The sequence below is a fragment of the Streptopelia decaocto genome (assembly GCF_964273445.1).
Source record: "Streptopelia decaocto genome assembly, chromosome: 7".
NCBI classification, from domain to species: domain Eukaryota; kingdom Metazoa; phylum Chordata; class Aves; order Columbiformes; family Columbidae; genus Streptopelia; species Streptopelia decaocto.
In genome coordinates, this window is record NC_138661.1 from 341592 (window position 1) to 482979 (window position 141388).

The following is a 141388-nucleotide window of genomic DNA, read 5'->3' on the forward strand; positions in this document are numbered from 1 at the left end:
CCTCAGAACCACAAGTACCTGTATGTCCATTTACTTCTGGAAAAATGGGGTCACTCGCAGTGTTGGCAGCCTGCTCCTTTCATTTAGTCTCTGCCCCGGCTCCAACGTGCATCAGCATTGCCCTCTGGCCTTCCCTACCGCTCCGGTCCCTGCCTGCCCGGGAACACTTGTCCATGGCCTGGAAGTGGCAATGAAACCCAGCAGAAGGAAACAGCCTTCTCAGGTAATGGGTTTTTTGGGGTAGGCCGTTTTTTAAAATTATGACTGGGCTTATTCTCTATTTTTGTTTTACAGCCCTGCGATAAATCTCTTTCTTCCCATTTCATGTTTAGGGTGTCCATCAGCCATGTTTGCTCCCGCTCCTGTACCCGTGCACAGTGAATCAAACGCTCTGTGCTTTGGGAGCTGGGGCGCAGCCGTGGGGCAGCCGGGCTGGACGCGGCCGCGCAGCCCGGGGAGCGGAGCCAGCGCCGGGTGAGACGCCGTGCAGCCCGGTGCTGCCGCCGCGCCCGTCCCAGCGCTGCCCGCGGCGTTCGCGGTGGGGACAGGCTCGTACATGGCACCGCAAACTCCTCTCGGTTGTGCCTCGAGGAATTTCCCAGACACAAAAGTGCTTGTGTGATCAAAATCGTTGCATGTTCTAGGTGACTGATGGACACCCGGCATTAACTGGTGTCAGTCCTCCAGCTTATATCTACCAATTAAAATGTACTGAAAGATATAAATCTTTTAAAGCCAGGTACCAACTGGTAGAAATGTTAATATAATCTTGCAGGAGATTTCAAAAAAATCCAAAGTATATCCGTGCTTTATTTTATTCCTTAAGAAGCACATTTGTTAAATGATCAAGACAGTGCAATTACTGTAATAATGAATTTAAATCTAAGTTGAACTTGGTTTTTTTTATAGATTAAAAAATGTAAAAAATATGCACTTCGGCTATTAAGTATCTCTTTACTTGGTTTGCTTTCAATGGATGAACTGCGTCCACCTGAAGACAAGGCCAGCGCCAGCCCCTCCTGCCCGCAGTGGTTTGGGTCCAAGACCCGGTGCCGCAGCAGGGACGGCAGAGCAGGGACCCCCCTGTGCTGGTGCTTTACCATGCACCAACAGACCCTGGACAGAAACGCAATACAAGTTCACCTTAAATAAAATCAGAACTAATGCTGAGGAAAGGGCATCCCATAACGTGTTTGCCGAGGTCAGATTCATGCACCGCTTGCCCCGGCTGCCGAGGGCCGAGCTGGGTGCTCCGCGGCTCCGGGAAGCGCCAGCGCTTGCTGCAGCCTCACCAGGCGGACAAGAAGGCTGCCACCTCCTGCTGCAGCCTGTGGTGCCCAGGAACTGGTAGGAGCAGTCTCTGCCATTTTTTGTACAATGCAACAGCTCCCCCATCTTACAGATTAAAGAACTTAAAATGGAAGAAAAAGCCCTGGGGAAATGAGGAGCAGGGTAAGGCGCCACGCTTGGCTGCTCCTCGGGGAGGGAGAGGCTGGCGCTGCGCTCCTGCCCACAGCGCTGCCCGCTGCCAGGTGTCTGTGGAGGGATCCACCCCGCGCGGCGCCGCTCTTGACATTTCAGTTATTAAGGCTTTGAATTTTCTTCTTGTAAGGATGAGTAAACACTGCAGTTTTCAAATACCTTTTGATGAGGTACAACAGCCTATCTTAAAGAGCAACATTTACTGCCTCTTGCCGTAGAGTTTTAGCAGGGATGCTACAGCTCGCAGCCACCTGCTATTGCTGTCAGTGCGATGCTGCAGTGCTGTCGCTCTCCTTTAGGGTGTACACACAGCACGCTGGATCAGCACTCGGAGGTGCACAGCGAGAAAGGGCTGCTTGTGCCACTGTAAAGCACTTTGCTCGGTGCAGAGTGGTGTATCCCTAAATAGTCACTCCCTCAGACCCTGGCACAGCCACCACCACCTCACTACCAGAAAAGAGGTATTTCTCCTTTCTTGCCCCAACGAAAGTGTTTAGTTTTGCTTGCCCAGCAGTTTGGTGGTGACTCACGAGGATGCTACCTGCTTCAGATGCAGCTCTAAGGGAGCGTCCAGGCAAAGTCCCCCCTCGGTGTCACCCGGGAGCGCCCCAGGGACAGACCACAGCAGAGGAGCAAACCAGAGGGAGGGGAATGGTTTCAGGATAAGACCTGCAACAGCACAATAGTCACACATTGTCACTTCAGTCTGGGTCCAGAGTTTGCTTTGATGTGCTCTGACATGGAACAAAATGCACCGCTGACTGCTACTGTTTGAAAGCTGCTGGGTTTCCCCCGTTAGTAACCAGCCATGGAGCTCTGCTCGGCGCTGGGTGAGTGCCCGGCTACACCAGCACAAAGAGCCTGCGGGGCCGGGCCAGCCGGGCAGAGCCGTGCGGCCCAGCAGCGTCGTCCCCGCGGGTCCCCAGCCCGAGCCCACGCGTGTCACTGACGCTGTGCTCCCAGCAGGGGGCACACACGATCGCCCACAGCTGGAGCGGCTTTTTCTGGCAGCAGATCACAGCCAAGAGCATCCCCCGCCCCTGCAGCTGCCCCGCGTTCAACCGCAGATCCCAGCAGCTGCCCGTCGCTGCTGCGGGACAGCACCCCCGGACGGCCTGAGGACAAGGCTGGGGGCAGGGGGACGTGGCTGGAAGGAACATGTTGTGACTACACAAAGTCAGAGCCAGCACTGTAGGCAGATCTGGTGAGCTGACTGGCTGTCCACACGTCGGGGAGTCAACCTCTCCAGCACATCCACAGCTCCCTGCACTCCCAGACACGCCAGACAGGAGCAGGTTCTCCACTGGGTATATTAACAAGTCAGTGATGCCATTTCAATCCCACATCCAAGATGGATTTCAGGCTGGCAAAGAAGCTGCAGCAGCCCTTGCTCAGACCGCTGAGGCTGGAGTGCAGGGTGTTCTTGTAGCTGTCCGTAAGGACACAGAGTTTCTGGACTGTGCTGTAGTGGTGCCAGTTCAGAGCAGTACTGCACCAGTCCTCATGGTGTGTTTGTGCTGGACAGCAGCAAACCGACATCCCCTCTAGAATAGACATGGCTCTGAGCACAAGCTTCCACTGAGTTCCCACAGGGCTTTTTAATTTCCCTTTCACCAGGAAAGCTGTACTCAGACATTTGGTTCCTTTCCCGATGCCAGCTGCACAGCGGGTATCACCATCATGCTGGCTGTCCTGCTCCTGGGACCACAGAGAACTTACAAAGCAGCGAAGGCTTGAACATGAAGCCCAAGAAGATTGTCTAATCTGGTAGATACCAGCCAAGATAACAGATGTTTTACCATGGAGCATCTTCTTGTCTCTGTTCTCTCCGGAGGAGACAATGCTGTGAAAGCTGAATCAGGGCTGAGCACAAGACTGTCTCCAGCTCCAAAGGACAACTGTGCTAGAACTGAGTGTTAGGGAGAGTATCTGCAGAGCCAGCTCGAGCAAAATCAGCTTACTGACATGAGCTTTCCCTCAAGAGAGTAGAAGATTGAGAGTCATTCCCTCCTGCCAGCATTTTACCCTATCTGCTCCTGTAACAACTCAAACCAGCTCCATGAAATAGCAGCTGGGACATGGAGATCTAACTTAAGAGACCCAGCCTGGCTCCAGGCTCTGGGCAGCTTCAGAGGCTGGTGGGAGACCAGAGGATGGCTGTTGCTCTGGGACGTGTGCTCCTCCCTAGACCAGGGTCACACGCTGCTGTGGAGATCACAAAAACTCCCTTTTCACTTCAAAGTTTGCAAGAAGAGCAATTTTCTCAGGTTGCGTGGACTTACTGGAGCCTGGGAACACTGCTGCCTTCCCTTTTCTCACTCCCACATATGCCAGACATTGCATCCCAGGGCATGAACACCTTTTGCACAGTGTCAGCAGAGAGGTGTGAGGACTGTCACTGCTTCTTTCCTTTTCTGGGATGGGGCTTCCCCCACATGCATTCCCAGCAAAATGCCAGCGTGTCCCGGCAGCGTTGCTTCCATCGCCTCTGAGCGCACAGAGCAGTCGATGAGTTGTCCCCTGCGTCCTGTGGCAACAGCCACCCTGCGTGCTGGTCTGGCTGCAGGCAGCATCCCGAGTGCTTAGGCTGGAGCAGACGCACACCTGGGCAGCTCCAGAAGCGCAGGCAGCTGCCTGCCGTCCCAACAGGAGGCTGTCCGAGGAGACGGGGCCCATCGCCCGGCGTGTGCCTCCCTCCAGGTGCAGGGTCACTGGCAGCTGACAAGGTTCAGTAGCTCCTCTTCAAGGCTCTATGGGCAGAGCTCCTCTTGCTGCTCTGCTTCTGGCAACATCACCGACATTTTCTCACAAAAGAGCATTATAGGAAGGCGTCAGTATTTTGTAGAATGAAATGCACTCTCCTCCCCATTAGAGATCCCCGTAGATAGATAACGATCACTAAATCCCTAAAAGCTCCCAAATTTATTGACCCCAAAGATAACCCAGCCTTTCCTTTTCCTGCCAGGATCATCCCCTCCTACAAGTCAGGTGTTAGGGCCCGTGTCCTCAGACAGGCGCTCCGCGGACGGGTCCGGCAGGCAGGGCGCAGGCAGCTGCCGGCTGCCTGCCTGCGGGAGGGCGCGCAGAACCCGATTCACCATGCAGGTCAGAGCCGAGCCCGCCGCTGCCTCTTACCCTCGCGTGTCTGCTCCCGGCGCCGCGGGCTAACGCTGCCAGTGCATTTGCCGGACAAATAGTCAGGTCAAAGCCCAAGCGCACCACGCAGGACTACAGCGGTTCGCCGGTCCCCGCGCAGCAGCGGCCGCCGCCCGGCACCCCTGCCCCGCGGGGCTCCTGGCTGAGAGCGGGGCGGGGACGGGCGCTCCCCGAGAGCCTCCACCGCAGCACGGCCCTGGCGCAGCGGGGCAGGCGGAGGAGCGTCCGTGCCGGTGTCCGTGTCGCTGCCCGTGCCCGGTCCCGCCCGGCGGAGCGGAGCTCCGCGGCCGGCACGGCGGGGGACGGCCCGGCGACACGTCTGCGCGGTGGCCGGGCTGCGGCTCAGCCGTGCGTGCGGCGGGGCGGGGAGGCGCCCGGCTCCTCCAGCCCGCCCCGGCGCGGCACGGCACGGCGAGGGGGAGGCGGCGGCTCCCTCCATGCTGCAGCGAGCGGCGCGGCTGCCTGGGGCCGGGGCCAGGGCCAGGCGGCAGCCGGCGGCGCGGAGAATGGGCGCAGCAGCAGCCGCGGAGCGGCGAGCCGCGGGCACCGAGCACCCCGCCCTGCCCCGCCGCAGCGCCCGGCGCCGCGGCTGCTCCTCCTGAGCACGCCCGGCGCGGCCCGCATGGCCCCGCCGCCGGCCGCTCCGCTGTAGCTGCGCCGCCCCCGCCCCGGGAGACGCCGGCCCGGCGGCGAGGCTGACCGCGGCCGCGCTCCTCGCTCCCGTGTCTGTCCGCCCGCCCGTCCCTCCGTCCGTCCAGCGGCAGCGCCCCGGCGCGCAGGATTACGCAGCGGGGCGCGGAGCGGGAGCGCTTTGAGAGGATTAACCTGGCGCAGGTACACGGCAAGGTCACCGGCCGGCGGGCGCGGAGCGGGCTGCCCGCAGCGGGGCGATGCGAGCGGGCTCGGCGGGCTGCGCCGCTGCGTGCCCCGCGCCGTCCCCCCGCCTCCCGCCTGCCGCCGCCTGTGCGTGTGTGCATGTGCGCTGCCTGCCGCTGCCCGCCGCCGGAGCCGCGCCGCCGCGCCGCATGGGGCCGTCCGCGCGGGCTGCCCTGCCCGCCCCGGCCGCGGGCAGCCGCCGCCGCGAAGCCGCTCTAGGATGCGGCTGGTGAGCGCCGGCACAGGGCGGAGAGGCGGCCAGCCTGCCTGCCGCCAGAGCCCGGAGCCCGCCGGAGCCCGGCCGCACCTGCAGGGGAAGCGCTCCGGACGCCGTCCTTCCCCGGGAGGCGCCAGGTAATTGCGGAGGGCTGCCGTGCCCAGCTCCATCTGCATTGCAGCCCGCGGTACTTATTCACGGGGGACGGGGCGCGGGGGGGGGCGGCCGCGGCGGGGTCCCGAGCCGGCCCGGGCAGGGCGAGCCTCGCAGCGCGGCGGGCGGCGCCGGGACGGGGATGGGGATGGGGATGGGGCCGGGGGCGGCGGCGGGACGCCCCTCCCGGGAGGGCGGTGGCCGCGGGGAGCGCGGGGCGCGGAGCGGCGCGGAGGCTGCGCAGAGGCTGCGCGGCGGGGTGGGTGCCCCGCGGACGGGCCGGGCCGCGCTGCCGCTGCTGCCCGCGGGACGGCGCCGGCGGCCGCCTGGGCTGGAGGAGCCGCAGGGCCGCCGGTGCCGCGCCGGCCGCCGCCCCCTCCGCGCCGCGGCGCTGCTGCCGCCGCCCGGGCAGCGCGGGGAGCGCCGGGCCGGGCCCTCGGCGGAGCAGCGGCTGCAGCCCCGGGCGCGCAGCCTCCGCCCGCATGGTGCCGCGGGTGCGGCGGGCGCTGTCCGAGCCGGGCGGAGCCACCCCGGGCGCTCCCGGCGGGGCCGCGGCCGGCTCGGCTCTTCCGCAGGGAGAGGGAAATCCGCGGCTCTCCGCCTTCCTCTCTCCCAGCCCCTGCCCTCCTGATGGTCGCCCCGTCCTGCAGCCCTCGCCCAGGCACACACCTCTGTCCTGCAGGGCTGCCCCTTGTCCCCAGCCTCCAAGGATATGTATGCGCTTCCCCTTCCCTCCATCCTCTGTAGCGAACACTTCTCATCCACAGGAAAGCAAATGTAGGACAAGATAAACCTTTCTTTCCTGCTGGAAGATTCCTGTTAGGGGAGATGGCACTGCAGTTTTAGAGGGGCCAGTGGAAACCTCGCAGCCATGTTGGTGTCAGGAGCACATAAATGTCCTGGCTCCTGGGAGCATCTGGAGCGGAGGAGATGCCAGCAGAGGGGGAGGCATGCCCAGGCCCAGGCCCAGTTCAGGGGCCATCACGCCTCAGGGGGCACATGCATGGTTGGGCTGGAAGCACTTATGAAGCCCCTTCCAGTGTTGCTTGCTAGTGCAGGCTGGGAGGTGTAGGGGTCTGCAGTGTGCTGAGGTCTGCCGTGAGAGTTAATGTCAGTGCTTCCCTCTCTCGTTTCTACCTGTGGCATTAACACCGCTGTTTCCTCTCCTTTACATTCTCTCGCCTGATCCATCGTGCCTCTGGGGCAGGGACTGTTTCTCATTGCATTGGGTGTCTAGAGCAGAAGGATGTTTTAGTCTCAGTTGTGGGTATGAACATGACCTCACCAATCCCCCAGATTGGGGGTGGGAAAGCCTGGGTGCCTCCAGCTGAGCCCAGCCCTTTACAGCCTCCAGCTGACTGTCACGGAGCAGGACAGGCCAGCAGTCCCTGTGCCTTGGTCATCGTGCTGCATTGACAGTGGCTTTTCCCACCCATGCTTACATTTCATGTGTTCCCAGAGCAACGTGGTGTCAGTTCATTCCTCCTGAGCATCCTCGGATGAGTGCTGGCATATCCGGGCCTGTTTGAGTTAGGGCAGCCAGACAACAAAGCTGTGAGATGAGATGGACCCATCCTGGGTTGTTAGAGACATTTTGGTTATGGCTGCACGTCTGTGAGTGGCTGCCTGTCCACGGAGGGGCCCTGGCTGGCTCTGGGGCACCGATCCTGGCTGCAGGTGTGTCCAGGAGCACGGTGCAGATGACCAAACTGACCCCGCGTGCCAGGACCGTCCTGCCGCGGTACGTCGGGGCTGCGTGCTGGTGTGTGTGGGCTGCCCTGGACCTGGGTGCTCGGGGCTGTGTGTGCCTTGTGCTGCCTCGGGGACTCTGGCTGGGCTCCTCGGGAGCCTGGAGACGTTCCCCAAACGCTGTGGGCTGTGTACAGCCTCGCCTTGCTGTCAGCCCGTGGGGTTCACTGTGCTGCCGCGGCCTGTCCTGGCAGGGGAGGTGTGCCGGCGGGCTCCAGAGCAGGGCCTGGTGATTGCTCTGCTCATCTGGGAGTCAGATTTGATTCTGCACAAAGAACCATACCAGAGCCTGAGTGTTCTCAGTGCCCAAACACCTTCCCGATCTACGTTTCTAAATATATACTGTACTCAAGGGATTATGCATTTGTTTAAAGGCATAATAAATGCATTTAAATGCGTAAGACTGTATCAAAATGCACAGCAGAGCTTGCCAGTTAGGCCTGGAGTCACAAGCCTCACTAAGATGCTTCTCCTGGCATATTAGCTCGCCTTTCTGCTTTCAGAAAGAGCAATTACTGGTTTTATCATAACAAGGCAGTCAGTGGAAGTAAACCGTGCATGTTTCAGGCACCTAGTCCGGGTTCAAAGCTGAACTAGTTCAGGCTCCCAAACCACCCAGGGCTGCAGGAGCAGGCTCCCTGCCGCCCGTCCAGCCAGGGCTGATGGGCTGAGCTTTCCGGTCCCGTTTGTGACTGGAAGGGCTGAGCGCTGTGGTTCCCAGGGTCTGGTTTGCATTTTTTGTACAACTCTTATTGTCTGGAGAGGCTCGTGTTTTCCAACAAGGTATGAATGGTGACAGGCTGCAACTGTAAGGCAGGGGAAGACGGGTAAGGAGTGACTGTCCAACCCAGGAACCAGGCTGGCTGGGTGTGTGGGACAAAACAGGGGGAACCCGAGAAGAAATGTGGCAGAGCAGCAGGGCAGGAAGGAACGCGATCTTCCCATCAGACCTCCCGGGGTGCCGCCGCTGCAGCGGCTGAGCGTGCGGTTTCTCCCCGCGCTGAGGAGATGCGGGGGCAGGTGTGCGGGGGGACGGGCTTGGCAAGCCAGGGTGCCTGCAGGCGGGAGCGCCCTGGGAGATGGAGCACCCTGAGGTGCCTGGAGGGCTTGTCCATCTGCTGGGGCACGTGGAGATGTTTCAGACACTGGAGAGCTAATGGCTTTCCATTGCTGATCAATATTGCCTATGCTTTCAGATGCGCTAACAGGTTCAGTTGTATAGAGCAATCTTTTGAATATTCTCTGAGCAAGCAGCTGGTCCAGAAAATCATTCTAATAGCTTTGCTATTAATGGGCCTGCAGAACTTGAGCCAAATAGAAAAGGCTTGTCTAAGTGCTATTGAAGCATTTTGGGCCAGGCATATTCCATGCATTAGGGAAGATTTGTACTCCTTTGACCAGACATAATTGTTATCTATTTATACACATCTAAATATATCCTTTGCAGTCTTCAGACTTTTCTAGGTAGTAGTAAAATTACTTTTCAATATTGTGCTATTAAAATGTGCTTGCTGACACTATTTGATGAGTTTTGTGCTAAGGGTGTGTGTGTGTTTTAAATAAAAACTATTCTTGAGGTAGTTGCCTAAAATGCTTTGGAAATAAAAGCGTGTTGTCCATGTAGATGGATAGCAGAAGGAAGTATGGTTGAAGAGAAGCAATACTGCAGACATGCTCAAGCCTGGAAAGACAAATCCAAGCCAGTATAAGGTTTTTGTTGCTTAAGAGCGAACCATTCTTTCTAGAAATATACATCAAATAATCATGTACTTTGCAATGAAATAGAAACATTTGCTTCTCATTAGTCAGATATACCTTCTGGTACCCTGAAGTTTGACAAACCGTTTTGAAAACAAAATAACAGATTTCGCAGAAGTAACTTGCGGTTTGCTCAGGTGTGTAGCAGGTTGGGGAGCTGGCAGGTGCCTTTGGTGTGGAAGCTCTGGCCGGTGGCCCCGTCCCGCGGCTCAGGGAGGGGGACGTGGCCTGGAGAGCGGGGGAGCTCAGCGGGGCAGCAGCGGGCTCCCCTGGTCTGAGCAGCCGGCTCACCGCCGGCTGTGGGAATGGCTGTCCAGGTCCTGCTTTGGAAAAGGTGTTAAGAACCAGGGGTGAAAGGCAGATCCCCAGTTCCTGGCTGTCCTAAGAATCCCCACACCTCCCTGCTGCTTGGGGGTCAGGCTGTCTGTACATGCGTTTCTCTGGAGCAAGCGAAGGTCTTGTGGGGCTCCTGAGGAGGGATGGAGACCTCTGAGATCCTCCCAAACAACAACCGGGATCGCTCGTTGGGTTGTGGTGGTGGTAGTATGGTTGTCTGACTGGCCTGCAGCACGTCATGAATTAGGAAAGACAATAATTTCATTTTCTGTGGCAGCTCTTGCTGATGGTTCTTGGAGAGCTAAGAGAAGTTACAGGGATCGGTATTCACAGGGAAGAGATGGGGCAAGGAGAAGGGGCAGCTCTCAGAGGAGGTCCTGGCCTGGAGCCCCCGGCCAGGTCCCTTCATGCCCCGGCGGCCCAGGACAGGCGCTGTGGCCCATGGTGGCTCTGGCCCCTGGGTCCAGGCTGCACTAGCAAAGGTGAAACGGTGCGGGGCCGGGAGCCATGCACGGGTTTACAGGGCAGCTGCTTTAGCTGCAGGATGGTCCCATTCTTGACTGGCCTGAGGGATTCCGTGGTGTGGAGGGGCTCCCTGCCTGCGTGTCCCCGTCCGCTGCGCCGCTGTCCCCTGCCCGGGCAGCTGGGGGTGCGGGATGGACACCCGTGCCTGTGGCCTGGCTGGGCGGCCCCGCTTGTGTTCCCGTGGAACAGATTGCTCGACAAATAATATTTGCCCTGAGCAGGCTGAATAATACCAAAGGTGATCTGTCAAATGGCGAATTGAAGTGACAATGGGAACCCCAGTGAATGGCTTGCTAATTGTGTAGCGTGTGGCCAGTGCTAGCTCTGGGTGTTTGAAGCTGCAAACCCCATGTCCAATGCCTTGCTTTTGAGGTTGCTCTTCTGGATGAAGTTCCTCATCAGGAACCGTCTGCAAAACACTTCCATGAAAACACATGGTTAGCTAGCTTTACTTTTAAGTGGAATATCTTGTTTTTCCCCTTGAAGTTTTTGTTCAGGCATGTTGGACTTCTTTTGTATTGGTGACAGATAGAACTCTTCAGTTTCCATTGCCTCAGCATTGTTACATTGCCAGGTATCCGATATTCCCTGGGTATTTAATTCTCTGTACTCCCTAGTCTCTGTGCTTGGCCAAGGGGACAGAGGGGCAGGCGACCTGAGGTGACACCGCAGCCCACGGCCGTGAGCTGTGGCTGTGCCAGCTGGGTGCCTCTGTGGCAGAAGGGCTGACTGCAACACAGCAGGCGTTCGGGGAAACACATGCAAGGAAGAAAAGGCACGGTAGAAAAAGTCAGACTGAGAGGAAGCCCCCAAATCTGTTTTCAGTACCCTGGTGACAGTGCCGCCGGTCCCAGGGTTTGGGATGGGATTTCTTTAACAACACTGGGAAGTGACACAGAGATGCTCTGCTGCTCGTGGCGGAGGTGTGGGTCAAACTCCTGGGCTTTAGCCAGAGTGAAGAGCTCGCCCGCTGCGTGGGGTCTTTGTCCCAGCAAAGAAAGGCACGTACAGTCAGCAGCACTGCCAGCGCTCTGGTAGCTGCCTTGTTTTTGTTTTCACCAACATGGTTTTAAAATAGTTTATGTAAAGACCCCCTGATATAGCTCTGTGGGAGCAGGGCTGAGTAAGGCGAGCAGGATTTATCGCCTTGTCAGCTGTGACTCAGTGGTTCTGCTGGGTACGTGGTGTTTCTCAAGAGATCCTTCTATTGGGGACCGTGATTCAGCTCTGCCGCACTGTGCAGAGCTGGTGTGCTGTGCTGTGGGCAGATCTGCTGCGCTCGGGGCTCCTCCTGACACGTCAGCGTTGCACCTCGTCCGTGCGGGGCCGCTCGCGTGGGCCGGGCTGGGCTGCACACGGCAGCGCCGGAGCGGCAGCCTCGGCCGTGGCCGCGCCCGGAGCCAGCGCGCTGGTTTGCTGGCATACTGGAGGGTCTGCGGACCCATGGCACCCTGGTCAGGAGAGCAGCGTGTCCCTAAACACCATGACCGACCCTGTGCAAGCTGGCACAGAGAACTGAGCGTCTTTCACCGCTACAGTGTGAGGAAATGAGGCAAGAACAGCACAGTCCCCAGTTCAGGCTCCGGCGGTGTTTGCCGGTGCATGATGGCAGATGTCCTGACAGGTGCAGTGCAGGGTCCTCTGGCATGGCGTGTATGGGACTGGGGATGTGCTGCAAGCAAATCCAGATTATGACCTTTCCTCCCAGTGTCGCCTGTGTGCCTGGCAGCACTCAGGCCTCATACCTTGTGGCTTTGGATCCCCGAGAGGTTTTCTTGCACGCCCCAGCTCCATGCTGCACCTCCGTGGCTCCTGTGTCGGAGCTATGTGTGTGCCCTGCTGCGGTAACAGTGGGAAGGGAGCCGGCACACGGGCTGGGAACAGCGGTGGTGCTGGGGACTGCGACTGTGGGGCGTCCATGGAGAGGACTGGCCCTCCGGGTGACACGGTGCTGCAGGGGCTCTGCCCGGCATCTGCAAGCAGAGTGCCCACACGGGGACCCTCCCTGCTGCTCATCGATGGTGCCTTTAGCAGTGGTGGACTGGGTCACTCCAGACGTGTCCTTGTCCCCAGGAGCGTGGGAAGGACTGCATTTAGTGGCTGGTTTTGAGGGTACAGTCTCCTTTCCAGTCCTTGTTGTTGCCTTGCATGGAGCCCCCCTCTTACGGCAGATGGGCACCGCAGATGCCCCACTTACACATCCCCTCTCTGCATCCCCAAGTTGACAAGCAGCGAGGAGCTCTTCCGCTCTTCTGTCAGGATCTAGCACATGTTGGAAATGCCCGTGGGGATGCCCTGTGACATCTCCTTGATTGTCTGGGATACGAAGGTTTGCTCCTGTTCCAGACAGAAAGATGATGTTTCAGCGCATGGTTTGGTAAACAGCAGTACGTGCACAGGCTCGTGTGCATGTGGCGATGGGTGAATACTGTGCTCCCACAGTGAGCAACTTGCTGTAATGGCTCTTCAGCCCAGCTGTTGCCCTCACAATTGTTTCTGCAATTAAAAGTTGCAGAGCAATGCTTTTGTATTATCCTGGTGGTAAAAGCAGTGGTTTTGTTTTTTTTAATAGTTTCTTCAGAAAACTTCAGCGCCCAGGCTGTAGTTGCTGCACCTGCAGCGGTGCTGCAGTGGAGCGCTTCCCCCGGAACCCCTGCAAGTTGTGTCGGGGCGGGGGCTGAGCGCGGCTTCTTGTCTCGCTGCGTCCTTGGTGAGGACCAGTGCATGGGCAGTGTAGCCCTTCTTCCACACTGGCACCTGACATACTTAGGTGGGCTTTGTACGTGAGCGATCCCTGTGCCGTCAGCAGGGCCGTTGGCGCCTCGGGCGTTCCTGGCTCCGGCGCTCTCAGCTGTGCCGCTGCCCTGGTTGCTGCGGGTGTAGGATCTCGCTTCGCGTCAGTCGTGGGGCAGCACCACGCGTGTCAGGCTGTGGAGCCGCGTCCGTGCCGAGGCGCCATGCTTCTGAAACCCATCAGCATGGAGAAGTTACTGGAAATAGTAGGGGGGTTGTGCATGCTGTTGATCACTAGCTGTTAAAAATTTAATAGAAAACCACAAAAAATCGCAGTACCTAGCAGTTCTCCATGCAAGGTGGGAGGTTTACAGTAAAATACATTTCTGCAGAGGCTGCCAGCTTAGGAGGAGGTGTGTATTTCTTTGCTGTGGCGCGGGGTCTTAGGGTGTCCCCTCTGACTGCTGAAAGCACGGGGCACGGGGACCCTCTGGGACAGGGTGTCCTGCTGACACCCCCGGCCGTGCAGGCGTGGGGACGGCAGCGTCATGGCGCGGTGCCCGTCTGCCCTGCCGTCCCGCGCGGGGACTCTGCTTGCACGCCCGTGAGAAAGCAGAGCGTGCTCCAGCGCTCTGCCCGTGTTGGAGCAGCCTGACCTGTAGACATTTGATGCGGTGCTGGAAAGGGGAGGTTACTTCCCCCAGGACTCACATTTCTGTTGTATTCATTATTGCCCATTACTGCCCTGGGTCAGACACTCTGTTTCTAACTTGTTTTATTTAAGAAGCATTCTGCAAACAAACACCTCCTGTGGACTGAAGCAATCCCCATGTTCTTCTCTGTTCATAGAAGGAAAACATTAACATGGAAAAAGACACGGTAGCTCCGGATGGATAATTACAGCTACCTACTAGTGCCAAATGAAGATTGTATTAATTTCTAAGGAACAAATTAGGAAAATAGTTTTAAAATGCGCTTTAGTAGTGTAGCATTGTGCAGTATATAAAAATGAGTAAAAGATAAACTGCTTAGGTAAATGCCCTTTGATTGCTTGCATTGCTCAGCCACGTGATCCGCAGCAGCTCTGTTCAGGCATCAGAGCCCCTTGCTGCTCACACACGGGCTGTGTTATTATCTTCCACGGTTTCACTGAGGAGTATAAAGAGCTGAGCTGAATAAGCTTAATTTCTTCCAAGAAGCATTAGAGGCCTATATACAGATCATGTGACTATATTTGAATTGCATCTGGAAAGTTTAAATAATAACAATAAATAAATAACAATAATGAGGAGCAAAGCTGTGGCCAGCAGGATGCGAGACCTGGAATGCCATGGAGAGACTGGACTTGCTCATTGCCAGCATTGCTCAGGCCGTGCGTGATGGTCAGTGATTCTTCCTAGATTTATATTGAGAATGTGGAGAGGTAAAGGATACAAGACGAAAGTGCAGCAGCATTGCAATTACCATGTGAATCAGAAGAATCACTCATATTCTGCGGGCACAGTGCATTTCTCCTGTAGTGCTGGACGTGGCAAATCTAAACCAAACAGCTCTGTGGAGCAGCACACATGTCCTCGTGAAAGCGGACGGCACCTTGTGCAGCACAGCACCTTGTGCAGCACAGTGCAGTGCATGGCAGCGTGATGCATGGCAGCGCGGTGCAGGACAGCACAGTGCAGGACAGCACGGTGCAGGACAACACAGCATGCAGGACAGCACGGTATGGCGCAGGACAGCATGATATGGTGCAGGACAGCAAGGCACGGTGCAGGACAGCACAGTGTGCAGGACAGCATGGCACAGGACAGCATGGCACAGGACAGCATGGTGTGGTGCAGGACAGCACGGCACGGTCCAGGACAGCACGGCACGGTGCAGGACAGCACGGCACAGTACAGGACAGCACGGCACAGTACAGGCCAGCACGGCACGGTGCAGGACAGCACGGCACGGCGCAGGACAGCACGGCACAGTACAGGCCAGCACGGCACGGCGCAGGACAGCACGGCACAGTACAGGACAGCACGGCACGGCGCAGGACAGCACGGCACAGTACAGGACAGCACGGCACGGTCCAGGACAGCACAGCACGGTGCAGGACAGCACGGCACAGTACAGGACAGCACAGCACGGTGCAGGACAGCACGGCACAGTACAGGCCAGCACGGCACGGCGCAGGACAGCACGGCACAGTACAGGACAGCACGGCACAGTACAGGCCAGCACGGCACGGCGCAGGACAGCACGGCACGGCGCAGGACAGCACAGCACGGCGCAGGACAGCACGGCACAGTACAGGACAGCACGGCACGGCGCAGGACAGCACAGCACGGCGCAGGACAGCACGGCACAGTACAGGCCAGCACGGCACGGCGCAGGACAGCATGGCGTGGTGCAGGACAGAGCAGTGGGGAGAGCAGTGTGCAGCTGGGAGCACAGGGTTCCAGCTGCAGCTGTGTTGCCCTGTGCCATGTCCCCTCCTCAACCTGTGGTTTGGCCAGCGGTGCAAACTTTGGGAGTAATGCTGGGTATTAAGGTACAAAGTGTGTTTTTTACACTAGCACCTTGATCCTGAACTGACATTTGCATGCATGGGGTGTCACGGAGCAGGATATCTGAGTTCTAAGTGTGGTCTCGCTCTGCCAAGGCTCCGCTGCCTTTTCAGAGCACGCTTTGTTTCACAGGCATAGCTGTAGTTTACATCTACAGAGGAGGATTTCTAGGGTGAGATGATAACAGAATCCTGGACTGGTTTGTGTTGAAGGAACCTCTGGAGATCATCCAGTCCAACCCCCCTGCTCACGCAGGGTCACAGAGCAGATCACGGAGGGTCACAGAGCAGATCACGCAGGGTCACAGAGCAGATCACGCAGGGTCACAGAGCAGATCACGCAGGTCGGTCCAGGTGGTCTGAATGTCTCAGAGCAGGAGACTCCACACCCGCTCTGGGCAGCCTGGGCCAGGCTCTGGCACCTCCCAGCAAACAAGTTTCTCCTCATGTTCACATGGAGCCTCCTGTGTTTCAGTCTGTGCCCGCTGCCCCTCACCCTGGCGTTGGGCACCACTGAACAGAGTCTGGTCCATCCTCTGACACCCACCCTGAGATACTGATCCATTGATCACATCCCTCTCAGCTTCTCTTCTCCAGCTGAACAGCCCCAGCTCTCTCAGTCTCTCCTCATCACAAAGATGCTCCAGACCCCTCAGCATCTTCGTGGCCCACTGCTGGACTCTCTCCAGTAATTCCTTGTCCTTCTCAAGCTGGGAATCCCAGAACTGGACACAGGACTCCAGATGCCGCCTCACCAGGGCAGAGCAGAGCAGGAGGATTCACCTCCCTCCAACTGCTGGTCACACTTTTCTTAATGCACCCCAGGTACCATTGGCCTCTTGGCCACAAAGGCACGTTGTTGACTCAGGGTTGTCGAGCAGAACTCCCAGGTCCTTCTCTGCAATGCTGCTTTCCAGCAGGTCGGCCTGATGGGTGATGAGGACCTGATGTCCCCACCGTGTGTGTTTGAGGAGTTAGGCGGGATTGCACTGGCAGGTCTGAGGGGCTGGAGTGCCCGGGAGGTGGCAGCGCCCGCCTGGCCCTTGTTTCTCCTGGAAGGGGCCGGCTGTGCCGGCTCCGGATGGCGCACACGGCAGTGGTGGGCCAGCCCGGCACACCGGGGGCACACAGCCTGCCGGGGGTGCCCCGCGGGCGGGGCCGCTGTGCCGGGGACGGGTCTGACTCACTGGCTCCTGCCGGCGGTGGTGGCTCCACAGCCACAGGGGCGCCGCCAGTTCTGGTGCTGATGCTGGCGTCGGTGCTGGCACTGGTGCTGGTGCCGGTGCTGGCGTCGGTGCTGGTGCTGTTGCTGGTGCTGGTGCTGGCAGTGGTGCTGGGCAGTGCGGATCAGAGCGGAGCCCTGGCTCAGCTCTTTCCCGACTCAGCCCGGAGCCAAACGCCGACGTGTGACACTCCTTATCTCACAGGCTCAGAAATGCAGTGCTCAGGGCATCCTGATGGATTTGTGACACTCCCGTGGGACTCTGCGCTCATAAACCAATTAAAGGATTACATCGTTGTAATGTGGAGAGTATTCTTTGTTTATTAAGTAATGCAGGTATAATTCAATTAGTGACAGGCTGACCTGCTGATGTCAAGACGTGGATGCCAGCCAGGTCAGAGTCTTGAGCCCTGCTTTCCAGCACGGTGGTGGCTCATGTGTGCCCCTGGACCAGACTGGTGACAGCTGAAGGGACAGCTGAAGGGACAACTGAAGGAAGGGACAGCTGCCCCTTGGGTGGCGCTCCCTGTCCTGCACAGAGCTGGGGGATGCCAGGGGACTCTGCCTGATGCCCACTGTGCCACCACCTTTCCCAAATGTCTCCCTGGTACAGGCCATGGGAATGTGGGATGGCGGGGGACGTGGATGTGCAGCCCCTGCGCCCACACAGCTTCATGGGGAGAGCTGCCCCGGGTTACTGCTGAGCGCTGGATAAAGTGGGATTCTGTTACAGCTTTTACTGCCATGTTGCTTTATGAAATGGCTTCTGTTTAAGCTGAGTATTTAGTGCTCAGTGTGGCTCAGAAAGCACCACTTCACAAAATGGTGTCCAAAATGTGGTCTGTCTGAGGGCATGGTGTGTGCCCTCTGCACCCTGTCGTGGGTGACCATGTGTGGCTTTGGCTGACTATGGGTGGCTTTGGCTGACTATGGGTGGCTGTGGGTGGCTTTGGCTGACTATGGGTGACTATGGGTGGCCACGCTCCTGCCCTGGCCCCAGCTCAGGCTCTGCTGTTGCTGCTTCTCCGTGTTCCCAGCTGCCTGCAGCACCACGGCATGGCCTTGGGAACCACTGCTTGAGTGCCATGATGTGGATGGAAATATGGGACAAAACGTCTATTCCCTTTGGTGGGGTCCTAAACGCTGTGAGTCCTGTGCACAGGGGACCCTTCAGGCGTGGGGCCGAGGTTCCAGCCCGCAGCGCAGGAGGGACTGCGGCTGTTGTGCACAGCGCTTGCGTGGGGCTGCTCTGGAAAGGGAACTCGGGGTCTGTGACTTGTGGTGCTTTGCATCAGAGCAGTGAACCGGCTGGGGTGAAGAAATAGCAATGTAAAAACTCCTTTACGTCAGTAAGACTCTACATGAGTAACTCAAGAGTAGAATATGGCAAATTCAGTGGATTTGGAGACTAAAGTTTAAACCTCAGTGGGGAGGTGATTTGCTCCCAGGTGACAGGCATACCGTGCAGCTCAGCCAGCCCGACCCCGGCGCATAGCTGGGACCCAGTGGGTACAAAAGGCGTTCCCAAACTACCAGAACTTTCCAGAAAGACCAGGAGGTTTTGCTGTCCAAAATGATGAATGCTGGTCAGAAACATGTTCTGGTTTTCCACACAAAATTGCACTTAGTTTACAGCACAGATCAGGCAATGCCTCTCTCCTTACATGCTGGATGCAAATAAGAATGTGAAAAAAGGGTGTATCTACACTTGTGTGGGCAAATATAGATATGAAAGCAGCTTATGTAGCCTGGCACTGCTGGAGTAATATAAGCACCTGACAGCAGAAGAGAATTATCTCTGAGGACCAAAGACGGACTCGTAAACCCTGGAATAAATTGCTCTTATTTTGTAGCACTTACTTTCTCAGTTGCACTTTGCGGGGAGTTTGCTTTTCTGCCAGTTACCGTTCGTCAGGAGGAAAACCCCAAACTGCCAGCAGTCTGGCAGCTGTCTTTACAGCAAGCTAGGCGCAGGAGGTAAGATAAATAAGGCCCCAGCAGTAAACTGTTCCCCTGCCAAAAAAAAGGAAAAGGCAGAGGGTGGGAGGGCGGCTGTGGGTTGCAGGTGTGGAGGGGGGCGGAGCAGAGCGGGGGTGCTGCAGAGGAGGAGCTGCCCTCGCCCCCTGCCCTCACCCCCTGCAGCCCGCATCCTGCTCCCTGCCCTCATCCTGCCCTCATCCTCCCCTCTGCCCTCATCCTGCCCTCATCCTGCCCCCTGCCTTCATCCTGCCCCTGCACTCATCCTCCCCACTGCCTTCATCCTGCCCTCATCCTGCCCTCATCCTGCCCCCTGCCTTCATCCTGCCCCTGCACTCATCCTCCCCACTGCCTTCATCCTGCCCTCATCCTGCCCTCATCCTGCCCCCTGCCTTCATCCTGCCCCCTGCACTCATCCTCCCCACTGCCTTCATCCTGCCCTCAACCTGCCCCCTGCCCTCAACCTGCCCCCTGCCCTCATCCTGCCCTCATCCTGCCCCCTGCCTTCATCCTGCCCTCATCCTGCAACCCTGCCTTCATCCTGCACCCCTGCCCTCATCCTGCCCCCTGCCCTCATCCTCCCCGCTGCCTTCATCCTGCCCTCATCCTGCCCTCATCCTCCCCCCTGCCCTCAACCTGCCCCCTGCCCTCATCCTGCCCCCATCCTGCCCCCTGCCTTCATCCTGCCCCCTGCCTTCATCCTGCCCCCTGCCCTCATCCTCCCCGCTGCCTTCATCCTGCCCTCATCCTGCCCTCATCCTCCCCCCCTTTCTTCATCCTGCCCTCATCCTGCCCTCATCCTCCCCCCCTTTCTTCATCCTGCCCCCTGCTCTCATCCTGCCCTCATCCTGCCCCCCTGCACTGCCCCTGCTGTCCTCACCCACCGCCGGGCAGGGGAAATCCTGAGCCCTCAGCAGACCGATTCCTGTCTTCCCAGGGGAGTAAAGCCTTTGTTTCCATCCTGACTGTTAGTAAGATATTACATCGTAAAGTCCTGATTCTTATAGAAAAACCCGTTGCAGAGAAAAGCATGTACTTTTTTGGGTGCAGGGGGAAATTAATGCTGATTTCCCAGTTGCGGTGAGGCCGTGCTGTGGTATCCATGGCAACCAGGCTTCAAAGATGAAGGCTAAAATGCAAGTTTCCCAACTTTGGTGCCAGCAGAGGCATCGTCCTTTCAGTGCCTTTCCCAGCAGACGCAGTTCAGGGCAGCAGGAGGGGCGTGTGGTTGTCCCCCCTCCCAGCCCCTGTCCCCGGGAAGGCACCGCTGGCCAGACTGGTGACACCAGTGCTGGCGCGACGGGCACCGGGGCATTGCTGCCCTGAACACTCAGCTGGTGGGCACCCGTCACAGCAGCCTTGTTTTCCTGGGACTGATGCCTTCCGTTACGATATTTGTAGCGCTTTAAACCTCCCGGGTGCTGCTTCTCCCCATGAAGCTCAGGCAGCTTCTTCAAATCCCTCTCAGAATTACAAGATTTGGGCTCTGTGGCCAGTTGCAGCCCAGCAGCTCCCCCCGACACTTGGTGTGAGCTTTCATGTGCTGGCAGTGATCAGCTGTCCTGACTTTTGTCCTTTCCCCATCTTTGTGTGATGCAAAGTCTTATTTTCTTTTTACCTGTGCACTGCTGCTTCCTTTCAGATGTGCGGTTGATTAAGGCTGTAACTTTGACATGGCATTCATTCCCATAAAGAAGTTTGTGCACTAATATGATACAATCATGTTGCAGTAGGATGATATCTAAATACTTCTAAGTGTCAGTTCATGTTGATGCATGAATGCTGTTTCATCATGGAATTAATTGCAAATACATCACCTCTGGGCATCTGGGAACGATGGTCTCCGCGGTGCTCCCAATTACCAGCCGACACTCGTGCAGCCAAGATAATGGCGTATGAATGAGTTAATGGTAGTTGGAGAGGCTGGGGGGGAGGAGACCTGTTACCAGTTAATGAAGGGGAAAAAGACAATGGAGGGAAGTCAGTTCCCCAGCAAACGAGGACAGGAATGGAAACAGCAACATGCCTACATCCCTGACTTGATGTGGAATCGATGTTACCATTCTTGCAAATGTTAGCTTCCTCTCTGCATTGTCAGAGCACCGGTTCCAGCTGTGCTGGTGGGTTCCAGCTGTGCTGGTCGGCAACAGCTCCTGTGCCCAGCTGTCCAGGTGTGCTCAGTCCCTGTGCCCCGGACTCTCACTCCCGGTGCTCAGCACACTGAGCCTGACCTTAAGGGCTGAGGGGCGGCTGTGTGGCCACACGCCTTGTGTCAGTGAGCTGACCCTGGCTCTGCTCCCCACCTGCTACCAACAAGCTCGTGTGCCCAAAGGGTTAACGTGGCCGAGGCTTTGGGTGAGGAGGGGGCCAGCGGGACCCCAGCAGGGCTGGCAGCGGGTGGCCGTGGCTGGGCTGCCGGCTGCACGGGAGCTGTGCTGGCGGGAACTTCCACGGTCACCGTGGCACAGCGGGGCTTCCCCGCTCCTCTGGCGTGGTGGAGCGCCCACACAGCTCTTCCTTCCCAGCACTCTCGGACCGGCTTTATCTGTGTTAGTGACAGCGAGCACAGCAGCAGCCAGCACGGCGCCGGCAGCCTGCGCCGGCAGGGACCGCCTGCGGGTCCGGGCTGGACAGCCCGGGAGGCTGATGCGACTTCCCGAGCAGCAGCTGCACTCGCAGCAGCAAACCAGGGGCAGGGTCCAAGGCGCCCGAAACCCCGCTCGGTGACGTTTTGTCAGTGCAGCGGGTTCAGTGCGCCCATGCCGCACCAGTGCTGTCCCATCCAGTGGTGACGGAGGTCTGCATTGACCCGTGACCCCGGCGGGTCAGCCGTGCCGGGCAGGCTGGCAGTGGGGAGCAGGGCAGGATCCCGGGTGCCAAGAGCCGTGTGGAGCAGGGCTGGGGCAGTGGGCAGGCTGAGCCGCCTGTCTCAGGGTGGCCTGGAGCAAGAGGGAGGGAAGGGGTGTTGTGTAGCCCTCCTCACCTGCGGCGTTGCTGGGTGTCCTGAGCCTGGTGAGGCTGATGCTGTGGGAGGAGGAGGAGGGTGAGCATGGTGGGGTGTCCTGGGATGCAGCAGTGCCTGTCGGGGCAACGCGCTCCCGTGTCCCTGTCCTGGAGCCCTGGCAGCCAGGCTGCAGGGCGCATCCTTTGGCAGGGAACCTCCCGTTTGCTGGGCCACAACGTCTCGTGTCTGCGGAGGTGATGATGCTTGTGTCCCACACAGTGCCCACTTTTCACATGACATCAATGTATTCCTGTGTGTTATCACAGAGGACAGGGCTGGTGCTGAATCCTTCCGCTGCGAGTGTGGGCTGCTCTGCTCTTTCATTAGACTCGGTTACTGAGGGGCAGCAGGCTTCAAAATGGAATCACTTTGCTTTGTGAAAAGTCTTTTCCAATATATTTCCAGCTGTGCCGTGGTGGGTGCATGTGCTGAGTGTCAATATGTCGGAAGGAAATTGCACATAAAGACAGCTCTTTAGACTGAGAAGATGCAGTAAGGACAGTCAGAACTCATTCAGAGACTGTGTGAAAGGCAGGCTGCTGGGGTGTCACTAGGAGATATTGCTCTGTGCTTTGGGGATTTGTTTGTTTGTTTTTCCAGGTGCATATGTAAATGAGAGTTTAACTGATTGCAAATAGCAAAGAAGTACATTCCCCTAATTTGAATGGGTAAAGCAGAGTGAAGCATTGCAATACTCCTTCCTAGCGGTGTGCACTCTTATGCTGTGCCTCTGCTGCACTGCTGGGTAGCAAACACGTTGTCCCCTATGTCATCTCTAAACAGCAGCGCCTGGCAGACCAGACTGCGCCTGTGCTGCCGGTGCCAGCCCCGCGTTGTGCAGCGCGTTCCCCCCGTGCCGCGGCCGCAGCGCCCGGCGGCTCTGCAGGGCCGGGGCACCCCGCAGCCCCCGCTGGACGGGTGAGGTCGAGTCCCCAGGGCTGGCGTGGGCACCAGGGCAGGTTGCTGGAGCAGGTCATCGCAGGCATTCTCTGCCTCCCTCTCAGTTCAAAGGGAATATTTTCATGCCTTAAGGGTTCCTGTTTTCCTGAGTGGTGTTCCCAGCGCTCTCCTGCCTGCCGTTTCTAACACAGCCTGTTTGCGGCTGCTCTTCTCCCAGCAGCTCCTGGGGGTACCCATGGTGTCGGGGTGGCAATGGACCTGTTGCTGATGCCTCCAGCAGCTTCTCCTGCTCACAGCTGACCCGAAGCGGCAGGGTGACGCTGGGCTGCTGCTGCTGCTGCCCGGTGCTTGTTCATGGCCTGTCACTGTCACAGCCGAGCAGGTCCTGGTGCTGGCGCAGGGACATACCTGGTGTCCAGGTGTCACCTCAGGAGCCGGCCGGGCTGTCACTGCTGCCTCCGATGGGTCCTGGGGCACTGTGGCTGCTCTGGGTGCGTGCAGTGACACAGGTGAAACTGCCAGAAGAGCGATTTGTGAGTAGGAACGGAGCTCTGAGGAGCTGGGTGACTTGGAAGGTGTCTGTGGCAGCCGCAGCGCCGGCTGGAGAGGCTCATGCGGCCGGGGAGGTGCCAGCCTCCCGCCCGCTGCACGCCTGGCCAGCGCCGGGGGAACGGATGTGGCACCGGTATCACCGCAAAGAAGTCTTTCATATCAGTGAAATGTGCAATCCTGACTATAAAGCCTAAGTGCCATAAGTAGAGGGCATATATCTTTCAAAAGACTTGAAAGAAAGTCGTGTTTCTGGGAGAGATGTAACATTACGGCACTCACACAATCAGTGGCACTTGAACTGCTGAGTGGCGAACTAACTTGGAAATGATTGTCAGTGCTGTGAGCACCGAAGCGCGGCCGCGGCATTGCTCTGCCCTTACCTGGCCCCGTGCGGGAAAACCGCCGTGTTTTGGTTTTCCCCGTCTCCCCCACCTCATTTTTAGTTACAAAATTGAAGAAGAGCAGAGAGCAGAAGAGAGAGAAAAGGGAGAACTTTGATATCAAAGCTGAAAATTGAAAAAAAAAGTCTTGGATTCCTTATAAAAAAAATTATTTCAGTAAAAGGCTTTCTTACTAAAAGAAATTCAATCAGCATCAGTTCTTTGCACCAGAATTTAAGCGCATGAAAAAGTATTTGCATATCTCAGCCTTCAGTGCAACAGGAGGCGTCAGTTGCTTTTGCTTTTCTGTTGCTTTCTTTAGTACAATGAAACAAGAAGAAAGCAACAATCAGCAACAGAAGTTGCAACGTTGGCAAACGATGGGGGCAGGCTCAGGGTGGCCGCGGGAAGTGCCGCGTTCCCGGCGTGGTTTCCAAAGGAGGTTGGTCCGGTGGGAGCTGGCAGCCTTGGGAAGCTCCCTGGAAGCTTTCTGAGTAAACTCCTATGCTAAAAAGTGTCATTGTTTGGAGCACAAAATGCTCCACTCAAAGTGTTTCAAGTCCGATGACTTTTTTTTACATCTGGGGCAAGTTCTGGAACGGCCTGCCCCAGGACGATGGTTTGGTGGGACCGTGGTGTGGAGCCGGGTGCCAGCACCGCGCTGCGGTGTCTGAGAGGTGTATGGGTGAGGCTCTTAGGGACGTGCTTTAGTGATAAAATTTAGGTTATGGTTGGACTCGGTGATCTTAATGGTCTCTTCCAGCCGAAATGACTCTATGGTTCTGTGGTGCTGAGCACCGCTGTGCTGTCCTGTTGGTGCCACTGGCACTGTGGGGACTCCCGGGGGTACCGTCCCCCGCAGTCTGGGGTGTTCGGCCTCCCCTGTAATGATTTTGAAGAAGAACAGGTTGATTCTTGTTCAGCTCATAGTGAAGCAAGAGTTAATGAACTCCTAGCAAAATCCCCCTCGTCACCTGTCTCAGCTCTGGGGGTTTGCAGGTGGGGACACTCTATTCCCGTTTTGCTGTAGCAAACACGAACAGATGAAAAACAATGAAAAATCTGCGCAATCTCCAAGTGTGGACTGTCCCCTCACTCCTCTCGATGCGCTGCCACAGCAAAGGATGAGCCAGGCTGGTACCCGTCCCAAACCCGCAGAGGGTCCCTCTGGGCAGGGGTTCCCCCTGCGGTCCCCCGGCAGCTGCTGGTTGAGGAGCTGGCGCTGCAGGTGCTGTGGGGAGCAGCTCCTCGGGGTGTCTGTCCGTCTGTCACCCCCATGTAGATCTGAGGGATGTGACCTGGAGAGCGTGTGAGTGGTGGCGGTTGCTGCTCCCTGTGCTGGGGACACATCCAGCCCTCTGGGCTCCCCGGCGCGTCCTCCCGCCTCCTCTCGTCAGGCTCCGTTCTGGCGCGGTGCTGGGGTCGGTGAGCGCGGTGCCACGTGCACCACACCACGGAAAACGCATTCCTGTGCCCAGGAGCCTCGGAATGAGGAGGAGCAATGCCTTTTTAAAGAGGACATTCTGGGGACAGCAAAGTACCGCCTTTGATTTCCGTGCATAATTTAAGGATAACTCAATTAGCTTCACTAAAGTCATGCTAATTTACCTGGGGTAGAAGTTTGAGGTTTCTCGTTTCTACTAGCATTTTCCCACATAATGCTGCTCTTTCTCCTTTTGTGAAAAAGGAACTGTGTAATTTTCTTGATATTAATTAAGATAAGAGGGAATTATACCTAAATGTATTCAATGGAAAACACAGAAGTTTAAAGCATGCCCGAACTCCAGATGGAAATCGCTGGGCTGGTGGAGCAGGGGGTTCTGTGGCTGTCTGATACGGTGACATGGCCAGGGCTGCAGGCTGTGGAGCCGCTGCTGATCTGCATGGATTCATCTTCATTTCTCTTTGAAAACCGTGCGGAGCGGGAAGGCTCGTGCGGGGCGGTGGAGCGGGCAGCACCCGGGGACGTGCTCTGTGTGATGAATTCCCCTTTGGAAATTGGCAAAGGATTTTGCTCCTCTGGCAAGTGCAGGTTGCAGGCAATTCCCGCTAGTTTTGTTCACACCTGGTGTAATGCAGGAGTTGCCTTCTCCTGTTGGCCTGGGGGCACCGCGCTGCTCCCGCGAGCAACGGGAGCGCGGTTGGGGTGGGAAGAGATGGGAAAAGGCCCTTAGGATCTCCCGAGGTCTCTGTCTCCTCCTACCAAAAGCGGGGATGGGGGCCCAGCGGGAGAAACCCGCGGCGTGGCCGGGGCGCGCGGGGCAGCCGGGGCCCGGCCTGGCTCCTCACTGGGGTGCCGCACATCTGGCCACAGCTGGGGCGGCTCAACTATGGCTCAAGAATAGGTGCGCAGCCCTCGCAAGGCGTTGCTGTGGCTGAAGCCAGGATTAGTGTCAACTTACGGTATGGATGGGTTTGGGGGGTGGAGGTGTCCATTTATCAAGTGTTCATTTCACGAGTTTAACAGAAATCTTGTGACAGCAGCATGGTTGATCAATTTTTGAAGCAGCAATTAAAATCTAAACTTCTTTGCCAGAGCCTTAAGTATGTCTCTTATCTAAAATGCTCAGACACATTGCTGAGTTAAGAACATTAGGACCAAGAGACCCATTAAATTATCTGGCACAGAAGAGATAGCTATAAAATCTGCAAACTGACTGGATCTCAGCTGCAGATTTGATGGTATCTTCTTTATATACTAAGATGTAGAAAAGGAGGGAAAAGACCTTTCAGAATAGCTCCTTTGGGTTGCAAGTTTTGAAAACAGCTAAGGATTTATTTTTCTTTTATTCGAAAAACCTGTGTAAAGTATTTTTGATCTTGTCCAGCTGAAGGGAAACCTGCTTTGTGTATTTTACCTTTTCCATCCTACAAGGTGTTTGATCCGTCTTTTGGAATAAAACCAAAAAGATCCTGTTCTGTCAGCCCTTCCCTGATTAATTAGAATGATCTGTGATAATTAGATTCAGAAACTGTTCAAAACTGTAACTCAGAGATGAGGTAAGGTCATAAAAATAATGACTGTACAGCTTCTGTACGTTTCAGCGATGCTGTTCATCAGTGATCGGTGTCTCTGCAAGTTCTGAGCTGTGGTTTATTAAAGGAAATAGCCTCATGTTACGTTGTAGGCTTTCTTTATCAGCCAAAGTTCAGTGCTTCATCACCAGTGAGCACTTGTGTCGACACTGCCCCGAGTAGCCTAAATAACATGGTTTATTAGTGTGAAGCAACAGAGGATGGAGAAATGGCCAATTAACACACAAAATAATGATGCGCTTGCTTAGGTGAACACTAGTGTAAAACCGCGGGCCCAGAGCAGCTGTCTGGGAGCGGGGGGTCTGGCGGGCGGCGGAGGAGTTGGGAGCTTTGGGGGTGCAGGAGGAGCTGGGAGCTTTTGGGGCACCAGAGGAGCTGGTTGCTTTTGGAATGCAGGAGGATCTGGTTGCTTTTGGAATGCAGGAGGAGCTGGGAGCTTTTGGGATGCAGGAGGAGCTGGTTGCTTTTGGGGCACCAGAGGAGCTGGGAGCTTTTGGGATGCAGGAGGAGCTGGTTGCTTTTGGGGTGCCAGCAGAACTGGGAGCTTTTTGGGCACCGGAGGAGCCGGGGAGCTTTCGCGGTGCTGAAGGGGCCAGGGTGCTTTCAGGGTTCCGGAGGAGCCGGGGTGGCGGGACCCCGTTGCTCCGTCTCCTGGCAGCGCAGGGCTGGGGGGCGCAGGGTGTCCCGTGGGGTGAAGGGCAGCAGGTGCCGCCGGAGCCGCCGTTCTCTGCAGCCATTCCTGAGCTGTGGTTCTGCCAGACCAAAGGTTTAATTCTCGGCCCTGCTCCCCAGAAACAATTCCGCATGCTGAGGGACTATTTTTGTGCCTGGGCATCTTCTGAGGTCAGTGGAAGTTTTCTAATTAAAATGTTAAATATCCTTGGGTCAGGTACCAGGTGCAGAGGGGGAATTATATTTTGAAACAAATAAAAGCCTGTCATTGGGCTGGGCCTAACTGTAGGCAGAGAGAGAAATACCATCAAGGGTGACGCAGAAGAGAAAGAACTTTTCAGTGATTATTTCTGTTTGCCATTCGCAAAGAAGCAGAGAGATGCAAACTGACAGAGACAATGAGATATTTTCTACTTTTACAGGAACTAAGGAAAAGGTTAAAATGTGACAGTTTAAGTAAGGCATTTTAAAAGTGGCAGAACTGGATAACTGGTACCCAGGAGTATTAAAATAATTGGCCAAGGAGCTCACTGAGACAGTAATGGTTTATTTTTAACAAATCCTGGAACACTGTGGACGAACCAGAAGAATGGGAAAAGGCTAATGAAAATGGATAGAAAAATTAAACATGATTGGATCTGGGGGGAATGGTGCCGTCAGCTCCTCCTGGGCCAGATCCTTCTCCCCCCAGCCCCCGCTGGTTTTGCTCTCCTCCTGCTCGCGTGGCCTCGCTGTTTCCACCACAGGCTCTTCCCGCAGACCTGGCCATGTGGAGCAGTTGGGATCTCCTGCCCTTCCTGCTCCCGAAAGCGCCGGCCGCGCTCAGCCCCGCTCCCGCACCCGGCCCGGCAGCTGCTCCTGCCTGGACGCTCTGCCTTCCTGTTTCTGGAGTGTTCCCAGCTTTACAGGGGCTCAGCACCTCTTGCTGTCCAGCTCAGCTCCCGATTCCTCTCTGGGGTTATCCCTGAGACTTCAGTCTCATAGCTCTCCTCTCTACATCAGAAATAGGAGGTTACTTGTCTCCCATCTCTTTCCAAAGCCTGTCTCTCAGCAGTCTCTGTTTCCCAGGGATGGTCATCACCCCCTGGTGCCCCTGTTGTCCTGACCTGTGCTCTCTGGGGTGAGCATCCCTGTGGCCCAGCATCCCTGCAGCCCTGCATCCCTGCAGCCAAGCATCCCTGCGGCCGAGCATCCCTGTGGCCGAGCATCCCTGTGGCCGAGCATCCCTGTGGTAGACCATCCCTGTGGCTGAGCATCCCTGTGGCAGAGCATCCCTGTGGTAGACCATCCCTCTGGCTGAGCATCCCTGTGGCAGAGCATCCCTGTGGCAGACCATCCCTGTAGCTGAGCATCTCTGTGCTGTCCTGACCTATCCCTGGCAGACAGCACCGAGGCAAGCGGCTGCAGTTCAGCACCTCTGCCCAGGTAACCCTTTCGTTTCTGTGTTTCCTCTGACTCTGCCCGTTCCCCAGTTTACTGTCTGTTGTGCTTCCAGAGCTCTGCTAACATTTTGTACAGCTTATCATTACTTTCTTCTGTTGTTTTTCCCTGTATCAGGAAACCATAAATATGTATGTTAGAGCCATCAGTGTTTTCAAGTGTGCAGAGCACTACCTCCTGAAAAAATCCCAGCAGCAGATTGTGAGCCAAAGGGAAGATTGAAAAAATAGTTTCTCCCTTATGGCACATTGAAAGTTTATCTTTTAGGTGAAATTGCCCAACCCTGACAGATGTATCTGAAGTTTTAAAAAATATGGGTCCCAGTATTTCACTGAAGCTGTCATCCTTGGTCGGTGAAGGAAAATACTTCTTTTAGTAAGCCCATTGATTTCCTTTGGCCCTAAATACAGACCAAGATCCACGGGTTTCCTGCTGCAGTTGTGTTCGCGTGGGCCGCAAGTTCGTGTTCCAGTTCGAGCTGTTTCAGGCTCGCTCCATGATCGAGCTCCGCTTCGAGATTCCGTGCGTGGCCGGAGCGATCGCTGGGAGCCGCGTCCCCTCGCTGGCTGCACCAGCCTGTGCTGGATCCGGGCATCGCCCGCCTTGTCTCTGCAGCTCAGCCTCGGTCTCCAAAGCACTTTCTGTGCACGGACCTGCGCCCCAGGGCAGCGTCAGCTTTCAGCTGCGCTTGCTTTAGTGTGGCTCCAGGACAGCAAGGAGCGGAGCTGTCTGGGCTCAGGTGGGAGCAGCGCCAGGGGCTCCGCTCTCGGGGCAGCCAGAGGCTGCGGGCAGGTGTGTGCAGGTGTGGGCAGGTGTGGGCAGGTGCAGACAGGTGTGGGCAGGTGCAGGCACATGTGGGCAGGTGTGTGCTGGTGCAGGCAGGTGTGGGCAGGTGCAAACAGATTAAGGCAGGTGTGGGCAGGTGCAGACAGGTGTGGGCACGTGCGGGCAGGTGTGGACAGGTGTGTGCATGTTCAGGCAGGTGCAGACAGGTGTCGGCAGGTGCGGACATGTGTGGGCAGGTGTGCTCAGGTGTGCGCAGGTGTGGGCAGGCGTGGAGATGTGCGGGCAGGTGTGAACAGGTGTGGGAAGGTGTGGACAGGTGTGGACAGGTGCAGACATGTGTGGGCACGTGTGCTCAGGTGTGCTCAGGTGTGCACAGGTGTGTGCATGTGCAGGCAGGTGCAGACAGTTGTGCGTAGGTGCAGACGTGTGAGCAGGTGTGCTCAGGTGTGGGCAGGTGTGTGCAGGTGTGTGCAGGTGTGTGCAGGTGTGGGCAAGTGTAGGCAGGTGTGGGCATGTGCGGGCAGGTGTGGACAGGTGTGGGCAGGTGTGGGCAGAGCACGGGCCTGCCAGGGGCTTTGCTGGGTGCTGTCCCCAGGACAAAGCCCCGAGGACCCTCCGCCTCCCTGTGCCGAGGGCTGTGCCGGGAGCCGGGGCCGCAGCCGTCAGCGCCCATCCTGCGAAGGGGGATTGCTTGGGCTTCCAGGCAAGATAACGTGGGGATTAATTAGATAGTTAAGTGCTAATAGCAATTGAGAAGAGATGTACTTGCTGTATGCCCCTAAGTTTGAATTTATTAAAACTCCTTTCTGTATGGCCTATTAATTTTTGATGACTTTAGATAAATTGCACTCAGCCTGAAATAAATTAAAATAAGTGCATATAAATCATTTACTATTCTTGGCTTCTGCAAAACAAATTTCCATTTCAGCTCTTGTTGTCCTTCTTTTATTACATGTTTTCTGCCAGAGCACATCATTCGTTATTGTGATGAAAATGTTTTATCTCTGTGCGATTCCTTGGTTTTGCCTTTGAAGTGTCAAGGCTGCTGTAGACATGGCACATCTTATATCATTTCAGCAGCTAATTTGACCACATCTGTTTTGATTTACCAGTTAACAGGCCAGACCTAAATACTAAATAGGTATTCTTTCAGAAGAGAGATCTATGGTTTGTACCCAGTATTTCTTGATGTTAAATTAAACTTTAGAACTTAAAACCCAGCTTATGTTTTATGACTCACATCCACAAGCGATGTTCAGGCAACTGTAGGGGCAACCGTAATAAATGCCCGTCTGGTTTTAGATCGTTTAATTTACTATATGTTTATGTGAGTATACAGTGACTAAAAAAAGAATTGGCCTCAGTTAATCCTGCAACAATTGCAAGATATTATTACTGGGGTAATAAATGTCCATCTGGAATAAATCATTGTTAATTTACTTTTCATTTAATTTTGTAGACTGTGCAGAAGTGAGGCAGTGGAAGAAATGAGTGGCTTGTACAGCGCTTGATAGAGTCCACAAACTGTTCAGGCTCGGAAATCCACTTATGGCCAACACCCCAGTTCTACTGTGACAGGAGGCACTGGCACCTCCCTGTTGGGTGGTGCTGTGCCTCTGCTCTTGGTTTCTCCGGATCCAGCTGCACGTGGGTTTGGTTGCCAGGGTGGCTCGGCTGCAGCCCTGGGTCCCCTTCACACCCGTCCCCTTTCGGTCTCTGGGCTGGTGCCCATCGGGGAACGCAGGTGTCGGTGCAGTGAAAACCTTGGTGTTTGTTTGGTAAAGGAAACCTTGGGAAACATATTGTTACATTTTAATCACAGCAGTAAGTTAGAAATTGTCAACATTGGGCATCCTGTACTGACATTCGATGGCGGTCAGGAACGGATAATTTCAGGGACTTTGAAGACTGTGTGGCAGGTGCTGTCAGACAGCTTGTACATCCCCCTGTCTGTCTGGGGCCCATTTGCCCACCATTACTGCAGTAACTGGAAGTTGCACACCCCCCTGACTGCCCGGGGCCCGTTTGCTCACCATTACTGGATACCTGGGATTGGGTGCGGACCCCGAGAAGGGGTGTGCGGGATGCTCGTGTGAGGAGGTGAGTGCACCCGTGGCCGCAGCCTGGCCACGCGGCACGTCGGGCGCCTGTGCCGGGCAGGCTGGCGCCGGAGGGGCTCCAGGCTGGCGGTGGCCCCGAGGAGCCTCCTGCCCCCGCAGGGCTTGGCCCTGTCCCCGGGCGCAGCCCCGGCTGCTGGGCGGCCGCGGGAGCCGCTGCCGCACCGCCCGGAACGCGCCGCTCCGCACACTTGGTGGCAGAGAATGTCAAAGCAAATCCCTTCATGTTTGTGTTGTGTTTCAGTGTTGTAAAAACACTTAGTTTTGAAAATACCATTATATTCCAATTCAACACCAATGTTTTGATAAGTTAAAAGCTATTTTGTTTAAACAGTTCTCACAATTATTCACTATTCACTTAGGTTTGCTCGCGTTTTTAAGCTGCGCAATTAATGCCAATGTTACAGTCGGCATTTAGGAGATTGGTGTAGTATTTTGCACGGCGATACCTCAGGAGCCGGAAAGTGCAATAGCTTGGTGTTTCTGACTTGAAACCGCAATGTTTGTTTGCTGAGGAGCTTGGGGAGTTTTGGTGAGAGCCCCTCGGCAGAGCTCGGCTGTTCGGGTGAGGGGACGGGGCTGGTGGCAGCGGGGGTCGCAAGGCGGCTGCTCGTGCTGTTTCCTGCACTGCATACAGAAACGGAGGGGATTAACCACGGCCTTTCACAGAGGGGCTGGCAGAGGAGCAGCGTGTGTGAGCCCAGCTGTGCGTGTGGCTCTGCCAGCCCGGAGCCGCGCAGGCAGCCCGGCTGGGCCGTTCTGTTAGCGTGCGCTTACACCAGCTGCGAGGGGGAAATCATGGAGGGTGGTGGGCAATCCAGGTGGTAAGTCTGTTGTTGGCTGGTAATTACTAATGTGCGCTGGTTTGGAGTTGCCTTGGGAAGCTGGTTCTTCACTGGGAGGGAACTCTGCTGCTGGACCAGGATGTAGTGCCAAGACTTTCTATTGCAATGACAAGGAGGAAATGCAATGAAAAAAACCAAAATAGGCTCTCAGCTGCAGTGACTTGAGCCCAGGGTAATTACACAACTACAGACATAGTGCATGGGGCTTTACACTGGACAGGTGGGAGCGGGAATGGCTCCCTTACCTTTTATAAGTACAAATGAAGCCAGGAGGTGATTTCCTCTAGGGGTTAAGCACCTGAAACCAGGGGCCGAGTGCCCAGTGAATAGCTGCAGGGGGCCGGGGCGTGCGCGTCAGGGGCTGCGGGGACCGCCCAGCTCGTTCTTCTCACGGCACAGCTATTAATAAATTACAGAGCTGCAGTCGTGTTCCTGCGCTGCCGCGTTGAGTCATCCCATGTATCACCCTCGGCTCCTCGGCTGCGATACAAATGCCTAATGAGCTGCCTGTGCCGCAGCCCCGCGTGTCGGAGTTCTCTTTCCTCTAGGACTTGTTCAGCATTTAATTCATTGCATTTCAAATGCATTTGTTTTAGCTGGCGATGGTGGGAACTGAGTTGCCTTGTGAATAGCTCTCGTGTGTGGCCATGGGCTCAGGGCCGCGCCAGCCAGCAGGTGTGCAGGAGTGTGCAGGAGCGTGCAGGAGCATGCAGGAGTGTGCAGAAGCGTGCAGAAGCGTGCAGGAGTGTGCAGGAGTGTGCAGGAGTGTGCAGAAGTGGTCAGGAGCGTGCAGGAGCATGCAGGAGTGTGCAGGAGCGTGCAGGAGCATGCAGGAGTGTGCAGAAGCGTGCAGGAGTGTGCAGGAGTGTGCAGGAGTGTGCAGGAGTGTGCAGAAGTGGGCAGGAGCGTGCAGGAGCATGCAGGAGTGTGCAGGAGCGTGCAGGAGCATGCAGGAGTGTGCAGAAGCGTGCAGGAGTGTGCAGGAGTGTGCAGAAGTGGGCAGGAACGTGCAGGAGCATGCAGGAGTGTGCAGGAAGAATGCAGGAAGCATGCTGGAAGTGTACAGGTAGCGTGCAGGACACGTGCTGGTGCCTTGTCTGCCCGGTGCAGGGGACTCGCGGTGACAGGCTGGTCACGCTGCTGTCGGTGCGCGGCAGGCAGCTGGTGGCGAGGGTGATAGTCCCTGCGTGTTCAGAGCAGCTTGCTGGGACACGCATGTGTGTGAGAGACACAGTCTGGGGGGAGTAGTGGGGAGCAGAATGAAAAGGGAGAACAAACCGTGTTCCCGGAAATCCCCGTGTCCCTGCTGCGCTACCTGCGCTCACCCCGGTGTCACCAGGGCGCAGCTGCTGGTGCGGCCCGTGTCCCGGCGGTGCTGAGGGACGGCTCCAGCACCCCTGTGAGATGCGGCACACAAAGAGCTGTGTCAGCAGAAGTGAAGGAACCAGGTGTCCGCACGGTGTCCGTGTCCCTGGCTCCTGCTGGCAGCCCCTCGGCTGTGACCGGGAGCCGTGCTCCCTTTGCGCTGGGCAGGGAACCCTCCGTTAGTTCTACCTCTTTGACGACTTGGCATTTTGAGCGTTGTCTGCTTCAGGCAACATGAAACAATTCTAAAATGAAGTGGTTTAGAGGCAAATAAAAGATAATTATTCTGCTTTTCTCCTAAATTTTGGAGCTTTACGGACATGTTTGTAGGCTGCACTCTGCAAGGGTAAGAGCTGGAACATTTTATTGTGTGGAAGACAGATGAGACAGAGCACAAATCCCGAAGCAGGGCTTTCCAGGAACAGTATAGATTGTGGTGGGAGATGCAGCACCCCGTGTGAAGCGGCAGTGCTCCCGGGGCGCTCGCTCTGAGCCCGGCTCTCACCTGGCGCCCGCTTGGGCAAGGCTGGCGCTGCTGGGAGGGACCTGACATCCCAGGACACGGCCCTGGATGTCCCACCGCGCCTGAGCGGGGCTGGGATGGACAGGTCCTGCCCACCTCAGTGGCTCTGTCTCTGTGGAGGGCTCTGCCTTCACCTGCATTTCCTTTACATCATTTCACATTATTTCCTGAATCAGCTGTACAGCTGTGATGAGGCGAGAGAGGTTTTTACACCCGGGATGCAGGACTGTAATATGATAGACATGAAGGCCCTTTGAGGCCAGTGACCAAACAGGGGATGGGAATTGAGGAGGGATGAGTAATTTTAAAATCAACAGTGGTAGGCAGAGATAATCATGTCCCACGTAGCAAGGCATGCTTGTGGAGGTTAAAAACACGCAGGAGGGCTGGGTCTGTCCCTGCGAGGGGGTGATGTCTGCACGGTCATGTTTGCTCTGGGCTGCCTTCTGCTTCCAGCATCAAAGCGCAGGATGAGATGTCCCAGTGATCCCATTTTGTGTGGCAGATCCCGTGTTTCCCGTTCGCGACACCGGTGCTCACCAGGTGACTTTGCAGCAATTGAGCTCTAATACTGCAAACCACCAGTGTCCCTGTCCCTCCACACCCCAGCGCTTGGTGCTTCTCCAGGGCTGGGTCAGGGTGGTCCATGTGCTCGGGCACGGGACACCCGTCCCGGCTGTCTCTCGATTCTCTTCGGGAATGTGACAGCCCCTCACTGCTTGGCTGCTTCCAGGGCAGACAGGCAACTGAGGAATGTGTAAAATTAACAGTAGTAACGAGCTTAGTGTCCTTCTGACAGAGCCCAAGATGCAGCCTTTCTTGTGCCACAGCAAACCCCCGAAGCTGCTTTGGGCTGTTATGTGTTTTTCCAGGTGGGTGAGGAGCTGCACACCCAAAATAGCCAGTTCTTCCCCTCACGTCCGTGTCAGCGCAGTTGTCCACACGGGTGCTTGTGGGTCCCTTCCTCTGGTGGTCCGTCAGCAGGGACTTCAAAGCCCTCAGTGGAGGGTCTGACCAGATTGGCCGTTTGAGGCAGCGTGATCGCTGCTGCCTATTCAAAGCCACGAGAACATAAACTGGGAGACTCAGGTCACGAGGACTAGTAAGTAATTGTGGATCTGCATGTACATTTATAAATGAAAACATCTGAAACAGCTGACCAACTCCATGTGGAAGGTTTTTTGCATGTGTGCTTGAAATCTGCTGGCAACTCTGTGAACTATTTGAAAACCTCAACAATGAAGTGTGGTAGGATATATTGTGAAATATGCCAGAGCCAGCCATTAGGAATTAGGGCAGCCCCAGCTGTCCTGTCTCACCCACGTGCCAGGACAGTGGTGGGATGTGTTTGGAACGCTGAGGGGTGGTTCAAACCCTGTGCCGGTGTCTCTCAGCGGTAGCAGTGGCCGGTGACAGTCACACTGGTACCTGTTGTTTCCATTAGTCCCACGTGAGCAGTGGGGTCAGTCCCTGTCTCACAGCCCTGGCTTTAGGGGACGTGTCCGTCATGCCCAGTAAGTGCTGGTTGGCTTCTGCCCGGCGGCGCCAGCGTCCCTCCTGAGCTCCTGGTGTAGCGCTCGTGTTGGCCTCTGTGTGCTCCGTGCCTCTCACCTGCCAGCTCCATCCCTTCCCCTGGGAACACTGTATTTTTTCTAACAGGTTGACATTTGCACTCTTCCTCAGAAGTTTATCTGTGCCAATTTAGTAAATGGTTAATTGATTAAAAAAGCAATTAAGAAGTTAATATACTGACAGAGTGGGCATTTTGTCCTGCTATAAAGTAATGACTGTTCATTATCTCAGCTGTTCAGGTGACACTGTCCCAGACCAAAGCTGAGGGCAGCCGGAGTCGGGGTCCCTGAGCTGGTTCTGGCTGCCAGCGCTGCTCTCTGCTGCGCCGGACCCCGGCTGCACAGTGCTGTGTGCTGGTGGCTCTGCCAGCCTCGGGAGATGCTGGGGCGTGGAGACACTGACCACAGTGGGCCCAGGCGCTGGAGAGCTGCCACAGCTCTGGTGCAGTCGTGGCCCTGTCTGGAGAGCTGCCACAGCTCCGGTGCAGTCATGGCCATGTCTGGAGAGCTGCCACAGCTCCGGTGCAGTCATGGCCCTGTCTGGAGAGCTGCCACAGCTCTGGTGCAGTCATGGCCCTGTCTGGAGAGCTGCCACAGCTCTGGTGCAGTCATGGGCCCGTCTGGAGAGCTGCCACAGCTCCGGTGCAGTCATGGCCATGTCTGGAGAGCTGCCACAGCTCCGGTGCAGTCGTGGCCCTGTCTGGAGAGCTGCCACAGCTCCGGTGCAGTCGTGGCCCTGTCTGGAGAGCTGCCACAGCTCTGGTGCAGTCATGACCCTGTCTGGAGAGCTGCCACAGCTCCGGTGCAGTCATGGCCCTGTCTGGAGAGCTGCCACAGCTCCGGTGCAGTCATGGCCCTGTCTGGAGAGCTGCCACAGCTCTGGTGCAGTCATGGCCATGTCTGGAGAGCTGCCACAGCTCCGGTGCAGTCGTGGCCCTGTCTGGAGAGCTGCCACAGCTCTGGTGCAGTCATGACCCTGTCTGGAGAGCTGCCACAGCTCCGGTGCAGTCATGGCCCTGTCTGGAGAGCTGCCGCAGCTCTGGTGCAGTCGTGGCTGTGTCTGCAGACCCGCTGCAGCTCTGGTGCAGCCGTGGCTGTGTCTGCAGACCTGCTGCAGCTCTGGTGCAACCATGGTTGTGTCTTGGCATGTTGCTCCTGTGCAGGGTTCCTGTGTGGCTCCATGATGCTCCATGGGCCCTGGTGGGCTGGAACCGTGCCGCGGTGGGCTGGTGGGAGATCCACCTGTCCTCCTCCTTCCACAGCCCCGGGCAGGACAAAAGGGCCAAACTCCAAAAGGCAGAAGTGTCCCCTGCCCTTGGACTGCAATGGTGTGAGAACACTCACCTTCACCTCCCCTTGCACCTCGTCTTCTGTCCTACTTTGCCCTCCTTGCTGCCATTACTTGCTGATTTAAGCATCCTCTGCCTCTGGAGGCTCTAGTTTGCATCTTTGCTGTCCACAGTGCAGCATTGTGGTCATGTTATTTCTTTCTGGAGAAAACCAGTTGATGTTCTGCCTCAGACAGAACTGGAGAGGGACTTTGTGGCTTGGCAGAAAGGTCACTCCAACCTGAGTTTCCAGCTCCGGCTCTGTGGCTGCTCACAGAGAGCTGCGGAGGGTGGGATGTGCTGGTGTAGTCCTTCCCCAGGAGCGCAGGCAGCAGACGAGGGGTGCTCAGCGCTCCTTCCAGCTGCCGTGCCAGTGTCCCGTGCCGGCCCTGGCCCTCCGAGGGACAGCGTTTTGTCCCCAGCGTGGCTCCCTCAGCCACCTCCTGCTGAAGAGCCGCTGCCAGCGCTGCCGCCGGGTCCGGCTGCTGCCGGCACCCCCAGCCGCTCCCCCTTTCTGCAGCTGGGGAAGGGGCCGCCTCACCCTTCATTTCCAGCACGGTGCGAGAGCAGCAGCTTTGCTCTCCAATGTCAGCCGGGCGCATGGATCAGTCTAGAGCTTACTGATACCAGTTCTGCTTTCTCTTGAAATCTCTTTAATTAAAATAATGGTTATTGTTCACTTTAATCTTGCCAGTTTAGACCTCATTACAGGGAGAAAAATTGCCTCCCAGAATGCGCTGGTTTGCAGGCGTATTGTTTGCAGCTTAAGGCTGGAGGGAAATGGGAGCAGCTCGGTGCAGCAGCTCATTAGCCAGCTGCCCCGGCGCCGGCTGTGCCGTGGTGTTTGCAGGGGCGGCACCTCTAGAGCGCACCTGAGCATCAGGCACACCAGAGGAGCCGGGAGCGAGCGCCATTTGATGTCCTGTGGCTTTCAAAATTCCCAGAGGTCAGAGGGGCTGCAGCTGTGTTTGTTTGAAGCCATTCAACAAAGACTGTGCCACAGTTATCTCCTCCGTACCATGCCTCCCGGTGGTGATTAACCTGCTCGGTCCTACACCAGGCAGTACAAGCGTCAGGGAACCAAACCAGCTTGTCCTCCTCACAAAGCCATAGGCAGGCTGGGTGTCGAAGGAGCTGCCTTGCGGCTGAGGGCTCCTTGCTGCCCATATCGGGAGATGTTGCTCCTCATTGGTGTGAGAGGCCTTTGTGGCTGCTGGAGCTCCTCATGCTCACCGCTGGGGCAAGAGTGCTCCTGGCCTGTGGTCCTGGCCCGTGGTCCTTGTCCATGGTCCGGGCCCATGGTCCTTGTCCCTGCTCCTGGCCCGTGGTCCTTGTCCGTGGTCCTGACCTGTGGTGCTTGTCTCTGGTTCTGGCCCATTGTCCTGGCCCGTGGTCGTTGTCTGTGGTCCTTGTCCCTAGCCCTGGCCAGTGGTCCTTGTCTGTGGTCCTTGTCCGTGGTCGTTGTCCCTGGCCCTGGCCGGTGGTCCTTGTCCGTGGTCCTGGCCGGTGGTCCTGGCCCGTGCAGCGGCTGGGCTGCCAGCAGAGTCCCCGGGAAAGCTCTTGGTGAGGTTCTGTCATCTCGGTGTTTATGTTTTCTCAGGTGCTTTGTTTCCCACTCAGCAGAACACTCAGGCATGTTTACAAACCATTGACCTTTGTGAAATTGAAACTCCTTGTTCTCTGCTTAAGTACTTTTAGCAGCTCCTGTGCTATATATCACAGCATCTTCATTTATATGCACCCATTTTAGCACGGCTGCAGGATGCCTTTGGTGACTGGTGCCAGCCATTTCTCCATCCTTCATCCTCAGCAGGTGCATATCATCTCCTTCTAGACTATTTTTTTTCTCCCACCATGAAATTGCATTTGCAAAGACCTTGAAAATCACAACTTCTGCCGAGGCCTGAAGGGGTAGGAAGGCAGTCAATAGCTTCTGTCATGACCTTAGTGATGACAGATTATGTCTGATCCAGGCACCGTATCAGCAGCTGGCTCTGAGCAGCTCCTGGTGTGTGTGTTGGGTTTCCCCGGCACGTGGACTTTGTGTAGCACCTCCCATCTGAACAGAATCAGATGCAGTGGAAATCGTTTGCTAATTAATTACTGTCTCCTGGATCCCGCTGCTTCCGTGTGTTATGTAATTCACAGTATGCAAATGACCCTTTGTAGCTTAGACACTTCAGCAGATGCTGCACTAAGCACCATAAAACCCATTGCTCCCAAAGAAGACAGGGGCAAAAAACTCTGGCAAGCCACACCTCTGGAAAAGAAGCAATCACAGCCTGGTGTACATGACATTTAATTCCCTTGTCCCATGGATCAATTCCAGGCAGAAATTTCAAATTCATTAGCTCTTTACGTGACCTCAGTTTGTTACTAGAACTGGTGGTGGTAGTTTATTGTCACAGCCCACTGCCAGACAGGGCCCTGTGGGGTGTTCAGGTGGTGCTGGGTGGGGGGCTCTGGTGTGGCTGTGCCCGTGGGGTCACTCCAGCTGTGCCCCACACAGTGCAGGTTGCTCCAGCTGTGCTGTGCATGGGCTGAGGTCACTCCAGCTGTGCCCCACGTGGGCTGGGGTCGCTCCAGCTGTGCCCTGCGTGTCCTAGGGTCACTCCAGCTGTGCCCCGCGTGTCCTGGGGTCACCCCAGCTGTGCCCGGTGTGGACTGGGGTCATGCCAGATGTGCCCCATGTGGACAGGGGTCACTCCAGCTGTGCCATGCGTAGCCTGGGGTCACTCCAGCTGTGCCCCATGTGGGCTGGGGTCGCTCCAGCTGTGCCCTGCGTGGCCTGGGGTCACGCCAGCTGTGCCCTGCATAGGCTGGGGTCGCTCCAGCTGTGCCCTGCATGGCCTGGGGTCACTCCAGCTGTGCCCCATGTGGGCTGGGGTCACTCCAGATATGCCCAAGAGCTTTGGGATGGCTCCCAGCACTCCAGCAGTGATAGCCCATGCCTGCAGTGCCATACCCAGTCAAAGATCTCGTTTTTGTTGTTTTACTCCAATGTGGACTTAAGAGCTGGAATCAGTAGTCATGAAAACCCATAGTCTCCAGAAGGATTAGAAAAAACATAAATTGAAAAGCAGGGTTTAGAGGCTGATATTTTCATTCACCCTTTTTGCAACTTTATGTTGGCTCCTCTTACTTTGCATGGCACTGTGGATGGATTACGGACAGACTGGGCAGTAGGAGCAGTCATTATTCTCACGTTATATGTCTTTAAATATCCATGACAATTCAAGACTCCTGCTTACGGCTATCTGTGAATCTTTATTTTGTTTTAGATGAGCTTCATTAGTACATTTCTGGGATGATAATGTGTCTGAGTAATCTGATCTGTACACGTATAGTTCTATCAGTCCCAAAGGGAGCCGAGTGCTTCATTTCCGATGCAGAGTCCCGCTGGGGTCCATGGCTACACAAGTTCCCTCAGAGACGAAGGTGCTTCTCAGCTGGACTGTGCCCCCACCCGCCTGCCTGCTCCGTGGGGGAGCATCCACCGACCCACCCACCCACCGCTCCGTGGGGGAGCATCCACCGACCCACCCACCCACCGCTCCGTGGGGGAGCATCCACCGACCCACCCACCCACTCCGTGGGGGAGCATCCACCGACCCACCCACCCACCGCTCCGTGGGGGAGCATCCACCGACCCACCCACCCACTCCGTGGGGGAGCATCCACCGACCCACCCACCCACCGCTCCATGGGGGAGCATCCACCGACCCACCCACCCGCTCCGTGGGGGAGCATCCACCGACCCACCCACCCACCGCTCCGTGGGGGAGCATCCACCGACCCACCCACCCACCCGCTCCGTGGGGGAGCATCCACCGACCCACCCACCCACCGCTCCGTGGGGGAGCATCCACCGACCCACCCACCCAACGCTCCGTGGGGGAGCATCCACCGACACACCCACCCACCCGCTCCGTGGGGGAGCATCCACCGACCCACCCACCCGCTCCCTGGAGGACCATCCAGCAATCCACCCGCCCGCCGCCTGCACCAGGGGACCAGACACGGGGCTGCGCGGGAGCAGGTGCTGTGGCTCTCGTGGTGTAGTCACTGATGGATGATTTAATTTAGCTGGTGTGGGCACTGCTGTTCTCGTCCTTGTTTCCATCCTCTGTGAGGATCCCGATCTGGCGATGTAAGAGATAAGGCTAATTGAACTGTCAGGCTTTCTGGGGGAAGAGTGCATGCAGCGCTGCTGGCTGCGGCAGCCAGGAAAACAGAGATGATCTAAAATTAGCCCATGTTCCATTTTTATTTAGATCCCTGTTTTTGTGGGGGCTTTTCCTGTTTGGTGTTGTGGGTTTTTTTTATTTGCATTTTTTGTCTTTGAGTGACATAAAATTAGCTCCTTCTGAGTTTATTCTGAGAATAGCATTAAGAGCTTAAATGTTAAGTGGAGATGGCTATAAACCCATTGAATTGCCATGATTTAGAGGTCGCTGAGAGTTTTAGCTTAGCAATTAAAGCACACAGGAAACATCCCTCATTTTTGGTATGTAAACGGCACGATGGCAAAGTGACTCGAGAGCCGAGGTCGGGAGCGTGTCTGGGAGCCGGTGCCTGGGTGCTGCTCGGCAGGATGCGCTCTGGCAGCAGGGGCCCAAAAGCCACCGCTGACCCCGTGTGCGGAGACACCAGCTGCTCCCAAATTGCTTTGTCGTTTGTATTAAGTGTCTGGGTGTCTGTGTATGTCTGTGTGTGCAATCTTATGTATTTCTCCATTTTTCTTCTGAACGGGAGTACAGGAGCTCTTATGTCAGGATGTGGAGAATGATCAAGACATCAGGTAACAAGATGAGGATGACACACTGTTGCCTGAACCTCAGTTTCATTATCTAACCACAGGCAGTTTTTCTTTGCTTAATGTGGGATTTACTTATCTTGCAGAGACTAACACACATTTGCTCTCGCTTACAGGCTCTTGAACCGGATCTACAATGGAAAAACTGCTTCTGTTTCTGCTGTTCATTGGCATAGCGGTGAGAGCTCAGATCTGCCCCAAGCGCTGCGTCTGTCAGATTTTGTCTCCGAACCTTGCCACCCTTTGTGCCAAGAAAGGGCTCTTGTTTGTTCCTCCCAACATCGACAGGAGGACCGTGGAGTTGCGGCTGGCAGACAATTTTGTTACAAACATTAAAAGGAAAGACTTTGCCAACATGACCAGCCTGGTGGACCTGACGCTGTCCAGGAATACAATCAGTTTTATTACACCTCACGCGTTTGCCGACCTGCGCAATTTGCGGGCTTTGCATTTGAACAGCAACCGATTGACTAAGATCACCAATGACATGTTCAGTGGACTCTCCAATCTTCACCACTTGATACTTAACAACAACCAGCTGACTTTGATTTCTTCCACTGCTTTTGATGATGTTTTAGCTCTTGAGGAATTGGATTTGTCTTACAACAATCTGGAAACCATCCCCTGGGATGCAGTGGAGAAGATGGTCAGTTTGCACACTCTCAGTCTGGACCACAACATGATTGACCATATTCCTAAGGGGACCTTCTCCCACCTCCACAAGATGACCAGGTTGGACGTCACGTCTAACAAACTGCAGAAGCTACCGCCTGATCCTCTCTTCCAGCGAGCTCAGGTACTGGCAACCTCAGGAATTATCAGCCCCTCGACCTTCGCGTTGAGCTTTGGTGGGAACCCTTTGCATTGCAACTGTGAGCTTTTGTGGCTGCGGCGCCTCTCGAGGGAGGACGACCTGGAGACCTGCGCCTCTCCCACGCTGCTGTCGGGCCGGTACTTCTGGTCCATCCCCGAGGAGGAGTTCCTGTGCGAGCCGCCCCTCATCACCCGGCACACCCACGAGCTGCGGGTGCTGGAGGGGCAGCGGGCAGCCCTGCGCTGCAAGGCCCGCGGGGACCCCGAGCCGGCGATTCATTGGATTTCACCTGAGGGCAAACTGATTTCAAATGCGACGAGGTCGGTGGTGTATGACAACGGGACGCTCGACATCCTTATAACGACGGTGAAGGACACGGGCTCCTTCACCTGCATTGCTTCCAATCCGGCGGGGGAGGCCACGCAGACGGTGGACCTGCACATAATCAAACTCCCCCACTTGCTGAACAGCACGAACCACATCCATGAGCCCGACCCCGGCTCCTCGGACATCTCCACTTCCACCAAGTCGGGCTCCAACGCGAGCAGTAGCAACGGGGATACTAAAGTCAGCCAGGATAAGAAGGTGGTTGTTGCAGAAGCAACATCCTCTACCGTTCTGCTGAAATTCAATTTTCAGAGGAATATACCTGGGATCCGTATGTTCCAAATCCAGTACAACGGTACTTACGATGACTCCCTTGTTTACAGGTAAGGCCGCCCACCCCGGCCCTGCGGGCTCTGCCGTGCCGCCCTGCCCCGCAGCAGCGCCGGGAGCCTCGGGAACGCTCCTGCACTTTTCTGCTCACAAATAAAGAAATTAGGTTGAGTGATGTTATTTTTAGATAATCCAAATGGACCTCTAATCCTCTGAACTAATCTGATTGGCAGGAAGGTTGTAAAGTTAGATGAGTTAAATGGATCTGAGCACTCCCGGCTTTGTGAAAACACAGAGTAAAGGTGTTGGTTAAACACGCTCCTCGCAGCACTTCTGGCATGTCCGTGCTGGCGTGCTGGAGTGCAGAGGTGCTGTGCTGCCGCTGTCACAGCTATCACACTGTTGTAAACTCTCTTTGCTTGGTAATTTCCTTTAGGTTTTGACGCGGTCGCTCTCACAGGGGGCTCTGCCATTCGGGGCGTCAGGTGCCGACTGCTGCGCCCCGAGGCAGGGCAGGCGCTGTGGGCACGGCGAGCAGCCCCGCGGGCGGCACAGCGGGGACCCCAGCCCTGGCGGTGCTCACCGCGGCGGCTGCGGCTCTGCCGGGGTCACTCACACTCCTTTCCTTCTCCCCAGAATGATACCTCCCACAAGCAAAACCTTCCTGGTCAACAACCTGGCCGCTGGGACTGTGTACGACCTGTGCGTCCTGGCCATCTATGACGACGGGATCACCTCGCTGACAGCCACCAGGGTGGTGGGCTGCACGCAGTTCACCACCGAGCAGGACTACGTGCGCTGCCACTTCATGCAGTCCCAGTTCCTGGGCGGGACCATGATTATCATAATTGGTGGGATCATCGTGGCCTCCGTGCTCGTGTTCATCATCATCCTCATGATCCGCTACAAGGTGTGTAACAACAACGGGCAGCAGAAGGCCACCAAGGTCAGCAACGTGTACTCGCAGACGAACGGGGCGCAGAGCCAGGGCTGCAGCGGGGCGCTGTCGCAGTCGGTGTCCAAGCAGGCTGTGGGGCACGAGGAGGGCGTCCAGTGCTGCAAGGCTGCCAGCGACGGCGCGACGCAGCCGCCGGAGAGCGGCCCCAGCCAGGACTCGGCCACCTCTACCTCCGCTTTGCCTCCCGCCTGGACTTCCAGCGCTTCTGCGCCCCAGAAGCAGAAGCGAAAGCCGGGGCCAAAGCCAAGCAGCGAGCTGCAGAGTGAAGCTGTCAGCAGCATCGAGTCCCAGAACACTAACAGAAATAACTCCACTGCCCTGCAGTTAGCTAACCGTCCCCCCGACTCTCTCGCAGGGGCCCCCACGTACAAAAGAGCACAATCAAAGCCAAGTAAGTTCCTCACCTTGCCGGCCGACGCGTCCCGAGCCAAGCGCCGGCTGTCGCTGGGCGGCGAGCTGCTGGAGCCCCGGGCCGCGGGCGGACTGCGCTCCAAGCGGAGCATGTCCATGAACGGGATGCTGGTCCGCTCAGACAGCTCTGGTGTGGATAGCGGAAAAGCAACTTTCTCCAGTTCTGAGTGGATATTGGAAAGCACTGTGTGACCTTTTCTTTTCTTTTCTTTTCTTTTTTTTTTTTTAATTTTAGTTTTTATTTTGATGACAAACAAATCACCAAACGTTGTGTGAAACTCCCTCTCCTGGGGAACTGGATTTGGAAGTCCACTGTTGTCTCGCTGATTAATGGCTTGTTCATGCGGGATTCTGTATAAGCCACCCAGTGCACACAGGGTTTTATTTAGTTTTCATTTGATTTGATTTAATATCAAAACCGAAGGCAACATTCAGAGATTTAAAAAAAAAAAATTAAAAAAGGAAAAACAAGATAAAGGGGTGAAAAGAGCATGAAACAGCACCAGTGCCTTCCCTGCTCTAGGACTGGCTTCCTGGTTCTGCACTAGCAGAAAACACAAGAGAGAGTTTTCACAGAAAAAGCCTTTTATAAAGGAAATGAAATTTCCTCCAAACTAACGAATAACCACTTCTGGATCAATCAGTAAAATGCTATTTTTAAAAATGGTCAGACTATATATTTCTTTTCCGTGACAATGGTGTTGCCTTTGTTTTTAGGCAGATGCTGTACAGAAACAACAACGCGGTGTTGTTATGTTGTGTAAAATAAAATATTCACTCCGTACACCAGCCAGCCTCGCGGTGACTGCCCGGGGCCCGCGGGTGCCACCTGGTGGGTCCCACCACGGGGGCGAGGAGGAGGAGGAAGGTGCTGGGATGGAGGGTCGCTCTGCTCCTGCCGGGGTCTGCCTGGCTGGGGCTGGTGCTGGCGGGCCCAGGCGGTGCCCGGGGTGCTGTCCCGGCAGCGCGGGTGCACGGCGGTGTGACCCGCGGGCCAGGGGAGCCTGCGGCTGATGTGGGAGCAGCCCCGCGCCCCCGCGCAGCGAGGGCATCGGCGCAGCCTGCAGAGCTCCCTGGCAGCAGCACGTGCCCTGGTCGAGCTCCGGGTGCAGTAAACGTGCCCTGGTCGAGCTCCGGGCACAGCGCCGGCACCTCGGGGTGCAGGGGTGCGAGCCCACGGGGCAGCGAGCGGGGCCAGCAGGTCTACCCCTGGTACAGAGCTGTAGCAACTCTTGGTGAGCGGTACGACAATGCCATCTCCTTTCCTAGGCCTTTTGGGCATATTTTCTGTGAACTCTATGGTTTGTTCCAGTTCTCTTTAATCCCTGTGCACAGTGAAGGGACTGGAAGATGGTCTCATCTTTAACCTGCTGTTTGATTGTGGTGCCTTGTGGGACAGAATAATTTCAGAATAATGTAAGGACGTAACACACAGCAATAGGCAATAGCAATTGAAGACCCCACGTGAGGATGGCAGACGTGCTTCGGCTGCTCTGCGTATTCTAAAGAAAAGTCTACAATTAATATTAATTAAACTTATACAGTCATCATGTTTAAATGAGACAGTTAAACTCTGCAATGTTAGTGCATTCTCAGGTGCCAAATAATAGGTTTGATATGGGCTTTGTGGCCATTAGAGTGATAGAATAGTTAATTTTCACACTCTATGTGCTTGTACTTGAGGGCAGTGTAACCCAAGCAGATGCCTAAGGATGCTCTAACCAGGGCAGCCGGCTGGCCTGAGAGAGTTGTGGCAGGAATGTCCCATGGCAGGAACGTCCCATGGCAGGAATGTCCTATGGCAGGAATGTCCCATGGCAGGAATGTCCTGTAGCAGGACTGTCCCATGGCAGAAATGTCCTATGGCAGGAGCATCTCATGGCAGGAATGTCCCATGGCAGGAATGTCCCGTGGCAGGAGCATCTCATGGCAGGAATGTCCCGTGGCAGGAATGTCCCGTGGCAGCCGCATCCCTGGCAGCTGCATCCCTGGCAGCCGCATCCCTGGCAGCCCTGTGTCTCTGCCTCTGGGGGGACATGCACGAGGTGACCCTGTTGCTCTCGGCCACCCTGGGTCGCTCTCAGTGGTTTTACTGCCTGTTGTGGAAAAGCAGAGTCTGGGTGAAGGTGGCGTGAAGGACACAAAAACAAGAGGGTCTCTCTTAAGAAGTCCTTTTACTTCCCTTGAGAAACGCAGAGACCAAAAGGAAATGAAGCCTCAGAATACCTTCCTGCTGGAAAAGTAAAGAACAAGTCCCTCAGATGTGTCTGTAGGTCCTCGTTCTTGCCGGGGGCCGTGTGCACAGAACGCAGCTGTTGGACGGAGCAGCTCGGGGCCGCGCTGTCCGAGCGGTGCCAGGCGTGGGCACGGCGCGGGTGCCGCGGCGAGGAGCTGGGAGCTGCCGCACGACCTGCCCCTTGCGCGGGGGTGTGGAGGTTGCTCTAAAGGTGTTCGTTTTTATTGTGCGTTTTAAAAACATCCAATGAAAAAGCTTTATATGTTGTCTAAAATTGGACGTAAATGTGTCTAATGTTTTGTGAAAGTGCTAAAATATTAACATCTTTGGGGGATTTAGGGAGTTTTATTTTTATATTTTTAATTTTTTACTCAAAGGAATCATTTTCTAAACACCAAAGCTGAGTGTTCTGTCCACAGCGCATCTGTATAAGCGGCTTAGAAGGACCATATGTTGCTGCGTTTGATTTAATGCTCTGCTAATAGCGTAGAACAGTTAAACCTGGGTATCAGAGGGCTCGTCTCGTGCAGCGTTCTCTCTCGGGCAGAGAGGAACGTCCCTTGGGCACGAAACCTGCCATTTCCACTGCAGCAACTGCAGCAGGACCCTGCATTTCATTCAGGCCCGATTCAGTCAAAGTGTGGGAAGCCTTGTGAAGGAGGAAATTCTCTGTCCTTTCTGTTCTGCAAAACCAGAGGTTTCCAACAGTTGGAAGCAGAAAGTGCTGCAATGCTCCTTGATCAGAATAACGCTGGTGTGTTTGTGTTCGGAGTGCAATACTGCAATGTTTTCTGGTGCTTCCGAAACGAAATGTGGGTTGAACAAGCGCGAGCAGTGTCCCGTGTGGGCGGTGGGTGCCGGGGCGCAGGGCAGTGCCGGGGTGCCGGGGGTGCGGCGTGTCCGGGGCTGGCCGGGCTCTGCCGTCCTGCACCCTCTGCTCCCTGAGGGGATGCTCCAAAACAGATTAACCGAGCTTCTAGCCATGAGATGGTGTCTGTTTTCACAAGCACTGGAAGAGGAGAAACTACTGCACAAATTTGTTTACTCTTATTAAAATTGCTGGCACACACTTTTTCTCACACCTTTTCCTCATCCTTTAATCTGAGTGTATGTGTTGTGTTAAAGAGGGCTGGTACAAACAATATCTGGATAGAGAAGCAAGGGCTTTGTTGGGTGAAAAGGTTTTGTGTTAGTTGTTTTCTGTGCTGCCTTTCCACTTGTGTTCTGGGCATGTTCTATACAGTGAATATATGGTACTGCTCCGCTCTGGGTGCCAATGTGGGTTATTTCTGCCAGCGTGTTCCCATGCGTTGGCCCAGCAGTCCCCGCTGTCTGCACTACTGTGGGTGCTGCCTGCACCGCTGTGGGCGCTGCCTGCACCGCTGTGGGTGCTGCCTGCGCTACTGTGGGTGCTGCCTGCAGTACTATGGGTGCTGCCTGCACTACTGTGGGTGCTGCCTGCACCGCTGTGGGCGCTGCCTGCACCGCTGTGGGTGCTGCCTGCACTGCCGTGGGTGCTGCCTGCACCGCTGTGGGTGCTGCCTGCACTGCCGTGGGTGCTGCCTGCACTACTGTGGGTGCTGCCTGCAGTACTATGGGTGCTGCCTGCAGTACTGTGGGTGCTGCCTGCACTGCCGTGGGTGCTGCCTGCGCTGCCGTGGGTGCTGCCTGCACTGCCGTGGGTGCTGCCTGCACTGCCGTGGGTGCTGCCTGCACTACTGTGGGTGCTCCTGCCGTGGTGCTGCCCCAGGTCTGGCTTGTCCCTGCCGCGGCAGAGCTATGGAGGCTGGACACTTGCTGCCAGCAGCACGGGACACTCCTGCCTCCCGGCACCACGAGAGCCCGGCCGGTCGCTGCTTTGGCACTGCACAATGCGTCTCTCAGTGACTCCTTGTGCACCTGGCGCTGAGCATCATGCGCTGGCGCCGTGACACTGAGCTGTGCCAGCGACAGTCCTGCCACAGCCGCTGCTCGCTGTGCGCCCTCGAGAAAGTGCAGTGTAGCCATTCCTGTGCTGCTGCGAAACTGTACCCAGAGCCACCAGGGCCCCTGCACACAGAGGCGCTGCGATGCTTCCTCCAGTAATTGATTCAGCCAGCAGAAATAATGGCCACAGCTGCTATCACTCACTATCGCTTCTCTTGTATTAATTGAGAGGAGCTGCAGTCTCGAGGTGCCGCTCGCAGAGTGGCAACATCTGTCAGCGTTGCAATGGCTCAGGAACATTTACTGTCCTGTTCTAGGGTGCTGCTTGCAACCAGGGATGTGCTATTGCTCTCCTAAAACAGCAATAACAACAGCCATGAAATCACACCTTGCTTTTTCCTGGTAATTTAGTAATCCTAATGTTGGTCAAAGTTCTGATTTAAAAGAAGCAAACCATGGCAAAGTTAATAGGTCCTGCTTACAGAAAACATGTCTCCCGTCGGGCACCTGCCGGGGGGCCGGTTGGCACCAGCCCACCCTGCGCGGGCAGCAGCCGTGCCTTCCCTTCCATGACCGCCCGGTTAAATCAGCTCTGTAAATAAGAAAACGTGCCCTGTTCTGGCTCGGTTTGAACGCGGCTGCGGTCTCGCTTTCGCAACAGTGCAGATGTCCACGAGACAAGAGTGTTAGTGGGGCTGAAGGGGTGTGGGTTAAAGCACCGACACCCTGGCATCAGTAATACCAGACCAATAAAAGGCAAGTCCTACTGGTCTTGCTGACTGTAGACTTTTAGTGTAATTGATTTATTCACAGGAGCTGGGTGCAAAGGCTGCTGCTGCAGAAAGGAGGAAGCTTAGCTTGCAAGGAAGGAAACTAAAAAGGGAAAACAGCAAACGTAGCACGTTGCTGGCTGCAGAGACCCCACCTTGGAAGCTTTGTACGGAATGAACAGAATAAGCTCCTGTTTTGTTGCGCTGGTGCAAGCACAAGCTGGTACAAGAACCTCAGGTTCTTTCGAGCACTGCACTTTTGAAAGTTGCCTTTTATAAACGTGAAAGTCAAGAACAAGCCATTGCGCCTGGCTGGGTGCTGAGCTGGTTTTCCTCCTGACTGCCAGTTTTACATATAAGTACCAGATTGCTTCTCCAGAGCACCCACTGTGGTTTGCGTGTGAGCCACGCAGTCTCTGCAGGGGAAATTTCCACTGGGAGAGGGAAATGAGAACCAGTAAGGGCTGTGGCCCGGCCCGCTGTGGCCCGGCAGCACCCGCCTGCCCGGGCTGCTGCGGCGGGACCGGCAGACGTGAGCCAGGGCTTGGCGCAGCCAGTGTGTGGGCAGCCGGAGCTGCGACCCGCAGCAAACCAGGGATGAATTTAAACATGGTGTCTAGTTCGCATTTACATACCACAACTGCACCTTTGCATTCCCTCAGGTAAGTGGAGCCGCACCGGGGTGGCAGCGAGCGCCAGGCGCGGTGGGACCGCGGCGAGGCGGTGCAGCTGTCCCCAGGCTGCGTGCTGCGCCGTGATCGATGGGAACTGTGCGGGACCTCGGGGCAGCGCAGTTAAACATCTGCACATTCTCTCTGCAGTGATTTTCTCTTGCATGTAAACCTCACCAATGCAAGTGCTGGATTCGTGCCCACCCATGGCTCCGTCCTGGTGTTTCAGTTCTGTGCAAACCTCTGAAACTATGCAAAGGGTTCAAGTCCCTGCCATGGAAAAAGGCTTGGCCTCAGTGAGGGCAGGAGGAAATCTAGAAACTGGAAAACTCTCTGATTCTGGAACAATGAGCCTTACTGCTTCCATTTTGGGGATTTGGGAGTTTTTTGTTAGTTTGCCTTTCCCGTCAGCAGCAGCGCTGCTGTGCCAGCTCTTCCAGCCGGTGGGGCTGGCTGGCAGCTCACCAGCCGCAGGCCGGGATGCTGGGTGCCATTGACTCTTCCTCCCCTTGGCTGTGCCCCGGCTCGGTCCCCACAGTGCTGGTGTGGGGGCTGGACGCAGGTTCTGCCGCGGGCGGCTCCCGGTGCTGCCGGCGCGGTGCCGGGCTCAGGCGGATCCTGCCCAGCCCCTCCCAGCGCCAGCGGCCCCGCGGCAGCTCGGCCCCGGCCACGGGGAGGGCTCGGATCCCTCTCCTTCTCCCCTCACTGTCGCTGTTTTGTCTCTTTGCACAGAAGCTGGGGCTGATCCACAGGACGCCTGCCCACCTCCGCTCCCCGAAAACGTTGCCACCGACGTTCTTACTCGGCAGAAAACAATACGATTCCAACTCACTGAAGAGTAATGTGTTGCACCACGCTCAACCTGCCGAAACCTTTACTTGAAGCTGCAGCCAAAGCCGAGAGGCCGTTGAGGTTGGCTGCGTGGGATGAACTTTCTTCCCCCGTTCACAGATTGCCCGTGTCCCATCTGCCACATTAAGTCTAAATACCTGTTTTTCTGGTGTCCAAGGTTTTTATAAAACTAAAAATTATGGTGAAAAATCTGGTGGCAAAAGCTGCAGTCCCAAGTCATGTTAAATGTCGCCAGTCGTGAGTTCACGAACTGTAAACGTGGTAGCTTATATCACCTGAACAAATAAATGTTTTACTATGACGGCGTGGCCATGTTGGTTGATCCGAAGGGTTTTCCCGGTGCAGGTGTCTGTGCATGGGCTGCTTCCCCGTGCCGGTGTGCTCCGTGTGCCCGGCAGGGACGGCGGGTCACACGTGTCCCTGCAGCGTGGGCGGGCAGGGGCCCGGGACTCTGTGCAGCGAGCGGCAGCGAGTCCTGCCTGGCACAGCCCCAGCCCTGCGCGACCGGCTGGCTCAGGCACCGGTGCCGCAGCAAAGCCACCGACATTGGCCCTTGGTGCCGGGCAAGGGCATGGGCTTGGAGCAGAGAGGGGCACCTGACCACCCCTGCCCGCTCTGGGGAAAGCCCTGGAGCTCCAGCGCCACTGGCCCTGCTAAACCCCCTCCGGGGACCAGGCTGCCCCTCGCGGCGCTGGGCAGGGACCCTGCAACGTGGTGGGTGACAGCACCGCAGGGTCCTGCAGCCCCCTGTGCTGGGAGAGCACCGAGCACTGGTGTGCCCCCAGCTCCTGTGCTGTGTCAGTCTATCATGGGACAGCATGGGGCAGGGGACAGTGGGGACTAGCCGGGGCTGCAGCTGTAGTGGGGACCAGCTGGGGCTGCAGCCGTCCCATGAGAGGACAATGGGGACCAGCCGGGGCTGCAGCGTCCTGTGGCTGCACCAGCCCCTCCGGCCACACTGCCAGCCCAGCCAGACAGCGGGTCGCCCCGTCACGCCTCGCTTCTCAAACAGGACCAAGGGGTTTTTGTTTTTTTTTCTTTTCCTCATTGTTAAGAATCCCATATGGCTCACAGATATAATTATAGCTTCTACAAAAACCGCAGGGAATCAACCAGCTTTAATATAATTTCTGAAGAACAGATTACAGCCAGTATAAGTGTTTATTGTTGATGGGACTGGCTTCACGCGGGCTGCGTGGAGGGCAGGAGATGGTGCTGCCCAGCCCCGTGGTCCCCGCGGGTGACGGAGCTCAGCCCTGGTCTGCCCCTGCGGCAGACACTCCAGCGCCTCCCCAGGACAATCCACCCGCGCAAGGGGAGTCTGGGCTGTGCCAGGAGCCTCACCCTTTGCGTTCCCTCTTGCGCGTTCTCCTGTGATGGCTGCAGTGCTGGAGGCTGCACAGTGCACAGTGGCAGCCGGGGCTCACTCGGGGTTGGCGATGGGGACCCCAAGCTCGCCGGTGGGGCCTGGCACCCAGGGGCTCGTGCATGAGCAGAAAACTTGGTGCTGGTCCTGCCCCACAGACCCTGGGGATAAACAGTCTGTGCTTCATCCAGTGCACAGGAATGCCAGGCCGAACGGAGTCTTCAGTGGGAAAAAGGGATTCAGATCAGGAGTTGGACACATCGCTCTTATTCTCACAAAGCGTGACTGGGGATCTTTGTGGTGCTACACATAGCCTAGATTTTATGTGGATTATAATAACAGCACATATTGCTCTTACCTTTCTTTACTGTGCAGTGTAATTTGGGTTTGAATTCTGGAAGGGGATGAGCCCAAAACAAACTACTTTTCAATAAAACATTCAGTGGAAATCGAGTCCACAAACTCATCACCTCCCCTATTGCAGACTGAAGTGACTTCCTTGGTGAAACTGCAGGACAACTGACCTTCCTCAGAGCAAGGGGATGAACCTTGGTCTGCAAAACCGCCGGGCAGAGCGACTCCGTGACTCGGAAGTGCGAGTTACAAGGAGAACTGAGAGGCTGCATCTTCCTTTTGACAACCTGCATTAGGCTGTGCAGCTGCCGAAACCCTCATTAAACCAGCAAGCTCCGAACTCTTGCTGCACAGACCGCATCAGCTCTCGGGATTTCATTTCACATTAATATCATGTTATTACCCTCATTCAATGGCTCCAATTTCAAGCTTTCATGCACATAGCAGAGCTCCTTTTCCCTTGCCGATTCCTTTCTAGATCTTTTTAATTAATTGTTAAGGTAAGTTCCACCTGTCAGCTCAGCGTTAGTTAGAAATCCAGCTTCCACCGTGTCAAGGTTTGCTAAGTTGTGAATCAAGTTTTTGGAGAAGCCCCTGGAAGGTGTGTGGAGCAAACACGGGAGCAGGCACCGTCCCCGCGGCTCCGCCTGCGCCACCGTGGGCGTGGGGTCGGGTGGCAGCTCAGGGCGCCGGGGTCTGGGACCGCACAGCGGGCTGTGGGTGCCCCCTCCATTCCCACCAGCCGGGATGCACCGGCAGTTCTGAGGACAAAACTTTAATCTTTGGATTGTGGGCCACATTCTAAGTTACCACGTTTTGCAGAAATTTTGTTCCATAAGTTATCTTGTATAGACAAGATCTGAGGTGACTGGTTCAGTGTTGGCACAATCCATTGGATGACGTTTGTCAAACAGGCTCCTTAAAGAGACCTTTCCTGGCTACCAGATGGTAAAAAATGTGTGAGATAAGGAAGACGTCAACACGCTACTGTCCTTTGCCTTGGTGCAGACATTTCACTGTTGATTAATGACATGGCAACCCCTTCTTCCAATTATACTGGGAATAATATAGTCCTTTGGAATTATTTCAGGTTGCAATAGCCACCGCCGCATCTGTGCTCACGCTTCTGAATGGCAGTAATTATACAGCTCTTAAACATTCATTCTTTTCTAAGTGGTCTAATATTCATCTTCATTATTTAGGAGTATTCATCCCTAAAAAATTGTCTGACCTTTAAAGTCCTAAAACCCAACTGAATTTTAAAATATGTGAGTCTGTGTCTGAGCCGACGTCCTGTCACTGTCTCAGAGGACAAACCTGGTGGCAGCGGGTAATCCACCGCTGGGACCAAACCCTTCCTGTGAGAGAGAAGCAGGTTTTTGTGCATGGGCAGCTTGTGCCTGGCCGTGGGACGGGTGGCAGGACTGCGTGTCCTGTGCGCCTTGCCAGCTGCCGACCCAGCGCCCGGGGCTGGACAGGGGGACAAACCCGCATCCCCGGGGCAGCGCGCGGGGAGGAAAACCCGTGGGACCTCTGGCCATGGAGGGACGAAGCCCTGAGCACCTGGTCTGAGCCCAGGGGGTGGCCTTGGCCAAAGGTCACGGTTACGCTGGTTTGGGTCACTTCACTGCCGAGTTTACTTCCCAGGGTACAGCCGAGCCCTGGACAAGGTGGCACATCGCCCTGCGCTGGCTCCACCGATGGGACAGGAGGTGACAGGAGCACCTGCAGAGGAGGGGGCAGCTCAGACCGATGGGACAGGAGGTGACAGGAACACCTGCAGAGGAGGGGATGGCTTGGACCGATGGGACAGGAGGTGACAGGAACACCTGCAGAGGAGGGGACAATTCGGACTGCTGGGACAGGAGGTGACAGGAACACCTGCAGAGGAGGGGACAGCTCGGACCAGTGGGACAGGAGGTGACAGGAACACCTGCAGAGGAGGGGACAGCTCGGACCAGTGGGACAGGAGGTGACAGGAACACCTGCAGAGGAGGGGACAGCTTGGACCGATGGGAATGGCCGATCCCACTGCTTCCACCGCTCTGTCCACACGAGATATTTCAACCTTTTGGCTTGCAGTTGTGCATTTTTCTTAAATGGGCAAGTAAAGCACTAACAATTTTGTCACATCAGCTTGTTGTTGTGTTTGGCAATGACACCTCTTGGTAGTTCTTCGTGGTGAGCAGCCTGCACCCACAACTTACTCAAGAGGTGAGTCAAGGTGGATGTGATTTTCAGGTAAGCCAGTGATGTACATCAGCCCTGATGCATCCAGGGCTTCTACAGGACCTTTCGGAAGGGTCGTTTTAGGCCCAAGGACAGCAGAAGGCTTTGCTAGCAGCAGCACGATGGCCACACGGGACACGGGGCTGGCGTGGGGCCAGGAGCCTGTCCCGGGCTGGCACAGCCTGCGGGAATTTCTTGGAAGTCCTTCCCTCTCCTTCCGAGGTCCTGCCCCGGTCCGGTGCGAGTTGGGGTCTCGGCACTCGCGATTCTGTGAGGGTAAATTCATAATACACTCGCAATTCTGGGCATTCCAGAAGCTTCTCTGCACCCCCCCACTGGCTGTGGGTGCCCCTGAAGCCTCCAGACATCCCCACACTGGCCGCAGGTGCCCAGCGGCTCCCTGGCGCCTCGGCGCTCCCTTCTAACGGCCCTGGCCGGGGGCTCTGGGGCCAAACAAAAGAAGCCATTCTGAAGGAGGGAGGGGGAAAGAGGGGGGTTTGCATTCTGCGACAGTGCCGTGTCCCGGGGCCAGGAAGCCCAGCACCAGCCAACGAGCCGTGCCTGTTGCAGCTGAGATGGAGTGACAGAAGCCAGCTGTCCCACCGCCAGCCTGCAGACCAGCCCACGGAACCAGGTGTAAAAGTGCCCCAGCTGGGGCTGGGGAGGGAAATGGGGAGGAGGGGCTGTTCGCAGTTGTCTCTGTTTGATTGTCTCTGTGACACTGGGCCAGGACCAGCCCTGGAATTAACCTACAGAGGCTTTCCAGGAGCAGCTGAATGGACGCAAGAGAAGTTTTTCTGCTTTGCTGGGATGAGAAGGCAAGTTATGAAAACAAGGCGGTGGGCAGCCGGTCCCTCGGGGCGGGTGGTGAGGGGGCGTCTCAGTGCTGGGGGCTGTGTCCTGGCCGGGGGGGTCCCTGGCACGTTGGTGACTCCTTGTGCCACCCAGCTCAGCAAGCTGAGCCCGTCCAGGAGCTGCCTGGTGCAGGGTTGGGAGCTCTGACAAAGGTGTGTTCAAAAGCTGCTCTGCTGCCAGTAGCTTAAGTTTTCCATGCATCAGTTCATGAAACTTCTGGATTTTGGGGTGTTGATAGATTCCGGAAAGCTGCAGATCCATGGCAGTGTGGTTTCTTGCACAGGCATTGAGGATCCTGGCTCTGTTAAGTGGCTGTTTCAGGTGCTTCGCAGAAAAACTGTTAAACTGTTGTGCAGGAAAAGCAGTCCTGTCTGTGCTTTTCCTTCAGACTGGGTGGGCTCAGTTCCCCTGTTTGATGGGATGGTCTAAGGCTGTTGAGCTTCTGTTTCTGGATGGTACTGAGCTCTGGAGTGCAGGGCTCCTGATGCCCAGCGCTTTCCCCAGCCAGGCAAACAGCCTGCTGAGATTTTGTCTCCTTGGCTGTAGAAAAGAGAGTGAGGCACTGGTCTTCTGTGTCTTTTTGTTGTGTTGTGTGTCGCTTTCTTTGTTTGTAGTTTTGTTTGGTTTTATTTTCTCTGGCTGCCGTGCGCCGGGGGAGCTCTGCCGTGCGCCGGGGGGGCTCTGCCGTGCGCTGGGGGGGCTCTGCCGTGCGCTGGGGGGGCTCTGCCGTGCGCCGGGGGGGCTCTGCCGGCGCTGGGGGGGCTGCAGGCACCGGGGGGGCTCTGCCGGCGCTGGGGGGGCTGCAGGCACCGGGGGGGCTCTGCCGGCGCTGGGGGGGCTGCAGGCACTGGGCTGGGTGAGCAGGGCCCAGCACATCTCTGGGTCTGGCCTGGGATCAGCCCGTGTGCCAGCCCAGGGCTCCCCGCAGCGTTCTTGCCCCGGGCCGCACGCCTGGGTGCGCAGCGCCCTGTGCCCCCGGTGTGCTTCCCCCGAGCCCTGCAGCCTACACAGCCCTTTAGGGAAAAGACTTATTCCCTGAAAGTACACCGTTTGTGCAGTTCACCAAAACCAGAGAAAATTGAAAATCAAATATGCTTCCAGCATTTTTTCAGGTTGAAACCAGTTGTAACAGTTAGGTGGAAGGCAAACACTTAAGAGAACCCTTATTTTGTAACTACATTAAAAAACATTCTTGAAGTAAAAAAGAAGTTGTAGCTTTCTGAGAAAGCTCCTTTCTTTATAAAGCCCACCCGTGGTTCGGGCTGCCCTGACGGCTCCCGCACAGCGGCTGTTCAGTCCACACGAAGCAGCGGGGGCAACGTGTGCTGACCCCCCCGGTGCTCCCAGCCTGTGCCCGAGCGCTCCGCGGTGCCCAGGAACCCCCTGAAGCCGTGGAACAGTGGTGTATCTGACCCCACAGTAAGTCCTCTCTGGTGAATAATCCTGCTGTAAAGGACAATGTGAAGACCACTGTTTTAGAATGTGCTGTGTTGTAGTTCCTGTTGCTTGTGCTCTATAAACTTTTGTCTGTAACCGTGTTGAATAACAATGCTGCATTTTAAACAGAGCTGAAATATATTTGTGTATTTTTGTTGATGTGGATAAATGTAGTGCACAAGTATCTCTCCTGTCCCTATTAGTCCCTGACATTAAATGAACAAATAACTAGTCTAGCTTATATGCGAAGATGCGGGATATACTTCAAAGTGATACAGCAGGGTACATATTGCAAATAACACTTTTGACAGGCTGCAATAAACTGAACTTTAAAAATCTCTGCAATATAGAGGAGCTGGAACTGTGTCTGTTTCTCCCTTGGAAACAGAGGCAGCGTTATGAATCGTGCGCTGCCATCGCCGAGGGGCGCAGGTCCAGCTCCGGGGTGCTGGGTCCGCTGCCCGTGTTCCCCACGCCCCGGTGTGCTGCCCTTCCCGGCACAGCCGGCAGCACCCAGGCACAGCTGAGAACAACACATTGCTGAGCGCTCTAGATGTGGCAAACGGAACTGACTAATAATGACAGGGTAAATGCAGCATTTCCAGGAGAAGCAGACCATGCTGCACCAGCAGAGGCACGTCACTGGGTCCCAGTTCACGCTGCTGCTGTAAAACTGGGACTTTGGTTTCTGGTGCATGAGAGGTTGTCAGGGGGCTGCGTGGAGACACCTGTTCCTGTTCATTGGCGCTGAGCGCGGTGCTGGGATCTGCTGGGGTGCGCAGCCTCAGAGGATGTGCCCATGGCGCGATGATAATTAACACTGGCTCTGTGCATGCTGTTCCAAAGGCCAAGTCTGGCTTGGATAGCACAGAGGAGGGTACCAGACAGGCAGTGTCTCAGAGGGACCTCCAAGTTCATCTCTGGTTGCTGCTGGTGGCAAAGGCTGTTCCTGTTGCTGTATCTCGTGGCAGATCATCAGTCCCTTTCCAGCCCCAGCTGCTCAGGATCTGGAATGTAGATGCTAAAATAAGGTCTAAACTGTGAAGCAGGTGAAGAGCGGAGGCTTTTCTTGTGCAGTAAGGGCACGCTGGTTCTGCTGGGAAGCACCGGTGTGATGTGTCCTGGCAGGTCTGGAGGGAACGGTGCTGCCTGGTGCAGCCGGTTGGCTCTGCTCACCTTGTGTGAGAGCTCCTGATGTTAAACTGCTTCCAATACCTGTTTACATTCAAAGTTACCACATAAATGCAGCTACAGCTTAATTGTTCTTCCTGGATTAACAAAATCATGTGACCTTTTGAAACTTAGATAAATGTCTATTTATTCCATTCTTGGGTCTAAAATACAAATCTGTATATTACAAACACTAGTGCACCCTTCAGCTGGGCATCCCAGACAAGCATGCTTTTCTGCTTACGAGCTGATGACTGGACAAGCATGGGTGCACGTGGCGCTGGTGTACGGGGAGGGTGTGTGACCCGGGAGGAGCGTGTGGTGATGTGGATCATCTCTCCAGCTCTGAGATGGCATTTCTGTGGCTCCTTGGGACCAGAGTCCCGGGTGAGCACGGCGAGGGCTGGTCGGTCGGTGCACGGGAACCGCTCCGCACTGAGCTCCCGTCTGCTCTTTGTTGCTGGGAGCCCCTCGGCTGCCGGAAGCTGGAGGAAAGCCAGCACTGGAGCCCACCTCCATGTTTTGGTGGAGGTTTTATTTGATTTTCATTCTGGTAGCCCTTGTGCCTCCTGTCAGACAGATGGGCACTATCATGCTGCGGCTTTCTGCAGAAAAGTTGTGCATGTGGACATCTCCTCTGTGAGGGTGCGGTGGCTGGCTGGGGTTCACGTGGACACACTGACGCTCAGATTTCCTCTGCGCACACAGCAGCGAACCCCGGCCTGCTAAGCAGGCAGACGCAGGCGGGTCCCCTTGCTCTGCTGGCGGCCCCGGCACACTCCGTGCACCTTATTCCCTTGGCTGGGTTAGTTGCACACTTTGTTGTGCTCTCATCTTTCTGTGTTTGCTCCAAGAAAACCCATCCAGCTGCTGAATATTTTCTACCTTCACCCCTGTAAATAAACAACAGTAGAAGCTGCTGTTGCGTGGTGGCAGCTGGAGTTTACGAAATGTTCTCTCCTCTTAGCATTTGCAGGGTGCCGAGCAAACCCTGCAGCTCTCGCCCTTCGCGGAGGTGTGAGTTCAGAGCTGGGACAGCCTTTTCCTCTGCACCTCTGCCAGGAGGGGCTCGTGCGGCATCTTGCCAGCCATGAGCTGTGCTGGGGTCATCAGAGCGCAGTATTGGTGACACCGAGCAGGACATAATGTCATGATAAATGCCACGCTGGGAAGTGAAGCCAGAGGGGCAGAGCCTGGGGAGGTGGCAGGAAAGGCTCTGGTCACTCACCCATCCCCTCGGCAGAGCAGAGCAGGATGGTGCAGCAGAGACTTGCAGAAGGTGCAGAGGGTTGTGTGTGCATGTTTAGATAAAGGGTTCTCCATCTTTTCCTTGTTCCTTCTGACTCTGTCTTGCTGCTGTAACACAGCTTGTTCTAGACACCGTTCACCTTCAGAACAGAAAGGAAATGCCAGCTTTGAAGCCTTTCAGAACACAGTTCCCCCTATTCTGTTTTGATTTTTTAGCCAATACCTGGTGCGATTCATAGATTAACTGGTTTCCTACCATGGCATTAGGTGCTTCGCTTGGTGACCCGTGTTGACCGATGTCAAGCAGAGGAGGGTAGCGCACAGCCCGGCCGCACCGGCAGCAGGGGCAGGGGGCACAGGGCGTGCGGGTGGGGATCAGCGCTCGCCCCCGACACGCGTAACCCTCCGGCAGCCCGAGCTCGCAGCCTGCAGAGGCAGCGCCAGAGGGGCAGAGCTATTTCTGTGTCTCGCCCGCCTGTCGTGACGGCGCGGGTGCCGGTGCGGAAGGAGCGTTCGCGCGGCTCAGCCCACGCAGAGGTATTTTCGTGCCGGAGGAACGTGTGGGTTTTGTTGCCGCCGCATTCCTGGAGTGCCGACAGGCACGGCTGGCAAAACACAGCCCTCTGCTCGCAGGGTGAAGCTTTGTCTGGGGTTTGCCATCCCGGCTCTGCAAGACCCAGTTTGCAGTGCTTGCGGGTGCTCAGCCGATGCTCTGGCTGCGTGCAGGAGCTGGTGTCCCAGCTCGACGCCCAGTGCTGGGTGGGCAAGGTTGGCCGGAGATGGACACTTCTGCATCCTGTCCCCGGACGTGTGACCCCCACCCAACCCAGAGCTGACCTGAGCAGGAACAGGCACAAAACCCTTGGCTGTGAGCCGGACCAGTCTCAAATCACACTAGCAATCCCTTTTGAAGGAATGTATGGACAGGGGGAGTTCAGCTGCGAAGAGAATGGTGGTTTGCTCTTCAGAAGACAAAAGTGCACAAGTAAGCACTTACAGAGCAGTAAAACAAGAGACCCCACTACCTGATGATCCTGTTAGTGAGCACGCACAGGGTATGCACTACCCCTGGTTAAAAAGGTGTTCCTTGGTCTGTTTCACTGTTCCAGCTACAGCATGTCGCCTTGGGCTGCTTTGGAGGATGTGACAGTGACTACAAGTGTAAGGAAATCATTGCAGGAAACATTAGAGACTGGATATGAGTCTTGGGGCCCCTTTCTGAACATAATTAAACCGCGATGGCAGTGAGGTGGGTGCCCATGGTGCTGTTGAACTGGGGGGAATGACCATGGTCACCCTGTTAGTGGCTTCCAGCTCCCGTGCCCTCTCCAGGCTGAGGGCTCTGGGGTTCACCCCTCTGGACCAGACAGCGGGTTTTCCTGCGCGGCAGAGCCGGGCTGTGCAGGTGCTGAGCCCCGCGGTCCCCTGCTGTGCGTTTGGCACAGCCCAGGGAGCCGTCCCCGTCACCCCATCGCAGCCAGGGCCGGGATGTGGCGGCTCCGCCGGGATGTGGCGGCTCCGCCGGGATGTGGCGGCTCCGCCGGGATGCAGCCGCTGCCACCGCAGCCGCTCGTCCCGCCCGCGCTGTCAGTGAGGAGTGCCGAGAAAATTAAGTGTCCTTAACGGGCTCTTGTGGGGACCTTATCAAAAGGCATTTGCAATTCTTCAGGCATTGTCCTTCTGCTTTATATAAAGTGTGTTTGTGGCACGAAACAGCGGCCAGCGACTGTCAGTGCTGGTGAAAGGCTTATTGCCATTCACAGCAGCACCGGCCGCTGAGTGCACGGAGGCAGTGGTGAATACTGAGCGGGTGCTCAATCATGATGGTTTTCTTTCGCTCAACATGTTTCACAAGGAAGCTGCCCGGGATTTCTGTTTTGACGAGCTCCTTTCCTCCCCTGCCTCAGCCGCTTTGTCTGTAAGGATCCCCAGGGGCGGGCTGTGTGTCTGCGGGTCCAGCTCCAGCGCTGACCTTGTCCCCGCCGGGCTCCCCCCGTGTCCGAGCTGTCAGTGCCTTCTGTGTGCCCAGCACCGCGCGGGGCTGGACCCAGGGGTCGTGTTGAGTTCCTGAATCCCCGTGAGCCCTTCAGAAAGAAACAAACCAATGCCATTATGAAAGAAATGAGCAGAGCTGATTGGAGGTTTGCAGAGGGCTGTGTGTTGGTAATATTCTTGTGTGTGGAGGAAGAAGAGGCAGATTGCATCCTTGCACGGTGAGATAGTAAAATCCAGTCCACCTCTAACCCAGGCAAATGCGTTCTGGTTTCCAAGCACATACCGCTGCTTTAAAGGAGAGGAGGAACAAAAAAAACAGAGGAGGAGGAGAGAGCAGCACTTCAGCGGTGTGTTCTTGCACTGAATGTATGTTCTTGCACTGAATCAGTGTGTTTCTTTGCCTGGGGGTGTGGGTGCTGCCGCAGTGCCCGCTGCTGGGCAGTTGGATGCTGTGGGCGCAGCGGAGCACCCAGGGCTCTGGATGTCCAGCCAGGCTGGGGCTGTGGGGAGGGGTGTCTGGGTTCCACTCCCCGCACACAGCCTGAGAAGCGCGGGGTGTCACGGGTGGGGACGAGGCCCAGGGGAGCCGGATCTCTGCTGGGTGGGTGGCCCCAGCGCTTCCCTCCGCCGGGGGTGGTGATGGGGAGAGCACCCGCACACCCACCCCCATCGCCGTCCCTGAGCACCAACCTGCTGCCGCCAGCGACCTGCGGCCAGGGACCCGCTTGTCCCGTGGCCATTTCACCCATCGCGGGGGCTGCGGCTCGTGCCGCTGTCCCCATCCAGCCTCTCTCCCCACTCCCCGCCTGCAAGCCCTCTCCAAGCAATAAAACTGTTTAGGAAATAATAGAGGAAGCGGGAGGAACTGATGTTTCTTTCTGCTTTCCAGATTATCTCTATGGTGAATGTAACTGTTTGATGTGAAAGAAGAAATTGTTGCCTTTAACAGCTCTCTTTTTCATCTCATTTTATTTATTTATTTATGTATTTTCCTCCTTCTTAAAAGGTTCTTTAGTTTTTCCTATTTGGTATATCTCCCTCTGCTTTAGATTTATCTCAGCATTATTCGTCTTTACACCCCATTCAGAATCAATGAGGCAGTGAAAAAGGGAGATTTACATGAGAAGCGATTTGTGTATTTTAGCAAGGGTACTTGTACCTTCTCCTGGCAGTGGTCTCTGTTCTTTCAAAAAGGGAATAACCAGCTCATTTTACTCTATCTATCTATCTATCTATCTATCTATCTATCTATCTATCTATCTATCTATCTATCTATTTTTTTTTCCCAGCCCCCTTGCTGGCTGGAACTTCTTCAATTCTCTTACATTTCCTACTGTTGCTTTTGCTGATACCAGAGTCATTGCAAATACATTTTTCACTTCAAAATGTGTTTAAGAAAACATCACCACTAAAATGCCTTTTCATTTGCGGTTTTTGCTTTCAGCGGCTTCATAACGATAAAGCGATTTGTGCTGTCGCAGCTGTCAGGGTTATTGGCTGGTCCAAGACCTTATGTGGGGTTGGATCAAAGGTTCTTCTGGGCTGGATCAGCTTGTGATGGGTTACGTGATTATTTTACCTGTAGTTCTGTTCAGAAACTTTCAACAGTCATGCTGTTTATTACAGATGTTTTGTTGTGAAACACTAAAAATGTTGCATCCCTGCCTGTTTGTGTTAAACTTGTTTCCTGACCTTGGAAGGGCGAAAAAAACAGAGGCAGGGAAATGCATCTGTGTGATGTTTGAGAAAGTCATAAATCCAAGCTGGATTGAAAAGTCATTTAGTCATCCCTTTGGAGTTATTTTCCATAAGAAAATACATACTGAATATCCAATTTACATCCAGTTGCTCTGATATCAAGGGCACTAGGCTGTATGAATTTCTCACAGGCAAACTGTGAATCAGCGGGTCTGTCCGGGTTTGCGGGCGGCCCGGAGCCGAGCTGCAGCACGGCCTGAGCGGCCGCTCCGGGCGGCTCCGCTCGCGATGCCACCAGCTGGTTTGCACAGCGTGTTCTTTGAAATGCTGCTGCCAAAGGGGCTGGGCAAAACCGTGAGGACGTTGTGTTTAAAACGGCTAAATCAAAGAAAACTCTTAATTAGTCTAACAATTACTATAGGTGTAGGATACAACACTGTAGTGCCAGGCGCCTGCAGCAGAGGGTTTCTGAGTTCCTGGTTACTCATCTAAGGGCACGTGAGAGATGGTTTTTGGCATCACACACCATCAGCGCTACACAGGTCCTGGGGGCTGGGATGCGGCTGTGCCTGTCGCTGCCCCACCGGCGTCCCCATCCCCAGGTGCCGTCCCGCCCCGGCGTCCCCATCCCCAGGTCTGCTGTCCCGCCCCGGCGTCCCCATCCCCAGGTCTGCTGTCCCGCCCCACTGTCCCCATCCCCAGGTCTGCTGTCCCGCCCCACTGTCCCCATCCCCAGGTCTGCCGTCCCGCCCCACTGTCCCCATCCCCAGGTCTGCCGTCCCGCCCCACTGTCCCCATCCCCAGGTCTGCCGTCCCGCCCCGGCGTCCCCATCCCCAGGTCTGCCGTCCCGCCCCGGCGTCCCCATCCCCAGGTCTGCCGTCCCGCCCTGGCGTCCCCATCCCCAGGTCTGCCGTCCCGCCCCACTGTCCCCATCCCCAGGTCTGCCGTCCCGCCCCAGCATCACCAGGTCTGCCATCCTGCCCCGGCATCACTGCTGTTGTGTGTTGGGGGTTCAGCCCCTTCCAGGGGTCACTGCTGAGAACAGACCCAGCAGGGAGGGGGAAACTGCTCTTGGCTTCCAGCACAGCTGTACAGCGGTGGTGGCACAGCAGTGGTGGCACAGGGTGGTATCGCAGCTCTGGCCGCCTGGTGCCCCCAGCCAGCGCCCCGCTCGTCCCTGCTCCTCCCCAGTGTCCTTCCCGAGGATATTATAATGGCTCAGCTTTTCTTGGTGTTTTTCCTCACCAAATTAACTCACCCGTACCCCATTAATTGAAATTCTGCCCTTGCTGAAGGAGTGCCGTGTGCTCCGTACGGATCCCCGTGCCGGCTCTGAGCGCTGTGGGACGGTGCCAGCGCCGTGGCACTGGGCAGCGAATGCCTGCAGTGGGGAGCCTGTTGCCTGGGTTTGTTTCTGCTGTAGCTTGTGTTTTGTTAATTACTTGCTGGTGCTAATGAGGAGCTCTGCTGGTTGGTGTGACCCACCCGTGACCCACAATTAGTGGGATGCAGAGGAGCTCGGGTGCCCGGGGTCCCAGTGGGAGCTGAGCCCTGGCGCTGGGGAGTTCCCCTCACAGGAACACCGGGGAATTGACCTAAAAAGGTTTTAGTGGTATTTTTAATGAATTTTTAAATAATGATTAGATAATTTGGAGTGTGTTAGTGCAGTTGTAACTGGACTAATAATAACCGCTTCTCCCATTTTGATTAGGCTGGTAAAATGTTAATTGTACTAGCAGTAAATTCCTGGCACCTCGGCTGTGCACTCCCTTTTGCCCATAACAAGATTTTGAGTGTCACAAATGAAGTGTATATATTTTTATGGCAAGCCATAACACTTCCTCTGAGGTATCTTAGGTTTCACTGGATGATTCCAGCTAATTGTCCTTGAATTTATTACAGAGAAAACTCTCCGCTTTTATTTGAACTGAGATTTTTAGACAAGGAAAGTGACCATTCAATGGAGATATACTACCAGAAATCCTTATTGCATTCCTCCTCTGTTTCTGTTAATGTAAGGCAGTAATTATCATTACTGTGTCATCTGCCTGGGGTGTCTTCTGAACTTCTCTGGGTAGAAAAGTGACTGTTATTTCCTGGCAGCTGGATGACGTTCCGAGCTGGCGCGGCTGGGGAGCGCAGACCCCGTGGGCAGCACCCCCGGGGCACGCGTGGGCAGCACCCCCGGGGCACGTGTGGGCAGCACCCCCGGGGCACGTGTGGGCAGCACCCCGGGGCACGCGTGGGCAGCACCCCCGGGGCACGCGTGGGCAGCACCGCGGGGCACGCGTGGGCAGCACCGCAGCAGCTTGGTTTGCCATTGCAGTCCCTTCACTGGCATTATTTGCAAACATGTGAAAGCAGTGTTTTTACATGATTGTACACACAGGGAATACATAAACACAAAAAGGAGCGTGCAGGGGCCGGGGCGGCAGCTGTCCTTCCTGCTGGGGCACATCTCTTGTCTGAGTTTTGTCCTTTTCTTCACCGCCCCCCTCTTCTTGTTGGCATTTCTGTGAAGAAAGTTTTCAAAACACAGCATGTTTTAAGGGCATGAATAATCATTCCCACTATCTGATTTGTGTTATGTAAAGACTAAGAGCTTAGGAAACTCGTCTTGTCATTGGAGGTTTTCTTTTCTTTTTTGCTGTTTTTGTTGAAGGGTTTTTGACAGGAAAACAGGTGCAAAGCAGAGTACGTGTGAGGAACAGACACGGCCGCAGAACCCCCGTTTTGTAAACCCTTTAAAACTTTCCGCATATATTGATGTAAAACCTGCGATCAGAGTGCACCAAGCTCTTCGACACACGGGTCTGTTTGTATCTGCCAAGGGTGTAAGAGATGGCACAGCGAGTCAAACACGGTGAGATGTGGGGAACAAGAGTTCTGGTCCCGAGAGAAGCGAGAATGAAGAAGTCCACAGTACGACCTGTGGGCAACCCCGCGTTGCGGCTGTTTGTGGAGTGACTGTTCGTGCTTAGGACAGGGAGTAAAATAAACGGGACAGCAAATGCAGCTCTGGCAATGCTGAGACTGCGCTCGGGTGGTTGCGTGGGGACTGTTCTAGAGCTGCTGGCAGCAGCAGCTGGAGCCTTGGACACGTCACTGCTGAGCTGGAGATGAACGAGCACCCTGCGCGTCCCCAGGTGGTGCCTCTGCCCTGACATGCACCATAGCTGTTTTGCAGAAACTTCAGCTGAAGTTGTGTCTAAATTAGTTTGAAATTTTGCAGTTCAGTTTAAAGAATAATAAACAACTTGGCTGTGCCTGATTCAGATGCGTGGCATTGCTGTTGTACATTCCGTGCTGATGTCTTGTCGCTGTTTGCGTGAGCAGAAAGCACCGGCGTCTGGAAAGATGATTTCTGAGGCTGGAGGGGGCCTGGCTCCTGGGAGGGATATTTGTGACACAAAAGCATTGCTGCAGGTCCCTGGTCTGAGTGGCAAAAGGTGTGAGGACAAGGAGGGAACGGTCCCCGTTTCCCAGGTCCCCAGCCTGCTGCCCCTTTCCCTTGTGCATCCCCAGCTCTGCATCTGAACCACAGCTTGTTTGCTTGGACGGGTTTTACATACGAGGCCAGTGACTCCCACAGTGGGGTAATACTCTCTCACTTACATTAACAGGCACGATAGGCTCCAAACCTGCAGTTTAACGAGAGCGTCTCCTTCTCAGACTAAAGAAAGAAACCATCTCAGTTTGAAGACACCAAGTGCTGATCAAATGATACTGGCCCACTTCAGAGGATTTGTTTGATCCTTTCCTAAGTGGCTTAGTCTCCTTTACACTGAATATACAAAATCTTTTCTTATATCCAATTAAGATTTCCTCTAGGTACGGGTAACACTTCGCTCCCTGTTCAAAGGATCTCCCTGGCGCGCAGAGCGAGCTCGCACTCAAAGGCGTGGGGAGGGTGGGAAGTGCCTTGCTTGTTTTTCTGGTCAATTTGTCAGTCGAACAGAGCACTTCCCAGAAGCGCAAACACAAAATAATTGGTTACACTGCACTTTTCTGCATGAGTACCTGGAAACCACAGTGTCGGAGAGAAGCCGGGTCTCCCGGGGTGATGCTGTGCGTGAGCAGCGAGCGACCCCGGGGCAGGAACCTCGTCCGGCTCTTTCCTCCCCGCGGGCTGGGGAGGCCGGTGTGGGTTGTGTTCCAGCTGTCAGGGCCAAACGGGGTGCGGGGGCTCTGGAGAACTGCACACACTGTCCTGTGCCCTGTCTCTTCGCCTCTGCAGGGGCGGCTGCTATTGCACCGTCCCCACGGTGCAACCAGGCGGGGCTGGTCCCGGGTCCTGTTAGAGCGAGATAAGGACTTAGCAAAACCAGTCGATTCAATGTGAATCACGCTAAGCCATTTATTACAGAAACAAGTCTCCTTATATACGTAACTATATTCTAATCACGCGTCCACGCTCCAAGCATGGATTCGCTAAATGAGTATCGTGGGCTGTCCGTGCTCTGGAGTCTCACTGATGATACGTCCGGTGATTCACGCCACGCCAGGACCCCAGTGATTGTGGAACGCCCCTCTTTCTCACAGCAGACTCTGATCTCAGCTTCTCGAAGAGGCCTTGAGATTCCTTTGAGCCTGACTAATTCAGCAACAGGTCTTTATCTATCAAGACCCCTCCACAGGGTCCCTGTGCACTCTGGGAATGGATGCACCAATATGCTAAAGGGGCCCTTTTCAGAGACTCTCCTTTTCTGTGAGCAGTTCCCTGATGTCCAGCGACACAACACGTGTCTGTGCTGGTTTTAGCGCTGCTGCTGTAGACCCCGTGCAGCGGGAGCCACGAGCTGAGCAGTCTCCTTCTGCATCTGCAGTTGTTTCCACTTGCATGGCCAGTCAGTTGTATTTTAGCAATGTCTTTGAATGCATTCTGTTTGCATAGGTGTCACTGGAGATTGAGTTTAGCACACAAAGTCTGTTATTTGGAGCTCATGCTTCCCCTATCCCCAGGAAGAAACTTGGCTCAATTGTCAGAGCCTTGGAGAGGTTTGCGGAGCTGGCAGCCAGAAATATAAACATCTTTTAACAGCTCTTTTAATCTAGCAGAAATAAAGCCTAGCAAAAGCCAGTCAGTGAAACCTAAACCTGACAAACTCAGACTAGGCATGAAGAATGTTGCAGCATCAGCCTGGCCCAGCAATTAAACCAGCGTTTAATGAAGAAGTACTGCCTGCCGCCACAGCTGGAGCTCTGAACACTGCAAGACTGGCCGCCAGGGCGCCCAAAAACCAGCGTGATGCCAACATTGGACCAGCGTGTGGTCTGCCGCTTACCAGGCCACTGCTTTCTGTCTCTGCTCAGGGAGAGCACGAAGGGTTTGTTGGCTGTCCTAGCCTGGCAGTGACCCGGGAGGCATGGCTTTGGTGGCACGTGCACAGTGTGGATGTCACCAGCTGCCCCAGCACGGAGCCCCCAGGAGGTGAGGGCTGGGTGGGACCCGGGGGTCAGAGACCACGTGCCCAGTGCCCCTTGTTCGCGTGTTCCTGCAGCGCTGCTGGTACCTGCTCTTTCTCTGTTATCCTTTTGCTGCAGCTTTGGAAGTAATTAACACTTCTTTGGAGAGCAGAGGCTTCTCAAAGCGTCTGCCATCTGCTACCACTTACCACATTAATCATAGTCCAAGGAACAAACTAGTTTTGACTTGAGGTTTCCCGAGTAACTGGATTTCTCCATTTCAGATGCTATTATTGATATGTCTGAAGTTTTGCAAGGTACCGTATGTTCATGTCATTGCTTGAATGGAAAAGCAGCAAATAAAAATAGTCCAACACCCGCAAATCTGGAAACCAAACTTGGGCTCCTCTGATTTTGCACCGAGGCTGGGAAAACATCACGTCTACATTTTTGACAATATTACGATTTAAACTTTCATGACCCAAACTGAAAAACATACCGCTGGCAATATTTTAATATTGATAGGAAAAATTGTGATTCATCCTCATCAAACTGCTTAATTCATTAACCAACAACTTCTGTGCAACATGGGAATATGTTTGAAAGAGGATGAGATGAGACCAAGTATTAATTATGCAATTATTGCACAAATTAATAATTTTATGTTGCAAAGAGCTTCCTATGTATTAACACTTTACAACCTGTTTCCTGCCCTTATTTTTGAGTTCTTTCAAGGTACGTGGATATGCTGTGTTTTTAAATCAATGCTGTATTTTTAAATCGACTTTTCTCAAAAATGGTAGGCAGAACTAAGTGTGAAAGACTGATATATAACAAAACCATGTTTTTCTTGGAGACAAAGTTTTTAAGTTCTCTGATTTCCATATGTGTGTGTGATTCTCATATGTTATTATCAATATGAATTTTCACTAATAGTTTTGTTCATATAATGCTTTTATTGCCTCTTGTGGGATTTGCCTTGACCACATAAGCGCATCACCACTTGTGTGTCTTTATCCTTGCTGAAATGCTGCCATCTGAGAGTAAAATGGAGGAACACTGTGGGATGTGACCAGTGGGTGGCATGTAGGCATTTATGGGGTGAAATACTCCAGGTGGGAAATGTGCATTTCATGGGGTAGTTTGGAAGGTCCCTCTCCCAGTCCCCAGTGGCACCCCTGCCATGAGCAGGGACATTGTCACCAGCTCGGTTGCTCAGAGCCCCGTCCAGCCTGGCCCGGGATGTCCCCAGGGATGGGGCAGCTGCTCGTCCCCGGGTGATGCCGGCACACGGACCCTCCACTTCCCACCAGCCCGCGACAAGGGGTGGTTGCCAAACCGAGACGCACTTAAGCTTAGTTTTTAGACCAAAGATACCAAATTCCATCCTGCCTTGCCTACAACATATCGGTTTAGGTGAGATTTAAATTGGAGCCAAATGTTACACACATTTGGCTGGAGCAATTTCTTCAAGAATGTTTTCCTAAATTAGGGATGATAGTGATAATGCTCCTACTTGGCTGTTGCCTGTTACTGGCTGAGACTTCATCTGCTAACAGCCATGTTTCTAAAAACTCACAATCTGCTTTTACAGCTACTTCTCGTACTATGTGAAAACACTTTTTAACGACGTTGCATTCATGAGCTTTGCTATTTCCACGGTATAATTGATTTTGCATGTTAAATTACTGTGTTTCTGCTCCTTGACAGAGAGGTGCAATTCTATTAAACAGGTTTTGTTGTTTTTCCCCCAGCTAACCTTTCAGTGAGTTTTACGTCTCCGAACGCTCTCTGTGGGGACAGCAGAGCTGGGACCGCTGAGCCCGGGGGCCACAGCCAAAGCTCCGGTGCCGCCGGAGCCTCCGCTCCCGGGAGCTCTGGGGCACATCAGGGACATGGGACACCCGCAATGGCACCAACCTGGTAAGAAAAGGGCATTGGCAAGGGGAGCGGGAGCAGGGTCACCTCTGCTCAGCGCTGACCATCTGCATCCTGGGCCAGAGTTGGTGACTGACGCTTTCTCATTAACCTGAACACATCAGGAAAGGTGTGAGTGCCAAAACGAAACGCCTGCAGTTGTCCCAGGTGAGACTGTGCTCCTCACCGGCAGGTTTGTCCACCAGCTCACCAAGTCGTGGAATGAGGTCCATGTGTGTCAGGCCTCAAAAACACGATTGAAAGGCTGTTGGACACACATACAAGATGTTTTTATCGTACCAGGCAGAATCATGAGAGCAGCCAAAGGAATGGCACGATGGCAGGGGACGAGCCGTGTGACAGACGCCTGTCCCCATGCCAGTGGCCACAGCCTGCTGAGGTGTTTGCTGTGACAACCCAGGGAGCGCAATCAGAACATGTTTTTCTTGAAATGGCTAAAACCAAATCAGCTCATGTCTGTAGCTTCCTGGCACTGGGGAGGAAACTGCCTGGTACTTAGCTTGTGATTCTTCAGACTATGAGTAGATGTTTCATGTAAGTTTAGATATCCTGGTAGCTGGCAGTGATTCATCCCAGCTCTGCTGTTGGCTGCCTCCCCATCAAAACCCCCCTGCAGCCGCGGTTTCTGCCCCCAGCCAGCACTACATCACCCACTCACCGTCACCCTGCCATGGGCTGTGCCGCTCACCGTCACCCTGCCGTCAGTGCTCACCGTCACCCTGCCATGGGCTGTGCCGCTCACCGTCACCCTGCCATCAGTGCTCACCATCACCGGGCCATGGGCTGTGCCGCTCACCGTCACCGGGCCATGGGCTGTGCCGCTCACCGTCACCCTGCCATGGGCTGTGCCGCTCACCGTCACCCTGCCATCAGTGCTCACCGTCACCCTGCCATGAGCTGTGCCGCAGTGCCGTGCCTCTCAGCTGCTGCTCCACATTGCCACCATCTGCCAGGGGTTTGGTGTCCATCCCCATCCTGCCCCACCAGACCAGCCTGGGGTGCACAGGCAAACGGGCAGCTCTGTCCTTGCCTCAGCAGGACATCGTCACCTCTGGGACTTGGGATGGAAAGGACAGGTAAGTTCCGAGCTGAGAATCCCCTTCTCCTGGTGCTGTGGGCAGAGCTGGGTGACGGAGCGTCTCCTGCGCCTCGGTGACGCCTCGCACGCCACGCCAGCCCGCGCTCCGCGGCTCTGCAGCGCGCTGGGCATCGCCTTGTGGAAACAGCCTGACAGGAACAGTGAACCGGCTCCCCGGGGAGCTGCAGGTCTCCTGGTACGATGGCTGAGCCCACTTCTCCTGTTTCATAATGCATAAGTTGTTTGAGTAAAACAGCATCTAGATTCAGAAAAGTTTGGTCTAAAATGGTAATAATTTAAGCAATTAATTGTTTCACTCATACAAGTACACAGAACAGCATAAAATGCAACTCTTCGTATCTGTTGTGTGGTAATGGGAAGGAAATAGAAGTTATGCTCTGATTAGGTGATAGCAGGAGACACCAGCTATAGATGTTATAAAATTAAATCACATGGGAGAAGACTACCAGCTTTGCCAGGGCACCCTGGCTGTGGGGAAACAGTCTCCTTCGATCCATTTCCTCTCCTCTGCAAGATGTAAAATTCTGTATCTGAAGCACATCTTATTGCAGCTGTTATCTGTATATTTTCTGTTTCAGTGGTGTTGGGATGCTCGTCTGGAGGGAGGTGGAGGCGCAGCCTGGCAGCTCCTGCTGAGCGGGGATCCCGGGCAGGCGGGTGGTTGGGTTTCCCACACACAGCCAGACCTTCCCCTTCCTCCCGAGAAAATGCTTCTCCCCCTATCTCGCACAGGGAGGAGGAATGCGGCTTGTTCAGAGCTGTGCCGCGAGACTTTGTTCTCTGTCCTGGTGTGACAAGAGCGGACTGCTCGTGACATGGAAGTAGTCAGGCTGGTGGTTCCAGACCATGGTTTCTGCTGCAAGTGAAGAAAAGCTGCGTGTGGAGCAGGACCTTCAGTCAGCTGTGTCTGGGGTAAAGTGCTTCTCGTGGAAAGAGGCTCCTAGATCTATGGCTCAAGAACTTCTCTGCATCCCCATCCCTTGTGTCCTAGCAAAAGTCAGAGAGATGGGTTCAGTGCAAGACTCCTGCATTTGGATTTTTGAAGCTGGTGCCGTGGTTCTGTGTTGTGGTGTATTTAGGGGGCCCAGCTGGGAAGCAGTGACCCCTGGTAAGATGCCACAGGCAGGTTCTGTTCCCAGCAGCAACAAAAAAAGTCTTTATTTCTGTCGTTCTGGAGTACAACACCGACTGCATCACTGGCAGGGGCATTAAGTGTTCCTTTGTGAATTAAATACGATTTTGTTTTCTGGTGTCAGTCTGGGTGCCCCATCGCTGTTCCATGTCGCCTGCCAGGATGAGGGTGGGACGTGCTGTCAGCTCTGCCTGCAGGGGAGAGAGAAACGGGCGCAGGAGTGGGAACAGCAGAGTTTGTGCTGCAGGTGAGCGAATGTGGTTTTGAAAGGAAGCGTTTGTTTTCAGTGTGACATGTAGGTGTGATTTTTCAGTATTCGGATGCTTTTCCGTGTATGCATTCTGCTCGTGTTCTGTTAAGGTGAATGAGAGGCAGGACATGAAAGACAAACCAGGGAGAAACGGGCTGTTGTGTTCCCCAAATCTGAGCCAGGAAGTCCAGGAGCGGCAGAAGGGACACGGTGGTACATGACAGGTTAAACTTCCCAAACAGAGGCTTGAATTATTGCTCTTCTGGTTTGGAAAGCAACAGTAAGACCAGGAGAGATGTCGAAAGCCTGCTCTGAGCCAAGAGAGTGTTTACAAATCCCCCTGCAACAGCCAAATCGATAAATCTATACGTTCTGCTCCGACTTATGAGAGTCACAAGAGCCAGAAATACGTGCTGGTTGTTGGAGGTGTTTGTGGAGAGGCTGGTGGGTGTGGGGGTTTTTTGTTGTTGTTTTTTTGTGTTTGTTTGTTTGTTTTGTTTCTTTTTTTCCTCTCTTTGTATTTTGTTTCACTATATGAGGAAGGTGTTTATTTAAGAAGAAATGAAAACCACAGAAAACCGTATTTGGCAAAAGCCAGAAGGCTTCTACAGAATTGCTTGTGTGAGAGTTGAGGCGTTGACATGGCCTGTAAAACAAACGCGGGGATGGTGAGGCACAGGGTGAGCGGGGCTGCGTTTCAGACAGCGGGGGGGAGGTCTGGGCAGCGGCTGGTTTGGGACGGCACGGGGGAGGTCTGGGCAGCGGCTGGTTTGGGACGGCACGGGGGAGGTCTGGGCAGCGGCTGGTTTGGGATGGCACGGGGGAGGTCTGGGCAGCGGCTGGTTTGGGACCGCATTGGGGAGGTCTGGGCAGCGGCTGGTTTGGGACGGCACGGGGGAGGTCTGGGCAGCGGCTGGTTTGGGACGGCACAGGGGAGGTCTGGGCAGCGGCTGGTTTGGGACGGCATTGGGGAGGTCTGGGCAGCGGCTGGTTTGGGACCGCATTGGGGAGGTCTGGGCAGCGGCTGGTTTGGGACCGCATTGGGGAGGTCTGGGCAGCGGCTGGTTTGGGACCGCATTGGGGAGGTCTGGGCAGCGGCTGGTTTGGGACCGCATTGGGGAGGTCTGGGCAGCGGCTGGTTTGGGACCGCATTGGGGAGGTCTGGGCAGCGGCTGGTTTGGGACCGCATTGGGGAGGTCTGGGCAGCGGCTGGTTTGGGACCGCATTGGGGAGGTCTGGGCAGCGGCTGGTTTGGGACGGCACGGGGGAGGTCTGGGCAGCGGCTGGTTTGGGACCGCATGGCGCTGCTGCCCGTGCAGTGGGTGCTGCTGCAGAGCACACGCCTCAGCCCAGCAGCACCGCATGGCCCGAACCAGAGAGGTGTCTTCCTCGGGTGCTTCCCGGCAAACGCCACCATCCCCAGTTGCTGATCACAACTGGCTGTGCTTCATCATTTGCCATTCAAGCCATTTGCGCACCCCTCTCAGACATGGAACCGATATTCTCACCACACCTGGCACCCATGCCATCCTCAAACGCCTCCTCAGTCACTGGTCCGGATGCTTGTTCCCCTCCTGTGCTCATTTGCTGGCTCACGACCCCGCTCGCGGTCCCTGTGCTCCCCCCGGCTCTCCTCTGGGCCAGGTACATCTATTTCCCTTCATAACGAGGGGGCGAGTTTGGCGAGGCTGCTGGTACATCCCCGGGGCACAACCCACCCCGTGTCACCGTAAACCCTCCGCTGCGCAGGGTCGGCCCTTCTCGCGGGCTCTGGCGCTTTGGCTGCTGGCGGGTGGTTCCAGAGTCTCGTGTTCTGGCTCATCAGGTCCTGCACCAGCAAGTGCACCTGTCTGAGGCAGCTTCTGCGCTGGCGGAGAAGAGGGGCCGCGGGAGGCACCGGGGCGTAATTAAATCGTCAATTACAGAAGCTGGATTTACAAAGCCATTGCTCCCAGGCAACCAGTGAGCTAACACCAGTCCTGCACTGGAAAGGTAAATGGGGAAAACTGGGCACTTCGGTTTGGATAAGTGACTAATTATAATTTCTAGATTTAATTATCAACAGAATACTCTTAAACACCCACTGCAGACAAGTGAACCTCTGCGCCTTCCTCGTGTTTGATGTGCTAAGCATAAATATTCAGCTCAGTCTCTCAAGAAAACATGAGGTTTTACACAAGAACAACTATCCCAGATGAGCAGGATTTATAGCTCCAAAATGGTCTGGTTTCATAATTTGCAAAAGCTTTAACCTTTCAAGCATTTCCAAACCTATTTTTGCATGCAGGGAGTAGTGATGCAGAGACATTAGCATTAAAACTTTGTGTGTCTCCAGTGAATATTCTTACGACAAGAAGCATAACATATCCTTTTTCTTATTTCCTTTTCTAATATTTCAGTGGTGTTTGCCTCCACGAGAGAAAAAAATGAATATATTCTTATAAAATTAACAAATATTGCAAAGCGTTAGATACCAATTAAGATGAATAATTTAATGTGTAGATATCGGTGCATGACAATTCTGCACTTCATCCGCCTGCTCACCAGCTTGTGGTGGAAACTCGAGGCAGATTTGCTGCAGCAGTTCACGTTTCCTTGAAGGTCATTTAAATTAATTTTTCGGATTTCCTTTCAGTCTTCAGGTGATCCCGCTAATGACCGGACAAACAAACAAACCCCAAAGGGATCAAAAGCATATTGGAAAATGCGTGGCAACCCTTGGCAGCCCGGCGGCACGTGCCGCAGCTCTGCAGGGCGCGGGTCAGGCCCTCGTCCCACCTCCCGCCCCGGAGCTGAGGGCAGCCCGAGGCTGAGCTGCCCCTCGAGGGCTGTGTGTCGCGGAGCCCGGGCTGGGGCACCGCTGCGGCTCTGCGAAGGACCGCGGAGCGCGATCCCCGCTGCGGCTGCTCCCGCAGAGCATCGCAGAGGACGCACAGAACCCGTCCCCATCCCGCCTGGCCCCATGTGCAGCCAGCCCTGGGCACTGCCGCCCGGAGAAGCCGTGAGCTTTGCTGGCGCCTCCTCCAGACATTGCCCTGCGGGAAGGTGGCAGAGCAGCAGGAGACCTGGTGGAGCCAAGGAAACCACCGGTTTGGCAAAAGAAGGGACTACAATGGATGGGTGGGCTGGCATTTCCCTGAAAATCCTTTCATTTTCACAGAGAGGGTCCGCCACTTGCTTCCCCTGCAGCAGGTTGAGGACTAGTATGTACCTGTCTGAAAGTGGGACCTCGATAAATAACGCTGGTTTCTGTCTTTAATTGATGTGGCCTTTGTGCAGAACTTCTGTTATGTGAAACCTAGAAAAACGGATTCAGAAAATACTTCAATGTTTAATTATAATGCTATTCTTTAGGAAAGAGGCAACTCTAAAACTCCTACCTACTATCCTGATGCAGACTTCTTGCTACTTGCCTCTGGCTTGTTTGCAGCTCTCGAAGGCTGAGCACGCGTACTGGAGAGCAGGGATCATTCTTGTAATAGTGTGTTCAGCTCTTAACTGCATTGCTCTTTTTTAAAAACAACCTATGTTCTGATTTGGGAAAGGAAGTCTGGTATGAAAACTGCTAGATCACATGCATCTGCTGTTCTTGGGAACGATCTATATCTGTCAGCATCACCCTGGCGGAATCAATTGTACCAGCAAGTATTGACAGCTGCAGACGGGAGAGCAGATCCAGCGCCGCGCAGATGTACCTTGATGTCGTCTACAATGCGTGGGTTTTCAGCAGCATTGTGCTTCCTGTGGCCTCTTTGACAGCTGAAGTGCTCCAGCAACGCAAAACAGCGGCGAAGGGCAGCCCCTGCTGCTGAGGTTTCCAGTCCCAGACAAGTCAGGCAGGAGGGATCTCCACAGGCGTCTGGTTTGGGACGCGGTTGACTTTGGACACTCCTTCCCTGCAGCCATGATGACAGCCGCGTTTTTCCCACTGGGGTATCTCTAAAAATGTTTACGTAGTTCTCTGTGCACAGATCCAGACAGCCCTGGACGTCTGGGTCACTTCGCGGGAAGAGTAACGAGTGGAGAATCAGTTTGGACTTTGCACCATGTAGTCTCCAAACTCCTCCTGACCCTGGGGAGCAGAACACTCCATGTCCTTCTGCTTTGTGACCCCACTTGTTAAGACTCTGGTTCATCTTTCTGGAACTTATCAGCTGGCTAAACCTCTTCATGACACTTTCTGGGGGTTGGGTGTATAATCTGTTTAGAAGATGATGACATTTTGGAGTGGATTCTTAAACAAGTGTGAGACAACAGACACCAGTGCTTTTCCCCTCAAATGATTCCAGCTTAGTGGCCAAAGCAGAGGACTGGTTATTGTTGTCATGATGAGACGTGTTCTCAGAGATTCAGCATTCTGCAGCCATTGTCGTGCTTTAGAAACAGAAGATGGCAAACGTGGGCGATGCAGCGTCTGCAGGCTGTTCCTTGTTCCAGGCTCTGGAAGAGTCTTGCTGCGGCTCCATGGTTGGTGCGGCTGAGCTCGCCCAGGGACACGGTGAGAGTCAAACCGAACCAAAGCTACACCCTCAGTGCCGTCAGCTGAGCAGTTCTGCAGGCGTCCCATCGCGGAGCTGCTACCCAGACACATCGTGAAAACTGCTCAGCATCTCATGACAGCCTGGTGATGCCAGATCCGCTTCATAATCAAAAATAGCACAGAGACAGGCTTTTCCTTGCACTGTTCTTCGGTTATCGCCTTCCATGCAGCAACTGGTGGCACTTTTAGAGATGATAATCAAAGATGGTTTCATTGCCCTGTCAGGGGTGGATTGTTCAGCCTTCCTCTTTTGAGCTAAAGCAGAGCTTACAAGGTGGCTGTTCCACAAAAGGGTGTTTGGTAATAATTGTGCTTTGGTTGTGCATAGATTAAAGTGTTACGGAGCACTATGAATAGTTGTTGGTCACTCTGATCAGAGGTTTGCCTCAAATATCAGCATGAGGAGAGCTGTGATGCTTTATCAGCCTTGCTTTGGCACAAAGTGCGACAACCAGAATTGTGCTTGAAAACACAGCAACACACATCTGCAAGAAAACTTCACAGCAGGACACGGCGCCACCACGACGACTGAAGGGCAGCTGGAGACAGCGAGGAGCGCGGCTCCAGGGGGTTTGCAGGGGCTCTGAAGGACGCTCTGCGGTCCTGCCCGGGCTGCCAGCACCGCTTGTCTCAGCGCTGCAGACGTGGCAATCAGGTGTGTCCATCAGGTACAGGTGCTGTGTCCACGTCCTGGCAGGGAAAGGCGGCCCGACAAGAGTCCTGGGGCAATATCAAACATTCGCCGCTGAAATAATGATTCTGCTGGCTCACTGAGCTGGTCCAGTCAGACGTCAGAGATGACTCCTGTCAGAAGAGGAGTGATTAAAGTGATTTTTAAAGACATCTAAAATAAACCGAATGGGTAAGAAACCAATCACCAACATCATGCAAAAAGCGTGAAAGCCTCCGCGCAGCAGAGCTCAGGGAGCTGAAGGGAGCAGCTTCAGCAGAGATATATCGAACCTGCTGGAGACTAAGAGCACAGTGAGATTAATGCTGCAGAGCAGAAAATGCTCCGAGGAAATGGGGCATAGTGAGCACAGGAAGCAGCACCTGTGGCACCTGGAACCACTAATTACTGTGCAAATTGGACTAATTTCTCACTTTATGCCAACTAAAATCTTAATCTTTGTGCACTGAATTGAAAGAAAATTCTATCACTGTGTAACTCTTGCGAGGAAAAACAGGTTCTTCTTTGAACAGCTACATGCTGCGCAAGTGAAAAATAACCCGTCTTGTTTTAAAATGCCAGCTATGTAGAAAAATCACTTTCAAAGTGGTGGGTTGGTAACTGACTTGGCGTTTACCCTTAAACTGTTTCCTTTTTTACCCCATCTTTGTTTTGACGATCAGAAAGCTGTGAGCCTTGGAGGTTAAGTGCAGTCACTCATCCATCTTGCTTCTGTTTTTCAGGGGAGCACAAGGGTGGCGTCAGCCCGTGTTCTGCCGGCTCGGCCCCAGGGTCCTGCAGAAACACGGTTTGCTCAGGGCTGTTGAAGAAAATTCACTTTTTAGGGAACTTCCTCTAGATTTTTATCATTGCCATGCTGTTGTGGGCTAGAGGGCTTAAGAAACTCATCTTTTCTGGCAGCAGATGTATAATGTGCAACTTATGCAAAAATGCTGCCGTGAAGTCAATGTCAGGATGCTCGTGTGCTGGTGGAGGGCGCAGGGCTGCCCTTAGCTCGCTCTGCTGAATTACTGAGGGGACTGAGGAGGAGAAGTAATTTCTTATTACTAAAAAGTAACTACTTTTATCTCACTTGGACTAGTGAAAAATTAAAAACAAGTGATTCAGAAAGAGCTTCAAAATGCAGAGGGCTCTGAAAAATCTGCATTTCAGAGGAAGGGTGAATCAGCGCCCGCTGCAGGTATCTGGAGGCTGCATGGAACCCGGGTGCGCAGCAGCACAGGCAGTGACCGTGACCAGCTGCCACGTCTGTAGGCAAAACACGAGGCTGGGAGAGGGCTAGATAAGCTGCAAGCACTCTTCATTCTGCCTTTCCCAGAGATACGAATGAATTCTTATTGTCTGAGCTTTTTAACATCAGGCTGCATGTCATTTGGAGAAACAGCGTGTCCTGTCTCAGCTTCTCTGCAGTGGGTGCTGGAGGCTCTGGAGGAAATTTTCTAGCCTGTCTTCAACCAGGTGAACTGGAAAAAAGATAAAAAAGCCAGTGTCCGCTTCAGTGGGGACAAATGGAAAGTTCCATATTTCCTGGGAGCAGAACCAAACAGGAAGGAGTTGCCTGCAGAACGAAGCTGGGGATGACGGGCTCAGCAGCAGCCGCTCGGAGCAGGACCTGGAGCCCGGGTGAACGGCAAGATGTCCAGGATGCAGCAAAACCCCTGGGTGTGAGAAGCCGGTGTGCGGGCACCAGCCTGCGAGCGGGAGACGGCCCTTGCAGCCCTCGCTGCTGGCCAGGCCACGCTGGAGCGCGTCCCGGCTGGGGACGTGGCTGGGGACGTGGCTGGGGACACCCAGCACAGGAGCAGCAGTTGCTACTGGGGCAGCAGCTCAGCCTGAAGGAAACACTGGTGTGAAATATTTAGTCACTAGGGAAGGAAAAAGATGTCATCAGCTGAAATACGTCTAATGTTCTTTGGAAACCCATGGTGTACACCAGACAAGTCTCTGTTGCTACTGCTTTGTGTCCACTTCGGAATATTTTAATCTGTAATTATGGAACAAATAATATGAACTATGCGGTGCCGGTGGTGGGCTATGCAGTGCCAGTGGTGGGCTGTGCAGTGCCAGTGGTGAGCTATGCAGCTACCAGCACAGTGGACAAAGGCAAAGCTCTATGACAAGCTGATACCTCATTTTGAGGGAAAGGTCATTGTGGTGAACAAAATCAACAGTTAATCCAACCCTAGGCTGCTTGGGACCTATGAAGAAATTCTGCATCTCTGGCTGAAAATCCAGTAACCTGCTTCTCAGAAGTACATTGCTTCAGTGTGTTTCTACATGACTCTAAGTGGCACTGCTTTTGCTGTTTAATAAATCTCTCTAGAAAATGTCGCTCACTATAAAATTATATATTTTGAATAAAAGCGAAAGTCTCAGCATGCAGAATATATTATTCTTGTGACTGGGCCCATGGCCTTTTATCTCAAATAGGAAATAAAATAACTGCTGAATAGAAACTTCTCAAGTGTTCTGAAATTCTCAGCTGCCACCACCCACCACACCGCAGACTGCAGAATTTCAACTCTTTCCATCGAACACATGTAGTGTATAAATACACTCGCACATGCATACATATACATGAGCAGTGGGGATACATACGTTATGCATCCCAGCAGCACTGGTCTCCAATAGAGCTGAGGGTACAATCTGACTGTGCTGGCCCAGCCCCGGCCAGGAGCAGAGCCCACGGTGACACAGACACGCTCCTCGGGTGTTCACAGGGGTCCAGACGCTCCTCGGGTGCTCACAGGGGTCCAGACACGCTCCTTGGGTGCTCACAGGGGTCCAGACGCTCCTCGGGTGCTCACAGGGGTCCAGACACGCTCCTTGGGTGCACACAGGGGTCCAGACACGCTCCTCGGGTGTGCACGGGGGATCCAGACACACTCCTCGGGTGTGCACGGGGGATCCAGACACACTCCTCGGGTGCTCACAGGGGTCCAGACACGCTCCTCGGGTGTTCATGGAGGGTCCAGACACGCTCCTTGGGTGCACACAGGGGTCCAGACACACTCCTCGGGTGCTCATGGGGGGTCCAGACACACTCCTCGGGTGTTCATGGAGGGTCCAGACACGCTCCTCGGGTGCTCACGGGGGGTCCAGACACGCTCCTCGGGTGCTCACAGGGGTCCAGACACGCTCCTCGGGTGTTCATGGAGGATCCAGACACGCTCCTCGGGTGTTCATGGAGGATCCAGACACGCTCCTCGGGTGTTCATGGAGGATCCAGACACGCTCCTCGGGTGCTCACGGAGGGTCCAGACACACTCCTCAGGTGCTCACAGGGGTCCAGACACGCTCCTCGGGTGCTCACGGGGGGTCCAGACACACTCCTCGGGTGTTCATGGAGGATCCAGACACACTCCTCGGGTGTTCATGGAGGATCCAGACACGCTCCTCGGGTGCTCACAGGGGTCCAGACACGCTCCTCGGGTGCTCACAGGGGTCCAGACACACTCCTCGGGTGCTCACAAGGGTCCAGACACGCTCCTCGGGTGCTCACGGGGGGTCCAGACACACTCCTCGGGTGCTCACAGGGGTCCAGACACACTCCTCGGGTGCTCACAGGGGTCCAGACACACTCCTCGGGTGCTCACAGGGGTCCAGACACGCTCCTCGGGTGCTCACGGAGGGTCCAGACACGCTCCTCGGGTGCTCAAGGAGGGTCCAGACACGCTCCTCGGGTGCTCACAGGGGTCCAGACACACTCCTCGGGTGCTCACAAGGGTCCAGACACGCTCCTCGGGTGCTCACGGGGGGTCCAGACACGCTCCTCGGGTGCTCATGGGGGGTCCAGACACACTCCTTGGGTGTTCATGGAGGATCCAGACACGCTCCTCGGGTGCTCACAGGGGTCCAGACACGCTCCTCGGGTGCTCACAGGGGTCCAGACACGCTCCTCGGGTGCTCAAGGAGGGTCCAGACACGCTCCTCGGGTGCTCAAGGAGGGTCCAGACACGCTCCTTGGGTGTTCATGGAGGCAGCAACAGCAGTATCAAGTGATGCAGTCCTGTTCTTTCTGCAAAGGTGTTACAACACGAGGAATTTGCTGCCTGAATCTCTGAAAGTTCAACCGAGGCCAACAGAATAATAGTATTAATTATTTTGTTATAAAATAAACAATGTCTCTGTGCCTTTTATGTCTTTTTATTGTTCTGTAGCCTCAAGCGTCTATTTACTAATGCTTTCTGCTCTATGAGGTTGAAATAGAACGTTCCTTTTCTCTGTGTTTACTTTAGCTTTTTCCATTTGGTTTTTGCTCACTCGGATTTTTTCCTCTCATCCACTCCTTTTTTTTTCCCTTTTACTCTAAGGCTCTCCAGTACTTTAAATCACACATATCACCTAGATTATCACATATGCCGTCTGAATTCCTCTGCAAAACTCAGTGTTATCTGAAATGGCAATGAATGAATTGTGCACAGCCTTTGAGGAGTTCTGCCTGTGCTGAATCGCGGCGCTTTCGGGCAGCTCTCGGGGCATTGCTGCCGCCTGCCCCACAGCCCAGGTCTGCAAGCGTTTTTACGGGGGGTGTTCATGGCAGAGGCTGCAGGGGCAGGGGCACGGTGGGCCGAGCTGCCAGCCCCGCTGGCCGCTGGGCTGGGGCTGTGTCGCAGCGGTGGATGGCTGGGGAGGGTGGCTCTGCCCAGCACAGGGGCAGCTCTGGAGGCAGGAGACGAGGCAAATCAGGCAAACCCCGAGGAGCAGAGCTCAGCACAGACCATGATGCAGCATCCTTGCACCTCGTTGCAGAGGGCGGGAGCCCCGCTGGGATGCAGCTGGGAGGCATCACCTCCTCCTGCAGAAAGAGGGAGGAAGGAGGGAGGAAGCTTCACCTCCTTCCCTCCCATGAGGCTTGTGGTTATTTACTGATGCTGTTTGAAGAATGTCACCGCTTGTCTCCTCTGGTAAGATAACTCACAAATGCAAAGGTAAGAATGTAATAGCGAGATACGCAGCAGAGAGACTGGCACGTCCAGGTACCAGCTGGCTTAGAAGTCCCCAGCTGTACCCAGAAGTACCAGCCAAGATGAGCAGTGTGTTGGGCAGATGTGATAAAAGGAGCTTCTCTAGTACAGCCTAAACTTCATCTAGTCTAATTCTGAAAGTAAATGCTGGATACAAGTGGCTTTTTGCCTTCTTTACTCTATGACTACCTTAAAATGTTGTTTACAAGAAAATGAAAAGAAACCCATGGTGCCTTTAGCACTGAAAACCTGCTCGCTGTGCACAGTGTGGGATATGGTGTGTTCTGCTCAGTGCTCATTTGAGTGCGTACGTCGTGCACATCTGCAGCATTATCAGTGTGAGTCCTTCCATGGATGCAAGACCACGTGCTGCTTTGAACCAGAGCAGTTGTGCTGCCGTGGCCGATGCTGTTTGTCTTTCATGGAGAGTGTAGGCGATTCCTTCCCATGACTTTTGGGTGGAGAGCAAAGGTGCCGATCCTGTGACAGCAAGGGTGGAAAGGCAGGCGGTAATCCTGCCTGCTGGCTGCAATATTGATTTGAAGCCTTGCTGCAATTTCAGAGGTCTTACCCAAGCGTAAGGGCAAAGGAATGACTGCTTGAAATTTAGTGAGTGATAACAGAGCTGTTGCAAAGGCAACCGGCTTGGCTGACCCCCAGCCCTGCATCACCTCCTGCGACGCTGTGGAGAAGCCTGAGGAGGACGGCTGGAAACGAAACGCTCTTCAGGTGCACCGCTATGGGATCCGGTTTGCTGCAAGTGAAGTAATGATGTTTTCATTACTCTGGGGCTATAATAAAAAGAAACTCTGGTGATGACAATTCTGCAGCCATTGCACTGAGCGTTCAGCTGGCACAGCTCTGTAAAGCAGGGTTGATGAACTCTCTGCCGGAGCACGCTGCAGCGAGCTGTCCTGTCCTGTTCTAAAGGGTGCTGTGCTCCACCCCAGCCGGCGCTGCTGCAGCCGCCGAGGGGCCGCAGCTGGAACACCGCTGGAGGAACACGGGTCCGTGCCTCCCGTGAGAGCAACGAGGGACCAGCAGCGCGCTGCCTGCACCCGGCATGGGAAAGCCAGGTTTGAAACGTGTTTGAGAATGGCCCAAACACAGTACGATTGCAGAGCCCAGCTAAGCCACTCCGCAAGGGGCGTTTCAACGCTCCCCTGAGCCCGGCCCAGCCAGGCCCAGCCCAGCGAGGGTGTGGTGGGAAGGGTGGTTTCCATGGCTGAGATCTGAGGGTCTGAGGGTTTGGGAAGGGCTGCCAGCCCTCCCACCCTTTTATTTTCTTGTTTTTCTCCCTGCCTTTGCATTGCGAATGTGAATTGAGGTAGAGTTTACTAAAACAGATTAAAATAAACAAACAGCAAGCTAAATATCAACACCAAAAGCAGAATAAACATCAGGCAACCCCCATGCCTTTTGTTTATCAGGTCAGCTCTTAATTGCAGTACTTAGACATGATTAACAGGTGTCTTTATTACCCTGCCAGAACTAAATCCCACTTTGCTGGGAGGCTTATGTTGGAGAGAGGAGGAGGGGACACTGCGGCTGGGGGTGGTGTGTGCCAGCGGGACAATGGGCCCAGCATCACCCCAGTGTCCCCTGTGTTCTGAGGAGGCTCTTGACCCGCCGTCTGGTGTGTTTGACACTGGATGTCACTGGGAGAGTTGCTGCTGACAAGACCGCAGCGGAACCCAGTGTTTATCCTTCTGTGCTGTGCGACATGAGGCTGTAGGGTCATTTGGTACAGGAAGGTTTTTTCAGTAGTTAAGTAAAGAGATCCAAGCAGAAAGGCTCTGATCCTGCAATGTAATTCCGGAGAACTGCTGGAACAGGGAGGAGAGGCAGCAGAACAGTGTTCTGTAGGAAAACAAAGCAGTGCCATTAAAGGCTGTGCCATCCTGTGCACACAGCAGGGGCCCCAGCTCGGGGGGAGCGAGGTTTGACTCTGAGCTTCGGGACAGACAAGGTGCTGTGGCCATGGAGGAGGAAAGAAAGGAGATTTTCTGCTGAAGGGGCTTCCTGTGCTGCCCTTGTGTTCCCTGAGCAGGGCGCGTTTCTGCTCAGCACCGCTGGACAGCCAACGCCGGCACCGCTGGAGAGGCAATGCCGGCACTGCATTCGCTTGCTTTCTTTTTTTCCTTTTTCTGGAACACAGAATAGGAGGCGTTTGCTTTCACTTCTGGTGAAACAAAATCCAGACCTTTCAGTTTTATGCAGGAAAGAGAGGGCGTTCAGCAGCCAGCACGGCAGGACGGGCTGTGTCCCCGGGCAGGGTCCGTGCTGTGGTATGGGACACCATCCGAACCGGTGCCTCCCTGGAGCTTTGGAGCAGCTGAGACGTATTTGGGGACGGGAAAAAAAAAGTGTGATGTTATTTCTTGGCAAATACTTTGTTGCAATGGATTTTCACTTCAAAAAAAAGTCCATCCTAAAACTACCAGGAAACCCTATATATCGAACTCCTGATCCTAATAATTATTTGGAAAAAAAAAAGATTTTGTTTTTTCCCAGTGGAAGAATCTCAAAATACTGAACTCTGATGATGTGTGAAACTGTAAAAGGAGACTTGGAAAACCTGCCCTGCCTGCTCAGGTTCCATATGTTGCGTTCCGACCCAAGGAGGACGGGCTGGGCAGTGCCTGCTGTGCAGCGGTGGCCGGGGGCCCGGCGGTGCGGGGGCAGATGTGCTGGACACCCTCAGCTGAGCTTCACGGCCTTGCTTTTAGTTTTGCTGAGGAATACAAAGAAACAGCGTTTTTGCCAGAATCCTTGCAGCGTGAATTCTGCTCTGAAAGCACCCATGTGTGCAGAGGTGAAGGACGTCTCCTTGGGCTGTTGTCTGCTGGTGTCTCGTGCGGGAGTCACGGTCACAAGCCGACAGGGCTGCATCGCGTCCCTTGGCTTGGTATAGTCACAGATTATCCAGGCAAGCCATTCACAGTGCCAGAAGAGCCTGGAAAGCTGTCTGGACCCTCAGCGAATGGTCAACATATCTGCCGCTGAGACAAAATGTAGAGAAGATATTTCAGTCTGTGTTTAGGTTTTTTTCTGAATAATGATAATGACAATTTTTTTTTTCCTGGAGCCTCATAGCCGTCTGAAGCTCTAATCCAGTTATTTACTTGTTCCTCCTCAGCCTGTTTTCAAACTGCATGCTGTGGCTTGTCACTCACAGGTGGGGCGCGGGAGCCACCGGCGCGTGTCCCCGGGATGCTCCGGCGGGCCGGAGGTGCTGAGGTCCCTGTCCCTCGCCAGCCTCCTCCGAGCCGAGCGTGGTGTCGGTGCTTCAGCAGCTGCAGGTTTTACTGCCGTTGTCAGCACCCAGGCATTCCCAGGAGCCGCCGGGTTCAGGCAGACAGCGAGCTGAGCCAAGCAGGCTGCTGCTCAGCTTGTACTTTTCCCTCTGCTGCTTTCCCTGGAGTCAAGGCTGCTTTGTGATTACCACCATTTGTTAGAAACTGTTCTCGTTAATCCCCAGTCTGTCTCCTTTCCTCGTTTCCCATGAATAAGAACTGGGGTTTATTCAGAAAGCTGGCAGTTTTTTGATGGGTCTGCCTTGGTCACCGGAGCGCGGTGCCTGCGAACACTCCGGTGTCTTGTCTTGAGAATCTCCGTTGCTCTTCCCAAAGTCAAGTTTAAGTCTCACAATAACCATGCTTTTCCTCATTTGCAATTAAAGCACAACAATTCAGTTTCAACTTAGCCTGCTAAGTGCTCAGATTCACTGCCTGTGCTTTATTCACAGATTAATGGATTTCTAGATTATAAAGCCAGAAGGTACCAGTGTTGCTGCCTTCCTAACAGAGGCCTCAAGAGGTTCTTCAACAAATGTCTGACGGAACTAGAGTAGTGCTGAAATCCAACAACAATGAAAACATCAATCTTACCCTGATTTTAGAATCCCCAGGTCCACGGTAAGCTTGTCGGATCTTTAATTACTCTTGCTGTAGGCAGCAGTGCGGCCGGCCCTCGCCATCGCGATCGGCTGCACCAGCCGTGCCGACCCGCCCGGCCCCGCTGGGCAGAGTCCCCCGTTTCACCCGATTTCCGCTCCCTGGGAGTGTCCCCAGGCTGTCACATCCCCCGCTCTCCGCTCTGACCCTGACACCTGCTCTAGAAGCACCAATTCCAGACACAGACACCCCATCTCGCATCTTCTTCTCGGACGAGAGGCTGCACATGGACGTGTTAAAATGATGACCTGCCCGTGCAGTCCAGGCTTCCTGCACCGGTTACCCAACGCTCACCCCTCAGCTCCGCTCTGCCCGGTCAGCCCAGCCCTGCGCCGGGGAGCGCGCTCTCCATCGGAGCCCGGTCACCTGCCGAGGACACCCAGCCACAGCGTCACCACGCTGCAGGACACGCTGCGACACGCAAAGCTACTAGAAAACCTCGTCGTGTCTCGTACCCAGTGCATGAAAAGGCAGCTGATTAAGGAGTCTGGAGATGCCACTGCGAGCGGCTGCAGGGACGGGCACAGGGCACGGCCGCGCTGGCCTGGGACGGGCACAGGGCACGGCCGCACTGGCCTGGGACGGACACGGGGCACAGCCACGCTGGCTTGGGACGGGCACAGGGCACGGCCGCGCTGGCCTGGGACGGGCACAGGGCACGGCCGCGCTGGCCTGGGACGGGCACGGGGCACGGCCGCGCTGGCCTGGGACGGGCACGGGGCACGGCCGCGCTGGCTTGGGACGGGCACAGGGCACGGCCGCGCTGGCCTGGGACGGACACGGGGCACGGCCGCGCTGGCCTGGGACGGACACGGGGCACGGCCACGCTGGCCTGGGACGGGCACGGGGCACGGCCACGCTGGCCTGGGACGGACACGGGACACGGCCGCGCTGGCCTGGGACGGGCACGGGGCACGGCCGCGCTGGCCTGGGACGGGCACGGGGCACAGCCATGCTGGCCTGGGACGGGCACGGGGCACGGCCGCGCTGGCCTGGGACGGGCACGGGGCACAGCCATGCTGGCCTGGGACGGGCACAGGGCACGGCCACGCTGGCCTGGGACGGACACGGGACACGGCCGCGCTGGCCTGGGACGGGCACGGGGCACGGCCGCGCTGGCCTGGGACGGGCACGGGGCACGGCCGCGCTGGCCTGGGACGGGCACGGGGCACGGCCGCGCTGGCCTGGGACGGGCACGGGGCACGGCCGCGCTGGCCTGGGACGGGCACGGGGCACGGCCGCGCTGGCCTGGGACGGACACGGGGCACGGCCGCGCTGGCCCGTGGGTGCTGCTGAAGTTTCCTTGGGCACCATGTAAGGCTTCTAAAGCAGGAATCTTGTCCAAAAAGGAGGTAATTAGTTTTGCAAACCAGCACCAACTATATTTTACTCTTTTAGCTCTCTCTTGATTAACTTCCATAACAGATGTTCTGTTATTTTTTTCCGGCATTGATGTTGGACTGACAAGTCTATAATTATCTAGGCCATCTTGCTTATTCTGTTTTATAATACCAATATACTTCCTTTCTTCTCACTTTGTGCCAGATATTTGCAGCAAGATTTTGAGCCAGGTCTTAAAAAAACTCTGCCTGTTACATTATATATATTTATATATATGTATATATCTCCTTTTCCATGGTAGATGCAGCATAGCTTGATTTTAGAAAATTGTCATATAAAGTGATTATAAAACCTGATGATAATTTAGCAGTGGCAGAATAAGACTTACAGTGCATACCATTTTTACCAGAGCTTCTCTTTGCTATACATCTTCTGTCGTGTTAGGGCTTCTAATGCCTAACCATGTTTAGCTGGTTGGCTCCAGAAATCAGTTAATAAGCCTTCTGGTATTTTTGTCTGTGATTATTCATCAGGGCACGTCTGCAGACACCTTCCACATTCTCCTGTTTCCTTCTTCAGAGGCCTGTGTTCACTGTATCCAGTGCATTGGTAACATCGAGGGTTGGGCAGTGTCTTCCACTGAGCGATCGGGGGGGTTTCCTTTCCTTGTGTGCTACCCAGGCTCACGCCATTGATACGTAAGCAATTGTGTGTTTTCTGTACACTGTTTGATGTTTTCCACTGCAGGTGTTGTGCCACACTTTAGTGCCAAATGCCCCCCTTCACCTCTCCTTTGGCAGCCCCGTGTCCCCGCGTGCTGGCGCAGCGTCACCTCCCCGTGGGGACACCGCGCGGTCCCTGCCCCTCCTGCCCCGACCGCGGAGACGTGTCCGCAGGCCGTGCTGGGAGGAGCAGCCCGGGCTCTGCTCACAGGTGGGCTTTGCCCACGCCGCCACCTCGGACGCGGTGCTGCGGTTCTGCCAAATCTGATGGATTCCCCAGGGACAGCCTGGCAGCAAAGCGGCACCGCCAGCGGCACCGCCAGCAGCTCCCGCCCGACCCACGTCACCATCTGGGACTGGGAAACCTCTGGGTCTGTATGGGAATCGCAGGGACAGGCTGGTTGTGCTTCCTGAATATTTGATGGTTTTGACTTCAGAATACTTAGCTGTGCATCCGTAACGTTTGTTTAATGTTACCCTTGTCGATCAAATGTATTTGAACTTTTAAGAAGTTAATTGCTTTTCATGCTTCTGCTGGTAGCTATCTCCTTGATCTAACAGAAAACCGAACTTAATCTCCCTGGAACAAGCCCAATTAAAGAGGTCTTTTCCACCTATAGTATTTATGATTGAATGAAGTGTGTGTGTGACTATCATCTCTTTTAATGTGTTCACCCAACAGAGAAGGGCTCCGGTACCCGTGTGTCCCGCAGGCGGCATCCCCGGCTCTGCACCACTGCGGGACAGTGACCGTGCGGCAAACGCTGCTGATTGCCAGACAAAAAATGCACTTTATAGGTGACCTTTAATGTTCCGTGATGTTTAACAGTCCAGCTGGGTGCGTGCATCCGTCTCTGGACACACGTGGGAGATGATTTTGTATAAAGTGATGCCCACTCTGGGCAGCTCTGGTGAGTGCACAGGGGTGGCTCTGGGTTTAATTGCACTTGGCAAACACCAAAACCGCTCCAGGTGCATTTGCTTTATCTGAATCTTACTAAAAGTCAGCAGAAAATACATTTAAGAACTGAAACTGACAAGAATGTCTCTAAGTACTCTTATGTAAATAAATACAAGAAGTTGTGTTTATTTCAGTGTTATATAAATATACAGGTAAATATTGCTCCCAAACATGTCAGTACAGGCCTATCTGTCTAAATACATGCAGATGCCCATTCCCTGTGTGTAAGATTTCCACCTGCAGCATGAGAAGTTTGGGAAAGCCTGTCCATAACGTTCGTTTGAAATCCCGGCGTGCCCCACAGAGCTCTGTGAATTATGCAGGAGGCACGGAGGGCTGCACAGCACTCCGTCACTTTGTAATGCGGGAGGCTCCCGGGGTTTCCCTCGGCTGCTAATTGAAACCCAGAGGATTTGGAAAAGATTGACAAGAGCAGAAAAGATAAAAGAGGAACCCAAATGTTCTCCGGCGTGTTTTAAAGAAACACTTTCTAATGGAGATTGAAGTAATGAAAAAGGTATCTGTAAATAGACTTTGTATGGAACTATTCATAAGGTAAAAATCACAAATACCTCGGTTGCCCCTTTCACCTGAAAAGGTCAATATTGTTTACAATTCTTACCCACCTCGGAAGGATCTGAAACATTCTCCTGGGTGAGGACACAGTCCTGCAGTGCTGCTTCCCAGCCTTCGCCACCCCTGCCAGGGTTTGCTTTCGCTGCTACTCAGAGTGGGGTAGAAAAGGGTGAATTTCACACATAACGACGATGTCACTGAAACTAGCAGTGATTTCCATCTAGCTGTGAGAAAGAGAATGTTTAAAACGGGAGTGAGAATGCTCAGGACGTGACTTTTTGGAAGGTGCGCAATGGAAAGCCCAGGAGACCTGTGCCAGTTTTTGCTTTAATTGCACCTGAGCCATGCACCACGCTGAGTGCTGTTGCAGTAGACAGGCTGTTTCTAGAGCTTTCTGCTTTCCTGGAGGAAGAACACGAGCTGTTCTTCCTTTCTCTCTCCCTGCAAACCTGCAGCTGGTGACGGGCTATCCCGGATTGATGCACAAACCAGAGGGCACTGAGAGGTTTCTGTTACCCTGCTAAGTGCTGGGCTGCTTCAGGGAGCAATACTTTTCCTTATTTGAATACCCCTGCAGCACTTCATTCGTTTGAAATCAGCCAGCTCTCCCCTTACGCTGTTACAAACTGTATTCGTTGTTCCGCCGTGCCCCACGCACCAGCGGTGAGACCGGCAGCGGCTCCCACGGGGGCGCCCGGCCCTGCTGGACGAGCGGCTGGAGACCGTGGGGATGCCAGGAGCTGCTGCGTGGAGGATGCCCGGAGCAGCCCCGGGAGCAGCCCCGGGAGCAGCCCCTCCGTGTCCCCGCCCGTGTCCGTGTCCCCGCCCGTGTCCGTGTCCCCGCCCGTGCCCCTGCCTGTGCCCCGCCCATGTCCGTGTCCCCGCCCGTGTCTCCTCCCGTGCCCCCGCCCATGTCCGTGTCCCCGCCCGTGTCTCCTCCCGTGCCCCCGCCCATGTCCGTGTCCCCGCCCGTGTCCCTGCCCGTGTCCCCTCCCGTGCCCCCGCCCGTGTCCCTGTCCCGGCTGCAGGTCCGAACACCCCCGCAATGACCTGTCTGCGATGACCAGCGTCTGCGCGGTGAATACGCGGGACATGAGTTCTCGCGTTTGACAGACGTGGCGGCTCCAGCGCACATATTTCTTGTTGCGGAGATAAGTGTGATGATTTGCTGCTTAAAATGTCTTTTTCTTCTGTGTTTCAAAGGCAACTGACAAAGAAAAAGCACCCAAAAGACAGGAGAATAAATTGATATTTAAGACTTTCATATTGAAAAACAAAATATAGCACATTTCAGGTGATATTTTTATTTATCATGAGTGGGTTGTTTGTATTTACTGCTAACTCTAAAAATAAAATAATAGTAAGAATCAACACTGGAAAAAGCCTCACTCCCTTTTACTGAGGAATCCTCCACACATACCTAGTTCAGGGTAATATGAGCTAATGACAAATTACAAAAAAAAGTTCAGATGTTCCCTCTTTTTTAATAAAATGATCAGTATATCGATGATTTGCTTGTGAAATCATTAGGACAATTTCTGAAATGAATACCAGATAGGTGTGCAGCTATGCAGGATTATGCACGTCGAAGTATCAATACTACTGATGAAATTGGATGTTATGAAAAAGTTTTCCAACACAATGAACAGATAAATTTATTTCCAACATCCAATGGCTTTTTTGCAAGAAGCATAAACTGCTCTTGTGAATGGGCTTTCTGGGGTTTGTGCCTGTGACCTGTACATCTCCCCTGGTGCATGGAACCAAGCAAGGGAGGTGTCTGTCTGTCTGTCTGCCTGGGGTGTGCTGCTCAGAATTGCTCCTGCATGCATATTTCTCTGTGAACATAAACATCTTCCATTTAAATCTCATTTCTTACCTTCTCCATCTCAGAAAGCTGCAGAGAAGCCACCTTTCACTTCCCCCAGCCCACGTGGTGGGCTCTGCCCGGCCATGGTGTGGTCTCCTTGCCGTGGTGGGGTCTCCTTGCCGTGGTGGGGTCTCCTTGCCGTGGTGGGGTCTCCTTGCCGTGGTGGGGTCTCCTTGGCACGGTGGGGTTGGTCTCCTTGGCATGGTGGACTCTGCCCGGCCATGGTGTGGTCTCCTTGCCGTGGTGGGGTCTCCTTGGCATGGTGGGTTCGGTCTCCTTGCCGTGGTGGGGCCTCCTTGGCATGGTGGGGTCGGTCTCCTTGGCATGGTGGACTCTGCCCGGCCATGGTGTGGTCTCCTTGCCGTGGTGGGGTCTCCTCTGCCCATCCCGCTCTGTAGGCCACTCTGGTGTCCAAGGTTCTTTCAGGAGCTGGCTTGTCCTGATACCTGCAACAGCCTCCAGGAAAAATCTATTAGCATCTCCACAAGGCTCTTTTTCACCGTTATTTCCATGACTACCTCTCCTCCAGCACGGCCTTATCACCTGCACAAGCTTCTAGCATTGGGTTTTTTTATTGCCTTCCTGGATGTGTATCTCGACTCAGTAAGTTTGCTGTGAGGTTTGAAGCTGGCGCTTTCCGCGTTTATTCATCTGTGAATAAGAGGAGCACCCCAGAGGCCTGTCCTGTCACAGGCCCCTCTCGCGTTGGCCCCTCCACAAGGCACCTCAGTGCTGTGCTGGGCTCCGGCTCCCCATGTCCCACGCCTGCCAACACATATTCCTTTTGACCTTTTTGTAATAACTCATGCATGGTTCCTTCCCCTAAGTTTACTTATTATTTAACTTAAAACACACTTTCCTCCCCCCTATTACAATCAAACCTTTGTAGGATTAACATCTTGGAAGTCTTCTGGGACAAGCGTTGGTGCTGAGACCTTGCAGCTCAGTACAGAGTCCGTGGCCTGGGACAAGCTGTGCTTGTAACTACTCCCACATTTACGCAGTCCTAAAATGACATTCTGCCCTTTGAAGGCAACAGTGAGGCTGAAGTTCCCCCCTGTGAAAATGAGTTTGATGCCCCTGCTCTGCAGGTTCTCCTGGGCACAGATACTCCCTGTGTCCCTCCACTTCCGTGATTTCTCACCCAATTTAATGCCTTTCTCTCCTAAACAAGTATTTATTGTGCTCTCTCCTACGATTCTTCACAACTCTGTGCTTGTAGTCTTCCATTTTATAAAGTCACTTGGGAGAGAGCTGGTACAGAAGAAGACACTCCAACCAGACATGAACGTATGTTGAATTGAATTGATTATCCTTTAGCTATGGACAAGGACACACCAGGGAGCAGAGAAAGATCTGAAGCTTGAAAAGTATTTAATGAGACACAGTTTCCCAGGCTACCTCATTTCCAAGCATTGTACGTGGCAATTATTGCCTTGATTCCATCCTGGAGAGGGAGGCGCTGTCCCTCCTCCTGCGAAGCCAAAGCCACTGTCCGGGACAGGAAAGCTGGAGTGTCACTTGCGCTTTCCCTCTGCTCCACAGGGAAGAGAAGCTTGGGTGAGCCACTGACACCTTCCTGAGGAGGCGTGGTGGCTGACCGCGGCTGGCTCTGCCTTCTGAACCTGCCAAGTAGAACAAATCTTCCTGGAGGTTTGATGAGGGCAGCCAAATGAACGTTTCTGTGTTTGCTCACTGTGGGCCTCAGTGGTGACTTGTAAACCGTGACCGGGTGAGCCTCGTGCTGATGTGCTCTTTGTTACCGGCAGGGGAACTGTTATTTCAGTTAAGTCTGCACGGTGATTTGCTTCATTACCTCATAAGCTGACGTTCTTGACGCCTTCATGAAACGCCTCTAAGACAGTGTCCTGCAAACACAAGGGCAGCAGCACAGATGCCTCCGGGTCACCCTTCCTGCTGTGCTGGTGGCCCGGCCCCGCTCTGCTCGCTGCTCTTGGCACGTGGATCCCGCAGGGCAGCTCTGCGTGACAAACACACGAACTAAATATAAACCCCACGCCCCCGGCTCGGTGGCGGTTCAGGCAGACGTGACCACGCGTGAAGGTTGCACAGTCCTCTCACCCACCCCGCAGGCTCGGAGTTCACACTTACCAAATGGACTTGTAACGAATGGAAAAATCAATAGCCTTTGCAGCCGACACGCCGCCTCACCACGCGTGGCTTTCCATTACAGAAGCACCCTGCTATATACATAAACTGCCCCGGGGAGGTAAAGTCACAGGACAGGGAGGGACTTCTTTAGAAGCAAATGATTACAGCTGGGTGTGGGGTTTAAATGTGCAAAGCCACGTCTCGGGGTGTTCATGGCAGGTCACCCTCCCCACTCCAGGCTGCTGCCCCGGGATCAGACGCTGCGCTCCCGTCTCTGCAGAGGAACCTGCAGGGAGGGTCCCTGCAAGAAGGAAACCTGCACCACTCATTTCCCATGTCACCTTCTTAAAGGGACAGAAAACTATATTATTGTTTCCTTTTTAATTTGAGAAGCTGAGAAACTGATCAGAAAATGTTTGTGGCAAAAGCATTATCAGCATTCCCAGAACCTGCACAGGATCGTCCCCGAGCAGCTCGTCTCCTCTGCGGGCGGCTGCTGGGGCGCGGGCGGGCCCGCCCGGCAGGGACGGCGCCGCCGTGTCACCCGCCGCGCCCCGGGGCGGGCGGGCTGCTCGGAGCCCGGACGCTGCTCCTGGTACAGCGCACACGCGATGACATTGGCGTGACTCGCAGAGATGCGAGCGGAGGTGACAGAGTTCGGGAGCTGGCCTGCAGTCAGGTCGCACACCCGCTGCTGTCCCGCGGGTGACAAGGGCCCGGCCCCGCCCTGCGCCCCCTCCCGTGTCCGCGCTCTGCCCGGCGCGATGCGGGCTCTGGGGGGCCCTCCCCAGCCCGGTTACCTGCACCCGCCCTGGGGGTCCGACGTGTCGCACCCGAGCGCCCCCGCGGTGCCCCCAGCTGGGCAGAGGGACACCCCGGCGCGGCAGCCGCTGCTCCGCTCCACTCCGTTCCCTGTCCCGGCTCAGGCGGGGCTTTCACTTCCAGTCCCAGGTGCAGGAGCGCACACCCCCGCAGGTGGGGCTGATCTTCCTATCACTCTTCTCCTTGTCCTGTGTGGGTACTAGAAAGGAGCTTTGATGCAGGGTTTCGGTGGACTGAAAAGGGAGGAAAAGAGCCAATCTAGCTGGAAAGTGTTAACTGTGTTAAATGGGAATTATCACTGTTATTTATTTAGAGCTGTAGTAGCCTCAGCCTATCTTTTCCTTTTCCTTTCTAGAGGTAAACTCTTAGGATAACATATGAAACTCAGGCCAAACAAAATAATTTGCTGTAGATGCTTTCTCAAGAATTTGCTACGTTTTATCTGACCATGTGTGACTTCGTATCTCAGCCAGGACTCAGACACTCGAATGTCTGTGACAAATGGATCCGATAAAAGGTCAGTATTCCTTTAATCCATTATTTGTCACTTCCCCCTGACTATTTGGCCAGATCCCATTTTACAGGGCGCTTTGGGGGCTTGTGCTGTAGCTTCAATATGCACAAGTGAAAGGATGCTCATGTTCCCTGTGAGGCCGATGGAGTTATTTGGATCTGCTCTCTGATCTCACCTGTTTGTTTGGCAGGGAAAGCTGCTCTGGCTCACGGTTTTGAAAACACTAAGAACTGCAATGTTTTCCAGAAGAAAAAAAACAAACCAACAAAGTATACTGATGAGCCATAAGTAAATCACACTAAGTAATTAGTGCTCTGAAACATATCTTCTGATCTTTTAGAGCATAACTATCTCAATTTTAGATCTGCTTTTCGTACTAGATGCAGAGTGCAGGGGGGTTGGACCAGACAACCTTTGAAGGTCCCTTCCAACCCAGCTACTCCGGGATTCTATAATTCTATGTCACACAGGTTTTATTTGCTGATTCCTGGCACTGTTCTTGGGCCTTCCCTCTCCCTTCGCCTTTGACGGGGAGGAGTTTGCTGTGAGTTTAGCTGGGGCTCTCAGGTTTGCACCTTGGAGTATCTGACCCCGGGAACCGGCTGATAAATGCTTTTAAGTGTATGAGCACCTTGTGTCCCCAGCGTAACAGCGAATGTCAGCTGCTGCACAGGGCACTGAATCTTTATAACATGGAGGAAAAACGCCTGCAGTCCCAGAGGCCTGAAATCCCATCTTCTTCTGCAAGGACCCAGTGTAATTCTTCTCCTGTTTCTCCAGACAGGGGCAATCATCTGGTTCATTACTAAGATGCTTAAGCAAGTGTTTACAGTGAGAAAGAGCACTGTACAAAACTAAAAGGTTAAAAACTAGCTGCAGGGTTTTAGTCTCCTTGTAAAGGTGATGATCCCTATACTTTTACCTCTGACTTATATTTTATTTAAAGACAGACTGTACAGATAAGTTTAGAAAGCATGAAAAACATTTCTAAGAAACACTGATTTAAAAAGCAAAGGTAAATTATATAGGCAAGCAAACAAACCTACATGGCTTATTGCATGACTTAGCTATTAAGGACAGGAGAAAATGTGAAATGATCCATTAAAAGAGTATTGAAAACATTTTCAGATGGAAATAACAGTAGCAAATTTGCACATTTACATTTTATTTGTAGATTTTTGTATGTAATAATAATAAACTACTGGTGAATTATTGCAACTATTATATTTAATAAGAATCCTATAAATCAATAAAAGGTGAGGAAGAAAGCCGCTGTTAGTCTACGAAAAGTCAGAACGCCCTGTTTGAGGCAGAAACATGACATCTGTAACTAACAACTGATGGAGCACAGGCAAACATCTCAGACTCTCTACGAGTGAAGTGTCACAGAAATGAATCACAACCTCTACAGCAGCAGTGGGTCAGGGGTCTCCGGGCAGCCGCGCTTGGCGCAGGTGTGATGGAGTCCCTGGGACAGGGTCCTTATCTCCAGGAACAGGCTGTTGGCAGCCTAGTGCCAGAAAAGCTGCAGCTACACTCTAAACTGCAGCTGTGATGTACAGTCATGATCTGTTCTTCACTTATTTTTCTGAAAGGGGGGCATTTTTGGCATTATGGACCCTGATCTGGCTGATCACGTTACACCTCTGTAAATTGTTCTGTGAGGCTGAATGTTTGGTTGTGTTCCTGAGCAGGGCAGCTGCGGGTCCCTGTCCAGGGTCCCTGTCCATGGTCCCTGTCCCCAGTCCCTGCCCCAGGTTCTCGTCTCAGGTCCCTGCCCCGGCCGGGCTGAGGAGCCCCCCGTGCCCAGGTGTGCGGGGGCTCAGCCCAGTGCCCGGGGATGGCACCGCGGGGCTCGCAGGGACCTCCCTCCCTAATGGCCATGGTGCTGCCGGTCGTCACCGCTGGCACTGGTGGGAAACGGCCTCCTGATGAGCAGTGCCGGCAACACCTGGAGAAGGAGCTGGGCCGTGTCTGGTCTGACCATAACCCACAGCAGGGAAGAGGAGCAGGGTGAGTGATTCCCCTCTTTGATTTGCTGCAATAGCCTCCAAATGTTGCCTGAGACCAGAAGCAGAAGAAAAAGCAGTTAAGAATGGACCTGAGCCAGCGATTTTCCTCTTTGCCTGACAATAGATCTGCTCTCTGCACCCGTGGGACACAGCCCCAGCGGCAATGCCCTCGGCACTGCCTGTCCCTGGGCAGAGCATCCCCATCCCATCCCATCCCATCCCACCCCATCCTCATCCCCATTGCCATGGGACACACCGCCACTGCTCTGCTACCCCATGGCCTCCCAATCTGGCCAGGAACGGAGACGAGATCATTTCAGGAGTGTAAACCCAATTTTGTCAGAGTCATAAAAAAAGATTAAGTCAAGATGCAGGGACCCGAGTCCGTGAGTCTCAGCGGGTACGTCTAAGGATCTGTGTACAAACTGCGCATGTGTGGGGAGGATTCATAGCCGCCAGTATAAAAAGAAGACAAACCCAGAAAGTCCCGGTAGGAATATTCAGCAGCTCTTTTAAGGGTAGTTTATAGGCTCAGACAGCTGGTGTGTTTTTTTTTGCAGGCCAGAAACTCTGTGTTAAGGCTATTGGGGCAGTTAATGCGGATCTAGTTCACTGTGCTTGACTTTATTTCATCAATAGAAAATACCAGGAATATTAGATTTGAAATGCAAAAGATTAACAACCAATCCCTCTTTGAACTGTTACAGACCAGAGGAATGAGAGTTTCCCCTTACTCAGACAACGATTAGAGCAAGAAGCAACACACTCACGTACCAAATGAGCATGTTGAAGCATTTGCCCTGATCTCTTTTGCTATAAATCTTTGAGATGTGTATTCCTGGCTTCTCTGTTGAAAATACAGCTCCCCGTTGCCACAGAGAACAGAAGCAGCTCCAGAGCTGCTGAGCGAAGGTTGGTAGAGCAATCTCATCCTAATGATTTAGGAAGCGGAGTTCCCAGACGAGGTGTCAGTCATGTTGAAGAGGACTTTATGATGCCTCCGACAACCTTTAAAGCTTTGTTTGCCTACCTTACAGAAAAGCAAAGTAACAGGGCAATTTTTTGTTTTACTTTTGCTGTCATTATTTTATTTGCAGTGCCAATATTGAGGGGCTGGATTTATGAGAAGATCTCATGGAGCTTTGGGCTCCTCAGCAGCAGCCTGGATCCTGGGCAGAGCCTGCTGCACCTGTGGGGATGGGACACAACGTTCTTCCAGCCCCACAGCCGGTCCCAGGGTCACCAGCTTCGTTAGATCACTTGTTCAGATACCGAAAGTGCTTGGCATCTCCTGAGACACAATTCCTTTCTAGATATACAGCTTCTATCATCAGCTAAGTGCTTTCTTATTTAGGTCTTGTTCTGAAACGACCTCATCCGTGAAATGTCTTTTACTCAAGAAAGATTTGCACCAGATTAAAGCAGCCGGTGCTCTCGGTGGGCAGCACATTAACCTGCAGAACTGCTGGGTCCGTGGAAGGATGCGGCCCCAGAGGCAGTGCTGGGGGTCCACAGCAGCTGGGGACATGTCTGGGAACACGGGGCTCACGGGATGGCACCCCTGGGGGGCACCCCAAGGATGCTTTGCCTACTTGTCTTGCTGATAAAGGGCAGAAGAAATGAAAATTGCTGTGTTTTTGGTCGGTAGGCTCCCTAAAGCCTCCAGGGCTGTGCAGCCCGAGCAGGAGCGCCAGGAGGGCTCTACGCTGAGCGCCCGCGGCACCGCTGCGTCCCCAAGGGAGCCGTGGGCACGACCAGACCGCTGGGCTTCCTCAGCCTTCAGGGAGGGAAATGATGGTGCTTGCGTCCCCTTGTCCTTGTGCCCAAGCCAGTTATAAGGACTGCTTTTAGAGAAAGTGCCTGTCAGCAACTCCAATATCACTTGCTCTACGTTTTGATGCCCAGTGTGGTCCTAATTGGTTTCACAGGTACCATACACAAAATTACCTTTCTTCCTGACAGTGGAAGTGAAAATGTGCAAAACTTCTGCAGCTTGAAGGAGGATGACGGATTGCAAGCTTCCTTCTGCTGTGCAATTACCTGAAGGATCTGTGTTTTTCCAGGTACTTTAGAACAATTATCCTTGTCTGTAACCTACTTTTTCCATGCTTTATGGCTCCTGTCCTGGGGTGGGAAAGGCAGTAAGCTCTCATTCTGAAATGATTTCTCAGTGAAATCTTGAAGTGTGCGACTGATTTGTGTGTTTATGTTGGTCAGACGCTGCCTGGGCCTGTTGACAGCGTCGTCACCCCCTCACGGTGAGTCAGCCAGGGGAGAGGTGCCGCTGCCTGGAGCCTCGTCCGTGTTTCTGTGGGGTCACAAACAGACCCCCAGCACTGGGCAGCATCCGTCGTCCTCAGCACCGGGGTTTGGCCACGGCACAGCCCTGGCAATGATCTGCTGAATATCTCCCTCCCGGCCCAGAAACCACCTCATCTTGTTCAGAAAGCGAAGTGCCATTTGGTGCGGGAGGCTGAAAGATGGTCTGTGCCAAGGGGAGAGGGGAGGAAGGAATGGAGCGACAGTGGGGCCGCAGCTCTGAGCCCTGAGCGAGCCGTGCTCTGCAGAAGGCAATGAGAGCCAGGCTGCAGCTCTGAGCCCTGAGCGAGCCGTGAGCCAGGCCACAGCCCTGAGCCCCGAGCGAGCCGTGAGCCAGGCTGCAGCCCTGAGCCCCGAGCGAGCCGTGAGCCAGGCTGCAGCTCTGAGCCCCGAGCGAGCCGTGAGCCAGGCTGCAGCTCTGAGCCCCGAGCAAGCCGTGAGCCAGGCTGCAGCTCTGAGCCCCGAGCGAGCCGTGAGCCAGGCTGCAGCTCTGAGCCCCGAGCAAGCCGTGAGCCAGGCTGCAGCTCTGAGCCCCGAGCGAGCCGTGAGCCAGGCCGCAGCCCTGAGCCCCGAGCGAGCCGTGAGCCAGGCTGCAGCTCTGAGCCCCGAGCGAGCCGTGAGCCAGGCTGCAGCTCTGAGCCCTGAGAGAGCTGTGAGCCAGGCTGCAGCTCTGAGCCCCGAGCGAGCCGTGAGCCAGGCTGCAGCTCTGAGCCCTGAGCGAGCCGTGAGCCAGGCCACAGCCCTGAGCCCCGAGCGAGCCGTGCTGTGCAGAAGGCATTGAGAGCGTCCCCGGCCCGTAACGGCGCTCCCGCAGAGAGGGAGGCTCCAGGGCACAGAGCGGAGCCGCGGGAGAGACCCTCGCACAGGGAGATTGATTCTGTAATTCTCCATCAGCGCTGCAGGCTGTTAGCACAATTGTGCTTGTTTATTTCAAAGGCATTAGCAAGACAATTATTGAATTTAACGCAATCATATACAAATGTTTGGGTGATGCTCCAATTGCAAAACATCAGGCATTTTTATTTATTTGTTTGTTTGTTTATTTATTACTACGGCACCTATCTCTCTCTTTAAGGCAGGGGAGCCAGATGGCAGCACGGAAAGAAAGTCAACAGCAGCACTTTGGGGAAATAAAGTGTGTTCATTTAAAAATAAATAAATAATCCATGCAGTCCGTTAACCAGAGCTTAAGGCAAACAGCCTTAATGGTTTTCTTAGTTAAAAGGAACAAGCCAGTTCTGAGCGTCCTGGTGGATTCCGGGCCAGATGAACCCCTGCTCAGTGCGACAGGTGTCAGCCCCATCCCCGAGGGCTCCCAAAACACCGTGAAATACATACGTAAATACACAAATAACCTGCACGGGGTCGGTGTGAAACCACAAAGCACACGTATGAAGGTGGTAGTCTCAGGTGCCTGGCCAAGCTGAGAGCTCCATTCAGAAAGAACGTGATCCTTCTCCTCTCCTGGGGCGCAAAGCGGTTTGGGTGGGAGGCCCCACTGCCGCGGGTACCGCAGGGACAAACAGCCGCGGGACGGGGAAGAAAACCCTGTAGAACATGGTGGTTCTTTTCTCTGAAGTGCGTTTGTATACGAGAGATGGATGGAAACGTTTTTCCTGAAGAACGCCCTGTCTTGAGCCGCAGCTCCTGGCGGGCTACCCTCAGATTGTGCACACACATTATACATGTAATTTCACATAACAGCTATCTGTTTTTCTTTTTGATTCACTGTACTTGTTAAACTTGAAAAACCTATAACATTATGCATGCTAATAACTGCTTTGCAAAAGCCAGATGGCTTGGTTCTGTAGGAGACGTCGAAGAACATTGATTTGAAAGCTCAAGCAAAAGAAGTTTTCTCTGCATGTGGGTTTTTTCAGAAATCTTAATTTTTTTCTTAATGCAGTTCACTCTCCCTTTTGTATTTTCTTATTGATCATTTCGTTCCCATTCAAAACAACAGCTGCAGAGCGTGAAGGCCCCAGTGACCAAAGAGGCCATTGCCTTCCCCCAGCAGACCCTGCGGGGACGCGGTTACTGTCACTGCGTCTCCAATGGCCGCGTCAATGACGCTTCCGCTGAGGAGCCTTCAGTGCAGGGGGCTCTGAGGAAGGTCCTTCTTGGAGGACAGAGCCATACTCATTAATCTTGAACTCTGCAGCAGAAAGATAGACAAGAACTGCTGCAGAATTACTCTTTTTTCCCCAAAAAAATCTACCAGCCACTTGCTACCTCTTGTGCTTACAGCTCTAGTGCTGGAAAAGGTGATGGAGGATGTTGAGGGTGACAATATATATTCTTTTTGAGTTTTACTTGCCTAGGAGGTTGTAACATGGAGGGTGTTGGTCTTTTCTCCCAGGTAGCAAGTGACAGGACAAGAGGAAATGGCCCCAAGTTGTACCAGGGGAGGTTTGGATCGGATGTTAGGAAAAGATCCTTCCCCAAAGAGCTGCGGGGCACTGAACAGGCTGCCCAGGGCAGTGCTGGAGGCGCCACCCCAGGAGGGGCTTAGAAGGCATTTAGACGAGGTTCTCAGGGACGCAGTTCGGTGCTGGAGTTGTTAGGTTATGGGTGGACTCAATCCTGAGGGTCTCTTCCAGCCAAAATGATTCTATGGTCCTATTATCTGGTTTAAATATTTTGCTGTCTCACATCTCCCTGGAACATTTGTAGGGGTTTTGCTATTGCTTCTGCTGAAAGGACGATTTCCCATGGATAATGTATCTTCCAGTTCTCCTTTATATTCTCATTTTATGCAGCTGTGAGAATCAAGTGTTTTTTCAGTTAATATGAGGATGTCGTTAGACTTTTCCAAGACAGATTAATTAATAGCTGGCTAGATTGATTAAATAAATTGAGCACCATCACCCTGCCAAAACCAAAACTCACAATGAACGTCACAGGGGTTTCAAAGGCAATAATTTTCCATTGTGTGGTTTTGTTCCCAGCCCTCCCCTAAGCACGACTCAGACGGCACCACGGCAGCGCCTCCTCAGGAGGGGCTTCCAGACTGCCAGCAGAACTCAACAGGTTCTTACAGACGTTCTGTCCCTGGGTGCTGGAGTAAACCCGATAAAGGCAGCTCGGAGCTCTGCTCTTCACAAAACGCGAGCGGCATTTTCTCACCCAGGAAAACACAAGTTCATTGTGGATGTGTCTCTCAAAGCCTGGGAAGGACACGGGCTGCCCCGGGCTCACTGCCGGGGATGCTGCCCGGGGGGGGACGCTCGTGCCAAACTCCAGGGCTGGCAGCATGAGGGGACAGTCCCTGGCAGCTGGAAGCCACTGAGATAACAACAGGTGAATGACTTTCTGCTGTGTTTTAGAGCTGTATCGGCTCCACAGGGCGCAGTGGGAGCCGGGGGGTCACAGGGGCTGCTGCAGGGCAGGAGGCAGCAGCGGGGCTGGGACAAGTGGGCAGGACGTGCCAGCTGCTGTGCCACTGCCACTGTCCCCTGCCCGGTGCCCCAGAGAGGGCTGGCACCAACAGGGACGTCTGTCAGTCCGTGTGTCAGTCTCCAAGAGAACAGCCGCCTTCCTCTGGCGTCCTTGCCCCGCGGGACGCCCTGGCGCCCTCCCCGCTCGCCGTACACGCTGCCGTGCCTCACCGCGTGCTCAGCATCGCTCAGCCGGCCCGACAGCCCGACATTGAGCTGCAAGGCTCAGCCATTTTTTCTGGCCATTGCCATTGTTCTAAGGAAGTGCATTACCCTTCCCTACAAACCTGTCCCTTTTGTGACCCCCGTCCATCACAGCAGCAGCGAGGCGCTGGTGGGGGAGTCTGGAACCAGAAACGCTTCCCAAAGCAGCTCCTGCCTCCCGCCCTGGTTGTGGCTCAGTCCCAGGCAGCCGTTTGTCCCCATCCCTTCCCACGCTGACATCGCCAGCAGCCGTGTCCCCCACACCCGGGACACATGGCAGGCACCGGGGACACCCAACACTTCCCTTGCACACATACAGATATTCAGAAAAATGGGTCCATGATAGCAGGAAGGGTACATGCAGCTTTAGCGTAAGGAGAGAAATGAAAGAGGCTGCATAAAATGAAGCGGTGTAAAGAGGAAATGGAAAAGGTTCGGAGACGCAGCGGGGAGCACCCGACGCAGGGGGCAGGGGGTTTGTCTCCCCCCGGCCCGTGAAGCACCAGAAGCAGGAGGGTTTCCCTGCCTCAGGATGCTTCTGCAAAACAGGATGCACAAGAAACCTCTTTGAAAAGAAGGTCTGCAATATAGTTTGTTTGCGTTCTCTTCCTGTAACAAAGCTAAAGAAGGTTTGCAATATAGTTTGTTTGCATTCTCTTCCTGTAACAAAGCTAAAGAAGGTTTGCAATATAGTTTGTTTGCGTTCTCTTCCTGTAACAAAGCTAAAGAAGGTTTGCAATATAGTTTGTTTGCGTTCTCTTCCTGTAACAAAGCTAAAGAAAACTGGGTTTCCATGAAAATCTCACAAAAAGACGAAACTCACAGAAAACTCATCAGAAAACACATTAGAAAGCAAATCCGATTCAGCCTCATCTGCATTTAACATTTTAAACTTAGTATTTTTAATACACTTTAGTACACAGCTCGTTTAGATTCCAGGTAAACACTTTGTTAAATATCAAACTTAAATAGAATTTTTGTAGAGATGTTAGATGAATAAGGGCCTTGCAAAGTATGTTTCTTTATAGATATAGGTGCAAGCCTTGACATGCATAATTGCTCTTTAGCAATTTTAAAGTGATGAGGTAATTGAAAGAATACAACAAGTTAAATAATTGTATGTAAAATAAAATTAAAGAAATGAATGGTTCATTATCTCTTTTAAAAACTTCCCCCCCACACCCAGTAATGAAAGTATCTGTCCTTACCCTGCACTGCGGTTGCAATAAAGTCCTTTCTATCTAGTGCATGACACATGGCTTCTCTTCCAGCTCCACAAGTTCCAATGAGCAAGTTGTGAAAGTAGAAGTTTGTTAAGCCAAGGTCAGATTTAGAGCGTGCGCTTCTTCTGCAAGCGATCATTAAATCTCCAGTCAACTGACGCTTGCTTTTCTGATAATGTCACCTTCCTCCGACCTACTCTGCCGTACTTCTACTGTAAATGGAAACCAATTCGTCCCTGCAAGAGAATTCCTTCTTTCTCTAACAAAACATTCCTGACTGGAGGGTAAAAAACCCCAACAAAATGCAACCAGCAAGAGAAACGCCGACTGTAAAAGGGCGCAATGGTCAGCAAACGCTTTGCCATCATTTCACAGCCTGACTCGTTCATTGATTTTCGAGTTTACAACCAAGAGCGTGTCTGTGCTGCAGGCACGAAACCAAAGCAACGTTCAAATAACCACCTCACAAGGAACCTTTAGGAAATAACCTTGCCTAATTAAAGAAAATACATATTCCAAGCATCAGTGAAAAATGTATGTGGAAAATCGGTGTTCAGGGCTCCTGAATGCTGGAAGCATCGGTATTATGACCTGCTCGGCGCTGGACACCCCGCGGGTCCCGTCTGTCCTGTACTATCCCACGGCTCTGGCCACGGGTCTGTCCCCAGCAAGACCGAGGCAAGGGGAGGATTTCAGCCAGCAACACTTCAACAGCAGCTTAGTTTGCAATTTCCTGTTCTGTTTCTACTAGGGTGAGAAGCAGAACAAGTGTTGTTTGTTTTGGGGGGGGTGTCAGTCTTTTAAACAGACCGAGAGCATTTTAATGTCTTTGAGACAAGGAAAACAGCACAAGGGGTGAGGAGGTGCAGCAGACTCACGATGGGCTCAGCCCGTGCGGGGGGGCCAGGGGGACCGTGGGGCTCGGGTTCTGCTCACCTGGCTCAGGTGTGACTCCTGCATCCAGCGCTGAGCGGGAGCCGCCCCGGGCAGCCCCGCCGGGATGTTGGGTGTTGGGTGCTCCTGTCCCGCGCCCGGGGCTCCCGCGCCCGGGGCTCCCGCGCCCGGGGCTCCCGCGCCCGGGGCTCCCGCGCCCGGGGCTCCCGCGCCCGGGGCTCCCGCCGGGCCGCTCTGCGGGAGCGGGGGCAGCGCTGGTGCCGGTGCCGGTTAATGAGCTGGCTGTGGACAATTAGCAGCTCGGAGCGGCGGCTCCGGTGTGTCTGGCCGCTGACTCCTGCGCTGCTGCCACCCCGCCCAGGGGAGCCGCAGCCTCCCCTCCCCTCCCCGGCAGCTCTGCTGTGTTCTGGTGGTGTAACCGGCCAAACGCGGGATTCACCGCACAGCCAGTGCCTGGTCCTTCTTTGGGAAAAGCTGTCTCTAATAACCAGCTGCCAGCAGATTGCAGTGTCCTCTGTCAACTGCACCGATACTTGTTGGGCCATTCTCAGGCACTGCTGGTTTTCTGCGTTCAGCTCTGTTCCTGTTTCACACTCAACGGGACAGAATCCACGTGTCTCTTGTCCCTCGATGTTTCACAGCCCCGGTTCACAATTCCCTTGCACGTTTTATTTAACCAACAAAACTTGTTTTCCTGAAAGGCTTTTGAATCTCTTTTTGAGGGGCTTTTTAAGATCAAATGAATCACTGTTGTCTCTATTTCTGCCAGTTTATTTGTAAAAATCACTAAGTGTAGCAACTGGTGTATTATCTCTACATGTGTTCTTTCCATTTTGTATCTGGTCCTTCTACAGCGCTGCAGAGGAGAAAATTCTCCATTTCCAGGAGCTTTGTGCAGCTTTCAGGGCACACAGCACAGCCCTGCTGGTTCGCAGCTCCCCGGGACGCGCTCCCCAGAGCATCTGCTTCACCTTCGCTCTGCACCTCCGTACATACAATAGCTGACACGCAGAGGCAAACACTGCCGAAAGCGGGGGGACGCCCTGTGTGGCTGTGCCACCACAAGCCGACATTGCGGATCCCACCTGCACTGACCCTTCTGCGCGGGTTCCTTTCGAAGCGCGCTGGTGGTGATACCGCCTTGCTTCAGGCTCTCTCTCCAGGGGCCGCAGAGTCCCTTTCTGCTCGCTGTCTGTCGTGTCCTGTGCCCTCCCTGTTCTAGTCACATCAGGTCTCCCAGAGCCAGGTCAATGACGATCTGACCAAAGCTCATGGTTAACCACCATCCCCGTGTGATTGATTGTTGCTGAGAATGGGCTGGGAGTTATATCTTTGTTGCTATCTTTATTTTATGTAGTTTGTGACTGATGCTTCTCCTGTGTCTAAGACACACTGGACCTTGCGTTAACATAGCTGCAGTGATTTGTACCATACATGTGGCGGCTGAACATTCTGCGTAGCATTGTCAGGTTTAGGTCAGAGTCCTCTCTGCCATGGCTGTTGAAATAACGTGGTAAGTCCCATCAGACCCTGGGATCCATGGAGTAACTTCTCTGAGCACCGTGTGGGCATGCAGCCACCCAAGAGCATCCTCCCGAATACCTTCCAGCTCCCAAATGCCTTTGCAAATATTTGGTTTTCTCTGCCAGTGTGATCTGCTAGTATCTGAATTTCATATCTAAAATGGTGAGTGCCACAGACGGTTTCATATGTTATCGTCCAGCCAGGTAAGCTGCAGGGCTTTTGCAGTGTTATCTTGTGTGCACGGCAAAGCCCAGGACTATCTCTGTTCAGTCCTGCCCTTTGTAACTACAGCTGTCAGGATAACCCCTTCTGAAAATGTCACCTTCTTTTCTTTACAGCTGCTTGGGACTTGTATCCGAAAGCTGCCGCGTTTGCTGCTGTCGCAGAGGGACCCCAGACAGGCAATAATCTCCAAACAGACTTTATTCCAACCAGAGCTGTTTAGCAGAGAACCAGCTAGAAACTGGGTTTATCCAAAATCCGTCAGCGCTCTGGCAGCATTTCCCAAGCGGCAGGTTCCGTGTGCCCGCTGGGATATTGTCCGTCCCAGCACACAGAACAATGACCCCCAGCCGCAGCCCTCACGCCCAGAGCAGCCGCTCTCACCAGCACCCAGCAGAAAGAATCCACGGCCGGGGGCCGAGGGCTCCTCGGTTCCCCCCCAGAAACAATCCCTCCCCACGGAGCAGGGAGGCTCCATCCCGGGAAGTCTCCTCCGCCGCTCCCTGAGCTCAGGGGGGCTCCGGTCACAGTCCCGCTGTCCCAGACCCTCCCAGGGGCTCCGGCCCCGTTTCCAGCCCGGCCGGGTCTGGCTGTGGCCATGACGAGCTGGGCCAGGAGCTGAGCTGGGCCTGGGCCCCCGGGCTGAGCACCCGGCTGTGACCGGACCGTCGGCACAAATCGGGGTGCAGAGCGAGGATGGTGCTGAGGAGCCACCAGCTGCTCTGTTGAAACCTCCAGGTCTCATGGCAGGACATTTTTCTTGTATTCCATTGGAATTTGACTCTGTTAAGTGTCGACTTACCAGTGTTTCACCTGTATTTGTAAAAGCTCCTTTTTGTATTGACCATATCTGGGTTACCCACTCACTGCTTAACTCAGTAAATTTGTCACTTGTTCCATGGAAGTCAAAACGCCTATATTTGTATGAAAATACTTTTATTTAGAACAAAATTGCAATTTATAGCTCAAACAGGCTTTCTGGATTCAAATTTAAATGTATGACTTCTTTCTAGGACTGCCTTCTGGGGACATTTCTATATTTTTCAGTGCATCTTCATGTTTTGAATACATAATTTACAACGAGATCCTTCTAGATGCTGTTTAACAGTTACGCCTCAGACTTTCAGAGGTAGCTGTAATAAAAACTCAGAGAGTGACCAATACTGCCAGAAACCCCGCAGAAGTGCAGGGGGTGCGCTCTTTGGTTTCTAACACAGATAACACTTTGGTTTCTCACCCGTCAGACTGGTACAAGGCGCAGGTACCACTGATTTTGCTTCTGAAGCTGATTTGCTCTCTGTGCTCAGAAGCATTTGTTCAAAGCAAGATAAAGATACCTATGACCAGCAATGGACCAGCTGTGGTCTTCGATGAAGCCCAACTGTGAACTGGCAGCTAAACGCGTGACAAAGAGGCCTCACTTGTAATTCAGAGAGGTGGCAGAGCTGAGGAGCAAGAGGTGCACCGTTTCTGAAAGCTTTTGCCCCAAACCAGATTTCCTGTGCTCCAGAGGGGCTGCGGTGCAGACAGTGGGAGCAGCGGCCCCCGTGCCCTCCCAAGGGCCGCAGGGTCTGCCCAGCAGTGCCTTGAGGGAAGTTCAGCCCTTTTTTCTCCTCCTAAGAGCATTACAACAGCTTGGAATTAGCATCCTGCACTCAGGTCTAACGCTGATTTGCATAAGAAGTTTAGAGAAAATTCAATAAATGCCATCACATCCTCAGAAAATCTTGTTGAGATTTAATTGGATTGAACAATAATTTTATCTGGTGTTCATTGTATTAAACGTTCCAGCAGCATATTCATCTTTAACTGAAGGAATTAATTTTGTGATTATTAGCATTTGGTTCTGCTGGAATCTCACTTTTCTGAATATATTACCTCTTCCATTCGTGTCTTTCGACATCCCTGTAAAAACTGTGTGCCGGATGGTTCCGGTTCTTGTCTGTTGTACCTACCAAGTTGTGTCTGACACCATGCTGGAAATGGATATGTTATTAACAAGGGTTAATTGCTGTGTTGGCGTTTCTCCTGTTCCGGGGGGGTTTCCGGCAGGGCCGGGGCTGCGCTGCACGGCCGCTCTGCCCGCCCCCGCCCCCGCCCCCGCGCGCGGGCTGACCGCCGTGTTCCCACTGCTGCTCCGTGGGCAGCGTTCCCGCGAGCCCGCCCCCACCCGCACATCCGCGCGTGTGCCCACCCCTGCACACCGGACCGGCCGGCGGGCAGGGCGCTCCCGGAGCTGCGGCGGGTGGACGAGAGCCAGAGAGGGGGGAGTCGGGCGGCGTGTCCCCGGACGGGTGGACGAGAGCCAGAGAGGGGGGAGTCGGGCGGCGTGTCCCCGGACGGGTGGACGAGAGCCAGAGAGGGGGGAGTCGGGCGGCGTGTCCCCGGACGGGTGGACGAGAGCCAGAGAGGGGCGAGTCGGGCGGCGTGTCCCCTCAGCACGGGCACCGGGAGCCGCGTGGAACCGGGACCTGCTGGGCCAGGGCAGCCCTTCCTGTCACCGCTCACCGAATGCAAGTTACGGCTGCCATGTTTTGCTTTTATTGTCATTATTGTCACATTGCACGTGAGGCAGAATTTGTCAAAAAATGTAATCTTGCTTGTTAATCAACTCATATCCAACCTCCTGGCAGGACCTCACCTAGCAAGAGATTACCTTTCAAGATTACAAACCCTTCACCTAATTCTGTTGTGACCATGGTAGTCTACAAGAGTTACTTACAGCTAAAAATATTTCAATATTATTAGCTAAATATTTTCTAGAATAATAACAATATTTAAATATTATTAAACAATATTCTAATAGCAAGCAATATTGTAAATATATTCACTGGTACTGTTAGTAATCTCAAATCTAAATGTGGATCTTTCCTTGATGTGCGAGTTTTACCATTTCCAGTTCCAGCAAAAGGAGCTGTAATGCTCGGGAAGCTCTTCACTCAGTGAGCACTGTTTTGTTGTTGTTTTGCTATTGTTTCCATCAAAACACTCACAGGTTCAATTACAGACGCTGATTCACAGTTGCATGTTGAATATAATGGTCCTGTGAACAAACAGCCCTCTGGCACTGGGGCACTTTCCGCAGTGCAAGTGAATCTCTATCCTGTAAATAATTATAATGTTTAACATCATGTAGTGTTCCAGCATGAAAACTCTCGATTGGTTTTGTCAGAAGTAAATGTCAGCCAATATTATATTTTTATGTTACATGATTTTCTTATCCGTATTTAGCAGAGAAATTATTTCTGAGGGCCGTGGTTCTTGCCAGCGATTTTCAGAGACAAAGACAGGCACCCTGTGAGACGGGAGCTATTTGTAGGGTGCGGAGACCAACGGGAGGCAGCTCCTGAGCAGAGCCATTGCAACATCCTCTCTGCCAAACTCGCGGTGAGCAGTATCAACATTTACACAGGAGGAGCAGATTGGGCACCAAACACGCAGCACGGCTGCCGCGGCTCCATTGCACGTGTTGTGCCCGCTGCCAGCCCGGCTCCCGGGTCCCACCGGGCCCCCAGCACCCAGGACTTCACCTCCTAATGTCCCCAACCTCTGCAGCCACGTGGGACGGGGACGGGGACCCGGGGCTCCCCAGCCGTCCCAGCCGCGCGAGCGAAGGTCTGGGTTTGGCTCGGCTGGCTGTGCCGGTGAGGATCCTCACAGCCCCGACCCCCACTGTTCAAAGCAGAGATTTACAGAAAATAAGAGGCCTCATGGGAACAGCTTAGAAAGTGTCATTTTTAATCTAGATTCCTTGTGTTATGACTGAATTCCAAAGTACATTGAAGAGTTTTTTGTGTGGAAGAGCCTGAGAATACCCACCTCCTTCTGCTGTCCCCCGCTCCGTGCTGCCCATGGGAGTCTGCGAAAAGTAAAAGGACAAAATGGTAGTCAGGTTTTTTTCCCTGAATTTACATTATTTGCTTCATTTTTTTCTTGTCTCCTGTACTAAATATTTTTTTTCTCCCTCTCCACCCGTTTTCCTTCCTTTTCCCCTACGTTTTCCTCTGTTAGTTCAGAGATGCTTCGTGATCCAGTCGGCACGGCTGCCAGCTGCTGCTCTTTGGTGCCTTTACCAGGTGTGCTGACCTGCGGCTCTGCAATCCAGGAGCTGCGGAGGAGGAGAGTAGTTAATTTGGTTGGAAGAGCCCCTCAAGATCACCGCATCCAACCATGTCCCAACTCTGTCCCTGAGAACCTCACATCCGTCTGTCCAACCGTGCAGGGATGGTGACTCCAGCACTGCCCTGCGCAGCCTGTTCCAATGCCCCACAGCCCTTTGGGGAAGAAATTGCTCCCCAGATCCCAGGTCCCCCTCCCCGGCACAGCCTGCTGGCTGGCTGGGGTGTGCGTACCTCAAAGCACAGGTCACTTCTTCAGAGGTGTGTGAAGTGAAAGACACATTTTCAATGCAGCTCAGTAAATGCACGGACTGCCTAAACAGCTACAAATTTAGCTGCACCAGCTCCTCTCCATCTGCTGCTCCTAGAAGCGCACAAACACCATGCCACCAGCCTTCAGTTATGATGGCTGGAGACGCCTCTCCTGCTCCTTTCCCTCCAGCTGTGCCTTCCTTTCCTATTATAAATTGCGTTACTCTTGCCAGAAGCTTTCAGCAGGCTTTTTGGCCTGTTTTGCTCTCCCTGCTGCCATCCCCGTGGGTCTCCCATGTTCCCGGCTCTGCCGCGGTGAGCAGCCCAGGCAGGGTGGCTTGGGCTGGTGACCCTGTGCCAGTCGTGGTGCAGGGAAGCTCCTGCCTGCACCGTGTAACCGTAACTGCACACATGTCCTTAGATAAACCGGCACTTTGGCACAGAGGGACGGGCTTTACTACACTGCGCTGGGTTGTACTGCACAATGGACCTTCTCTGGTACACCACACCAGTGCTGTTTCACCCTGTGATAAGCTGTTATTAAATAGAAGAAAGAGCCTAGGTGACAAGTTTTTTTTAGTTTTATACTTCTGATATCCAATGATGAGTTAAAATAGTACTCTTATGGAAATAAGGAACATACGTGTGTGAAAAATGAATACAAAATAACTTTGTTATTATCAGTGTTATTACAATGAATACTTAATTAACTCATCATAACAGCACACTTGCAGTAAAACGTTCTCACTGATTATAAAGTGCTAAATCTCCATTAAGTGATACAAATGACAAATGAACACCTACGGATATATATATGACAGCCACATCCATAAACAACGAATTAAATGTCTCTAATTTATAAAAAGGAACTCTTTCTTTGGAAAACTTTTTATTCTCTGTCATTTTAAAAATTTGCTGGTGCTGGTGCCAGTGCCCAGTGCTCAGCCGGTGCCGGTGCCGGTGCCATTGCCCAGTGCTCAGCTGGGGTTGGTGCCGGTGCCAGTGCCCAGTGCTCAGCCGGTCCCGGTGCCGGTGCCAGTGCCCAGTGCTCAGCTGGGGCCGGTGCCGGTGCCAGTACCGGTGCCAGTGCCAGTGCCAGTACCAGTGCTGGTGCCAGTACCAGTGCCGGTGCCAGTACCGGTGCCGGTGCCAGTACCAGTGCCGGTGCCGGTGCCAGTACCGGTGCCGGTGCCAGTACCGGTGCCAGTGCCAGTGCCAGTACCAGTGCTGGTGCCAGTACCGGTGCCGGTGCCAGTACCAGTGCCGGTGCCGGTGCCAGCGCCCATTGCGGCACAGAGGCCGCAGAGCCGGGACTGGCAGACCCCGGTGCTCGGGGCAGCCAGATCTCAGCCACCAACGAGCTGCTGAACCCACCTCTGCTTTATCCCACTGAAACAATTTATTTTCACTTGAGAACGGGCGCCTCCCTGGAAACAATCGTTACTTCGGCAGTGTCTGAAGAACAAGTCCCATAGCATATGCTCAGCCTGTCATGTTTGCATTTCTATATGAGTGCTGTATTTGCCCTATCAGCCGTACTGGTGGCTGTGGCAATGGGTTTATTAAGTGCTTTGTTCCATGGCAGAATTGTCACTGTTTTCATCCATTGTAACCTTTGTAATTTTACTTTAAATATAAATGCAAAATCATAGATCCTGACTATAGGGGTAGGAACCATACGGCAAAGTGAGCGCTGGGGAACAGCTGCTAGAAGTGAAGGTATTTAGGGACGCCCAGCTCCGCGCCGCAGCAGAGGGGTGAGCGGGGACCGGCTCACACCGCTGGCCCGGGCTCAGCTCGGTGGTGACAGAGCTCCCGGGACAGTCGCCGCCCGCAATAACCATCCCCAGCCGATGCCGTGTGCGCGGGGACTCCCAGAGGAGGGACGTGCGGGTTGTCAGCGGGAGCCGCTCTGGCTGCCTGACCTCCAGCGAACCTGCAGCTCTCTGGGCCTGGTCTGCGTTTCTAGATGTGAAAACGATGCCTCCGTCTCGGGGCCGGCACTCGCAGGTTTGATTTCATGGGCAGGCGGCTCCTGCTGCTCTCATTTTCTGCCCTACATTTTCTCACATGTGTAAGAACAGATCCATGAGAGCATTTGCTGATGACTGACTCTGTAATTTAGTCTGATTTCTCCCTGGGAAAAAAAACACTTTACAGATTAACAATCAAGTTAACAGCTTCTGTTGTGTGTATAGAAGTACATTACCCTTGTGGCAAACTTCAGTCCTATAGTTCTGTGGCTTCATAATTCTACGGTAATGTCTGTGCACTGACTTTGATGTGGACTCATTTAGATTTTTATGAAATTAAATTTCTTGTTCACGAGAGGAAAGCAAGCTCATTTCTCTCTATGGCAGATCAGAATGAAGGATCTGCATTTCTCTAGACCTGGTTGATGGAGCAGCCATCATTTTTCCAGCCTGATCAAGTTTTGTTACTGTTTGTACTTTGGGAGCAACCCCATGAACCCACTGCCCCAAACCGGCTGTGGGAGAAGCAGAATGTGGGGCAGTGGCTGGGGACGGGTGGCCACGGGAGGACATGGAGGCGGCAGCTCCTCGGGGTGGGCTGTGGGGCTGTGGACACCGCGGGCACAGCTCTGCGGGCGGCGCAGGGGGTCAGCAGGGTCAGCTGGGGACGCTGGCCTAGCACAAAGCCCGGCTTGTCTGCGCACCCTGCACGGCGGAGCGGCCATCCTGTGCAGAAATGCCTCTGAAGCTGCTCGTCCCGAGAAAACTGGCAGTGTTAAACCGTTCAGACACCTCCACGCATTGTGGTCCTTCTACTCTGAACCTAGCATCCCTGTTCTGCAGCAAAAAACGGGATGAGGGTGCACCTGAAAGTGCACAGGCAGCTTTTCTGCCTGCCACCAGCACCAAGGGACGTGTGACCTGGCTGACCCCCACGGAAAAGGACATTTACCACTAAGTGATATCTCCTTGCCATTCTAAATACTGCTGCTGTGAAGGAGGTTAATGAGAGGCTCTTTGCGGGGGGTCTCCCACCCTGTCCCTGCCCCCCATGCCCCTTGTGCACCCCCATCTGCCTGGGGAGCAGCACCCAGGGCGCAGCACCGTGCTCCCCAACAATGGGACAGGCCTGGCCACCCAGCAGAGACAGCCCTGTCCCCAGGGAGTGTGGCCGCCCACAGACCCCTGCAGGTCTGTCCTCTCTAACGCCAGCCGTCTGGAGCCCCGGGGTCCATTCTGCAGCATGTGTGCTCGGGGCAAGGCTCGGTGCTGCAGCGTTGAGTCACACAGCAAACCTCACTCGTTCAGGGTGAAGTATCCTGGAGTGCTTTTTGAAAGCTAAAGAATCTGATGGAAAGGCTTTTTAAGGCATTTTTAAAGCTGCTTTTTCTCATTTCCGTAGTGCTGACACATCTCCAGAAGGCTGTGTCGTGATGACTTAGTGTCTGTGCACATGCTGACAGACGCGGTGCTGTGTCATTTTCCAGAGATCCCAGGAACATCATTTACCTACAGCTCTCAAACCTGCCACCACCAAACCTGCCATCTGAGCTGTGGGTACCCCAGACCCTGCCGAACTGCTCCTCAGTTCCTGCTGCTGTGCTTGTTTACAAGTGGGTCCTCTGCAATGCAATGTGGAAGGTCTGGGCTTATCCCTGAGGATAAAATCAGATTCATGTATCCCTGTCCATGCAAATATTGTGACAGCTGTGAAGAGAATGAAAGGCAAAGGCAATAGGACTGCAGACAGCATATTTTTAAGAAACAAACTGATCTCTTGGTGGAGATATGTGCATGGGTACCCACACACACGTGTTGAAAGGCACACACTTGCCATTCCCAATTTGCCAGTGGCTTTTTGAAGAGGCTCCTATGGTTCTGGTGCCCATGAGGAGCCTTTCCTCGTCTTTCCCCATACCCAGGCACTGCCAGGCTACCTCCTGCCCATGTCCCCCCATTTTGGACAAGCAGGGTGCTGCCTGCTTGCCCCCAAATACTGTCCTGTCCCCCAGTCACATGTCCTGAGAGCTACCAGGGCGAGGAGCTGCACAGGAGGGCCCTGCAGCCAGCCCTGCAGCCAGCCCTGCTCAGCAGCCAGTCCTGCAGCCAGCCCTGCTCAGCAGCCAGTCCTGCAGCCAGCCCTGCAGCCAGCCCTGCAACCAGCCCTGCAGCTAGCCCTGCTCAGCAGCCAGCCCTGCAACCAGCCCTGCAGCTAGCCCTGCTCAGCAGCCAGCCCTGCAGCCAGCCCTGCAGCCAGCCCTGCTCAGCAGCCAGCCCTGCAGCCAGCCCTGCAGCCAGCCCTGCTCAGCAGCCAGCCCTGCAGCCAGCCCTGCAGCCAGCCCTGCTCAGCAGCCAGCCCTGCAGCCAGCCCTGCAGCCAGCCCTGCTCAGCAGCCAGCCCTGCAGCCAGCCCTGCAGCCAGCCCTGCAGCTAGCCCTGCTCAGCAGCCAGCCCTGCAGCCAGCCCTGCTCAGCAGCCAGCCCTGCAGCCAGCCCTGCTCAGCAGCCAGCCCTGCTCAGCAGCCAGCCCTGCAGCCAGCCCTGCTCGGCTTTTTTGAGCCCTGTCAGGGTTGGCAGAGGTTCTGTACATCTGTACCCGTGCACCACCCCTGGGGCCAGGTGATGGTATCTCCCACCCGCTGGCTCTGAACTTGAACTTGGCCTGAAACCACAGCTGTCCCTGGTGCTGGCCCATGAGCGCGGCAGCGAGGGACAGCCATGGAAAGAGGGCTGGAGGGGGCACGTCTGACCCTGAGCTGCTCCGGTTTGCTTCTGGGAGGATCAGTTGTTGCTGTTTCCTTTTGATTCCCCCTCTTCACATCGGTGATCCTCAGGTAAATAGAAGTGCCACCACTGACATGACAGAAGTGATCCCAGCTGCTCGGGCTGCTGGGTGAGCGATCACCCTGCTGAGGACCCCCGGGGAGCACAGCACCATGGGCACACCTGCTCTGCTCGGCCTCCCCCGCCGTGCTGAAGGCAGCAACGTTGCTTCCACTTTGTTGCACGCTATTTCTAGGAATACAGCTTTTTAAATTTTAAAGAAGAGAAATGCCTTCAGCTATTACAGTTTGCCATGATGGTGTGTTTATGTTATTTCACCAAGCAACCCAAAGTTGTAAATCTAGATTTTCTCCTCACTTGGTGGGTTTTGAAGCACAACGAGAGGCATTGTTTGGAAGTCGGGCTCGGCGGTACCTTCACCTGGAGGAAGAAGGGTTCACCGTGCAGAAGCATCACTCGAGCTGTCCACACACACCTCTAGGAGCTGTACTGGTGGCTCTGGGAGGGCTTGGTGCCCCCTCCCCACCTTCACTGTCCCGGTGTGGGAGCCCCTTGGGCAGGGATGCTGGTCCCTGCCACCCCTGTCTGTGACTGTGACAAAGGTCCCAGCTGTCCCCGCAGCTCCTGCCCTGCCGTGGGTGCTGGAACAGGGGGGCTCAGCTGAAAGCTCTGCACCCCCACGGGTGGGCGGGGGGTCTGTTCCCTCCAGAGGGACCTGCTGAGGTGGCCACTGAGCCCGGCTCCATGCACAGAGCTGGCGTCGTGTCCCCTGGCACAACAGCCCTCTCCTCATTCTCCTCCTCCTCCTCCTCGAGGGCCCTCGTTGCCCCTCACTCTCAGCATGACACTCGGGCTCTGCAGCTCTGACATGGAAATGTTCACATTTTCCCATCCATTTGTACGGCAACCCAGACCCCAGCACTTCCAGAGCAGCTGTGCGGCTGAAATCAGTCAGCAGAGGCAGAGGGCACAGGCGGCGTGCGGGGAGAGGGGCTCGTGCTGCAGAGCTGGTGGGGAGCAACGTCCAGAAACAAGACTCTTGGAAAGAGGAAAGTGTGAAAGTGAATGAGGAAACTTGTTTTGGAGACCTGGTTTTTATGCTTGTGCTTTTCTTTTTTTTTCCAGAATTCCTAGGATGTAGAGAGGTGAGAAATAAGAAAAAAAAAGTGACTGAATAAAAATATGAACGTAATCAAGACCTTACTATAAAAAAAAATGCCTACTGTATTCCTGAGCTGTCTTCTACTCCTTATGAAATGCATCACAGTAATGATAAATATGTTGTAAAATACCTGACAACTCCATTAGGTTATAAATATATGGTAGCTGTCAATAATTCTCTATGTGCTATGCCAAGATAACATAGTAAATAACTTGCATTAGTATAGTGTTCATGCAGTTGCTGAAACTCTTCAAATATACGAAAAATGAAAGTAAAAGTATTAAGTGAAGAGGAGAAGTCATTCCAGATTAAAGTATATCATGATAAAAAGAAACAAGCTTTCAGTAAAAATGCTTCACAAAACCAGAGGACAAGCGTGTGCACGTGTGAAAGACGTAGAAGGAGCTGGAGAAGCAAGCCTAGATACCTGTGTTCAGTCTTATCCCCCAGGACTTGGGGCAGAGGAGGGGGTGGGTTCCGGAGGCGGCCGCGCTGGCACCGCAGGGTGTTTGCTGCAGGGACACCTGTGCAGTCAGTGACAGATGGTGACCCCTCTGCGGTCAGTGACAGACGGGTGACCCCTCTGCGGTCAGCGACAGATGGTGACCCCCCTGTCCAGCAGATCTCTGCGGTCAGTGACAGACAGTGACCCTGTCCAGCAGATCTCTGCAGTCAGTGACAGACAGTGACCCCTGTCCAGCAGATCTCTGCGGTCAGTGACAGACAGTGACCCTGTCCAGCAGATCTCTGCAGTCAGTGACAGACAGTGACCCCTGTCCAGCAGATCTCTGCGGTCAGTGACAGACAGTGACCCCTGTCCAGCAGATCTCTGCGGTCAGTGACAGACAGTGACCCCTGTCCAGCAGATCTCTGCGGTCAGTGACAGACAGTGACCCCTGTCCAGCAGATCTCTGCAGTCAGTGACAGACAGTGACCCCTGTCCAGCAGATCTCTGCAGTCAGTGACAGACAGTGACCCCCCTGTCCAGCAGATCTCTGCGGTCAGTGACAGACGGTGACCCCTGTCCAGCAGATCTCTGCAGTCAGTGACAGACAGTGACCCCTGTCCAGCAGATCTCTGCGGTCAGTGACAGACAGTGACCCCTGTCCAGCAGATCTCTGCGGTCAGTGACAGACAGTGACCCCTGTCCAGCAGATCTCTGCGGTCAGTGACAGACAGTGACCCCCCTGTCCAGCAGATCTCTGCGGTCAGTGACAGACAGTGACCCCTGTCCAGCAGATCTCTGCGGTCAGTGACAGACAGTGACCCCTGTCCAGCAGATCTCTGCAGTCAGTGACAGACAGTGACCCCTGTCCAGCAGATCTCTGCGGTCAGTGACAGACAGTGACCCCTGTCCAGCAGATCTCTGCGGTCAGTGACAGACAGTGACCCCCCTGTCCAGCAGATCTCTGCGGTCAGTGACAGACGGTGACCCCCCTGTCCAGCAGATCTCTGCGGTCAGTGACAGACAGTGACCCCCCTGTCCAGCAGATCTCTGCGGTCAGTGACAGACAGTGACCCCTGTCCAGCAGATCTCTGCGGTCAGTGACAGACAGTGACCCCCCTGTCCAGCAGATCTCTGCGGTCAGTGACAGACAGTGACCCCTGTCCAGCAGATCTCTGCAGTCAGTGACAGACGGTGACCCCTGTCCAGCAGATCTCTGCAGTCAGTGACAGACAGTGACCCCCCTGTCCAGCAGATCTCTGCGGTCAGTGACAGACAGTGACCCCCCTGTCCAGCAGATCTCTGCAGTCAGTGACAGACGGTGACCGCCTGTCCCGACCCATGCGGGCAGGATGGGGCTCGGCTGTGCGGCACAGGGACCCACATGCAGGCACAGGACCGAACCCACCAGTGCCCGGGGCTTATTCCTGCCGGGAGCATGGATTATTAAACCTCAGCCAGTATTCACTGCGGTCCCTTCCTTTCATCAACTCTCTTCTCCAATATTGTATTTCATATTCTTTTGGGGAAATAGTGCACTATTTAATAAGAAGAAGAGGTTGCTTTGGTACACCTGAGCATTGATGATTGACTCTCAGGCTTTTTTAATAATTCAGCTGCAAGGTAGGCCCTGTATATCCAAAATACACCCAAAGAGTTCCCTGGAGAAGAAAACCGAGATTGAAAATTTTCCTGCTGGCTGCCAGGGCCTGAGGCACCCCAGGCAGAGAGAACACCCACCTGTCCCAAAAGAGCTGGTTCTGCCTGGGACTCCGCTCATTTACTGACCCAGAGCTAAACCGGGAACGAACTGAAGCGAGAGAGCAACAACCACCAACACATGGGCTGCAAGGGAGAGCAGAAGAGAGATCTGAAGGAAGGACAGCTCTGCGCAGAGTGCAGACAGCTCTGTTTGCAGACCATGCCCACCACGCTGTACTCGAACCAGAGCCGGCAGATTTCCTCCAGGGACTTGTTTCTAAGCTGAGTTTAGCTTAGGCATGTGAAACCTTAGCAAGCCCACGTTAGCAGGAGAAACCAATAATTCTTGCCCATGTTCTGTCCTTGCTGACTTGTGGGTTGATTGCAGCTGGACTAATCCTGACACAGAGCAAGGCTCTGCTGACGTCCCCCAGCGACACTTGTCACGAGGAGCTGCCCAGGGGGCAGCTGGACACAAAAGGCACGGCTGGCAAATGGACCTTTCTCATTAGCAAACCCTTCCTTGGCCGTTGGGCCAGCAGCATCTCTTGAACGTCGCTCCAGCAGCAGGAGATGAGGATCCTCCACAACCCCGGCCGGGTTTTGAACGGTGCCTGCAGCTCCGCTGCCGCTCGCCCTCCTGTCTGCGGACGGGCTGTGCTGCCTGCGTGACTGTTTTAAAACGGGTTTTCAAGATTCTTCTATAAAAATACAAGATTTCTGCTGACTTGTGCGACTTTGCATTCATGTATTTACATGGATTTCATAACCAAGGCACTCATCAGGGCTGCAAGCGAGAAAAAAGCAAAGGAAAAGGGTGACATACAGGCCAGGGTCCTGCTTATCCCATCAAGTACATGGCAGCAATCTTCATCGTGGCTTCGGGCAGCTAACACATCCTGGTAGCCGAGGGGATAAGCAATCTGCAGGCAGCACATGAAGAAAATAAGGATGGATGTTTCAAGAACCCAAGGGAGTGGATACATCCTGGAGGATTAGGGGAAAATGATTGTTTTATCTTTTCTGACATTAGCAGCACAAGCCTACACACATGCACCAAATCCATTAGCCAGCTGGAATTTATTTCTCATCCTTGTTTTTCCACAGGTTTTGAGTTTCTTCCCATGTTCTGTTAAGTCTCTGGTAAAATCTCCCTCAAGTTCAGCAATAAATAAGACCCCTTATGAATTACATACCTCTGATGTATCCTCGGGGAAATGAAACGTTAGTGGATACCACATTGTGTTGGAGCGGCCCGGAGGTCTGAGAATCGCTCACTCCATCACCATTGCAGCTGCCAAAATGCAGCCAGTTATCAGCACCAGAGTATGCACATCACCCAGAAAAACCCTTTTTATTGTGATATTTTAAACATCAGTTTGGTACACTGTTTCTAGCTATGGAGAAAGAACAAGGTTATAGCAAACCTAAACTATAGTTATCTGCAGCAAAGAATCATATAGTTTGCAATCATTAAAATGTTAATTTTAATGTTAATGGTAAATATTGACTTTGTGCTCAGGGCGTTTATAGGGATGACAGCCTCAAAGTGCCCTTTATCATCCATACATTCTGGGAGTTAGCTGTATGGTTCGGTGCCAGATACACAGCCCATTCCATGGCCATTTGTACGTTTTCTTCTGTTTGCCAATAAACAGAGGTTGGTCATGGCCCCTTTAAAGGCTGAGATTTGCTGGAGGGAAGTGTCTGGAAGGTGACAGCACTGGAGAACCCTGCGGAGGGAGGGAGTTGTGGAGGAGCCCGCGCCGGGGCTCCCAAGGGATTCCCTGCCCCTGTGTGCTGATCCCTGCCCTCATCCCCACCGAGTCCTGGATCTGCGCCTTCCTCTGCGGGCTCTAGACATAAACCCAGATAAAAAGGGCCAACACGGGTGCTTGGACAGCTTTTCCATTTTGCTCACCCCTGCCCCGTTAGGCTTCGTCTAGGACTGACTGTTTTGGGTCTGTTGTCCTACCTTCAGTAGAGCACGCAGAACTCCCTTGTGGAACGGCCTTAAATCGAAGCGCTATTGGGAAGAGTCGAGCTGGCCAGCGAAGGAGCCCGGGCTGGAGGAGACGGAAACAGCTGCACGCAGCAAGTGAGAACGGGGGGGCTGGTGGAGCAGAACGCAAAACTGCACTGGGGGAACATAGAATAAAGCAATCAACAGATGTTACTGGAAAAAATCCACATCCAAATGAGTTATCAAGCATAAAAAGGAATTATTCGGTATTCCACAAGAACATTTTACTGTGATATAACCACAGTTCTGCCATAACAATGTTTCTGCAAAACAATGTAGACAAAGCAGAAGTATTTTCTACATTTCTGCTGGTTTGAGGAATATGCAGAGGAGATGTAATCATGGGTTAGAGAGAAATAGACATTCCTTCTGTCATCAGTGGCTGGGAGATGGAGTTTCATAACAGCAATGAGGTTAAAAACAAATAGTTTGTGTATGAGCACCAGAAGAACTGCTCAGAGTGTTCCCTGATCTGTTGTTTGCTTTATCAAACTGACATTTGGAGAGTCCTGAGAAGACGTGAAAATAACCCCAACATGTGCAACCAAAGCAGACAGCACTGGGTCGGTATGGAGGCCGGGGCTGAGCTGGGACAAGGTGGGCCAGCATTTAAACCCAGCCTTGTTCCCAGGCTGGCTTGGGCAGTGGGAACAGCCGCTCCAGCTCCCCCGGACAGTGCGGCCCCCGTCCCTGAACCCGTGGGGGGGTCTGTCCTCAGGACAGACCTGTGCCAGGTGCAGCAGCTGAGCCACCCTGTGGGGTGACAGGGTGCAAGTGACAGGTGACAGGGTGCAGGGGACAGGGTGCAGGTGACAGGTGACACAGTACAGGTGACAGGGTGCAGGTGATGGGTGACAGGGTGCAGGTGACAGGGTGCCGGTGACAGGGTACAGGTGACAGGGTGCAGGTGACAGGGTGCTGGTGACAGGTGACAGGGTGCCAGTGACAGGGTGCAGGTGACGGGTGACAGGGTGCAGGTGACAGGGTGCAGGTGCCCGGGGCAGCACAGGCACCGGCACCCCCCTGGAGCCCACATCTGCAGAACAGCGCTGGGCTCCCGGACACACTGCCCGCCTGGGTCCCCACGTTCCCGGACACGCTGCCCGCCCGGGTCCCCACGTTCCCGGACACGCTGCCCGCCCGGGTCCCCAGGCTCCCCGCGGCTGCTGGACACCGCGTGTCCCCGGCTGTGCGTTGCAGCTGCTCGCTGAAGCACCCGACCCCCGAGGGTGCAGGGAGCATCGTGCAGGCCCCGTGGTGTGCAGTGCATTTTGCTACATTTCAGAATTTTGCCTCAAGTTTTTCCTCCACGTAGCTGGTTTGATGATTTCCTGTGCTATTTGTACAGACAACCGCACACGCATTTCTTCTGCAACCCCCACTAAGTCCCTCTTTTCTTCCTCATCCTTCTGACAGCTTTGCACACTTCTGCTTTTGCTCTGTGATTCTGAGCATCTCTTTGAACTTGTTTTTTATCAAAGTCCTGCAGGAGCCCGGTTCCTGCTGACGCATTGAGCCGAGTTCAGTGCTCACAGCTTGGTGAATTCTGGGGAGCGCACGGGTTCCCCCGTTGCTGGGTCTGTATGGAAACCTCGTGCCAGCTGACGCTTCCAGTGACTTATCAGATGTTTCTTCTTACATGGAAGTGGCAAACTCTCTCTGTGCTTCCTGCAGGTTTGTAGCTGAGGTGTCAAAAGGCATTAGTTGTAATCAAAGCCCCTGTAGTATTTTCAAATATCTAAGGATATTGTTGATAACATTATCAAGAAGCTGCCGTTGAACATGTGCTTTCTGGTGTTCTGCTGGGGGATTCTAAGAGCAAAGAGGTGTGGGGTTTTGTTTGTTTGGTTTGGGTTTTTGTTTGTTTCTTTTTTTGTTTGTTTTTGTTTTGCTTTGTTTTGTTTTAATTCAGGACAAGTGAATCAAGTGAGGGCACAATTCTTTGGTTACCCATGACAGGACGAACAAACAACCTCTGCAAGCGGCAAAGTGTCAGCTCAGCTGTGGGGTGGGCGGCTGTGCTGGCAAGCAGGATTCCACCCGAAGCTCAGGGGTTGTAGAGCCCTTATGAAAGAAAGGGGTAAATCCAATTATCAAGATAAATCAGAATACAGACCACATTTCCCTGCGTTTCTCTAGCACGAGTTTGCTCTGACCGAATTCTCGTGTTCCCCACATCACCCCTGGGGTCTCTGCAGGACTGAGTTTTGGATGTGACCATAACTGACTGTCCTGCGCTGTCTCAGCGCTGCCCAGCACACTGGGCTCGTTCCTCTTCCCGGGGCTCTGCTGCCCCAGCGTCCCCAGTGCAGCACCTCCTGACCTGCCCCGGGTTTAGGTGACACCCTCTGTAACTTGGGCACCTCTTTTGTTCCTGGGGTTCACAACACACAGAGCACAGCTCTCCTCCTGCCCCACACACGTGGGGGGCAAGCTCACAGCTCACCCACGGTCCTGCCAGAGACTGATGCTCTGGGCAAGCCTTAATCCGTGAGTCCCCAGGCCCTGGGGCTGGTCCCTGGAGGACACAAGTCATTGCAGTCGCCAGGCTCCATCCGGGCAGATGGGTGGTACCGAGTCCTGTCCCGCAGCAAGGCCGCAGACACCCGTGTGCGCTGTCCGTCCTGGCAGCCCGGCACTGGGGCAGGTCCTGCTGGGGCTCCGGGGAGCGGGACGGGCTGGTCCAGCCTGCCCAGCGGCCTGGGGCAGGAGCTGTGCCGTGGGGGGGTCCCCACAGCCCGACAGCCCCGGGCAGCCACAGCCGTCCTGCCTGCTCCTGCGGCCAGGACAGGCGAGTGGGACATGGGCACGGGAACGGCTCTTTGGAGTCACGTCGTCAGTCCTGGTCCTATGCTGACAGCTTCGTGTCTGAAAAGCAATTTTAGTTTCCATCAAAAAGAAGAGAATAACAAGTTTAACATTTGGAAAACTCATTACTGGAAACTTTATTAAACTTGAGGCTAACAAGCTTGATTTACTGCTTGAAAGAGCAATTTTTTTTTTGTTAAAAAATGTAAATACAAAAAAAAATTTATAGCGTCTAAACCAATTATGGTAGTGAAATGTGGCATTAGATATTCTACGTCCTCTTCATTTTACCCTGTGTTTCTTCTTTTCCACATATCAGTGCATCTAACTAAGTGCAATATCATTACCACAGAGCATTTAGTAAAGATGCTGTGTGGGGATTGAATTAAGCACGCTCTGGGATGCTTTCTTCCTCAGATGACAACAGCTGTCTGTTTTCCCTACACCCCAACATTTCTGATGACTGACATTTTGGGGTGGAGAGGAAGCCAGCAAAGAAAGATACAGTTGATAACACTCTGAGTCTGATGGACAAAATGGCCAGTCCTTCACCCTCGTTTGGTGGTCAGCCTGGAGACAGGGTCCTTGCCCACCACGTCCCCCCACGGCACCCATCCACGCCTGGCCCTGTGCGCCGTGCCAGGAGCGCTGTGCTCTGCACTGTGACACCGAGCAATGGTAACGTGCTCCGCAACACAGGAAAACATGCAAACGTAGGCATGATGCTGGCTTGTCTTTTGGACTGCTAGAGAGCAAGCACACAGACCTGGGCGCCCAGCTGGTCATTCACATAGGCAGGGCGTGTAAGTTATTGGATTTTTTTCCTCCTCTAAACGCACATAGAACTATTACAGCTGCAAAAATTCAATCTATGTTCTAGAAAAGCCAAGGCCAAATGTGCTTAAATGTAGGTGTTTTAATGATGCATTCTTCAGAGGTCCCTGTTTTTCCAGAGACTGACTCTTACCGGCTTGCTCTGAAGGCACTGGGGGAGCTGGAGTCACAGCCCCGCAGCCCCGGCAGACGCTGTGTTTTGGCAGCAGCACAGGTTGCATGCCAAGCAGCTCCAGGTGGGACTTCCAGTGCTCCCATCAGCACACACTGGTCTCTGCTGGTCTGCACGGGGGAGCCAGCAGCCCCAGCAGAAAGGATGCTGCTCCTCCATGTTCGAGTCCATTTACTCAAAAGAAGACTCTGGGTCCCGAGCATCCAGCTGAGGCTTCCAGTGGGAGAAGCTCTGGTGGGACCACTCTGGGGTCCCACTGGGTGGGCAGGTTCTGGCTGCTGTGCCAGAGAGGGATGTCCAGCTCCTGCCACCTTGGTGGGTTGTCAAGAGCCTGGTGGCAGCAACCAGAAAGAGGCTCCAAGGGAGGGCTGTGGGCCTGGGGCCCCCGAGACAAGCAGGGTACCCTGCTGGGTGCAGAGCAGCCTGACACCCTCGTGGAGCCACCCAGGAGTGGGGGGAGGAGGCACATCAACCTGAATCCCCATCCTACAGCAGAGAACATCTCTAGGTCCTCCCAACCACAGGAACCTCAGAATTCTATTCTGCAGAACAGAAACAAAGTTCATCATCCAAGCAGTGATAACCAGCACCTGGATCCAAGGGTGTGAGCGGAGCCACTTGCCTCTGTGCCCCGGGAAAGCTCTGCCCAGGACCAGCACCCTTGGGGTGCTCATCCCAGGGTGTGGGTGCCCAGCACAGGACCGGGTGCCCAGCACAGGACCTGCTGCCCAGCACAGGACCTGCTGCCCGTCAGACTCCTCCAACGCTCAAGGAGACCCACAGTGACTGTGCTCCTTTGGTCGCTCCCTTCCACGGGTTCAGTGGGTCTGCAGGAGTTTTCTGTTGTCTCTGCTGTTTTGTGGCAGGGGTTGGGTTGCGGTTCCTGCTGATGGTCCCAGCATCATGCAGCTCACCTGTGGTGGGCAGGAGGCTTTAAATCACAGCCCATTGCACGTGGTTTTGTAGACTATGGGTAGGAGAATGTTTCTGTCCCTTACCTGGCTGGCTGTGAGGTGCTAAACTAGAATAACTTTGTAAGCTTGCTCAGTGTAGAGCTGTAGTCTCTCCAGGTATAAAGTGCTGTTGTCCCATTGAAATCCGTATACAGCTGCTGGGTTTAGCAAGTGAAAATACTTGCATTAACATGGACTTTTTTCTATTTGTCAAAACACAAAGATTTTTGTGTATGTGTCCTGATATTGGCTTGTTTTCTGAGCCATAGAATTAATCACAGTTTTGTCTCTTAAACAGTATAAGTATTTTCATTTTTAAATCACTACCTAATATGGTCTATTTAGTAACTTTCCTGTTTTTATATGTTGAAGAGAGATAACGTAGATAAATGGGAAGAGGGTTGCAATAGGCACTTCTGCTGATGTGAGGAGTCTCAGTCATTTTTTTAGCAAATTTAAACAATAGGTATCAAAATCAGTAAAGTCAGAACACGCAATGCTTCAGAGTGGCAGAAATTAGGTAGCTTGTTTAGGTAATTATATGATAATATCTTGGAGGAACGAAAAATCATCTTTCAATTAAATGCATTTAGTGTGCTTATAGAGCAAGAGGTGAATACTTTTCAAACACTAAAAACAAATCAGCTTTTGTCAGCTGAGATACCAAACACAAGTCGGTGGGTTCAGAGGTAACGGTTATCAGCTGAGCCCGGGCCAGCAGCTGTTCCGGATCACTGCAAAGTGTGGGGTTCTATTTGTTACTTGGCAGCATGATGTGCTGGTTTTTGGTATTTGGATAACAAACTGGTATTGGCCTGTAAACAGTCAAGGTTGCATTAACTATAGCTAATGCCTCTCTTGGGTAAACTCTGTCACAGACACTTGATATCCCAGCTTGTGATGAATATGCAAGGCCTGAAATTCATTGTTTTGGCCTTGAGAAGATCTGTAAGGCTGCAGCACTGCCGTTCCTGCTGCTGCGTGCGGGGCGTGCACAGCCCGGGCGAGGCAGGAGGAGGCGCTGCCCCTTCTCTTGGCACGGCCGCGCCAGCGGCAGGGTGGCAGCACCTTGCTCTTGGCACCGACAGCTGCTCCACATTGGCTTAGGGACTAATTCTGTGAGCCTCCCCCTGGAATCACCACAATCAGCCAAGATAATTTGAACTGTAACATCCAGGAAACACAGAGCCAGTTAGAGCTGGGGATGGTGATGGAAAAACACCAGGCAGAGAAGTCAACTGCACCATCCACGATTGTGCAGAGGGTTGGTCGCCTGCTCTGTGCCTAAGTCTGGCTTCCACAGGCCAGGACTAAGCCCGGAGGACAGAGGTTGTGGCCATAGGAGGGAGCTCACCATCCACGGGGGTTGTCTGTGAGCATCTCCAAGGCCCAGGTGGAACTTCAGGTGCAAAATGGGCTCAATGAAATGCAAGAATGTTATTGAGTTCTGACTGGTTTTGCAAACTGCAGAGGGGCAGGTTGGCCGCGGCGAGCAGCCCGCGCTGGCACTGGGCTCAGCCCGCGCTGGCACTGGGCTCAGCCCGCGGCCCCGCGCTGGGGCTGCCGCCTGTGCCGTCCTGTCCCTGGGAAGGCAGCGGCATCCAGTGTCTGGGCCCCTTTTCCCCACGTTTACTTGGGTAAAATATCAATTACAGCAGGATAGTTTACTGGATCTCTTTAAGTAAGATTGTTAAGAGACAAAATGCTTCATCTTAACTGGTGTTCTGAAGGTGATCGTATGCTATGTCTTTGCTACTTTAAATAAATTATAAGAATTAAATATTCATGAAGTTCCATTATTTGGCTTAGTATACTTGCTTCCTGTAGTATAATTCATTCATCATTTTTTTACAAACTGTGTAAGTACGTATTAATTGCTATATGATAATTTACAGACTTTCTCCCATATGGCTGATTGAAATAGTAGATAAAGCAAAATATCAGCCAGCAACATTTGCTAATAAATTGTGTGCCTGAGCAAAGAAAGCGGTGTTTTCAGTAATCCATACTCTGCGATTCTTTGGTGACGATTTCACGTGATTTGTTGTCAGTGTGTGTGTAGCATGGCCCCACGGGCCCTGGCGTCACCAGGGTACCCCCAGGGACAGGCGCCAGGGGTGGCTCCCGGGCTGGTGGGGTGTAGTTAAACCAAACCTGAGCATTTACGGTCCTGCCCGCCTGCCTGCACCATGCCCGGGTAGCAGAGGAGACACACGGTGCTCTCCTTGGGTCCTCCTTGTGTCAGGAGGAAACGCAAGAGCAGGAGCACAAATCCCAGGACCTCGAGAGGGGATTTTCTTGTCTCTCATTCAGCATTTGCACTACACTGCTTTAGCAGCAGAGCCGGGCTGGCGCTGACTCCTCTTCTGAGCGGCCGAGGGTCCGTCCAGCCGAGCCGTGTGCGTTCCTGCCGCAGCTCCCAGCCGCCGTTCTTACACATGAAGTGTTCCGATCCATTGAAATGGATCACAGTGTGCACAGTGTTGCTCTTAGAGAGAACTGGGTATATTATCACAAGGGCAGGGCACAGTGTAGCTGTAAATATGAACTGAAATGATGGTAAACAGGCGGTGTTTGTGATAGCTTTGCTGTTAATGCACGTCCAGTATCAGTGGGGAATGCAGGAACCAAAACAAACGTGCCAAGAATCCGTGTAGAAAGGGCACTTGAATGTCTGTATATGTGTGTATATGGGCAGTTTCCACAACATCTTTGGCAATGCTTTGTTGACACTTGCACCAGCTAATCAAGCAGTCAGTTTTAATAACGCAGATGATTCCTTCATGCTCAGCTCATGCTAATGATAAGTATTGACTTTTGCATATTGTAAATTGTGCATGAAATGACCCATTTCTGTCTACTAGCAATGGTACTATGCAATTAGTACCTTGCTTTGCAGTTAGAAGAGAGTCTCAGAAATGTTCCCTTTGCATTCCCTTGCAGAACAGCAGGTCCTAGTCTGAACAGTACATTATGGGACCAACTTCAGCAATTTCAATCTGCCTGTTTGCAAAACAGCGAGGTTTTCGTCATGGCACAGCCTGGGGGGTTTGCCTTTGGACTCCGACACTTCTGCCTATTTCCAAATACAGACAATGCAACCTAACAAATAAATACCTGGAGATATTCAAGTGTAGCAAAAAATCATGCCAAGCTCACAAAAGAGTCACTGTGCTACAGCCACTGGTCTTACAATGCTGTGTTGATATTTATCTAAAACTGTATTAAAATGAAGAAAATCAAGAGGTTTTATTCTGCAAGGCATTCTGATACTTGATGTTTGTTCATCTTCACTCTGGAAAAGGGTCAGTGCAAACAAAAAAAAGGTAGCTAAAAATAAATAAAAGTACATGGCCTGAATATTCCAGGAAAGTGCAAGTGCAACCTCCACGTTCCTGCAAGGCACACCAGCTGTTCCGAGTCACTCCCATTCAGCATGTTCTTGCTCCAGCCGGTCTGGTTGTGTTTGGTGCAGGTTTTGGGGCTTCTCCTTGCGCAGTTCTCGATAATGGTGCTTTCAGCAGTTCTGCGTGGCCGGGTGCCCGTGTGACGTGTGCTCCCGTGCGACGTGTGCTCCCGTGTGACGTGTGCGCCCGTGCGACGTGTGCTCCCGTGCAACATGTGCGCCCGTGCAACATGTGCGCCCGTGCGAAGTGTGCTCCCATGTGACGTGTGCACCCGTGCGACGTGTTCCCGTGCGACGTGTGTTCCCCGCAGGCAGGAGCTGGAGGTGCATTCTCCAGGGCCATGTTGTCACCCGCAGCGGTTCCGGGTGGGACCCGTGGGCACCGCCTGCTGCCGGTGTGTGTGGGGACAAGGGATGGAGAGATGCTCCAGGACGCATCACACGGGATTCCAGATGTTGCTGGTTTGTCTGCGCTACAGCTACACTGGTGAGAATACCGCAGTTGTTACGTTTCTCTTGCCTGTCCACTGCCTTTCTGTTCTATTTATTGCCCAAAGGGTACAGATCTGCACCGCTGAGAGGTGCGTGCTGTGCAAATTGTGGTGCATAATTCTCACCATCCCTTGGTACCTTGTGTGCTGCTGAATGTGACTGATCAGAAAAGAAAAGGAAGTTTTCACGTGGCAGGTCTTTCTCTTCTGCTTTGCTCATTGCTCCAGGATTGGGCACGACAGCTTCATGCTTCTGCAGCATCATTCGCTTTGCTGTGTTAATACTGTGCCAGTGACAGGTTAGTGCTCTTCCCATCAGGAATCGGACACTGTGATTTCCTTCTCTAGTGCTCCCCTGCATTCCGCATATTCATACAGCACATGCAGGTTTCTTCAGAAAGAAGAATAAATCCCAATCCATGAATTAAAGAATGTGTATTGACCACTTATTGCATAATATGGATCACTTATATAAGATTATGGCAGCGTATTACCGCAAGCAATAAGCTTATTTTTGCATTAAAATGTTAATGGAGTAATTATAAGTGCAGAAACACATTTTGCATTAAAATACGAACGGAGCAGTGTGCAGAAACAAGCCTGCATTGAATGCACGCTCTGCAATCCGCAGTGGCAGCTCCCCGAGCTGGTACGAGGCTCCCCAGGGCCGGGTGGCTGTGACAGGGTCACCGCTGCCCCATCCCGCCCCAGATGCCAGGACCCGTGCAAACCACAGCAATGGCACCAAGGGTGACAAGGCAGGCGGGAGCAGGCATGGCTCCTGTGCGAGATGTCCTGGACGTGTCCCCGCAGTCTGACCCCGGGACCCTGGGGACACCGCCACCCTTCGCCCCTAAAGCTGACAATTAGTTTGATTATTTAAAAGAGAAGGGTGCAGGGAACTCAGAGACACTTTCCCAAAGCAGTCTCACGAATTAGATATGAGGTGTGTTGGTGTGTTGTTTTTTTTCTCCTGAGCCAAATTGCTCACCGGCTTCTGCCTCTTTTCCCCAATCTTTTCAGATGTGTTTTCAGTGAATTTACTTCTGGAGGCATTTTTCTCCCAGCACTGCAGGCAATGCTGCAAACACTGGTAAAAATCACAGCAGGACTAATGGGGTTTAAGCAGCAGAGCTGGAGAACAGAGGGGCATGGGGCCAGTATGATGAAAATGGAAGCAATAAAAGCCATTTTATTTGCTGATTTAGGGCACCCCTGTGTGTGAGGTGACAGGCTCAGCTTCCAGCCTGGGAAGGAATTCCTTGCTGTGTCTGAGCCTCCTTTGGTTTCTCCTCATTGAACACCTTCAAATTGAAACTTAAAAAACCAACACAAACCAGGGTATTGCCTCATTCAGAGGTGCCTAAAACGGTCTTTTCCTTTGTGTTCCCCTCTCTGCCAGTAAAACAAGGTCCTGGCTCTTTGTCCCCGCCCGCTGAGCCTTTATCTCCTGTTGCACCCCCGCTGTGCTGGCACCGCTCGGTGGAGCTCACAGATGGAATGCAGGAGCAGCTCCGGGTGCTCCGGGTGCCCCGCCAGCCCCACTGCCCCCCATGCCCAGCGACCCCCCGACTCGGAGCCCCCCGCTGGGCTGTGGGCACAGCCCCCGGCCCTGCAGCGCAGGAAGGTCCAGGCACGGGCCCTCGCCATCCCTGTGGTGGCACTTGTCGCTTGTCGCTCTCACAGGCTGACGGAGATGGATCTGCTCTGACCGGACCAAGCGTGAGCATCTTCCCAGCCGCGTGGGCACGGACCGGTACCCGTCCCAGGCCGAGGGGAGCCAGGGGCAACCCCAGGAGGGAGCGAAAAGGAAAAGTCAGTGGTTTTTCTGCCTGCTAATCAGATTTGGAGGTCACTGGAGATGACGGGTGTGAATGTGGCAGGATAAGGTTCTGCAGTTGCTCCCGGTGGCAGAGGGGACGGAGGAGGACCTGCTGGGTGGGCAGAGCTGCTCTGCCGGGGCTGCGCTGGGCAAAGCTCATCCCTGGGTCCTGGTGGCTTCTGCTGATGGGGCTTTTATGAAAGAATGCACAGAAGGTCTTGTTTCTGCATGGTCCCCACCGTCAAACCGAGCGGAATGGCATTGGATGTCCCTGGACACAGTTTCTATCTCTGGTGGATAGCAAGGGAAATGGAATCTGTTCTCTGTGGTGGAACCTGGCAGTGAGCCGGGGCTGATGCAGCCGGGGCTGATGCAGCCGGGGCTGATGCAGCTGGGGGTGATGCAGCTGGGGTGCTGCAGCCGGGGCTGATGCAGCCAGGGTGATGCAGCTGGGGGTGATGCAGCCGGGGTTGATGCAGCCGGGGTGATGCAGCCAGGCTTGATGCAGCCGGGGCTGATGCAGCCGGGGCTGATGCAGCCAGTGGTGATGCAGTGGCTGCACTGGAGCAGCGTGCCTGTGCTGCAGGGTGAGAACGGCTGCAGAGCCAGGCAGAGAGCAGAATCCAAACAGCAGAGCTGGAAAGAATTCAAAGCTCAACCCCCTAATTAATCCCGATAACTAATATTTAGTACAAAAAAGAGCCTTTTAAAATTATGCCATCCTAGAACACATATGCACTTTCCTCAGTCTTTAAATAGCTCCCTGGCTGTATTTATATGCCAGTTTAGCTTAGTATGTTTCCTTTTTCTTTCTTGCAGTTCTTTATTTTTTTAAGAACTCTTTCTTTCTATAGCACTTTCACATATTTCATTAACATTGTGTTTTATTAAAATCTCTTTGCAGTGATTAGAATTTTAAATGCATGTTTAAAGAGAAACCAAAGAGTTTAAATGAATGTTAATAGAATTTAAGACACTCCATTAGCAACTTTGTGCCATATTTGTAAAATTCATGAAGCAACATGTTTAATTATATATGCTGATGAAATCCAGGTTGCAGGGCCTACCAGTGAATTAACGTCAATGTTATATGTTTAGTTTCAGGTTGAACAATGCATCAATCTTCATGTTTCCTGGCATAAGTCATTTATCAATGCTGCAAAGTCATGCAGATCCATTTATCAGCAAGTTACCCATCATTTATAGAGGAGATAATTGCAAAGTTTGGCTGCCTCTCCCTAAAGCTGGGTCTTTTGCATCTGTTCTTTCTGAATTCACATTTTATGGCACCTGAAGAGCCTCATTGACGCATGTTCTTCCCCTTGAAGATACTCAAAACAGCACAGAAATCAAAGTCCAGCACATGGAAGCCGGTGGTGTAATTCAACCCCAAATACATTTTCTCTAGGACCACAGTAAAGCGCTTTAACTCCCCGCAGACCTTCACAGCACATGATCTAGTGTTCCTTTGCCTTAAAACCTGTCTTCACCTATGCAATTCTGAACTTTCTATCTCCAGTTTAAACCTTCATCTAAATTTAGGAGAGATTTAGGTACAGGTTGTCTAACAGGAGGACAAGCAGGCACCCAGCTGAGACCCAGCCTAATGACACGACTTGCCACTGAACGAAACCCATCCTGCCTGCAGTAATTACCATTTTAAGCAGGCCAGCTCCCATTGTGCTCAAGTTCTCACACAGCATTAAGCCCGGCTCTAATTGCACAGAGTCCTGCACCTCCAGCCTGTTGCAAAGCGCTGGGTTTGTCCAGGAGCTTTCCTGTCCCTGGGTGGGGATGTGGCTGACGTGGGGCACTTGTCAGCATCCCCTTGTGTCCCTGTCCTCGCCCCAGCGGGGGGCAAAGCCGGGCTTAGGGCAGCACACGGGGCATACTCCTCCCGTTCTGCACAGCACGGGCAGTGTGGAGCGCTCGGCCGGGCTCCAGCGCTGGGGCGCAGGGTTTGGGTCGTCCTTGTTAACACTGGACAGGCTGGATTTCAGTCTACACCCCCGTGAGTAAAGCCTCAGTTACCCGATGTCAGCTCAAGAACAGAGCAGTATGAAGGTAATCACTTAGGTTCTGGCTTTTAAGACTTTTTTCCCCGTTTTTATATCTTTGTAATTCTGCTCTCAAGAATAATCTTGTTCTCCGTGAACCATGAATTTTGGGCTGCCTACTATAGGTGGTTTAATGCTGGTTTTGTAGTCACTGTATATTCTCCTGAACCTGATGAACATCTTTGTGCTGCCGTTGCCTGGAAGTTATCCAGTATAACAATTGCACCGGAGCACGGGATTTCATCAAAACGTATCACAGGACTGTGCCAGTTTCCAAAACTTTAATCAGAAGAGGGATCTCTGAGCCAGGAAGGCATTTTCCGATGAGAAGAGATGCTGTGTTGAATGCAGCTGTGTTCTCAATTCATACACTGTTTTCACATCTTTCTTCCCACCTGGCAAAGCTCCTGCCTGCAAAGTTTAGTTCTCGTGCAGGATCTGGGGCGCAGCTGCAGGTCACAGCTGTGGTGGCACCGCACGGGGTCCGTCTGTCCTGCCCGAAGCACCTCGCAGGGCTGTGCTGCAGGGCCCAGACTTTTAGTCAATGAGGTTTTGAAAACTGAGAGAAAAGCCCAACCCAACAGCCAAGCGTTGGGCTCTTGGTACAAGCAGAGCCCCAGCAGCCCAGCCTGAGCTGTGGTTTCTTATCCAACGTATGGCTTGCTCGCTCTTTGTTCAAAGTCTCCCATCTCTTAGCCATCAGGTACTTTGAGAATTCAACTGAGAAGATCTATCTTGTTCTTCTCCTGCCCTATTTTGATCATTCTGAAGCCACCAGGTGCTGGCCCGTAGCAGTTGCTTAACTTTCAGCATGGGACAGTTCCACTGCAATACGGGTTAGTATTGATATCTCTGAAGGAGGATCACATAAAGGCATTCAGCTGAAGGGAAGTCTGAGGGCACAAAAATAAACGTGAGTTCAGGGACAAAACTGTGCTCCAATAACTTAAAATAAACCAAAAGCAAACACTTTGGGAAACTCCAGAGAGATCCCTCGAATGCTCACTCTGCTCCTGCTCAATCCCTGCACAAACCCAGCGCGTTTCTTGATGCACAAACCCAGCACATTTCTTGACGCACAAACCCAGCGCATTTCTCGGTGCACAAACCCAGCACCTTTGTTTCTCGGTGCACAGCGGTGCAGAGCTCAGGACCAGCCTTTGGGCTCAGCTCTGCCTGTCCGCACAGCTCCGTGTGGGGCTGAGCCCGTGTGGGGCTGGGAAACCAAAATGGCACACAAATCAGGTCAGAGGGAAATAGCGATAGTATTGGACAATGCCCCTAATCATATGCTTTAACTTTTGATCAGCCCTGAAGTGGCCAGGCAGTTGGACTAGATGATCGTTGAGACCCCTTCCAACTGAAATACATTATTCTTCTATTTTCTTTTCCATTCTCATAATGTACTAAACCGGTGCTTTCATTCTCAGAGATGCTTTTTGTTCCATGAGTGTTTTCTCTTCATTAAAGAAGTCATTATGAGGAGCAATGAAGGTGAGGAGAGCCCCGCAGAGCTCCCTGCGCAGCCCTTCCCTCCGCTGCGCTGACTCTGCAGTGAGCCCAGCCCAGTCCGGTCCTGCCTGAGCCCCAGCCTAACCGGGCTGCTGGGTGGAGGGCTGCTGACCTGACACTGCAGGGCATGGGCATTCACAGAAACCAGGGCGGCTCCAAGAAGATCTCTGACTACAATCCAGACTTTAGTTTCCAGTTGCTACTCTTCAGAATGCATCATTGAACATTTGGGTTGTTTTGCTGTATTTGTTCCTATATATTACCTTCTCTGATTTTCCTGCTTTCTGTACCTGTAGGACTTCAGATTAGTGATGACATCATCCTCTGGTTTTGCTGTTGAAGAACATTCTAAAATAAAAATCAGCATCACAGCCAGATAAAAATAATCCCCGGTTTAATGCCCATGGATTTGTTAATGTGACCACCCCTCTCTGCTGTTGATGGTAAGCCTGGTGTATTTTTAAAAGCTCTTACCCACAGAGATCGCTGAAGATGTGTCTCTCTCTGTTAAGGACACCTGCTATGGGAGCAGTTCAGAAGCAGAAAGGAAAAGAACTAAAGCCAGAGCAAGGTTTATCACCCGAGTCCCGGAGCCCGGCATGAGGGTCGGTGCCCTCCAGCGCTGGCTCCTGCTCCGAAAGCCACCGCGACAAGTGCTGCTCCCAGCCTGTCCGGGTGAGCTCACCCCGTTTCATGCTAAACACACCCAGAAATGGCCTGTGTGATGGTGTCAGCTGATATGTAACTACAGAAAAGTGATGGAGGCACCTATTGGCTTATTTAGCACAAAAATTCAGTCTCAAAACATTCTGTGTAGAGCCAGCAGGGAACAGTAAGGCCAGTGGACATTGCGGTGCTCTTTGAACAGGGTTTTGTTAAGTACATATTTAAAGAGGAATTGTTAAGTCAAGGGGAAGACGAGCTCCCCTGGGGACTGGGTCACAGACACACAAATACAGGCACGAACACATCGCTTTATAATGCGTTTATGTAAAATTAAGATCTGTTTTTATTTCTTGTCCTGCTGCTCCCGCTGTTCAATCTCCAGCTGATGCCCTAATCCTCTCTTTGTCACTTAATTGCCGGCTGTTCAAACTGCTTCCTTTGAGCCTCTGTTCAGCCGTAACTATCACCGCGTTGTCACCGCCCGTCTGTGGCCGGGCCACGCGTGTCCGCGCTGCCGGGCAGCGACACCGAGCTGGGAGGGACATCCCGCAGCCTGGGGACAGCGCTCCACGGGGGCTGCACGGGGCTGAGCCTGACAAGACGCGGCATCTGCTGCTCCCCATCTCTCGCTTCCCATCTGCGGAACCTGCATCGCTGTGTCCTGTGTCCTCGTGGGGCTGTAGCACCTCCGCCAGCTCCGGGAGATGAGGAAGGATCTAAAGGAAAAGTGGATGGGTGGCTTCAGTCATGAACAAACCCATGGCATTTTGTCTGGCAGTGTTTAGGAGACATGCAGCTGTTAGGGTTCACCTGGACGCAGGTGTTACCACATGTGCTGTCTGGCGCCACAGCAGGTTGGTCAGAGCCCAGCCAAGGAGCTGTGAGGGTGGTTCAGCCGTGACCGTGTCCCTCAGGCAGGTGACCCTTGGCAAAGGGGTGTCAGCGGCTGGGGGCTCCCAAGGGTGACCCTTGGCAAAGGGGTGTCAGCGGCTGGGGGCTCCCAAGGGTGACCCTTGGCAAAGGGGTGGCCATGGCTGGGGGCTCCCAAGGGTGACCCTTGGCAAAGGGGTGTCAGCGGCTGGGGGCTCCCAAGGGTGACCCTTGGCAAAGGGGTGTCAGCGGCTGGGGGCTCCCAACGGTGACCCTTGGCAAAGGGGTGTCAGCGGCTGCTGACGGTGAGGGGGGGCCAACCAGGAGCCCCCCGCTGATGTCAGCACTGACATCACGCCAGGTGCGTCAGCTGGGACACGGCTCGTTGGCTTAATCAGGACTGTGCAAACACACACTATATTTGTTCACTCCCTTCCTTAAAAATACTAAAAGAGGAAAAACTGCACAAAATCTGGTGCCTAATTAAGAAAATAAGTTTCCGCTATGGTGACTTTTGTAATTTTGGCCAATGTTGGCTCCTTAAAGACTTCTAATTAGTACATTCCCTGTTGTCTTTGTCTTCATATGTTCATTTTTGCATTAATACCTCTTTTCATAAGTAGTGCAAATATAATCTTCCTTCTGTTTACAGAAAGAGAAAAAAAGATCTTGTTTCAACATAATGTCATTAAAAATGAATATTTTACAGATAAGCTCATAGCTGGAGGGGCTTTCTTTTTGCAGGATTATTCCCTCCTATTTCATAAAATTAAAGGGCAGCAAAGATATCAAGTACTTTCTAATACCATTAAAAAGTTGACCAGTTTAATTGACATTTCTAAATAGGATTAATTTAGCAATTGAGAGAGATGAAACGTTGCTAGGACTGGGAAGTAAAGGTTGTAGCTCATGAACATGACAAAACGTGGCCAGAAACAGCAGTGGGCTCCGAACGCCCTGCTGATCTCTCAGCACGTCCTGCACAACTCCTGAGACAGTAACTCGGACTCAACCTCGTGCTGTCTCAGATCCGGATGAAATGGGGAATGACAATCATTAGAAATGTTGCTGAGCTGGTGGAACTGGGCAACCTGGCGCAACGTGAAGGTGCTGAGCCCGTCACGTCCGCTGGGGCGGCCTGAGGAACGAGGGGTGAGAGTGGCCAAAGTGCAGCCCCCAAGGAGAGGAGTGTTCACAAGATCTATCCTTTCGCTTTCCCGCACAGGTGACCTGCTCCCGAGCTAATGCTCACACTTTAAACACAATACTGAGGATTAATATCCTTTCCATTTAGGCAAGGACTACTCACTACCAATGATGGGATTATTTTGTGTTTGAGCTATGTCTGAAATAACATTTTCCTCAGCATGTAAACAGCTGTGAAGATACGAGAGTGGTAGGAAAAGCATGTTTACTTGGCTGGTTGTTCTTTGTTCTGTTTCTCTTTTTGAGGAAAAAAACATAGCTGAAATGTTGAACACCCTAAAATATTCCTTAGAGTTCATTGTAGATGGAATAAATGATCCATCCCTTAGGAGGTCATCCTATCTGTGCTTCTATCATCATAACTTCATTATGTTTTCTTCTCAGGTGTAGGAAGATATTCAGGCTGACCATTATTCTTCAGAGGTTGCACAGACCAACTCATCTTTAAAATCAGTTATGAAGAGAGAGAAACCCTGGTTTTTAACTTGGGGAGCTGGGGCTTTGCTGTGGTGGAACAGCAGCGAGTTCTGCAGAGCTGGGGGGCACCAGGGAACAAACCCCCTCTGCCCTGTCCCTGCGCTGGGGACCTGGGTAGAGCGGGCAGAGAAACCCCCAGCGCTGGGCAGGGATGGGGGGACAGGGACACAGGGCTCGGAGAGGGATGGGGGACAGGGACACAGAGCTCAGGGAGGGATGGGGGACAGGGACACAGGGCTCGGAGAGGGATGGGGGACAGGGACACAGGGCTCAGGGAGGGATGGGGGACAGGGACACATAGCTCGGAGAGGGATGGGGGACAGGGACACAGGGCTCGGAGAGGGATGGGGGACAGGGACACAGGGCTCAGGAAGGGATGGGGGACAGGGACACAGGGCTCGGAGAGGGATGGGGGACAGGGACACAGGGCTCAGGGAGGGATGGGGGACAGGGACACAGGGCTCGGAGAGGGATGGGGGACAGGGACACAGGGCTCAGGGAGGGATGGGGGACAGGGACACAGGGCTCGGAGAGGGATGGGGGACAGGGACACAGAGCTCAGGGAGGGATGTGGGACAGGGACACAGAGCTCAGGGAGGGATGTGGGACAGGGACACAGGGCTCGGAGTGGGATGGGGGACAGGGACACAGGGCTCGGAGAGGGATGTGGGACAGGGACACATAGCTCGGAGAGGGATGGGGGACAGGGACACAGAGCTCAGGAAGGGATGGGGGACAGGGACACAGAGCTCAGGGAGGGATGTGGGACAGGGACACAGAGCTCAGGGAGGGATGTGGGACAGGGACACAGGGCTCGGAGTGGGATGGGGGACAGGGACACAGGGCTCGGAGAGGGATGTGGGACAGGGACACATAGCTCGGAGAGGGATGTGGGACAGGGACACATAGCTCGGAGAGGGATGGGGGACAGGGACACAGAGCTCAGGAAGGGATGGGGGACAGGGACACAGGGCTCAGGGAAGGATGTGGGACAGGGACACAGGGCTCGGAGAGGGATGGGGGACAGGGACACAGGGCTCGGGAAGGGATGGGGGGACAGGCACACAGTGTCACGGCTCCTGCCCGTCCTCAGCGCAGTCCCCCGGCATTTACCCACTCGTGCAGCTGAAGTGCTCAGCTCAGCCGTGCTCTGTCAGCGCTGGGTGGAGGACACCGCAACGCTGCAAAACAACCGCTCTTAAGTGGCT

The 141388-nt window shown here is 53.9% G+C and overlaps 1 protein-coding gene and 1 long non-coding RNA gene across 3 annotated transcripts; one reads left to right on the forward strand and one right to left on the reverse strand.

Annotated features, from left to right (window-relative positions):
- Positions 1–5713: 5713 nt before the first annotated feature.
- LRFN5 (leucine rich repeat and fibronectin type III domain containing 5) lies at positions 5714–51552 on the forward strand. Of its 2 annotated transcripts, XM_082058777.1 has the most exons (4): positions 5714–5868; positions 42187–43594; positions 44178–44890; positions 51246–51552. In XM_082058777.1, the coding sequence occupies exons 2-4, from the start codon at positions 42207–42209 to the stop codon at positions 51353–51355; spliced, it is 2211 nt and encodes a 736-aa protein (XP_081914903.1). In that variant the 5' UTR covers positions 5714–5868; positions 42187–42206; the 3' UTR covers positions 51356–51552. The 2 variants fall into 2 exon arrangements, with proteins under 2 accessions (XP_081914903.1, XP_081914902.1); XM_082058776.1 differs by lacking the exon at positions 51246–51552 and having other exon boundaries at positions 44178–45686.
- Positions 51553–121661: 70109 nt separating this feature from the next.
- LOC309442850 lies at positions 121662–122972 on the reverse strand. The gene is made up of 3 exons (XR_014184701.1): positions 122859–122972; positions 122080–122177; positions 121662–121870 (listed from the first exon to the last, which is right to left on the reverse strand). It is a non-coding gene; the product is annotated as an uncharacterized lncRNA (long non-coding RNA).
- Positions 122973–141388: the final 18416 nt, after the last annotated feature.

Excerpts from the sequence above, each read along its gene's own strand:
- LRFN5 (XM_082058776.1), top strand. The coding sequence starts at position 42,207 with ATGGAAAAACTGCTTCTGTTTCTGCTGTTCATTGGCATAGCGGTGAGA. Across the intron at positions 43,595-44,177 it reads GATGACTCCCTTGTTTACAG|AATGATACCTCCCACAAGCA; the intron begins GTAAGGCCGCCC and ends CCTTCTCCCCAG.